This window comes from Labeo rohita, chromosome 13 (genome assembly GCF_022985175.1).
Source record: "Labeo rohita strain BAU-BD-2019 chromosome 13, IGBB_LRoh.1.0, whole genome shotgun sequence".
Taxonomy (NCBI): domain Eukaryota; kingdom Metazoa; phylum Chordata; class Actinopteri; order Cypriniformes; family Cyprinidae; genus Labeo; species Labeo rohita.
This window is the reverse complement of record NC_066881.1, coordinates 15,924,569-16,033,831: the sequence shown is the minus strand read 5'-3', so window position 1 is coordinate 16,033,831 and position 109,263 is coordinate 15,924,569. Positions and strand designations below refer to the sequence as shown.

The 109,263-nt window shown below is 37.5% G+C and overlaps 3 protein-coding genes across 37 annotated transcripts; all 3 read right to left on the bottom strand.

Moving 5' to 3' along the window:
- Window positions 1-437: 437 nt before the first annotated feature.
- synpo2la (synaptopodin 2-like a) lies at window positions 438-11,110 on the bottom strand. Its single transcript, XM_051126519.1, has 4 exons — window positions 10,785-11,110; window positions 7,707-7,858; window positions 6,838-7,547; window positions 438-5,573 (listed from the first exon to the last, which is right to left on the bottom strand). The coding sequence occupies exons 1-4, from the start codon at window positions 10,884-10,886 to the stop codon at window positions 3,001-3,003; spliced, it is 3,537 nt and encodes a 1,178-aa protein (XP_050982476.1). The 5' UTR covers window positions 10,887-11,110; the 3' UTR covers window positions 438-3,000.
- A 6,465-nt stretch (window positions 11,111-17,575) lies between these two features.
- On the bottom strand, window positions 17,576-94,782 carry camk2g2 (calcium/calmodulin-dependent protein kinase (CaM kinase) II gamma 2). 34 transcript variants are annotated; one of them, XM_051125251.1, is made up of 23 exons: window positions 94,525-94,782; window positions 88,481-88,575; window positions 65,268-65,327; window positions 56,425-56,479; window positions 55,789-55,854; window positions 52,038-52,110; window positions 48,059-48,161; window positions 46,450-46,533; window positions 46,172-46,266; window positions 43,651-43,773; window positions 43,297-43,380; window positions 41,911-41,953; window positions 41,581-41,643; window positions 38,734-38,774; window positions 38,005-38,037; window positions 30,716-30,760; window positions 30,284-30,338; window positions 26,082-26,186; window positions 22,924-23,055; window positions 22,424-22,499; window positions 21,131-21,225; window positions 20,270-20,518; window positions 17,576-20,191 (listed from the first exon to the last, which is right to left on the bottom strand). In XM_051125251.1, exons 1-22 carry the CDS (start codon window positions 94,587-94,589, stop codon window positions 20,286-20,288), a joined length of 1,824 nt encoding a protein of 607 aa, XP_050981208.1. In that variant the 5' UTR covers window positions 94,590-94,782; the 3' UTR covers window positions 17,576-20,191; window positions 20,270-20,285. The 34 variants fall into 34 exon arrangements, with proteins under 34 accessions (XP_050981208.1, XP_050981206.1, XP_050981207.1 ...); XM_051125249.1 differs by lacking the exon at window positions 38,005-38,037 and adding an exon at window positions 33,595-33,672; XM_051125250.1 differs by lacking the exon at window positions 38,005-38,037 and adding an exon at window positions 33,595-33,672 and having other exon boundaries at window positions 30,293-30,338.
- A 7,158-nt stretch (window positions 94,783-101,940) lies between these two features.
- Window positions 101,941-106,350, bottom strand: si:dkey-174i8.1 (arylsulfatase I). 2 transcript variants are annotated; one of them, XM_051125625.1, is made up of 4 exons: window positions 106,275-106,350; window positions 104,873-105,205; window positions 104,036-104,368; window positions 101,941-103,957 (listed from the first exon to the last, which is right to left on the bottom strand). In XM_051125625.1, the coding sequence occupies exons 2-4, from the start codon at window positions 105,130-105,132 to the stop codon at window positions 102,862-102,864; spliced, it is 1,689 nt and encodes a 562-aa protein (XP_050981582.1). In that variant the 5' UTR covers window positions 105,133-105,205; window positions 106,275-106,350; the 3' UTR covers window positions 101,941-102,861. The 2 variants fall into 2 exon arrangements, with proteins under 2 accessions (XP_050981582.1, XP_050981581.1); XM_051125624.1 differs by lacking the exon at window positions 106,275-106,350 and having other exon boundaries at window positions 104,873-105,556.
- Between the last annotated feature and the right edge of the window lie 2,913 nt (window positions 106,351-109,263).

The following is a 109,263-nucleotide window of genomic DNA, read 5'->3' as shown; positions in this document are numbered from 1 at the left end:
GGTTTGAGTGCATTCACATGAGACATTGGGATTGTGTCTGCATTACATGCATTGGTTTGTCGCTTACCATGAGACAGAGACATTATGTGAAATTTCAGGTTTGTTTTATTGAAACTATTCATTGTATTAGAAATACAAGACACTTTCGGTTAGAATTACTTAGGTCCTAAGTTCAGCTGAGCTCATAAGCATTGCACAAACAAAATCACCAGAGGCATTAACCACAAAGTGGATTTTACCAACACAGACAAATTGATCTAATGATTTGTACAACAACCAAAGTTAAAAGCACTGAACAATGTAAAGATTTACTCTATAAAATAAAACACGATGACACTAACTGGAAAGACAAACAAAGCTGTGGCTCAGATTTTAAACACTGTATCTACTCTATATTAGCTTCTTTCAATTTCTAAATGTAATTTTATTTAAAAAAAAAAAAAAAAAAAAAAAAAAAAAAAAGAGAGACCTTTTAAAAATGAAATATTCTCACTTGCCAGTACTACAATCATTATCCTCTCTGTATATCTAATTCACATTGATATAAACAGTTTTTTCCTTCTTTAAACCTCTATCCTTTGTTCCCTTAATGTTACAAGCCCTAGATTTTTTTTTCTTAAGACATTACCATGTTTTGAGGACTTTGGGAACACATTCGAAAACAACCCATCCCCGAAATCATCAGCCTTACTGCCACACATGCCATTCAAATATTTCATGATGCTTTGAGTATTCTGACTAATTTCAGTAAAGCCAGTTGGCTAATTAACCTTCTGATAATCCTAGACAGTGCTAGCTTTGCACTTTTCACGCCTGTCTTTACAAGACAGATTTGCGTCAGTGCTCAGACAGCCCACGTCTTTCTCCAACACCGTACCTTTCCAACACTTACTGATTTGACCACTTAAATATGTTTCTATAAATAATAAAAACTCAAGTTTTCATTAACGTCATCTGTTTACTATATCAATAGTCGGATATAAGGACCAAAAATCGAGTCAGAGCACATTTTGAGTAACCAGCCTGGTTTCCTGTTTACTTTGCTCCTACAAATAGGCTGTGACCCTTATGCACCTGTTCAGTTTAGGCTCTGCCAGGAGATATATAATTTCTGATTGACCTAAGAGCATACAGCAAAACAAAGGCTCAGCCTGCCTTTTCTTAGGTATTTTTTCCATATATTTTATCTATATATTTTTTTCTCAGGTTTCATGTGTCAAGCAGATCAAGGTTTACACCCAAGATCCGCAAAGTGACCACACTTTAGTATTTTAAAGTTGTCAAAAGACAAATCTCACATATGTGTGTGTCATTATGGAGAAATCTGAAAAAATATTTCAAAACACCTCAGTCCAGCCTATATGAATAGTTTTTTCTGGTGACATGTCATAATGTATTTTGCCGTATCCCTATAAAATTGGGAACACTGCACTGCAAAAACACATTGTCTAGCAGGCACTGACAAATAAACACAGCTTTACAATGTTATATGTTGGATTTAAAGTCAACATTTTAAGTCAACATGAACTAGCATTGCAACCCTTTTTAACTGCCGTAATGTGACTCATTGTGTGTTTGCGGCTTTGCGCACACTTGGCAAATAATCACTCTAATTCTGATGAATAAATGAAACAAGATATGCAATGAGAAAAAAAAAGTATGACACTTCATGTTATCCATTAGGAAATGACTGGATTCAGAAATACTAGGCATTACACATCACTAGTAAGCCAGACCGAATGTAAGTTCGCTAAAACAATGCCCAAGTACCTATTTGGCTGTTGGTTAACATCCTTTAAGTGACATCAAGTTAGCCATTTCAGAGGAATAGCAAGCTACACGTTTTTTCGAAGTCAAACAATGTTTTTTTCTTTGGAATAGCATAGATAAATTATTCACAAGAGCAGGAACATGCTTTGAGAAAGTAAAGAGAGTAAGTAGATTTGAAGGTTTAAACATATTGATGAACATTTAACAGAAATTTTGTGAAGTTTTGAAAAACACTCTCAAAAAAACCCAACAAATATACTCCACAGTATATTTTTATCTGAAATAAAGAATATAATTTCTTTGTATCTTCAAGTTAGATTAAAGGAGTAGTTTACTATCAGAATGAAAATTGATAATGTACTCACCCCCTTGTCATCCAAGATGTTCATGTCTTTCTTTCTTCAGTCGTTGAGAAATTATGTTTTTTGAGGAAAACATTTCAGGATTTCTCTCCAAATAGTGGACATCTATGGTGCCCCTGAGTTTGAACTTCAAAAATGCAATCTAAATGATCCCAGCCAAGGAACAAGGATCTTATCTAGTGAAACGATGGGTTATTTTTTTTTTTTTTAAATTAGAATTTACATACTTTTTAACATCAAACACTCGCCTTGTCTAGGTCTGCGTGGATTCTGTTTTTTCCGGTTCAATACAGTTAAGGTATGTCGAAAAACTCCTCCAACTTCAAAATCGTCCTACATCACTGTTTTACCTTTTTTTGTAAAGGGCATTGACCTTCTTTGCATGTTCACTTTGTAAACACTGGGTCGGTACTTTTGCAGTGATTTAGGATGATTTTGAAGTTGGAGGAAAAAATTAGATGGGAGTATTTCGACATATCCAAACTGTCTTGAACCAGAAAAACAGAGCAGACAGCAGACTCAGACTCATGCAGACTTAGACAAGACATGCTTTTGGGGTTAAAAAGTCTATAAATTGTACTTTTTTTTTTTTTTTTTTAGAAAATAAAAGATTGTTTCACTAGATTAGACCCTTATTCTTTAGCTGGGATCATTTAGAGCCCTTTGAAGCTGCATTTAAACTGCATTTTTTTTTACGACTGAGGAAAGAAAGACATGAACTTCTTGGATGACAAGAGGGCGAGTACATTATCTGTAAATTTTTGTTCTGGTAGTGAACTACTCCTTTAAATCATATTTGAAAAGTATGAATTTTGAGACTGCAACAGAAGCAGATGGTTCAGCTTCTTCCATATGTAAAGTTACATTATCAGTGAGGAAGGGTTCCAGGCCTCCAGACGCGGGGCTGAATGCCCACACGCGTTGCAATGAAACGGGGTTTGGGAACCTGGATAGGAGACTTTAAGGGGTCTGGTTGTAAGGAACTTAACTCAGGAGCACTCTTAAACTGTTTGGCAGCTTGAAGCCCAGAGTAGCTTAGGTTTGACATACTTGACATGGGAGCTGGGGGTGAGTACGGTGTGGGGTGAGGGATCGGCACAGCTGAAATTTTAGGGAGCTCTGGGAGGCCTGGGGCTCGTGAAGGTGCCGAAGTTAATTCGGGTACAGGTTCAGGTAGAGGGGACGTCATGTCGGACCGAGAGATGTGCTCACCAAGTGTTGTATGTGAGCGAGGTACAATCACTGTGGGGTTGAGAGTTGGTGCTGACATTGGGGTGGGAGTGGAGAATCGCTTGATTTCATACACACGTGCCGCCTTTACTGGGATCTGCCTGGGTGGTGTCAGAGTGTGGCCTTCCCTTTGTTGCCTCTGGTAGGAGGAAACTAAGGACTGTGTGCTAGGGCCACCAGTAAAACTGAACATTGCAGGGTTCAGTTGGTAAGGCTGCCTCCTCATAAAGTCCAAGGCTTTGATACCTTCTTTTGGGACACCGTAGCTACCCTTACTTCCTTTGGAACTTCCCTCAGACACCTTGGCACCCCCACGCTGCACCCCAACAGGACAGGATGGAGACAGCAAGGGGTTGTATCCTATCGGTGGAGGAGCGCGAACATTAGGGGAATACTTCCATTGAGATTGGCTTGGATGTGGCTCGATCAAGTCTATGACTGATTGGGATTGTTGTGGTTGTAGAGGTGCAGGCTGCAGATGTGGAGAGTCTACAACAAACAAATCCATGCGACTCTGTCTACGAGCAAACAGCTCTGCACCTCTTCCCTCCGCTTGAGGGATCTGTGATATTTCTGGGATGACCCTTGGCTTAGGAGCCACAGGTGGTGGCACCCTTGGTCTATTGTCATCAATGCTGTAAGTAATATTTTCTGGTTCAGAATATCCACGCCTGGGTCTTTCGTCTAGGTTCTGCACCATAGACAATAATTCAGGGTTGGGGGAGTTTTTCTTGTTGTCAGGTACTTTAAACATCGGCTTGTAGGCACTACGGCGACGGGCCTCTTGGAGAATGCCAGTGCGGCCAGAGGCGGCAGAGGATTTTTCACGATAGACTACAGGTGAGAGCTGAGTTGCAGTAGAAGAGGTCTCAGAAACTGCAGAAGTTAATACAGAAGAGAGTTGGGATGGTATCTCAGTGGCCTGAGGAGTCATAACAGGAGCCATAGCGGTCACAGGGATTCCAGGAGGAACAGTTGTTTCAGCTTCTACAGGAAAGGTAGGTTCTTGGGTTTGAACTGTGGGAGGTGGCACTGATGCAACCTGGATGTTTTCCAATGAGGAGCAGTGAAGAGCAGGTTGAGAATATGATTCTGTGGATACAGAAGCAGGTGGAGGAACAGACTTTCCAGGCATAAAAGCCTGTGTGGGTATCATTTCAGCAGGGACAACAGCACTTATTTGACTCACTGTGACTTGGCTAACGAAGGAGGCAGGGGTGACACCCATGGCATGTTCTTCTGATGCTGCAGAGAATGGAGGTGCAACCACAGCCACTGAAACAGGTCTGGGTGTCTTCTTACTGACTGTAGGGCGAAACACAACAGGAGCAGTAGCTGCCCGATTGGTAACACAGCCTGGGGCAAAAGGTCGGGCAGTTCTGTTTAACACAGAGCTAGCAGGAAGTTCTGGTAGAGGAGCTGGTTGTGGAGGCATCACAGTTTCTGCAGAAGGTACTGAGAGATTAGTTATGGGCAACACAGCGGGGGCTGGTGCCACTGTGATTGAAGTATCTCCATTAACCATAACAGGCACAGTGGAAGTGGCTTGAGGTGTGCCCATCTGTATCAGGCTTTGAGTCTCTGCTGGTGGAACCTCATGATAAAGTGTTTTTGAAGGTCTGGCAGGTTTCGGAGCAACCGGTGGTGGCTGGACATTAGGCTTTGTCAATGGCTCTGGTTGCGGTTGCGGTGTCTGTAGTTGAAGAACTGCTTGCGTCTCTTTCAGTGCAATGCCCGGCATTTGGCTTTGTAAATGTTCTTGTGCAGCTTCCATTTTCTTTGCATGTTCTTCAGCCCTTCTCCTCTGCTGCTCAAACAACTGCGCCCCCTTCCCAGATGTATCACTCAGACCAGGACTGAGAGCACCACCCTCTCCTTCCTGACCTCTGGAAGCAGATCTTTTCTCCAGCATCTCAAGGTAGTCACTGTCCCATGTGGGGTCGGGTGCAGAAGAGAAACCTTCCTCATCAAATTCTGATTCACTGCCAGGAAATATGCCATCTTCTTCTTGAGAGTCCTGCCTCATGTCCTCATCAACACTTCCAAAGCTGGTCAATGTGTATTTCTTAGAGCGTTGTCGGCGCTTTTTAAACATCAAAACACCCTTTGAATGAGGGTTTGGTGCATCTGTCAGTAGTGAGGCGATGGTGCGGCACTTGGACCGAGCCTCTTTCACCTGTTTGTCCATGACTGTATCGCCACGGTTCAATTCTGCATAACATGAAAAGTTTGAGACAGAATTGAGTTATGAATGAATTTCTGACTGAAAAATACAACTTTTGTGTCCATGTGCTTGCTAAATTAAACTCCTCTGTTAACATAGGATAGTTAAAGATCTCATAACAGGATAAGATCCAGTTTTTCATATGGTACTGCAAAGTTGCATGTCAAAGACAAAAAAAGTTTTCATAGCAAAACCCAATAAAAACTGTGTATCAATCAATGCATTTTGCAACCGTGACCACTCATTATATGAATCTACAGCAATTAGAGAAGAAGCACATAATCATTTTGCTGCCAAGTTGATTTGTCTACCATGGGGAGATGCTTTATTTACCAGTGCTTAATTGTGGTCCCTGAGAAGAGCATGAGAATGTTTGGAGTACAGATTAGGGTTGTCTTTAGATTTATGACTGTTTATTTATGCTGGTGCTTGAAATTACACTGCTTCAAATAGCGGTGGCTCTGAAGATGCTTGTACACTTTATTAAAATGGTACTATGACACATAACCCGAAGTCTCACCTCTAAACTAACCTCTAAACCTAATCATTATTATAACAGAGAAAAAGACTTTCACTAAATTTCACATGCATATTTAGTATTGATAGCACATTAGATTCCACAGTAAGTAATCTCTCCATAAACACATATGTCAATGTGTTGTTTACCACCTGATCTGGGATCAACAAACACACATTCCGCAGCTGCGATCCAGGATCAGTGTCATACCAGTGTAATGCAGTGTCTGGGCACTGGAATGTTAAACCTGTGTAACTAATTGTATGTATCTCATTTTATGAACACTAATCTAGCTTCCGGGGTATGTTAATTTATGACTTGCATTGATGACATTTTACTGACTCTAAATTCCAGCCAGATGCTTCTGTACATGTCTGAAAACAATACTGAGAATACTAACAAATACTGTGCAGTATTTCAGCTAAGGATCTAGGTGGAGGGAATGAGCGCAGGCCTGTGAGGAGCACTGTCACCTGATATAAGCTAGCAGCTGGAGATGCTTATGCCAGCTCATGCAAAGCAGTGCTCAGGTTATCAACCCTGTGAGCCTCAGGACAAATATAGACACTGGTGTGGGCTAAAAGATTCATGACCAACCCTCATCTCTTCAAGGGTTTACATGCAGGCAATCACAAGCTGTGACTTCAAGAACACACTTACAAAGCAAAGCAGGTGTTCATGACATTATATTTGAAGCCAGTCGATCATAAGAGCAATGATCTTCATATACTCACTTGCTTGTTTTGCTTTATCCATGTATGTTAGTGTGAGTTCCTCATCCACTGGATTGTCAACTGGCCCAACCATGGGCACCATCTGAGCACGAGAGCTCAGCATAAGAGCTTCTTTGGCTCTCTCTGGAGAAACAAGAGGAACAAGATTTTTGGGCTCCTGGAACCCACTGTCCTCTTCTATCAGCCCTTCTCGTGGGTTTTGGTCATCCGTACTTATGGATGAGGTCTCAGTGGAGGTCTGAGAGGACCAGGCTCCATGCGGAGGGGGTTGGTAAATCACTTCTCTGCGGGCTACACCAGGCAATGTATCTTCTCTTTCATTAGACCCCAAAAGGTTGTACACTTGGGCATCCGAGGCACTGTCATACCCACTCATTTCCGAAGTCTCTGCTCCCTCCGGTGAGGCTCGACCGGCCTTGGCAGGTGAATTGCTGGGACTACGTCGTTTTGGTTTGCGTTGCCTCTCATGAGCAGCCACGTCTGCATCGCTGTCTGTTTCTCCATAGTAGGCCTCACTGCCCGGCGGGGAGGTCAACCCACTGCGTCCTGTCGGGGATATCAGGGATCCACAGTGGATCTGACGCACACTTGATTGGTGAGGTCGGGAGCTGGATGGAGACATGGCCCTAATGGCAGCACGGTACTCTTTATCAATGCGGGGAGAAGGAGCTCGAGCAACCAGAACCACTGACTGGAAGCCAGCCGGTGCCCTGATAAACATGTAAAAGGGTAAAATAGTACAGGGGTGGTCAGAAACAGTAACTCACAACAGCCCTGACTTGGAGATCTAACTACAGTTAACACAGTCACTGACTTTCAGATTAAGTTAAACACGCACTTTAACATCAGAAAAGTAAAGGATGGTTTACCTCCTAACCCGGATATGTAGCGTTCCTGGCATGCTGTCGATCAGGTTCATGGCCTGGGCGTGCGACAGACTCCCACAGGAATTCTCATTAATGGATACCAGCTCATCTCCCTCACGAAGTCCAGCACGGCATGCTTTACTTCGCTTACGCACCTACAGGATAAATGTAACAGTTGATGTATGAATAGATCGAGAAGTCATTTAAAATGGCCTTGAATGTTTTCCATAGAAAACAAAGACAGAGGCAGTGATATCACATTTCAAATTCTTCCCATCTTTAAAAGTAGATCTGTAAGGAATCAAAAAGAGTGGCATATGAGTTTGGTCATATGAGCGTCTCCAATTCATCTGAGTGTCTCCAATTCACCTAAATGTCTTTAGGTGACCACAGCACATACACCATCACAGGGATAACATGCCAACTAGAGGTCTTCTCTGTTTCTAAAATCTGCGCCAGGCCCAAATAGATGTACGTTAATTAATTTTTTGAAAGAAAAACCCAACCAAAGACAGGCCCGATGAGTTATTATTAATTTCTATTTTTGTCTGCATACGTCTGCAAGATGTCTGTTAAAGATCACTTGATCTGGAAAGCATCTACTGTTTACAAACATCTGATAGACGTTTGTAAGATGTCAGTTTTACATAAATTCTAAATCATAAACATCTTAAAGACATCTAATACACATCTGTTTTACATCTGATAGGAAACGTCCTACAGATGTATTGCAGATGAGCAAACACTCTAAAAAATACAACTTGCAGATGTTAATACAGACGTCATATAGACGTCTCCGAGATGTACGTGTGCTATCAAAGGGACAGTTTAAAAGAATTCAGGTTTTATCGGGTACATTTGGAAAAAGCACGGAATTACCAGAAATGAGAAAGTTTGGATCCGAATCTGTTTGAGTCTCAGGTCAGAAACAAGTTTTTGGATCCAAGTGGACCTGTGAAGACCTCTAATGCAAACTCCATACTTAAAGGCCTCCTTGAACAACTGGGACTTGAACCAGGGATCATTAATATATCAAATGGGATGAGCAAGTGAAAACTGTACAACATTGTACACAATACTTAAAAAATGCTTTTTTTTTTTAATCTACCATTTTCCTGAGTGACCAGTGAGTGTCACCTTGTCTATAGAAATGTTAAAAACAGGGACTCAATTAAACTGTAACTTTTTCAATATAACTAAATATAAAAATGTGCACAGGGTTAAAGTGTGCTGTTGTTTGCTGCTACAGTAACAGCAATAAGCTTAAAGGGGTCATCGGATGCCCATTTTCCACAAGTTGATGTGATACTTTATAGGTCTTAATGAAAAGTGTATAATATGCTTTGGCTTTGCCACACCGGCAGTCATCTCAGAATGGCTCGATTTGAAAAAGGGGATATTATTTTTACGGATTAATAAAAAATTGTGACACTGTAAAGTGATTAAACTATGGCATTTTCATAGGCTGAAAATGTATTAATTTTACAAGAAATACCAGAGACCGAAAATGTAAAGCATCGCTACAGTGGTGGATTTGGGATAATATGATGACTGAAATGATGAAAAACACTCAGTAGGCTGGCACAGACAGTTAACAGATGCTGCCCATGTGCCTGTGTTAGTGTTGTTTATCAACTGGACCTTGCAATGGCATTTCTCAAACCCTTGTCCTGTCTGCCATCTTACTCAGCACAGCAGGACAGGCTCAGATTTCAGTGGTTTTGTTCATACTGACAGGTTCACGTCTTACTGAGGATGCAATAATCAGCCTATAAATACTTACATTTAGACTAGAAATAGAAAGTGAGATGGGTTAATATGTAACATTCTTGAGTCACTATACTGTTAACAGGACATTTTATAGTGCTCCTTTGGCTTTTGATTGTGCAGAACAGATTAAAACAATATGCATATGGACCAGCGATCTTCTTATCCATTTCAGATTCTAATCCTGTACTTGGTTGCCTGTAGTTTTTAGGATACAGCTGTAAATGCAAAGGTTATATTCAGGACCAAGTGGTGAACTGGGATCTGTAAGCTGCCCTGTCACTAAGCTGCATATTGATATGTGGGAGTGCCCATATCATTAGTTTAATCTAACTCAGTTTTGATGACAAGCATCTAGCTCCCAATAAAAATCAACACTCTTCATGACAGCCAAGATTAGTGGATGCATTAAACTACCATGATCAGATAACATTATTATATAGATAGATAGGTATATACTGTATATATAAAATAGTCTATAATAGTTCATCATTACTAATGGTTTGAATTATCAATGAGGTGTCAGATTAAAGTAAAATACACAACCAGGGCCATTTTTATTTCGTAAACTAAACATATAATCAACAAGAATAAGCTGCTTTATCATTAGCTGATAAATGTTATATGCAAGACATTATATCTTGTATAAAGTAAACAAAGTCTTTTTGTATAATATTGAGACTTGACAAGCATGGTGTGACAATGGACCAAATTAGATTCAATTAGGGCAAATATTATTAAATATGACCTGAATCTTTAAAGGTTAAGTCATGAGCTACAGTATATGTGAGAGCATAAAGGTCAACATCCTTTAGTTATATATTAATTTATGATCTATAATATAAACAGGCTCACAATCTACTGTTTACAGAGTAATTACAAAATAACAGCAGAAACCAATATCACACAAGTCGTAAATACCACACAGCCATAAACGGCAAATACTTAAGCTGTGCTTTGTTTTACATACTGTATCTTGTTACTGGTAATCTTGCTCTAACTCTTGCATTGTTACTATTACAAAATGTACAATTAGTGCACATGAGCTATTTAGGACTTAAAGGTTAAAGGGGTGAATGTTCAGTTCAAATGATACTTAAAAGTTCACAGCTCTATGAATCATTTGGCTTTTTTGGTAGAGGATCAGTTCCACACCACACTTAGAGTGCATGGGCCTATGCTTCTGGTGTCCATTACATCTTCAGGCGGCTCTTAAGCATTACTTTAAAACTGAAGAATTGTGAAATTAAATAACAATAACAAATTTAAAGTGAGATATGGTACGTTCACTGTTGTGTTTCCCGGCAATCATACCTTGGCAACCTGCAGAGGCTTTTGGTGCTCAATTCCTCCCTGTAGTCTGAAGCCCCATGGTGCTCCTCCAGATAGGGTGATGATAACCTCCTCAGCCACCATTGTGTGGTTTATGCTTGTGTCTTTGAGTCAGTTTCTTGGCCTGGGGGCCCTTAGTACGTACGGTCCATGTTATTTCAGGGCCCCCTTAGAGAAGACAACTACTACTGCAACTATGTCCTAGGGTTCCTTCTAGTTGCTCTTGCACGAATACGAGTGCACACGGATCCCCTCCCACACCCTGAGCTGGATGCTGGTGATAGGGGCGCAGCCATAAAGGAAGTTAAAATAGAGGGGGAAAGAGAAGATACCCGCCGTCTCCCTGTGCAGTGGAATCTTGTGTTGGATAAAGGTAGAAGCAAGTTCATCACAGCTGTGCTGTCACTCACAGCGCTGGCTTAAAGGGACGGGGCGTACATTACTGATATAAAAATAGCCCTTTGCCTCTTTTGCTAAGCGGTCAAGCTTTTTAACAACTTCAGAATAGCGACAAGTAGATTTAAGTCTGAAGTTGAAAGAAATTAGTTGTTACTATAATGTTTACTAATGTTCTTTCATTGAAATATAGTGTATAGTATTTAATTGCACCTTCTTTTTAGTAAATAGTGGTTAGCGAATTAGATGGTGGTTAGTCTTTTGTAGGTTTATATTTATATCAGGACCTTCTAATAGTGTGGGATTAATCATAGAGCTAGTTTGTTTTACCATTGTGTCTGTACACATACTGACAGCAGACCTGTCCTCCTGGCATCCAAACTGGGACACTTGGCCAATCAATCTGTCTTTAGACAAGCACGCACATGCCTGTCCTGAGTAGGAAATTAAAAGAGACTTACTGACACATACAGGATTTACACATTTACACACCAGGTCTGAAGGACATTAAGACCAAAGATTACTATTTCAAATAAATTTCTGTACTTTCTGTTCATCAAAGAATCCTGAAAACAGAATACATCTGGCTTCCACAAAAATATTGAACAGCACAACTGTCAACATTGATATTAATAAGAAATGTTTTTTTGAGCACTAAATCAGCTAAATAGAATAAATAGAATGATTTCTGAAACATCATGTGACACTGAAGAAGACTAGAGAAGGCCTAATGGCAGCTGAAAATTCAGCTTTGCCATCGCAGGAATTAATTACATTTTAAAATACATTAAAACAGTGTCAGAAATTCATACTGCACTTTTAAACCTTTATTTAGAAGGAAAAATCCAGTTTCGGTGAAAACAGGTTAAAAAACGCGTCTCACTACAAATCTAGTGAAACGCTGTAATCATCTGCCGCGAAAATAAACCATAACTGGTGGCTGTTGCGTTCTTAAACGAGAACTCAACTCTACATGCAATAAACGAGTTCATTGTAGACCTATCATTTCATATTGACCACGGTAATATCGAAACACGGTAATATTATTATTGATTATATCTTTACATACCTACTTCTTAGACAACATTTCTGCAAAGTAATAAATAAATAAAGACATTTCTCCGTTTAAAGCTCTAAACCAATGACCATTAAAATCCATTAAAAGGTACGGTAGCCTACGTGGACGCTTCTAGTTGTGCAAGCCAAGTATAAGTCAAGTATGCAACTGCAAAGTTCCGCTATCCAACTTCATTTTTTAATGTGGAAGTAAGCCTTTTTTTGTGAACGTGCGAGACTTGCAGTTCATTAGCCCCTGTGGGAAAATAATGAAAAGAGTACCAAAATGCAGTAAACAGTAAAACTGTTTGCACTACAAACCAGTGTGTTCATAATTAAGTTAACACATTAAAATAACATGGTAAGTAACACCAGTTTGCCACATCAAGCAGCAAAATGAGCTGTTTTGTACACCCAAAAATAACTGGAAGCAAATGACACCGGAAGCCAGACACATTAAATTGAATTCTTTTCAGCCATTGTTGCTGTAAGCAATGCTATGCTGCATTCATGCCATGCCGTAATTCCAAGATGAAAACACGTGACATTCTACTCTATCCGAATTATGTGTTTCTATGGCAACTCTATCAACACCAAAGCCCTCACGTGTTCCTGAACTCATAGGCTGCGTCCAAAAACCTAGTCAGCTGACTTGCTGCCTCGCTGCCTTATCAGGCAGTGACTTCAAAGGCTGCAAAGGCAACCCAGATAGCAAGAACATTTGGGCCAAATGTGGCCGATAGCTGGCACATATGGCTTAGATATGGCATGGCTGAACAGATATGGACCAGATTGTTACCATATATGTTTTGCCATAAGTTTAGAATTTGCGGGAAATTATTGCTTGGTTCACAGCTCCTTTTGAGATATATGGTCCAGATAGCAACAAACACATTAGAACCAAGTAAGGTTTAGCTATGGCTGACATTGGTAAACATCGACGTCTGGCTAACATTTGGATTACATTTAGAAAACACATCTTTTTGGCTGATGTCCGGCAGGCCACACCTCGGTTGCTACGACAACCGCGCCAATTTGACCGAAAGGCGGCATGGATTCCCCGTCCCAAAGTGCTTCAAGTGATATTTTGGCATTTTAAAGTAATTTTATGTAAATATTCATGTTTATGTGTCAGCATCTGTAGTTATTAGAGGTTTAGCTATTTGTTTCATTGAGAAAAGCGTCGAGTTAGATTATTTCACTTTGTTGAATTTAGTGTTTCCAATACATTCCAATAATCATGCAATCCGGGTTAATGCAAAATCACTTATTTCAGATAGAGATTGATTTGTGAAAACGTTTATAAAGCATTTTTCATGTTTTCAGTGTTTTTCACTGCTCTGTGGTGTGGTAAAACATACACATTTTATACATATATATATATATATATATATAAAACATTTTTGTTGCTGAATGGTTGTTTGATCTCAAATGACCTAATGTAAGAGCCTGCAATAATGCGTATTCAAATTAAAAATAAGGTCTGACGAGAAAGACTGGGCATGGCAATGGTTTCATACAGATTACTTTAACACAGGGTATTTGTTTTCGAGAGGCTTACTTCATTTAAAAGTAGACATGTCAAGCTTTCTATAGATGTCCCAGTTAGCAAATTTCCTTTGGCCCGGATCTGGCCGTAATCTACAGATAAAGTGTGGCCCAGATTAGTATTTGTTCGCCTGCCCAAAATTGGCCCATATTTTTTTTAGCCAGAACTGAACCAAACCAGAGCCATAACTCCGCCGTTCATCAGTACTTCATGCAATGTTGAGAAAATACTTAGAAAATTGAAATAATTTTTGTATTTCAAGTCAAATGCTGTATGCCCAGGAGGTACGTATAGCCTAGTAAATGGTGTTTGTGTGAATGTCCACAAAACTTGAAGACTTTGTATTAGCAGTAGGAAAGACAATTTTAAAGATAAAAAAGAATTCATGAGATAATCATGAATAATTTGTTGCCATTGTGTGAATAATATGTAATAAGTAAAATGTAAGTATAGTTTGAAAATGTATTTGAAAATGAAACAACTTGATTATATAATCCAGATTACATGTATTTGGTTACCCCACACTGTTGAGCATTTTGATTTTTAGTGTAATCCTGCAGGTCTACCTTTCAGGTTGTACTACTGATAATAATTATTACATTTCTCTTCACTGTAGGTGCTGTCAGGCAGAATCCCCTGACTGGAAGGGATTCAGATAAAGACACTGAAATTACCTTAATAAAGTGGCTGTACCTGTCTGGAGACCGAGATGGTGGGAGGAAAGAGAGAATGAATAAACAACAGTGCGTTGCTGACCCCCATTAGACAGTTTGCAGCATTATTAACACCAACACCCTTTCAAGCAACTCTTCTCTTCTCAACACTTTTCTTCTCAACAGTCAAGTTTTTTTGTCCATTTAATGTATTTTTTTTATGCTAAATGTATATCTGTTGAATATTCTTAAAAACTGATTCCAACTCAAATTTGTCCATTTCATAATTTTTGGTTTGAATATTAATTGTGTTTGTTTTATATTCTTAAAATAAAATTAATACAGTAAATTGTAATGTTAAATATGTGTTATATATTTATAAGAACTTTTCTAACTCAATACTGAGTAACTGTTAAGCGCATTTAACCTGCACTAACCTGCACCCACAAAAGTGAATTATTTTATTCGCATTTTTGTTGTTGAGTGTGTGATTTACACTCTAGTGGGGGCACTACTCTCATTTACTCTCTTTGGGGGCAGCCGTGGCCTAATGGTTAGGGAGTCGGGCTTGTAACTGAAAGGTTGCGAATTCGAGTGAATAACCAGCACTCTCTCCACCCTCCACCACGAATGCGGTGAGTACTGTGTGTGTGCACTTGGATGGGTTAAATGCAGAGCACAAATTCCGAGTATGGGTCACCATACTTGGCCACACGTCACGCCCTTTTCTTTCCTTAGTTAATACGAATTTTACATATACAGTCAGCTGCATGTGGGTCACATTAGGGCAGTGAGGTTTTAACAAAATTCAGCCTTACTAAAATGAAACATAAGGCCCATATATGGGCCACATAAAAATGTATTACTTGGCTCATGACTACTCATTTGACCCCTTTTAACATTTTATTAAATACTATTATTACAAACAATATTATTTATTATGCTTTTTACACTATTACGATTCATAAAGAATATCATGGTCAAAATCTCATCTATTATATAAAGTAACAAGTCTAATTTCACAAGAATCTCTTTATTTATATAGCCTATATGACGCACACGCACAGGATTGTAGGAAATCGAAGGGAGCGAAGGATACATCTATGCTGCCTTCAAAATTCCATCAGATGAAGGTACCTCCGGAGACAGGAAGTGAAGCAGAATTAGAATTCGGACGTGCCTTGATGCCTTCCTGCCTTGGAATGCTGCCTCCGAAGGTAAACTCTGAATGTTTTTAGAATTACAACTTGTAGTCATCTCGGAATTACGGTAATTATGACATGGCGTGAAAGGAGCATCAGGCATTCCAGAAGTTTACTATACTTACTCAACAAATTAGACGCACCCCTCTTTCTACAGACCCAAGGTTTCATCACAACTGTAGTATTTTTAACCCTTTAACTGTCACCCCCCATTTTTTTAAATAGGGATGAAAGTGCACTATCCGAACTTAAATAGTTGTAATTCATGAACACTTTGAAATACAGATCTAAGGTTGGTCTCTTTTCAAAGAAGACAGTCAGCAGATTATGCCAGAGGTGGAATTTTTTTCAAAAAAATAAAATATAAATAAGTTATAGAAGTTTAAATTTACTAAAAAGAAAACGCACTGTACCATTTTTATTATATTTTATATAAAATACATATTTTACATAACAGGTTTTACCCTAAATTTGATATCAAATTGAAGCATTATGTCTAAATAAGTTATGTTCCAAATTTGAAGTTGATATGAAAAAAATTGAGGTTCCTGTAAAAGTTTGTTTGGGGCGTTATACCACAAACAGCCACCGGGTGCAATACAAACTCTATAGAATTTTTTAAAATGCATTTTTCTGTCACAAACGTCTAAATTTGGTGACAGTTAAAGGGTTAAGTGTAATCATTCAAGGAGTAAGATTATTTTCTGAATACTGAATAATAATACATCCACTTTAAATGTGCAGACATGTGCCTCTAGTGTTCCTATCAGTACTTAAAGGAGCCACGACATAGATTTAAAAAAAAAAAAAATTAATATTACTTGAAATTTACTTATAATATTAAAGTTTTTTGCACAAAAAGTATGTGGAAAAATTATTTTTAACCCTCATGTTGACCCTCTCTCTAAAACGACCTGTTTCAGGGGGCGTGTCCTTAAGACTTGTCAGTAATCCACCACTATTATGAATAGCTAACGTCACTGCATAGAAAACAGTATGAATGCCCCGCCCTCTCACTATTGCATGTTTGACTGTATGATCCAGGCAGCATCATTTCCAGACAAATCTTAATGAAATCATTTACTTACCGTTTGTGATGCAGCTGCAGTCAGATCTAGTACCGCTTCATCTTTCAACAAATGTTTCTTTGTTAACACTCCATGACATTGTGCCTTGTTTACAAAACAACACCCTCCGAAGTCCGAACAATCTTTGGACACGACTCGGGATGCCATTACAAATAAACTGTCCACTTGTTCCTTTAGGCTGGGATCCTTTTTGATATCTGTACAAAAACGCGAACGAGCTGTTTAAACCATATGCGTCAATGCGAATGTTCTTTTTACGTCATTTGTCTATTGACGACAGACTCAAGTGCGGACTGTGTCAGAAAGCGAATGTGCATTCGTATACTACATCCAGTGTAGATAAGATAGCAGCAGCGATTGTAATTTCTATTTGTTTTTGATGCAAAGCAAAACTCTCATTCAGTGTATTCAAGTAAACACCTATAATGAGAAGATGACTATTCGTCAATGTCTTGCTCTGGAGGCAGTGTTTATGCAAACGACTCCGCCTGCGTGACTCCACCTTGCACCTTGAGTCCAAACAAGGGTTATTTCATGAATGCTTTTTTATTAATGATGAGGACATTTTAAGTTATGAAACTAGCAGACTGTATTAAGCATACAAAGACCCCTTCTATGTCAAAAGAACAAGGGAAATTTGGTCATTCATCTCATGATCCCTTTAATGGATGTGCAAGCGCAGGTCATACGTTTGCATTCATGTCTACCTAAAACGCACGCTGAGCAGGAGAGCAAAAGACAGTGATGTTGAAATTATGTTTTATTAAATGCTTCCAAATGTTTCAACAAAAAGCTATGATGGTTTAACAACATTCAAACAAACACTTAATAGATTTAAATTCATAGTTTTATTAATTGTATGGTCATGCAAAAATCCAGCATCCAATTAAACCTCAGAGTATAAGCATATGCAGTCCCATCATATATGGTTACAATGCAAAAAACTGACAAGAATGAGCTAAAGCTTTGTTAATCTCTTTTAGTCCATTTCTTTACAAAATTAGCATGTGATTTTAGCATTGGAAACCATATCTCAGAGCCACATTTCATTTACCTTGAAGATGCAGGTAATATACACATAATTCAATTTTATGTAACACAGACAGTGAAAATTATTACCAGAAAGTTACACATGCATATTTTCCTTCTGCTCAACTGCATATATGGTTCGGATGTGGGAGTTTTTTAGTTCAGAAATTATTCACTTCGCATACAAAGGCGTCCATTTAACAGTCATAAGAAATACAAGAACTACAATCTCCTGCATCTGGAAACATTTCTTAACCATTTACTTTTTAATGCATGTTTGACTGACTAAACTGCACTTTTTTTTTTTTAAACAAGGACACTCGCGTATCTGAGACGACACACTATGAGTGATAGAAGTGACCAGAGACTAGGGCTGAACACACTGTTATAAGACACACTGCAGCAGGGGGCAACAAAGAGCGCAGTATGAAGGTATGGCAGACATCACAGTGCCAGACGGTTTGAACTCACTAACAAGATGCCTTTTAGGGTAGGAGTACTCTCTTTCCTCCCTTTTTTGAACACAGAGTTGGGTGCAACGTTAGCCCAACTTGAAAAGGTAAAATGTCACGAGAAATGGCTTAGCACAGAATAAAAGGGGGAACGTTAAACCCCCCTAGGCATCACAATTCACACACAGGATCTACATAATAACACGGTCAACAACGGTGTTCCGATGTATGACAGTCACACAGATAAGCTTTAAAGGGAGCACAATGTGTCCATGTGCTTACTGTAACTATGTGAGTTGCGTGTACGTGCATCTGGATGAAGACGAGCTAAGCGTTCGAGTCATCCCTCATCAATGATCTGCGTTAGTATTTACAGGTTATACTGGAAAAAATAAAACAAAACTACATACCCAAAAACAGATTCTACCACAAAATGGACCCCAAAACAGCATGGAACTGCATTCATCAAGTCATTTCATTCAAATCCCTGCCTATAGATGGTCAGGTGATCTTAGCAAACCACAATCAATTCAAAAAAGTCTTTAAAGTCACATGGCATGATGATAAGACAACATAAACAGCATCAGAACCAAGTGTACAGACACTCATGGAGGGATAATGTGACTTCTAGAGCATGGACCCCTATGGATGGATTTCATAACCTGAAGTTGCAAAGCAGTCCACAAACGTGAACAGAACAGCATAGAGTCTCAAGCTTATGTGCAAAACAGTACAGGCCATTTCACGTTTTCCTTTTTCGACATGCGAATAGTCTAAAAAATGATATGCACAGCAGCTGGAAGCCTAAAAGGGTGAGCCGAGTGACTCTGCGAGGGAAGGCAGGGGCTATGAGCGTGTTGTGTGTAGTGTTTAGCGCCCCCTGGGGACCAGGAGACGTATAACAAACTCGAATCGAAGCAAGTGAGAGTTCTGCAACTTCAGGTTCAGAGAGCCGGGTGGTTATGGGTGCAAACGTACAGGAAGGCAAGTTAAACCAACCCAACTTGAGTTTAGGCCTCATGTGGAAGTGTGTAAAGAAGATTTACGCAAAACACTACGCAGCAACAAGCATATTGAACCCAAGAAAAAACATTTGTACGTACACAAACACTCAAACACACACATCTCCCCACCCCTTTTTTTTCCCCCGCCGGACACCACAAACTGTTTTGTCCTTTCTTTTTATAAATATCTATTTATGCACAACTATATTAAATCGTGTGCCACTTTAAAACAATAGTCTTGAAAACACAAAATACTTTCAAATACAGCATCATTCAGGAGATAAAAACCAAGAGATACACAAAAACACGACAGAAAGCCAGAAAAAAATCGTCCCCGACCCTGTTCCTTAATTCGAAAGAAAATAAAAGCAACATTAAAACATCCTCTTCTCAACATCTAGAGTCTACACTTTGGTGCTTCAACGTCTGATACATTTTTTGCTCCCTCTGATATGCCATGCCGTCACATTCTTTGCTTAAAAAAGAAAAACTAGACAGAAAAAAATGTTTTCTGAAACATAATAAACTCACACCATTTCCCCTTAAAACGGCGTGTGCTTTTCGAAGATTCACATTTCTGATTCTTACTTTCATCTCTACCAGCTGTTAATTACACAAGTGAAGATCTCAATATTTTACAATATATTATTAATACTTTAAACACCATTTCCGAATGTTGGGCAGCAGACATTATGGGACTATGGGTAAAGACAATACAGCGCCCCGTGTGGGCATTAGAAGCATGCAGCATCCAGAAGGCAGGGCTGCTGCCGTGGCCGCCCGCCCCACATCTAGCTAGAGTTGGACTGAAGTGGTGGCCACTTTTAAATATATTTCTTAGTTGTGTCAATTTTTTCCCTCGCGTTTCAAAACTTCAAGAGGTTCTCTTCTGGCCGGGCTCCAGGCGGCAAGACGTGCACGGAGAAGAAATGCTCCAATCAGCTTTAGTATTCAGGCATGCTAAGGGAGAGAATATACAAAAATACTAAATAATGTTTCACTTGTTGTGATGACACTAAGGTGTTTGTCAGTCAGTACCTTTGCCCTGTGTGGTTCACTGTAGAGGTGCAGCAGGCGCTCCAGAGCAGTGGAAGTGGATGTTGAGCCACTTGGCATCTCGGCGGTGCCACACACGTGTCTCCTCCGACTGGCTGCTGCGTGGACGGCCCTGGCTGTCCATGTACTGCGTCAGCCGGATATAGGCGATGCAGGCGGCGTCCTCTCCAATCAGGTGCACGTGAGGATTTAGGATGGTTGTGTGCACAGGCTTACTGTTCTTACTCAGCACTGGCAACAGGCAAAGACATATTTAGTTAAATAAGCCTAACAGGTTAGCTTTAATATCTTTAACTCAGGGATGTCCAAACCTGTTCCTGGAGGGCCACTATCCTGCAGAGTTAAGCTCTAACCCTAACTAAACACACCTGAATCACTTAAAGGGATAGTTCGCCCAAAAACGAAAATTCTGTCATTGATTACTCACCCTCATGCCATTCCAAACCCATAGGACCTTTGTGCTGCTGTTTATGCAGGGTCAGAAAGCTCTGGGATTTCATTATAAATATCTTAATTTGTGTTCTGAAGATGTACGAAGGTCTTGCAGTTTTGGAACGACATGAGGGTGATTAATTAATGACAAAATTTTCATTTTTTGTGAACTCTCTTTTTAACTATGGTCTTCAAACTCACTAGAAATTTCCAGGCGAGGGTATTGGAGCTAATTGAAGCTAAACTTTGCAGGATGTTGGCCCTCCAGGAGCAGGATTGGACATCCTTGCCTTAACTCAACTGAATTTGTTGACTTTGACAACTTACAATTCTATCAAGCATGAAAGCATGTTTGAATAGGTACAACAAATGTATACAACTTCATTGAACACTAAAAAAATGGTCCCTTACAATTCTCAAAGTAGAACTTATGGAAGTCCATTCCCTCAACCAGGTTTCCAAGTGCCTCAGGCTCAAAAGAGGTCAGGCCAGGGTCACAGATCCTCCTGAAACAGTAAAGGTTACCGAGATGACATTGCAAACCACTATTCAGTTTTGACTCAATACCCCAAAACATCTAGAACGTTTAATTTTACCTACTGACATACTTAATCTTACTTAAAATGCATGTATTTGCACATTAATATAAAAGTGTCTTGTATGCCACAGAAAATGTCAACAACTCATTTGTTTGTAATTTTAATAGGCTGTTTATTTAAACTAAATATTTCATTAAATGCTCCATGCATAAGCAAACATGTGCATTTTCAAATATGATACCCACCAAAATGCTGATAAAACAAGATTTTCAAAAATCCCTCGATGATTACCAGCAACGTTATTTCGTAATTGTAAATAAGAGTTTTGTACCTGTTACTTAAAGGGTTAGTTCACCCAAAAAAGAAAATTCTGTCATTATTTACTCTCATTACTTTACCCTCATGTCGTTCCAAACCCGTAAGATCTTTGTTCATCCTTGGAACACAAATGAAGATATTTTTGATAAAATCCAAGAGCTTTCTGACCCTGTATAGACAGAAACGCAACTGACACGTTCAAGGCCCAGAAAGGTAGTAAGGACATTGTTAAAATAGTCCATGTGACATCAGTGCTTCAACTGTCATAAGGAAATAAAGTTGTTATTTTTGTTTTCTTTGCACGCAGAAAGTATTTTTGAAGCTTCATTACATTACAGTTGAACCACTGATGTCACCACTGATGGCTATTTTAATGATGTCCTTACTACATTTCTGGGCCTTGAACGTATCATTTGCGATGTGGGTCAGAAAGCTCCCACGTTTAATCAAAAACATCTTAAGTTGTATTCTGAAGATGAACAGAAGTCTTATGCATTTGGAATGACATGAGGGAGAATAATTAATGACAGAATTTTCATTTTTGGGTGAGCTATTCCTTTTCACACAAGATATGTTATTTGTTATATTTGCTGTATTAATGTTTATAGATTTTGTTGGCTATTATTTGTGTACTTTCTCAAAGTTTGGTAGAAAACTATTCCAGAAATGTATGAAATCATCACTTATGCATGTTGTACCTCAGAAAGCATGATTTTAGTTTAATTTAAGTACTTTAAAATCTGCCAACAAAAATTATGAAAATCCATAAAATCCTCAGAGCAAACTGATTAAGATCTGTTTAATCAGTGGTATGGTAGGTGGAAACAGCATATAAAACAGTACTTACGTGTAAGCTTCAAAATCTCCGTTGTTGATGGCCTCAATCAGCTGCTCCGTGATTTTAATGATCTCCTGCTTTCGTGCTGGTGTTTGGAGAAATAAAAGGAACAATCAAGTTTTATCCACAACCATTATTTAAAAATCGCAAACCAACTTTTTGTTCCTAACTATCTGCTTTTGAAATCTCACATTCAGCTCAGCATACATTGGTTGTGAATGGGCTGCTCTCTTTCAAGATAAGCACTATTTTCCTAGGCACAAGCCGGGGTCTTGAATGACTTATATTCAATGGTTATTAAACACTTTTGATTTCAACCAGTTTAGAAACCACAACCCAACCATTAAAAACAAAAATTTAACACTTGTAATCCCTTAGAACAGACATGTTTTGCTAGAGGACTGTTACTGCAAGGACTTTGGTAAAGCCAGAGGGAATGTCAGGTCTTCCATTCAGAAAAAAAATAAACGTCATTATGTCTATCACTAAATCAACAGTCTAAGACTTACACTGCTGCCTGTGCACGCTGCTGCCCCCTGGAGTTGTGGAGGCTGGAGCAGGTACAGCAGGCTCTAAATCAGGACAGGAGCTCTGACCTGAACTGTTCCAAGCAACATTCTTAACATCATGTGGTGGATCGGCTGCAAGACAACGGCACAAATAAACAAAGCTGCAACTAAGCACAAAGAAATGCTAGGCCACAGCAAAACAAAAGCATGAGAAACAAAATGAGCACTACTTAGAAGACACATGATGCCTTCAGAACAGTATACTACCTTACTACATCTTCTGTATATAATATATATATGGTGCACAATATGCAAATTTTCTGTCTCATGAACTATCTGAAAAACCTCACATTTGACAAAATGTGTAGTGTTAAACAGATACTACATCCCATAATGCATTCAAATTTACCTTCCACTCTTTATCTTATCAGAAAATTGTCTACAAAAATGTACGCAAGAAATATTATACAAAATTATATTAAAATGATGTACTTCTATACTTTTAGATATGTTTTTCTATTTGTATTTTTACATTAAAAATAGTTTTAAAAATGATGTGCATACTGCACAATATTCAGTTAGTAGTAAGCTAGTATTCTGTTCCAAACCATCTCGGTCACTAATTCAAAAATCTAGATCAGTGGTTCTTAACCAGGGGATTCAGGGCCCACTAGGGGCTCTTGGGAGGGTATGACTTTCAAAAGTACTCTGTATTAAAGCAGAAGTCCACAAAGATTCACATATAATGTACTAACCCCCTTATATACACAGAGTTCAACGAAAGCAAGGCAAGACGAGTGTTTGAGAATAAAAAGTATTTAAATGTTATTTTTTTTAATGAAAATAACTGATTGTTTCGCTGGAAAAGACTCTTCTTCCTCGGCTGGGTTTACAACCGCATTTGGGATCATTAGAAGCTGCATTTAAACTTTGTTTTGGAAGTGGACTTCTCCTTTAAGTAAACCATCCTACGATGGGATATCCTATAAAATGTTATACATGCTTTAATGTAATATTGTGTTGGACAACAGGGGGCCTTCAAGACTAAAAGGCTGAGAACCACTGACTAATATTATATCATATAAAACATAAAATAACAAGCTACTGCAAACATTGCTTAAACCACTGCACTGCTATTCACTGCATGTCACACGGAAACACTGCAGAAATAAATTCAGTAATTAGATGATTACAGCATTTGATTAATGAAAAGAAAACACACACTGGCAGAACTAATAAATATGTATGAAAGCTATCTAGAGGATTACAGTAGCAATACTGCAACATACTGAAGCAGAGAGCTGGTAGTGTTTGTTTTAACAGTCCAGCAGATGGTGGCAGATCTCATGGGTTTTTTTAAACAGAAACCTGCAGCAGTCTGGTTCAGTGGTTTGAGCAGTCGCTGAACTCAACATACAGCCAAAACAGACAGAGATGCGAAAACGATACAGCCTGTGTTATGACAGTGGCAGTAATCTATATACAGCAGTAGGAGTTAATGAAGAACACAAGAGGAGTAATAGCAACACTGAGTAGATCTATGCACAGTATGTGCATGTGTTGAGAGATGTCTGTCGTGTACAGTCCCAGCACGGGCCCTCTGCTCATCTGTCACACTCAAAGTATTCAGTGTCGCACAGATAAATAAATGAAAAGGTCACTCTGGCTGAGAAGGTCAGTGCAATTCTTTCCATGTCAGAGGTGAGGATGTACACAAGTAAAGGGCAAAATAGTAGACAGCGAGAGACTCAAAATTAGGTGACAATCTCTGTCCTTGATTGCGCTAATAAGCGCACAATGTGAGTTACAGCAGATCATGTAGCATGCATTTTATTGTAGCATTTTATTTAATGACTTAAGCAAGCCTGAAATAAATCTAACTTGCCATGTCTTGAAGGGGTCACATCATAAGGAATCACATTTTCCTTGATTGTTTTTAGATTAAAAAAAAGCTTCATATACTACAAAAACGCACTGTAACTTATATTCTAACTTAGAACTTACTTAGTAACATACTTAGTACATAAGTGAATTTACTGAAACGACTAAATCCACACGTTCACAACCTTCCTGCATCACACACACACAGACAAAGACCACGTTTACACAGCAGCAGAATACGGTTGTCAGTCTACTATTTGAGTCCTTAATGGTGCTTTTCCACTATAGCTTCAAATCTGCGCACAGTGCCGCTGGCAACACTACAACGCCATTGCTTTGAGGTGTGTCAAATTTAGGGCAGAGCACGCCTCTGAAAACAATCCTTACACCCTGTTTGCGTTTCATCTACTTCTTTTATTGGCGGTTCGCAAACTAAACACTTTAGTAGCACCATTGCATATAATGAAAGCATGTAAAGTGCATTTACTTTTGGAAGACTTTTTTAATAATATGTGATTTCAGCTCAGTAATCCAGCAGTTCCGCAAACACTCGGTAACATACGTCAAAACCTGGCCTTGCCTACTTTTCACACGCTACGTGCCAGTGGAAACGCACCGTGAATGATAAATGAGCCGCTCCGGTCAGATTTACGTTTGCCACGCGGTTCAAATGTTACGCTCTCCACCCAAATTTAACTGTCGGTTAATGAAGGTTTAATGGATGAACCCGCGGCTCGATTGGACACTTCAGAAAATGATAAGACTTTCAGTTTTATGGACGTCGCCATGTTTGATATTACTTTGGTCACTGTTGCTATGGTTACTGGTACGGACTACAGGCTTGATTCCCGTTGCACGTTCATACAGACAGTATTCGAGACGCTACTGTTTGCTGCTGTGTGAACGGGACATTTCGAGACTCACACCTGTAAGTAAATGCGGTTGTCAATCCCAAAAACTGACAGTGTGAACGTAGCATTTAGTATTCAGTATACTCATATCCTTTTATGCATCACATTTGAACAGCAAAAATGTGCCCCGTGTCTGACGTAATGACACCAAAGCATAAAATTATGGTATTTAACAATGCAGAATTCCACTGAGTCCATCACAGCCAGATTTATTTTGTAGCATATTAATGACAAGGTTAGAAAGGTGAGATACTCTATAGCAGTGGCAACAGTGGGAACGGAGAATATGTGAGGTAGAGATCAGATGAGTCCAATAGGGAGTTGTAGAAACAGCTGATAAGGTCACTGCTGTAGCAGTTGACTTACTGGGTGGTGGGCAGGGGGGAGAGGCCTCGGGCTGAGGAGCTGGCTCCTCGGAGGCACTGCACTGGCTCACCACTGCACTGTCATTGCTAGCCCCGCCCACCGATACTGACACAGACAATTAGGGGGAAAAAATGTGACATTTGTTGTGGTGAGTTATACCACAAGACTTTTTCCAGCTTGGCTTTTGTGCTATATTTATATATGAAATGATGACACAATTTGCATGATCGTCCAAAAATACCAATGGCACACACAATAAAGTACACAAAAAAATACATGCTTAAATAAAATGTCCATGCAACTTAAGAGCAAAAAGCAATTAGTATAAAGGGTAATGTTGTGCAAAAAAAAAAAAATGTCTAAACCTTTATGTCTCTAATACCTCTATACAAGGACATGTTATACAGCTGTTTGTATTTACACTGAAAGACTTCTCTGACCAGGACATATTTTCACCCTGGTATAGAATGTGAGATCTTTGGGCCTCTCTGCTATGACGCAAGTCAATGGTTTGTGAGGTTTAACCCTCAGAGACCCACTCTTGAAAGAACTGTGAGATAAAACTAGGTGAACTTTGTTATCTTGACTCAGTGTTGAAAACTGTCAAACATTTTTCAAAATTCATCCCAAAACAAAACAAAAAAATGGATAAAACATGACGACAAGTTTTATGCAGTTTGTGTTATAAACAGTTTGATATAAATCAAACCTTTTCAGCTTAGCAAGACTGTATTTAATAGATAGAAAATACAGTGAAAAGAGTTATATTGTGAAATATCTTTATAATTTAAAATGCTTTATATAAAAATATATTTTAAAACTTAATATATTTCTGTAATGGTAAAGCTGAATTTTCAGCAGCCATCACTCCAGTCTTTAGTGTCATATGATCCTTTAGAAATCATTCTAACATGTGACCATAGTCCACAAAACCAGTCATAAGTCAGTTGATGTATGGTTTGTTAGGATAGGGCAATATTTGGTTGAGAAAAAAACATTTGAAAATCTGGAATATGAGGATGCAAAAAAAAAATAAATAAATATTGAGGAAAAATAAAGTTTTTTGCAATGCATATTAACAATCAAAAATTAAGTTTTGATATATTTACGGTAGGAAATTTTATAAAATATCTTCATGGAACATGATCTTTACTTAATATCCTAATGATTTATTGGCATAAAAGAAAAATCAATAATTTTGACCCATACAATGTATTGTTGGCTATTGCTACAAATATACCCGTGCTCTTATGACTGGTTTTGTTGTCCCGTGTCATATATGCTGATTTGCTACTCAAGAAACATTTCTTATTATTATCAGTGTTGAAAACAGTTGTGATGCGTACTATTTTTGTGGGGAAAAACTACCCAAAAGGTAATTTACTTAAAACAGAAATATTTTAAAACATTATAAAGGTCTTTACTGTAACTTTTAATCAAATTAATGCATCCTTGCTTATAATATACTTTACTTCTTTAAAAAAGCTCTGGTCTCTGAGGGTTAGGTCCCAGTATACTGCCTAACCATCAAACTTAGATTAGTGTTAAGTAATGAATGATCCTAAAGCTCCACTGACCCATTAAACCTCTGCTTGTGTTTCCCAGATTGAATAGAAGTGATTAAAGTAAGCGTTAAAGTAAACGTTTTATTATCTAACGGCCCTCAAAAGACAAAATTAAAGCTTAGAATAACTTGGAATTTAACAAAAAAATCTCATCTGATGATGAATGATGCAAGGGTTGTGTATAATTGAGTTATGTAATATTGCTGTGCTGTAATGAACCACCATGTGACCGCGTTAGACAACATACTGAGATGTGATTCGGAGGCTCTGTGATTTCCAGAAGGGGTATTTGTTGTCTCTAAAGGTCAGTGCTGTAAAACGAATATTCCCTCAGATATTGTGGACATTCATTATACGAACACAAAACTTTGTAATTCATCAGTGTCACGGTAACTCTGGCATTCACAGCACGGCTCCTTTTCATAGCAAAGCTTGTGCTGATTCATGATAGCAATCAGTCAGTCTGACCCTGTTTTGGTGCCTTATACTACACTATAGCCGCTGCTGTAGTGACCAGCAATGTTTCTACAGCTGACGAGCTGGCTGTCAACATACACGCAAAGCAATTATCATGCCATGAAGGTCCTTTCACCGCACAGGAATTAATCCCACTGTCAATCATTCTCTGCCTGTATCTGTATAATATATATTCCCTCTGGCCCTCATTACCACTATTTCTCTTTAAGAGTTGGGAAAGTGTACAACCCTCAACCGCATTTACACCTGGTAATTAAGTCTGTCCAAAGCATTTCATGATCCTTTCGCTGTAATCACATTCAGACGCAGTCCAAAAACATTGAATCTGTAGTATAAACACCATGTAAAATACATAAAAAACAGGTTTTTGTTCACAAATAAACAATGATCAGCACACATATATATGTCTGGGCCTCTGTTAACCATATTTGATGTGCCTTGATCAATGTTTACATGTGAATAAAAGGCTAAATTAAATCTGTTCATCATACACAGTAATTATGACGTAATTTTTCTCCATATAGTGAACTTCAGTGGGGATCAATGGGTTGAAGGTCCAAATTGCAGATTCAAAGGGCTCTACATGATCCCAGCCGAGAAAAAGGGTCTTATCTAGCGAAACGATAGGTCATTTTCTAAGAAAAATACAAATTTATATACTTTTTAACTACAAATGCTCATCTTACACTAGCTTGACCTCACGCATTACGCACGCTTGACATAGGTGAAAGTATCGATCCAGTGTTTACAAAGAGAACTTGTGAAGAAAGTCCTTTACAAAAACGGTAAAACAACAATGTGGGATAATTTTGAAGTTGGAGGAGAAAATGAGATGGAGTTTTTCACCCTACCCTACCTTTTTGAACCAAAGTACACAAGCGAAGAACTAACCATGTGTGACTTTTCCAACGTGATTACGCAACGCGTGAAGACGAGACTAGCTACTACTAACTACTACTTTTTTTAAAATGACTTATACTTTCACTAGATAAGACCCTTATTCTTCGACTGGGATCATGTAGAGCCCTTTGAATTGGCACATGAACTGCAATTTGGACCTTCAACCCGTCGGCCACCATTGAAGTCCACTGTAGATCTTTTTCCTGAGCAAACGATGGGCGCCGCCATTACGAATTCTAACTTCCGATTAGATGCTCTTCAGTTCCGGTCTCCATAGGAACCCATTCAAATAGCGCCCATCTGTTTTTAAATGTAGATAACGTCAGCAGCTTTGTGTCATCTACACACTCATTAAAGTTTGAGGAGCGAGGTACTGACAAATGTCAGTCATTGCCACATTGCAAAGTGATGGTGCTATGGAGCCATGTGCTTTTTAAAAACATTTTAATAGGTTTAACATTAGAGCAACAACTCGGAAAATACGCTAATTTGACTAGAAACACTGGAGACCGGAAATGCAAAGCATTCTTCAGGTTAAAAGTCAGGCTGACAGGAAAAACGTCTATATAAAGAAAAATCCTAATATGTTTTCCTCAAAAATGTAATTTCTTTGCAAATGAAGAAAGAACGACATGGACATCTTGGATGACATGCTTGGGTTTAGGGGTGAAACTTCATGATTGCGTTTTCTTCTAAAAATAATATGGTGCCATATAAATTATAATGTACATTTTGATACAAAATCACCAATTTGTATTTTTGGCCTACTTTTGAAAAAATGTGAGGATGTTTTCTACAAAAATCCCATGGGATCCCATAAATAAACTGAAGTTATTCTATAAGCTTGGTGTGACCAACTGGCAAAAGTTGCAGTTGCTTCTGTCTCTTCATGTAATCTCAGATGGACTCAAAAATGCGGAGCTCATATCTCCATCTGATGTCGGACTGCTTGTTCAAACAAAAATCTAAGTGGATAATTACAATTTGCAAAAGGAATGTTTGGAATCTAAAACTGATATTCCCTACTGACACACTTAGGCAAAAGATACAAATGGTCTTGAAAGCAACGTTTTGGTGAAAGATCTAAGACAGAGCTATTGTTGTCACAGGACAGATCTAAGTTTCAGGTGTAAACAGGGCTTTAATTACACTAACTAATGGACCTTTTTAATGAATATTTGCACCAGTACACATCCCATTCTGTAGATCCCAGAGAACAAGAGAAAGACATGCAGAGAACATGAGGAGTTGATAGAGTACCTTTCCTACCTTTCATGTCCTCCTCTTCTGTGGTGTTACAGCTCTCTGTAGACCCCTGTGACGAGAGAGAGACAATGTGCAAGATGGAGGGGTGATTGTATGATGGTGGGAAAACGGGAATAGAACAAGTATAGAAATGCGGGTTTGCAGACAGGGTCTATAAACCGTGTGGAACAATATACAGTGCACACACTGTTAATCAGCAAATACACACACATAAATAACCACCCGCAAGCACAGTTAAACCCCAGCACACCCTCACACACAAACAGTGCTCTCACAGGAACACACCAAGCCCTGCACAAACCAGCCAACCTAGCATGAGGGCAAGCCCCCGTCATTTGAGTGATATTTGTGAAGGTTTGGGGTTGTGGTTTTAGGAAGTGGCTCAAATGATTGGTGTTCGATGCAGAGCTAAAAGAGGTGGCTTACCTTGATGCCATCGGCTGGATTGTGCACGACAGTGGTCTGTGGTTCCTGGGGGAGGCAGGAGAGAGTTTACCATGCAGGGCTGAGGTAAGAGGGTGTAGGGACCCAAACTCCACAACTAGCATGATGAGACTGCACTACTCTCATGATTGTCAGCAGCCAGAATGTACATCAAACACTGACATTGGAAAATTCTGCACTTGAGTTCCTTAAGTTAATACTATGTATTCAGTGGCCACAAAATGCATTTTGGCACTTATTTTACACTTAAAATATGAATTTCATTGCATTAAACAAAATGTGACTTTGGACCACAAAACCAGTCATAAGTAGCACGGGTTTGTATGGAGCAATAGCCAACAATACATTAAATAGGTCAAAATGATCGATTTTTCTTTTATGCCAAAAATCATTAGGCTATTAAGTAAAGATCATGTTCCATGAAGATATTTTGTACATTTCCTACCATAAATATATTTCTCAATATTTTGATTTTTTTCTCCTTAGATTCCAGATTTTCAAATATTTGTATCTCAGCTAAATATTGTACCATACATTAACAGAAAGCTTATTTATTCAGCTTTGAGATGATCTATAAATCTCAGTTTAAAAAAATGTACCCTTATGACTGGTTTTGTAGTCCAGGGTCACATATAATACACAATACAATAACTGATATTTGGTATCATTTGCTTTTATTTTTATTTATAAACAAACAATTTAAAAATAAATAAATAAATAAAATGTGTTATAATTCAATGCGTTATAAAATTATATAAAATTATAATAATAAAAAAAATAAGAAACAAATTAATAAATGAATGAATGAATGAATGAATGAATGAATAATTCAGCTATTTTTCTTTAAAATAAAATGCCACTTGGTTTGGTGGTTTGTTATATATAAATATATAAAATGTGGACTGTGCTATATTTCATTAAAATAAATAGTACTTAGTTTGTTGTTTTGTTATATCATGTGACACTAATGTCTGACAACCAGAAATATCAATAAAAATAAATAAACAAATACAATGATAGATAGATAGCTAGATAGATAGATAGATAAATAAATAAAGTTAAAAAAAATGCTATATGGTTTGGTGTTTTGTTATATCATGTGAATCTAATGTTTGAAATATCAATAAAAATAAATAAACAAAATTAACTAAAAGGAATTAATAAATAAATAAATAAATGTGCTATATTTCTTTAAAATAAATGCTACTTGGTTTGGTGTTTTGTTACATCACATCACATTACACTCATGCTTGCTAACCAGAAATGACAAACACATTAATAAAAAAAAGTTAAGAAATGAATGAATGTGCTTATGCAATTTTTCTTTAAAATAAAATGCCACTTGGTTTGGTGTTTTGTTATATAATGCACATGATACGGTAATGTTTGACAATCAGTTAATTAAATCAATTAATAAATCAGACTGATAACGTTTCATAACCAGAAATATCAAAATAAATAAATAATAATACAATTAAAAATGAATTCATTAATGTAAATAAACAAATAAATATTCAATGTAAATAAATAACATGCACAATGGCATTCATACTTTTAAGTGTGAGCTAGGTGTGTAAATACATTTTGAGGCCACTGTATACAATAACTACAATTTTTGTAAAGAAGGATATTATACCGAGGAACTGAAGATGAATGGATATGCAAGCAAGGATTGGGTACAGTTAACCACAGAAACACAGTGGAAAAGGAAGTAGTCATTAAGCTTGACGAGTCTCTCTCCAAGACCAACCCCAGTCACCAACAGCACACAGACATAACAGAAATGATTAACACCACATAAACAGTTAGCTTTCAATGCCACAGTATGTTATTTTTCCTGAAAACACAAAGCATTGAGCCCACCTTTGCACACACACACCCCACATATAAACAAACGGTCTAGCGCACTAGATTCTACTTTATTTCCACCACCACTAACACAACACCCTCTAATAAGCAACCTGTCAATGCAGACTTGAAGATGCAGTCCCTACATGCTGAGAGCCAATTACAATTTCATTCCCTCCGATGCATTTCAGACAAAACCCCTCATCGCCTGTCAGCCCGAGCAACTTCAAGGTCTGGGTGGTGAGTGTAACATGAGGACAGGGACACTGTAGTGTCCAAAAGTCTGAGACCTAACTGAAAATTTAAAACACTGAAAGAAACTGACATAACATGAATATGGAGTTAAGGACAAAAACAAGCACTGAGATATACTGAAATGAACAGATATCAATATTTTGATATTTAAATTTTTAATCATATTTTATGCTGATAATACGTAATGATCTCAGCTTTTAGATGTCTCATGTCCTCTGATGGCTGTAAACTGGGTAACAGCCATTCATCAATCAAAAGAGCAATTACCCATAATGCAAAATTAGGGACTGCATCTTCATAACAAACAGAACAGCTCTGCTTCCTGACATTAAATGATCCTGTTTTACCCTTGGAGACTCGACTGAGATTAAGGTAAGGTGCAAGGGTTTATCTACATTTCACTAGCTTAAAGAAAGCGTTATCTCACCAACAGAAAAGTTATTTGAAGTTTTTTTTTGGTTGTTTTTATAAAGTACAGGGTTTGTGTGTTAAGCTGTCAAACGTCTCCTGCGAGTTTGTTTGGGTAAAATAGGAAGTCAGAGAGAAATCCACAGGCACAAACCAGATGTTTTAGTTCAACTCATCAAAAACCATGAGCAACATCACACATCTTCATCTGAGTGGATTGAGCGATGGGTGGTGGAAGTCAAAACAACAGGTATGGGACAAACTGATAAAGCCTTTTGCTAAACAAAGACTTAAGGACTAAGAAAAGGAAAGACTGTGAGTGAAGGAAATAAAAAGTTAAGATGAGGTACCATTGGTGCAGTGGATGATATGCTGCTGTCTTTGGTGCTGCTGCTTACTACACTGTTTTTGTTGTTGTTTGTCTGTGGCTGGGGCAAGAACAAAAAACAAAAACAAAAACAAAAAAACAATGACAACACAAAATGATTTTTGTTCAGTGCCATTCAAGAACCGACAGCCTCAGCTCATACTTGACACGTCGAAAAACCACAGTACAGCATGTAACGGGACCTGTATGGGTACATTTTCTAAGTAACAGAACACTCATGTAATGTGCCCTAGAGCACCTGTAAAGATACACTTTCATGAAGTAAGCACTTTTAGCTGTACTTGAATTAATGAAAGAAAACTATGTGATTTTTTTTGTGAGAGGTTCATTGATTATACAGAAACAGATTTAAACTACTGATGGTGGATAATATTACAAAATGAAAAATAATGAAGAAATTCTTATGCATCGGTAAAATCACATTACAGTTCTTGACAAAAACAAAGATAAAACACAGTGGCTGTACAAAAGAAGCCAGTAAGCTTCCTTTAAATGGTTGTTTCTTATTGTCATACCTGTTCAATAATTCTACAAAGTACACAGTATTCTGTTCAAATCAGTAATTTACATACACCTTGCAGAATCTGCAAAAATGTTAACTGTTTTACCAAAATAAGAGGGATCATACAAAATGCATGTTATTTTTTATTTAGTACTGACCTGAATAAGATATTTCACATAAAAGACGTTCACATATAGTCCGCAAGAGAAAATAATAGTTGAATTTATAAAAACAACCCTGTTCAAAAGTTTACATACGCTTGATTTTTAATACTGTGTTGTTACCTGAATGATCCACAGCTGGGTTTTTTTGTTTAGTGATAGTTGTTCATGAGTCCCTTGTTTCTCCTGAACGGTTAAAATGTCTGCTGTTCTTCAAAAAAAAAATAAAAATAAAAATAAATAAATAAAAAAATCCCTCAGGTCCCACAAATTCTTTGGTTTTTCAGCATTTTTGTGTATTTGAACCCTTTCCGACAATGACTGTATGATTTTGAGATCCATCTTTTCACACTGAGGACAATTGAGGGACTCATATGCAACGATTAAAAAAGGTTCAAATGCTCAGTGAAGCTCCAAAAGGAAACACAATGCATTAAGAGCTGGGGGTGAAAACTTTTGGAATTTAAATATCAGGGTAAACCTAACTTATTTTGTTATCTTCTGTAGCTTCTGAAGGGCAGTACTAAATGACAAAAATATGATATTTAGTCACATCTTTCTTCTGTTCAAAAGTTTTCACCCCTGGCTTATTGCATCGTTTTTTCCTTCTGAAGCATCAGTGAACGCTTGAAACTTCTGTAATAGTTGCATATGATTCCCTCAGCTGTCATTTTAAACATACAGTCATGATTGGAAAGGGTTCAAATACACAAAAATGCCGAAAAACCAAAGAATTTGTGGGACCTAAAGGATGTTTCTGAAGAACAGCAGGCAGTTTAACTGCTTAGGACAAACAAGGGACTCATGAACAATCACTAAAATAAATAAATAAATAAAAAAAAAAAATAATAAAAAAAAGATTAAAAAAAAAAAAAACAGTTGTGGATCATTCAGGTAACAACAAAGTATTAAGAATCAAGTACGTGTAAACTTGAACTGGGTCATTTTTATAAATTCAATATTTTCCTCTTGTGGACTAAATGTAAATGTATTTTATATAAAATATCTTATTCAGGTCAGTACGAAATAAAAAATAACATGCATTTTGTATGATCCCTCTTATTTTGGTAAAATAACATTTTGCAGATTCTGTATAATTTTTTTTGTAAAAATGTTTAGTTTTTATTACTTAATTATAGTATGTAAGCATCTTTCGCATCTTTCAAACATCTATGTGAAAAGAATTTGTTACAGTGTTGATAAATGTGTAAATACATTCCACATACTGTATTTGAATAAATCCATAAAGATTGATACAACAGTTCCTCCAGTGCTAAAAAACTCATCAGAATCATAGAAATGTGTGAAGGCTACCAATAAAGTTTGGTATTTATAGAAATATTTAAATTACTATTTTGTTGGCAGAGTAACAACTAGAGGCAATGTTACTGTCATGGAGCCACAAGACCCTGATAGTCCACTAGTGCATGCAGTGAAAAGCTTTAGCGAGAAGAGTTTACGCTTGGACCTCTGACTCTGTGAATCGATGCAGGGTACAACTTGCGACCAAAAAAAACAAAGTCTGACTGTCCACCTTTTTCTTCAGCACGGAACTAAATCTATAGATGAGACATCTGGTTCATTATCCACTATACAAAAATAGCCAGCAGAAAAAAAACGTGCAGTAAACATTAAAACTGCACTACAAACCAGTGTGTTCATAATTAAGATAATTTGTTACAATGATATAGTAGGACAAACCAATTTGCAATATCAAGCAGCAAAATAAGCTTTTTGTACAGATAAAAATAGCTGGATGTGGATGAGACCCGAAGCCAGACTTACAAAATTTACAAATGGCCACAACCACTCTTATGGGAAGAAAAATGTGGATAAGAACGAAAGAAAAGAGGCGGCGGTAAAACAGAGACGATTCTTGAGAAGAACGGTCAAGAATCCTTACAGAAAGATTCAACAGGTTAACAAACACTAATCAAACAGACTAAAGCAAAACAGTAGCCAAAAGTTATTCATCCCAAGCCATAAAGAAAAAGGAGCTACTTTTTTTTTTTAAAGAAACTGCTCTATTTGTGCATTCAGTCTTCATTGAATAAAACTTGCTGCCTCTATATCACCCCATTGCTTAAAAATGTCAATTTTAACAAAGAATATTTCATATTGATATAAAATATAACAGTTTTTTTAAATTAAAGCATTATTTTTTAGAACAATATAATATAATAAAAAGATAAAAACTAATAAAAGTATAACTTAATTATCAAGCCATTTTGATTTTCTGTGAGCAGTATGACATCATGCTCAGACCCCACCCACGCTTACAGACTGTCCCGTATTAGCATATTTCCTCCCTTAGCTAGTTGTACGCTGTCTGCCATTTCATGCTCGAGCAGTTTTGTTTTTGGTGCTGACGTGCCACCAAATACACAAAAAATGGAAGAGAGGGGCGGGGTCAGCAGAGCTCATTATCATTTAAAGAGACATGCACCAAAATGGGTTGCTGTGAACAGAGCCGTTTTTGACAAGGTAAAAACTGTGTTGTTTTACATAACCATTGAGGAATTTTACCAAAAGTATGTTCATGAAGACTAAACAATCATCCCAACTTGTAGAAAATGGGCATCTGATGTCCCCTTTAAACTACGAATGGCTGACCTTTAAGTTTATTATTAGATTTCAAGACCACAAATAGTTCAGTGGAAATGACCAGGTCTACTTGATTATACGGACCATGAATGCCGAGAGGGGAGTAAAACTGCGATCAGGGTGTGCATATGTCCAGACCTAATGGAGAAACTCAAGACATGAGAAATGGCAACTTATGCACAAACGTCTCAATGATGTTTGTTAGATAATAAAATTGTAGACCTGAGCATCCCCTGTGACAGACCTGCCATGGCTAACTCACAGACATCAACTGCTGCTGCTGCAATTTACTTTAAATTGCTTGACGACAGAGGAAAATGTATTTATTCTTCGAGGTGGGAAAATTCACTGAAATCCATATGGATAATAAAACATCATTACAACCACAATAAAAATGAAATTCAAAAAGATAAACAGAAAGAAAAACGATTTAACAGTTTTTTTTTAGTTGTAAGAGGGGCTCTTCATTTTTTGTTGAAACCTGATGTCACAGCCACTGCAGCTATTGCCATGGCAACAGAACTCGCCTGCCGCACTATGGACTGTGGGAAAAAGGGGAGTTCCAGTGAGAGAAAGGCTTGTTTGTCTGAGTCTGTTTCAGTAGCGTTTAAATTTTCTCTTGCCTATTGAAGAGCACCAAGTAAGAGCCTTTTGTCCACTCTGAGCAAACTTCACCCCTGGCTATAATCAGTGGCTACATGCTACTGATTCTAAAGGCCCATGAAAGCAGAGAGGGATGAGCTGGAGGAAGCTCACAGGGTTTATCAAGGCCTTGCCGAAGACAGACCAAACTAAGGTCAAGGAGAAACCTGTCAGACAAAACCCTGGTCTGGCTCACCAAAAAAGCACTGAGATGCAATGGTAATGAAGAATGAACTTCACGGAGAATGGGCTTACGATATAAGCATGTGTATGTATTAAAACAGAGTTGAACAGGTGAACATGACTCTGTTAATGTTTGATGATCCTATGACTCCTACAATGAGACAAAAAAAGACCCAAACAAACTCTCGAGCATCTCAACCAAGAAAAAAAAGAGAGCCAGAGAGTGAGAAAGTGTTGAGGGAGAGTCAGAAAAAGGGGAGAGACACGGAACAGATCTCACCATCAAATAAACACTGGAGCTTGACTTCCTTTTCTGAACAGGGTGAAACAGAGGAGGGCAAAACAGGGAAGCATAAAAAACAGGCCAGTGAACACAGGAAAAAAAATAAAGCTGCTAGTTAGATCCCACAGAGAAGAAAGAGAGAGGAAAAATAAACAACCACAAGAAGTTGCAAAGCCATGTATGATGTGTGACAGGTGTTTAGTAGCAACAAGTGTTAAACTGCTGAAATCGATTTATTGACGAGACTTGTTTCAAGTATTTGCTTCTCGGTTGCTTGGTGAAAGGCTGACGATTCACTGCATGCACAGAGACGGCACAGGGTTGAGTAAGTCTCTCTGCTTCAACAGATTTTACCATGACTCAGGACTAGCAAATATCAAGAATGGTCCGCCCTTTGGGGGGGATATTATTCAAGCTCACACTGAAATATATCAGCCTAATAAAATGTAAGCAGCTAATCATTTTAAAATTCGAAACAGAGTTTTTTAATCATTTTGGTTTATGCAAACCATTTGCTGGTTAGCTTGACTGTCAGTTCTGTTTATAATATGTCCTTCAAAGAAGGAAAATAAATATGGCAGGAAAAATCTTGTAAACATAAAAACTGGAGAAGAACTGGGCATTTGTTTATGATACAAAAACATTATAATTGTTGATTACAATGCTGATTCAAGAACTTACTGAAAGTAATGAGAAAGAGATTTATAAAATGCGTGTGGGGCTTACCTTCACGCCATCGGACTTCTTGTTCAATAAACTTTTGCAAGCTGAAAGATGAGAGAGAAAGCAAACATACAAAAAATAACTTAGAAATGCGGTTTAAAGAAACTGACATACGAATGTTGCTTGTTTAGTGAAAAAAACAGTATTGGTATTGCTAGCTAAAAAATATTAAATATAGTTTTAAAATAAAATAAAATATTACATGAAAAACGTCAATTTGAAAATAAAATAAATAAATAAATATGAAATTTACAAATAAAATTAACAAATAAAACTAATAAAATGATAAGCATGTAACAAAATTACTAAAACTTAAACATAAAACTGAAAATATAAAAAAATAAAAGCAAATTCAAAATATTAATAAATACTATAATAGATATACAATATCCACCTTTTTCCTCACGTAAGAGTTAGCACGGCCATTTGTAAATTATATGGGTTTGGCTTCTGGTCTCATCCGCGTCCAGCTATTTTTAGCTGTACAAAACAGCTTGTTTTGCTGCTCGATATTGCAAATCTTACCATATTATTTTAATGTATTATCTTAATTATAAATGCATTGGTTTGTAGTACAAACAGTTTTAACGTTTACTGCACGTTGTTATTATTCTCGTCATTTCCTTATAGCAGCTAATGAACCGGAAGTCTCACCCATTAGCTTACTTCCACATAGAAGAAAAAAGTGGATATAATAATACATAAATAATGCTAAAATTACACTGGCTAAAACAAGTCACACGACCAGAATAACCAGCCATAGGGCAGTGAAATGACACCTATAACCCAGTGAACAAACAAACACCAAAGCTCCGGTACCAAATAACATGTCAACAAGAAAGATGAAAGACCACCTCAGTTTGATATGAAACATATTTCATGAACACATCTTACCCTGTGTTCTCATAAACAGAAACATGATATAATGAGACACAATGCCAACACATATGCACAAAAAATACAAAGATAGTCACAAGTAGACTCTCTAAGTAGGATCTTCAAATTCCCTTACCTTTGAAAGCAGATAGAGGTAGGAAAGAATGCAAAAAGGGAAAAAGGTAAGATAAATCAATCAACAGATTATTAAAAAGAAAAACAGCTGTGGCAAACAAAATAATCAAGCAAATCAAAGCAAAACTGGAAGATTTTCTGTTCATGCTGGGCCCATGCTGTGCAGAGGCATCTCCTGTCTGGCCTGCTGTCATCACTGAAGGCATTTTTCCTCCACAAGACTCCATGCAGATCTGACAAACCAATGCCAACGTCTGCTTCAGTTCACTCTAGCACATTAGAGCTGAAATGCTGATTCATTAGAGGACTGAGTGGTCGGACGATAAGTCCTTTTTTTCTGACCTGTTCAGCTGTTGTGCTCCTAATTAAACTGGTCTCGTAATTAAAATTGTATAATGGGGTCAAATGAGTTTGTGTGCTGCACTTGTTGATAGTATGGAATGGATCAAAAACGACTTTAGCGTGAGTTAAAAAGATTAGTGGACGACTAATAAGAGGTTTTTTAAATAGTCAAAGCCATTTCCAATAGAGAAAGCAGGATGGACGATGGCCAGTAAAGTGCTCCTGTACACACTACTGTTCAAACATTAAATTAGATTAATCATTTTTTCAGCAAGAATGCATTAAATTGATCAAAAGTGACATTACAGCATTTTACACTGCAACAAAACACTTAAAATGAACTCATAAGTTGGCATGGTCATTGGCCAAAGTTCTCAAAATAGTCAAATAGCAGCTTGTTAAATGGCCTGGCTGATACATTGCCTCTGGTTATTAAATTACATGTACTTCTGAGGTTTAAATAAACCACTGCAACTGTTAAGTATCATTGTAAAGCAACAGAAGCACTTGGCAGAGCATTTGCAGACATGCCACTTTCATTAAGACGTATATGAAGAGAGGCAAGAAACTAAGAAATGAACAAAAAGCAAGACGTGGATCCTGTTGCTTCGGGTCCTCCATGCACAAAGACACCCGAACACATGCTGAAAGGTACTTTCGAAGCAGGCCACAGTGATCCCCACTGTGAAGACTTCAATACAGTGTTTCTTCTCAATAAGTCTTCCCCTTAAGAGCATGCTAATACATACATGACGTAAACATTCATTCCTACAGGAAAATGCATGTCAGCATCTACCCACAATTTCATACCAGTGCGGTTGGTTGACCAAAAGCCGACCTGACTTTGGACTGTGAGGTATATAAGGAGAACGAGCCACCTTAAGAAACCATCATGATAAAACAAGGGAACTAAATCTGTAATGAAACTCTGTTCCTTAAGGTGACTCTGTTAGAAATACCTCCACCGGAGCGTCCCTGGACCATCACCAAGAGTGCAAACCCATAATGCATTATGTTTCCAGAGAGACACCACTTGGAAGACATAATACATTTTTTGTTATACTCTTCTTACCATCCCAATCTGCTGACAATGACACAAAACATCTTCTGACAAGTACTTTTGTAAAGACATTTAGTGCAGTGCAAAGGTCGACTTCATCATCCTAGATTTTAGTCATAAAGGACAAAGGGATATGAATGCGTCTCAGGGTTGAGAGTGACTGAATTCTCACCTTGATCTTGTTTTATATCTGTCAATTCACATTCATTTGAGGAATCACAAGATATGCATTCTACTGAATCAATCTGGAATTTAAATTTACTAAATTCAGTCAATGAACCCAAACCCTGGAGCGTGTGCAATGTATTCTTTGCATATCGAATGGCCTCTCAGAAGAGTTTCAGTGCCCGTGCGTTCGCAAGGGTATAGCAGGCTCCCCTTGGTCACATGCGGAGGCTGACAGTGGGCAACGACCCCCTAGTGCCCATCTCACGTACCTTCTTGTGCCAGTGCAGCTGTGCTGGTGGTGGGGGTGGCGGGGGTGGTGTGCTGCCGACCCACTATTGGACAAAAGAGCATGTCGTTTTGGAGAGACTGACTCAAGCAAGAAGCTCAGCCTTTCCGGTATCACAAGAAAAACTTACCCAATTTGTATCCTAACAAAGCAACCTAAAGCAAAGCCCAAAAGCTTCTCTATGCAGTCAGGAAAGTGGGGCCAGATTACAAAAATCAAAGTTTCGAAAGAAACTACATAAGCGTAACATACTGATCCCTCAATTTATGAGCACAAGTCTCACTCATATGTCTAAGGATAATAAGACACTAACCTGAGAAGTTCCTGGACACCAGCATGGTGGTCAAAATTGCCCCCTGCGGGAAACACAAATGCTAATTTAGTATCTCATCTAGAATTAGAATAAAAATTAACATTGCTAAATCTTCAAACAATCATACATTTAGTAATCTAAACAAGTTTGAGTTTGTTAACATAAGCTAATTCATTAGGTGTCAAACTAACATTGTTATTAATTTAGGTTCATGTATGAATTCACATTTTACATTTTACACAAAATTTCTGTTACACAAAGTTTTTTAATATACTTTTATATTGCAATAATTTCACATTCAATCTTCAAATTAATGCAAAAACAACACAGACTGTATATTTTTAATATTTGTTAAATATTTTTTACGACTGAAGGTATCACTGATACCAATATTACTGAATATTACTGATGTCTCTAGGAAATTCTTTTTTTCATAATATTTAGCCTTTGACTATAGCCATTCAACATTACAGTATAATTGAGAGCTTTCAACTGTAACATTTATCAGGCTTTAAAAAAATAACAACTTCTAATTTAACTGAACTTAAAACATAAACACATTATTTACCTGTGCCCTTCAGCAAGTAGGAAATATACAGAAATTGAATAAAGTTATCAAACACTAAACACTAAATTAAATACAGACGAATCCTTAAAGCTACAAAGGTTATTGATTTCCTCTTTTTTCTTTTGTTCTTTGATTAATAGACATCACAGCAGCTGGGTTATTAGCTTATGTGGCTTAACGTGACGCAGATCTGACACACATCCTCGTAGTTTCATTCGTGGTTTAATATGAAATTATACAGGTTACAGCGCACTCTCCCGCATTTGTGCATGTAACTGAAGCACGTGCTACGAGTACCGTTAACTGCTGACAAGACAGGTAAATTTCTTTTTACTGACATATGGCCTGACCACAGTTCACTGTTGTTCTTCTCAAGCTCCTCGTCACCTGTACCCTTCCCACGCTCATTTGACTAGTGCCGCCAGGCAAGTAAGTAAAGTTGGTGCACGTCTGAAAAGTCTCCCGTTTGATGTGGTCATAAAGAGGTTCTGTGACTAAATAAATGCACTTAATGTCAAGAAAAAAAAGCAGTTGTGAATGGGGTGGCCAACCCTAGCCCCGCCCTTGCGTTAACTGCGTTAAATATTTTTAACGTCATTAATCTGAAAAACATTAATCGCCTGCATTAACATGCTAATTTGACAGCACTAATTTAAATGTACACTTGAAATGTAAAAAATGTATCAGTATATGTAAAAAACAACATTAACCTTGATATAAATGATGTGCAAATATACTGTACTTTATTTATGTTAGCAAATGCATAACCTTATGTTAACATATTGAACCTAATTGTGTTGGAAATGAATGAATCAGACCTTTAGTTTTCTGCGGGCGTTGAACTTGCGCAGACACTCAACGGTTTCTTGACGATGCATCATGGAGGCAACAGTGGAGCGTTGCTAAGTGGGAAAGAGACGTCAGACCTTAGGACAAATCTTTATTCATTTAGGTTATGACAGATTGTATATAATACAAATTGGATATAAAGTCTCATTTGTTGTTTTCATCAACCAAACAGGCTAGCAGATGTTTACTTCATTGCAGACTGGAGTGTAATCTGTATGACATTATGCCAGTTGTTGAACGTAACTGTGAAAAGCTAAGTGACAACAATATAAACCAGCCTTGAGAGATGTAATGAAAAATGCTGGGGGTTTAAGTTTACTTACGCAGACCCATGGATGTTTGAGCGCTTGGTCAGCCGTGATCCTCTTCGCTGGGTTGATGGTCAACATCTGGTTGATGAGGTTTTTGGCCTCCGGGGTAACAGTGTCCCACTCTGGAGAGGGAAACTAAGACATAAAAGGACAAGAGAAAGAGAAGATTACTAAGATCTTGATATAAAGTGAGGTCTACAGTGAAAACATGTGGTTTGTTTCAATGAAAGCTGGAAATACAAAGATTTTAAAACAATTAAAACAAAAATGTTACGATGAAAAAAAGAGAGGCCCAATTAAATTTTTTTTTACATTTAAACAAGTTTCTGTAGCTACTTTAAAAGGATATGTATTGTGAAAAGCTGATAATTTAATCACCCCCATGTCATCCAAGATGTTCATGTCTTTCTTTCTTTAGCAGAAAAGAAAGTAAGGTTTTGATGAAAACATTTAGAATTTTTCTCCATATAGTGGATTTCAATGATGGCCAACATGTTGCAGCTTCAAAGGGCTCGTCACAAACCCAGACAAGGAATAAGGGTCTTATCTAGCAAATCAACTGGTCATTTTCTAAAAAAAACCCCTTAAATTTATACCCTTTAATCACAAATTCTCATCTTGCACTGGCTCGACTTCATGCATTGTGTAATCATGCAGGCATGACGTAGGCCGAAGTACCGACCCAGTGTTTACAAAGCAAAGAAAGTCAAAATGCCTGGCTACAGAAAAAGGTAAAACAACAATGTCGGACGATTTTGAAGTTGGAGGAGAAAATGAGAGCGTTTCGCCGTACCCTGCCTTGCTGAACCAAACTACACAGACAAAGAACTAACCACGCATGACTTTTCCAACATGATTATGTAATGCATGAAAATCTGCATGTGCATTGCAGATCTAGTGCAAGATGAGCATTTGTTGTTAAAAAGCATATAAATGTAATTTTTTTTTAGAAAATGACTGATTGTTTTGCTGGACAAGATGCTTATTCCTTGGCTGGGTTTGTGTAGAGACCTTTGAAGCCACACTGAAACTGCAGTTTGGACCTTCGACCCATTGGACACCATTGAAGTCCACTATATAGAGGAAAAAAAAATTCTTAAATTCTTTTCAGCTGAAGAAAGAAAGACATGAACATCTTAAATCACATGGTGTTGAGTAAATTATCAGGAAATGTTTATTCTGGAAGTGAACCAATCCTTTAAATCAACTTTATGCTGATGCTGATAATATAAACTATAATGAAAACGTGTATTTCATCAGGAAACAACGAAAAGTAGCAGCATTTTCAGTAGTCTCATACTTTCGTATGAAACGAGCGCTCAAAGCTATACAAACATGGACAAACACACAATCGATGGCTTCCATGGCTTGTAATGGATGTTAATAAGATTAAAGAAGAGCAGCTAAAGTGATGGATGGAAAAGTGGTATTTTCCACCTGGAAGGCTGACAATGCTGAAACTAAAACTGGCTTTTGTAATCACATCTCTCCCACAACGCAGCACTCCAGCAAATGGACAATGCCACTATGCAAAAAACACTACAAACATGCTATACTCCAACGCACTTAGAGAGCCTATACGAACTAAAAGGGATGGGGAAAGCACAAATGAAATCAAATTAGTGTGAATCCATACATGCTAGACTGTTTACAAAACAGCAGCTTTGAGCTACAGCTGGTCACTGCACTGACAAGAAAATATGACACGATGCCATCAGCAAGATTGTTGTGACCTAAGCTATATAGAATAGTGTTAATAGGAAATATCCCACTTTAAACTGGTTTTCCTTTGGGGTTTGAGGAAATGATGATGATGATAATGATGAAGACTCCTCAGCTGTATGTTCCTCTGTTGAGCTCTAGAGGAGGGGGCTGGCATCATTTATTATTGAGTAACTCTGCTCTCTATCCCAACCAATTAAATATTAACAAAGACTTCAATCTGGGTTTGCCACTCTGGGTTGATGTAGTGGCACTGAAATCTCTGTACGGGGACGGCCATAAGAGCATCTCTGTCAACATGCTGATGGGCAATAAAGACAGGTCTAATAAAAGGGCTTTCACTTTCTGTTCCTGGTTGAGCTGAGTGCCACTTAAAGTGGGTTACAAGCACAATTTTAAATAAACAGACCTTTTGTTCGACACGCCTGTTTTGTAAACGCCTGCTTTAATTACATCAGATATGTGAGCAGTGCTAAGTGAAGAGTGGAGTTGCACAATTTTGCTTGGAGCGAGGAGTAGTTTATCGAAAGTTGAAACAACAGTGTCTTCCGGTGCAACCAAAGGTTCATTTTGGAATTTAAAAAGACACGCAATGTGAAAACTTTCACACAGTGTTTCTTTCACACTTGCACACTAACAAACTTTTATTATTACTGTAACAAAAGATTTCTATATCGAACAACGACTCCAAACTTTTGAGTGATAATGTGGATGTGAACAAATATTCAGGTCTGATTAGATCTAAAACAGAGTCATTAGATTATAAAGCAGTGAGAGCTCATTAAGGCAAACAGTGAGTGTGATTACTCACGTCATAGGCTCCAGCCTTGATCTGCTGATACAGTTTGTGCTGGTCCTCGTCCCAGAAAGGAGGGTAACCCACCAGCAGGATATACAAGATCACACCTGCCCAGGACACACAAATTGGTAACTTCATACTAGTACTAGTACTTCCAAAATATCACATATTTTTTACACTGATTATTGACAAAATTGAACAACTACACAACACTATAAGACACTAAAACAAAGAGAGACTAGGAATAATTTTAATGTGGACAATCTAAATAAAACAGGTGAAAATCTTACCACAGGCCCAGATATCCACTGGTTTGCCATAGGGGTCCTTTCTCAGGACTTCAGGGGAGAGGTATCCAGGGGTGCCGGCAAAACCTGCAATGCGTGATTGTATACGTTTTGTATCTAACATGCATAGTTTTCAAATCACAAAATCTTCAACACAATCTCTTTTTATGATGACCAAATTCTGGGCATTACAAATAAAGCAACAACATTTGTGTTTGCATTAAAGGGTTAGTTCACCCAATAATGAAAATTAGCCCATTATTTACTCACTTCCTTCTTTTAGATGAATGCAATCGGAGTCATGTTAAAATTGTTCTGGCTCTTTCAAGCTTTATAATGCAATGAGTGGGTGTTTCTCTTCTTCATTCCAAAACAAGTCCAATAAAGTGCATCCATCCATAATAAAAAAAAAAGTGTCTCACACGGCTCTGGGAGGTGAATAAAGGCCTCCTGTAGTGAATCGATGCGCTGCTCAGAAGTGACGAATGCAGGCGCAGAGTGGAGAAAGAAAAAAACAATTTAGTACAAAATGAGGATTTGTAAAGAAAAATGTCGAAGGATTTCAATATAAGCCAAGAGCAGACTGGTTTTCCTTTGCTAAAGCCAGAAAACTTTGCTTCCTTTGCTCCTGTAAACAAACATTGGTTTTCACGAGACTCAGCGGCGCATGTGCAACGCTGATGTCCTATGTCATCCGCCTAGAGTCGCTTCCGTGTACGACCAGCTGGCACAAGCTAGATTAAAGTGATTATTAGGTTTTAAATATGGATATTTTTCTTACAGAAACGCATTGATTCGCTACAGGAGACCTACCTGGAGCTGTGTGGGGCACTTTTTATTATCGCTGGATGCACTTTATTGGACTTGTTTTGGACTGAAGAACAGAAACACCTGCCCATTGCATTATAAAGTTTGAAAGAGCCAGAACAGTTTTTAATATAACCCCGACTGCATTCATCTGAAAGAAGAAAGTCATATACACCTAGGTTGCCTTGAGGGTGAGTAAATAATGGGCTAATTTTCATTTCTGGGTGAACTAACCCTTTAAATTAACTAAAATACAAAAATAGTTTGAAGTAAAATCTAAAACCTAAAAAAAACAATGCACTTTCTTTTAAGGCTGTGAAATATGAAAAAGCTTATAAAAAAATTCCCATGATGTTAGACAAGCTTAATCCAATTTGTCCACTGGCTTTATCGTCTGTGACCCTTGACCTGGTTCAAGTGAGTAGTCTTGACTCAAAAAGGACAGTAAACACTGAGAAAACTACTCCATATTTCCCAAGAGCACAGAGTTAATACACAAGCTGGCTACTCTCCAGAGCTCTCTAGTCCCACGAGTCACACACACCATGGAAAGCAAACAGAACAATAAGAAAAGTCATTGCCGGTTGAAAGTCAGCTTTCAGAATGAGTTTACAAGCACCAGTGCCACCTAAATGAGCAGATACATTTTCAGGGCTTTGAATATTTGTTTAAAAACCAGAGAAATTAATTTGGTCTGTTGAATTGAATTCAATCTTGCAACAGGACGATCTAGAATGGCTTCAAGCCAAATCCCTTTAGGAGATGAGGCTACCAGTGAGTAGAAGGAAAAACAGAGGAGTCTTACCGAACCAGGCCTGCTGATCTCCCTGCACCTCGATGGCAAGGCCAAAATCAGCCAACTTCACTGCCGCCCCCTTCATCTTACTGGCCAACAGCAGGTTCTCTGGCTGAAGGAGGACACATGATAGAGAAAAGGGTAGGAGAGAAGAAAGTAGGAATAGTGAGAAAAAATAAAGTGAGGGAGGAAATATTGTGATATTAACATTAAAATAAAGCTGTACTGTGCCATTTATGTCAGTTCTGAGTGTTTGCCACGTGTTAAGGCAAAATTTCACAGGGCATTATTGTCACATTCACTATTGTGAATAGTGTACTGATGTATAAAACACAGCTCATACAGAAGTCACTTTCAAACCAAGCAGCTTTCTGTTGCAGATTCACATGATAAATTGAAACTTGTGTCAAAATCTGTGTGGAGAAAATGTTCACCCTCACGCAAAATTTCTGTTCAAGTGACTGGATTAAAAGTAATACAACTTGCTTTCGAATGCTAAAAGTATTATTTATACACTACTACAGAATTTAGTAACATTTTGGATTAGCTTTTATTTTATAATTTTACTTACATTTTTATACAGACAACTGCAAATGTGAACACACCTTTACTACTTCACCTAAATTAAATAAAAACAACACTAACAGAACTCGTTTTGAATGCTACAAGCATATTTAGGCAGCACTAAATTATAGTGTACAGTGTGAAAATATAGGGATATTAATTCTGACACTTGCATTAACAGTGCTTTTAAATTACTAGCATTTTTCTAACTTTAAGTGACCGTTAGATGACAGAAATAGTTAATACTTATAACTAATATATTACTAAATAATTCTGTAGTAATAAAAATAGTTTGTGTGGAGCAGCATTTACTGTGAACGGAGCTGCTCCGAGATGCACGTACATAACCTACATGCACATAAATAATTAAAGCATATATATTAAACCTGCATCGCAAATATTTATTTAATTTAATTGTAGCATTTGAGAATTCACAATAATATTAAGTTTTATTATGATTTTTAAATGGGTTTAATTAGGGCTGCCCCCTAATAGTCGACGAGAAGAGGCTTTGTTGACCAAAATTTTATTAGTCACTTAGTCAGAGAAAAAAAAAAAAAACACTGTTTTTTACAGTCTGTGACGGACAGATTGTTAACTGTACACTGGGCAAGACATCCAAACGCTGGCCTATCATTCATCAACGTCAAATATGGCAAATTACTGAAAATATGTAAGTAGTAGCAACTTTACATGGCCGCTCAATCTAACGTCAACCCAAAAAATGTGTGCTATTGAAGTGTCTGTGCGGAGTGTGGAAGCTGAATGCATAGCGCTTACTGCATAACAGATGGAGATGCCAGTGTGGTCATTTGCACATAAAATACTCTGTCATTTTTGCTCATACAGATAAGAGTACATTTTTCGAATCTATAAAGACTCCACGTTTGTTCGTGTGCATTCACAATAACAAAACATTGCGATCGAGCATATTTTTAAATCGAGTACTCGAATTAAATCGAGGAATCGTGACAGCCCTAATACAAATATAAAAATAGGAAAAATAAAATGTCCAGTAGCACGAGCCAAAAAAATCATTAAGTGCAATCCACAGGCACTCACTCCCATACGGCTGCTCATTTATTCTGTGCATGATTATGCTAAAGGTGACGATCAAGTCTACCGATGCGGAGTTTAATCAGCTGTGATCTGCATAAAAGGCCGTAAACGTATCCAGCATGTTCTATGAGGAGAGTCTTTCATCACCACACTGTAGGAATACTGAGATCCAGACTCCAACTACAGTGTGCATCAAGTGAGAAAGAGAGAAATGTGCGCATGCTTGTACGTGTGTGGGAGAAGAGGAGAGAGGTTGCATGTGGTGTCTGTATCTTACTGGTGTGTGTGTAAAGCGGATGGATAGCTGTGACAGCACGCTCATTGCTCTGAGCTGCATAATTCATGAAGAGACAGAGAGGAGGGCTTGTTATCTCATGCTACGAGAGCAGGGGTGAGCTGCTCTTTTGCCCCGCTGTCCTGCACACCCTGCTGCCTCTGAATGCTGCAGGCACAGCCCTGACCCGGACACAGCACAGTCATCCTGCAACAACTGCCCCAACACGTTTATAGTGGGCTGGACACAACAGACTTTCTGTGACGTCATATTATGGCTTAATATATTATTTTTTTTAAATAGTTTTAGTTAACAACACTGTGATATAATCTGTCAACTTCATCCTTAAACCTTCAAATCTAAATCAGCCCATCTGTCCCCTTAGTCCTGCAACACTAGGGAGAGACTCAGTCTCTCACTTCCCTCCTAAACACTCTTTTTCTGTCTAGCTCCTGCTTGACTGTCCCAGTGCCTGTCATAAGATTTCCTTTTCCTCCTTGTCTGTCTTCAACAGTTGTGTCTCTTTCTCGCCAATGGATTAAAGGAGGTAAAATGACTCTCCACCAGACACGCTCACCATCATGCCATGACTCTGCAGCCACCATGACGTCACACAGGTTTCCATAGTAACCAGTCTGCCTCCAGTACTCCTCTGTCTGCCTTTACGTTTAAAGAGGTGAACTAATTTAGAAAGTAATGGTTCAGTTGTTTGTTTTTTTGTTTTTTTGAGCAGATGCGGTTAGACACATTTTTTCCATGTTACTGATCTATTACGTGCTTCATCAGTTATTATTGTAAGAAAAAAAAACACAATTTCACCTTCTAAACACTTCTAGACTCTACTACATCTACATCTACTGTTAAGAAGATATGGATACACAATGGAAAATCTGACAAGCAAAAAGGAAACACTCGGCCCAATGAACAGAATCGCGGAATCCAGTCATAAAAATGGAATTTACTGTATAACGCGGAGTGTCACAGAATTGGCCAAACTTTGGCTGAATAAAACAAAAGTAGGTCAGTACATTTAAATCAAAACACGATATGGACTAGCATCTGTGAGTATTAAGCCACAAAAATGCTATTTAAATAAAATAAAAATCCTGCATGTTCTACTTGTTTCTGAGTGAATAAATGCTGAAGACATGCAGTTTTGTTTACTACAAACATCGATAGAAAAACTATCGTCATATCATATACAAACAGAAACTCAAAGGTCTTCACAGCAACCCGTCAAAATAAAAGTTTGGTTTAACTTGAAGAAACTGTGACCAATATATTACTTAATGTAATGATAGTACTACTACTACTAAAATTATTATTAAAACATTATCTTTAAGCAATATTTACCAGAAGAAAAAACACTTACCAGAATCTATTTACAAGAAACATGTAAATACACAACATAAACATAAATATAAATATATATATATATATATATACATTTATAAAGTCAATTAATTAGAGATGCTTTTTATTATTAAAATTGAGTGAAACCATTAAAATGGAATCCAGAAAATTTATGGAAAACACAGAATTTGGTAAAAAATAAAGAATTTTGATTCTTAAAGAAAAATAAAACATATGGCCTTAAAAATATATATTTTTTGTTAAACTTTTCATTGTCGTTAAACTGTGTCGGTTTCATGATTTTAATTAATTATAACGTTTTTTTGTATTAATATTTAACAAAATTTAAAAAAAAGGGATTTCATAGGGCCCTAGAAACACTAGTTCAGTTTCAATCCAATATGAGGTTCAGATTGAATGATGACATTTAAAGAGCATATCTTTCCATCATCCATTAAACGTTCCTTTGTTTGCTTTCTGCATTGTGCTTATCATCAAATGACCCCTCAGGACTGGACGCAGACGACCGGCTGTGCTCTGACGTCAAGAGAATGAAATAACACAATCAAACGGAACACACGTTCTTCAGTGACAAGTTCGTGACCAAACAGCAATTACGTTGCAAGCACGTGTCTGAGTGTGTGCAAATGACGCCACAGGGTTGCCAAGAGGAGGAGGAGGGTTCGGATGACGCAGGCTCCCATATTGGCACGTTGCCACAGTGACGGCATGACTCACCTTGAGGTCCCTGTGCACAATGTCATGCTGGTGGATGTGGCTGACGCTTTCCAGGATCTGATTGATGCAATGACTGAGAAACAGAGAGTGGGAGAAACAGAAAGCAGTGGGGAGGAAAAGAAGGTTGGATTAGGGAGAGAAACCCAGGCATTAGCACAAGGATCTAACTCCAGATAGAAGACTAGGGTGCAAGAAATCCAGCTGCAGAATCTGGCCAGTGCAGATAGACTGAGCTTTGCATGAACAGATAAATAATCTGGTTTGTTTTGTGGTTCTCAAAGCTGCCAGAGAAGCATTCCAGAATGGGAATGAAAATGCATTCACCATGTCATCCAAATGCCAAAACAAATTTCCTGAAGCCGAATGTGTGTGTATGTATGTGTATATATATATATATATATATATATATATATATATATATATATATATATATATATATATATATATAGTTTTATATATATAGTTTTTCTGTATTTTTGAGCCTTTGTGAGAACTAAAGGAAAAAATCTTACCAACCCTAAACTTTTGAACAACATATACGTACGTATATATATATATATATATATATATCCCAGTAATACTACACAGATGTGCATTTGTTACTCTGACAGACTTGCACTGCAGAGGTCTTTCCATAGACAGCGAGGGGACAGAAATAACAAGCACCGGTGGAGCAGGAATGCTTATAAATGCAGTGAGTGGAGCAGCTCATTACTGAGCTCTGAAACCTGTTCAAAAGGTCGTGACCTGAGGACAAAGGGCAAGTTGGGTGGGAATGACATCTCTCTGAGGGTTTTTTTGTTTGTTTGTTTGGTAGAACACTTGAAAAATAATACACATCCGAATGATTCGGTTTATGTAAAGAGAGAAACGAAACGAGAGAGCTTGTGGAAAGAAAAGCAACGGCGGTCAAGTAAAGAAAGCGGCCCATTAGATATTCCCTTAAGCTCTCTTGAGGAAGGATGGCGAGGAAGGCATTTCTTGTGTCCAAATTTGGCAAAATCTGTGGACTGCATTCCATTCCATCCCATTACAGAGGCACTTTCCAGTAGAAAACTCTCTCTGTTCTCCCCTGATGCAAACTCTCAGAAGCAGGCTTCATGTTGTAAGTCTGGAGAGCGGCTTCCAAAAGTAATTGCAAAGTGACACTAATTTTCTTGTTCCGGCTTAGCGCTGAATATGAAGTGGAAATGGACTGAAGTGCAAACAGTCAGCTTTAATTTAAGGGGATGCCTATCCAAGCAGCAGGTTAAAAATAACTCCACATTTCAGGCCAGCTACCATCCCTGTTAAAGCTCGAAGAGTATTTACATAGTTTGACATTATTTGAAATAAAAATATCATGTTTAATAATTAGTTGCGTAACCCAGGCATTTCATGATTGTCTCGCTGTCTGGGACCAAAGGGCAGCGTATTTTCACAGTGGCCTTACAGAAGCACTGTGGTGGTGCTATGGTACAGTGATGGTTACAGAAACTAATAGAGGTTGATGTACCATATGCATTAAAAATCCACAAATATCTCATTGGTGTATATATGACATATTATATTGTTTATACAAATCATTCTATTATGCCGATTTTTTTTATTATCAGTGTTGGGGAAAGTTACTTTTAAAAGTAATGCATTACAATACTGAATTACTCCCTAAAAAAGTAATTACATTACTTAGTTACTTTTTATGGAAAGTAATGCGTTACTTTACTTTTGCGTTAAATCTGGGCAGGGCTTGCTTGTTTGTTTTTAATATAAAAAGTTCTATTTTTGGCAAATGTAAAAGCCTTTTCACACCAAAAGCCTCAGGCTTTGAGAAAAGTAAATTCACGTCTGTACAGTAGACCGCAGAAGAAAAAAATGTCATCTCTTCAGCAATAAAAAAAAAAAGGGAAACAAGTGTTAGATTATCTTGAGTAATTTTTGCTTATTAGTATTGCTAAATTGGATCATCGAAGGTTGGCAGCAAAGACATTGGTTAATAAAATGGGATTAAATGTATAAAGGATATTTGTATTATTTAACATATTTAATTATTGCAGGTTTGCGTCATATTCTGAGTTGAATTTCACTGTATTTATTCATTTTGAGGAATACTGAATCTGTTTTTTATGAGTGAGATGAATAAATGCATGTTCACATTTATTCTAGAACTAACATATTACTACCGACACAGGGACAGGAGAGCTTTTAATCAATAAATGGGGAGAAAAGTAACTGGCGTTACTTATTTGAAAAAAGTAACTCTTTTTCTTGTCAATTAAAAAGCAATGTGTTACTTTACTAGTTACTTGGAAAAAGTAATAATATTACATAACTCGCGTTACTTGTAATGCGTTACCCCCAACACTGTTTATTATTATCAATGTTAAGATAACAAATTAAGATATTTTTTATAAAATCCGGGGCTTTCTGACCCTCCATAGACAGGAACACAACTACCACGTTCAAGGCCCAAAATGGTAGTAAGGACTTCGTTAAAATAGTCCACGTGACATCAGTAACTTAACCTTCATTTTATGAAGCTATGAGAATACTTTCTGTGTGCAAAGAAAAACAAAAATAACTTTATTTAACAATATCATTTTTTACACAACAGTCTTCGCCACACGTTAACAAGAGCACCATGACACATGCTTATTGTTTCAGGAGTTTAGGATACAGAATAGGACACAAGCTTATTCAAAAACTGTTTTATGTCCTATTTGGTTGTGTATATGCTTTATTTTTTAAATTAACTTTTTTTCCCCCAAAGCATTGTTAGATGCCAGTGTTTCCTGTCATAGCTATGCAAAGATTTAATTTAAAAAACAGTATCATAGCTATTAAACTATATCTTATGATTTTAAATCTGTATTTATCCTCAGAACAATCTCAAAGTAAAAAAAGTACTAAAGTCTAATTTTGTGGTGGCTGTGCTTTAAAATTAAATAATTATAATCTTAATTTAAGTAATGAAGATTTTGAAGGTCTGACAGTAATCAGTGTTGGTACTACTGTAAGATTAACCCTGCTCACTTTAAATATTTAAAAATGTTTTGAAATTTTGAAAAGTAATCAAAAAGTAATCAACTATAATCAGTAACATTGCTTTAATAAAGTAATTGAAATTACTTAAATAGGTTAACTTGTAATCTGTAACCTGTTACATTCCCAAAGTAACCTTCCCAACACTGTTCATAAACATGCGATGATTTCGAACAGAGATGATGATTTGCAATTTTTTGCCCAGCCTTACTTATTTGAACCAGAATATATAGACGATGAACTAAGTCAGCAGCACACGAATGTTTCATGATTCTGTCACGAACGTGTCAAAAACTGACACAGAGAAGAATAAACTAGTCTTTTTTTTTCTTTTACTTTGCGCAAAAAAGTATTCTCGTAGCTTCGTAAAATTACTGTTGAACCACTGATGTCACATGGACTATTTTAACAATGTCCTTAGTAACTTTCTAGGCCTTGAATGTGGTAGTTACAGTATGTTTCTGTCTATGCAAGGTCAGAAAGCTCTTGGATTTTATCAAAAATATCTTCATTTGTGTTCTGAAGATGAACGAAGGCCTTACAGTTTGGAACGACATGAGGGTGATGAACTAAAGACAGAATTTTAATTTTTTGGGTGAATATTTATTCGAACCTTTTGTTATTTTTTTCCACATAAAAGTGTTTACTCTCAGTTTGATCATAAGAATACATTTCTTTCAAATTTTACTGACCCCAAACTGATTTTAGGTGCATTTTTAAACTAACTTACCTTGCATCTGCTTCACTGTAATATTCTCTTGCGACAATGTCTTCGAACAGTTCTCCACCAGTCACACTACAGGAAGAAATACAGGCTTTATCAACAGCTCAAGTATAGAGAACCCACAGCGGTTCCATTCAGCTATAAACTATAAAGAGCACGAGGCCTGTAGGAGTATGTGGCTAATGGAGAGTTTTATCACCACGGGCCGGCACTTGAGTGTTGGGTGAGCGCTATCAGAGTCCTAATAGCACAAGAGCCCTGAGAGAGGGCCATACAGTCACAATCTACACACATGTACACTTACACTTACACTTACATGTATGTCTTGCTCTTACACACAATGCATTACATCTCAACACTTCAGACTCTGATGATCGTTTAACATGATGTCAACATAACTTAAGCAGGAGCTCAGAAATAAACGGCTTTATATGGTACAAAGAAATGGGCCTACTGGCTAGAGAATAAAGTTTAATCGTCATACTTCAATTACATTTTCCTGTAATTAACACAGTTAATTAACACAGTTAATTACAGCCAAACAAGGCTGAAAGGAAGTGGAAAGTGTGAGTACACAGGCGTCAATCCTGTTTTACAGCACAAGTAAGGTGGAAGATCACAGTGTCTGACTCAGATACTTACAGGTCAAAGACCAGGTAATGAAAGCCTTCTTCTGCGATACTGTCATGGAGACGTACTGTTGAGGGAAAACAGAAAGAGAGAATGAGGTAAGACAGAGAAACAACATAAGCAGGATGAACAGAAGGAGCTTTTATCCTTTTCTTGACCTGCCCATGAAGTCATCCTCATTAGCTCTATTACAAATCCCAACCTTGATGCCTGATGCCTTCTAAGGCAGCATCCCAGCTGAAATGAACCTCATAAGTGACCCATTTGAAACGTTCATAAAGAGCAACTCCAAATGCCACAAATGTCTTAAAAATTTAAAACTCAGCATAGGACAGTGGTCCTTTTTGACTTCAAAGCCCGCACTGTCTACATAATTTTCAAAGGCCGTCCATCACATAGGGTAGGATACTTTTTAGTGTTTCTGCTGTAATTATGACGAAGCTGCTTGTTTTGTTTTGTTTTAAAGATTTATTTTTGGGATTTTTGCCTTTTATTAGGATAGGACAATATGTAGACAGGAAGTGAAGTGGAAGAGAGAGAGAGAAAGAGAGCAAGAGAGAGAGGGAGGATGGGATCGGGAAAGGTACGCAAGCCAGGACTCGATCTCGGGATTCCCGAACCGCAACCGCACTATGTGTCAAACTTTTATATTAACAGAACCTGAACTAGAAGTAACAGAACTGGATGTATGTACATACTGAATTAATTAACCACAATTCATATTGTAATTTCAGACATAAATGTATTTTCTTCTGTGAAAACGGTAGTTACTGAGGGGGAAAAAAAGAAATATGATTTTAGTTTACATATGTTTTTACCCTTTTAATTTAGAGTTATATTATTTTAATCAATCAATAATCACTTATTATTTTAAATACATTTAAGTCACCCTGTAGCCCTGTTTGAAGTTTGCTGAGGCTCTGTAGTGGGCCCCAGTCCTCTGGTTAAAAAACACTTTGCAATATAACAGTGTAATACTCTAATAAGCATAAATATACATATATAAGTAAGGGGGAAATACTTCATATTTTAATTTCACACTTTTTTCCTATTTACATTTTTAATTAACCTTTTTAACTTTTTAATCAGTCTTTTTCCCCCTCAAAATTAAATAACATTTTTAATGACACTAAACTATTTTAGTACTGAATAAAATTAACAATCAATGCCTTGCCCATCATCTTGATTTTTTGCAATTGTTTAATGCAGTTGTTTTATCTGTGAACCATAACCCTACCAGTCAAACGTCTTTGAACAGTAAGATGTTTAATGTCTTTTAAAGAAGTCTCTTCTGCTCACCAAGCCTGCATTTATTTGATCCAAAGTACAACAAAAACAGTCAAATTTTGAAACATTTCTACTGTTTTCTATTTGAATATATATTAAAATGTAATTTATTCCTGTGATTTCAAAGCTGAATGTTTAGCATCATTAATCCAGTCACATGATCCTTGAGAAATAATACTAATATTCTGATTTGCTGCTCAAAAACATTTACTATTATTATTATATTGAAAACAGCTGAATATCATTTTTTCAGGTTTCTTTAATGAATATAAAGTTCAGAAGAACAGCATTTATCTGAAATAGAAACTTTTGTAACATAAAGTCTTTATCATCACTTTTGATCAATTTAAAACATCCTTGCTAAATAAAAGTATTAATTTCTATAATTTCTTTTAAAAAAGAAAACCTCCAAGCTTTTGGTATAGTGTATAATGTTACAAAAGCTTTTTATTTCAGATAAATGCTGATCTTTGGATCTTTCTATTCATCAAAGAATCTTGAAAACATGTACTCAACTGTTTTAAATGTTGATGATAATAATAATAATAATAATAATAATAATAATAATAAAATATAGCTGCAAGCAGCAATTGCGGGGCCAAGCACAACAGAGGCAGAATGAGGAGCTAAGCATGGCAAGGAGCAACAGACCGACTGTAACAATGAGTAACTAAAGTCATTTTAGGATAATATCAGTTGAAATGGCTGAAAAATCATAAATACAACCAATAATATTATTTAATGGCTTATCACTTTTGACCAACAGGTGGTGCTGTTTTCAAATTGATGTGACGTGTTCTGTGTGAAATGACAATGACACACACAAAGTTTGCCGTCATTATGTCAAAGCTTTGCAGAGATACAGCCTCAGATGTAGTTTGGCATCTTTCCAGCAAATTTGTTGATGCGCTAAACGAAAACGGTTTCGTATATCGACACGAAATTCATAACTTTTTGCCAGCATGGTCTGAAGATGATCTGAGTCAATTTTGGTGAAGATTGGACTAACGGTCTAGGAGGAGATCCAAAAAGTAGGTTTTGTACATTAATCAAAATGGAGGACAGGAAGTTTGGCCAATTTCGGCATAATGGGTATCAATGTTCTCGGCTTGACCCAAAGAATCTATTGACATCAGTTTCATTACAATAGGCTAATGTAAACAGAAGTTATTAGCATTTTTGTAAATTTCATTATTAATGTTTAGTGAATGGCGTATTACTTCTGACCCATAGGTGGCACTGTTACCAAATTGATGAGGCTTGGTCAGAGTGTGGTGACAATAGCACATATAAAATTTGGTGTCAATATGTCAAAGCTTTGCAGAGATACAGACTCGGATGCAATTTGGCATCTTTCCAGTAAATTCGTTGATGCGCTAAACGAAAACGGTTTCGTGTATCGACACAAAATCCATAACTTTTTGTCAGCATGGTCTGAAGATGATCTGAGTCAAATTTAGTGAAAATTGGACTAACGGTCTAGGAGGAGTTCAAAAAAGTAGGTTTTCCACATGAATCAAAATGGCGGACAGGAAGTTCAGCCAAAATTGGCAAAATTGGTATCGGTGTTCTCAGCATGACCGAAGGAATCTATCAAAATCAGTTTCATTTTAATAGGCTAATGTACGCAAAAGTTATTAGCATTTTTTAAAATTTAGTTATAGCTTTTGACCACAAGGTGGCGCTGGCCCCAGAATTTTTATGTACATTCAGGGCATGGTGCCGAACATTTTTGTAATTAATGTCGAAACGATACGCTAATCCGTTCTCAAGATACAGCATTTTAAAGCTAAATTCAAAATGGCCGACACCCAAAATGGCTGACATGGGAAAATTGGATATGGTTCGACTCGGTATGACACACCGAATCTAAAGAGACCAGTTTTGTGATTTTTGGACAAATCATTCAGACGTTATAAAGAAAAATAGCCATTTTTCGTATCTCCTGACCACTAGGGGGGCACTGCACCGAAACACTGCAGGTAGCCTCAGGTCATGCTTGTTATAACACACACCAAGTTTGGTGTCAATATGCCAAACTGTTACGGAGATATAGCCTCACATTGATTTTTGCTAGCTTTTCGTAGAATTCTTTCGCGTGTTATTCGTGAACGGCTGGACGAATCGACTTGAATTCCATAACTTTTTGCCACCGTGGTCTGAAGATGATCTGGATCAATTTTTGTGACAATCGGTGCAACGGCCTAGGACGAGTTCGAAAAAGTAGGTTTTACGAACAATTGAGAATAGCGAAAAAACTAAACCTTACGATTTTTGAATTTTGGTGTCCATTCGACTCGGCATGAGCCAAGGAATCAGAGGAAAAAAAGAATTTTTGTTGTGTGGCTTACGGTTCAAATGTTATTAGCATAAATCTTTTGAAAGTTTGGACAAGTGGTGGCGCTAGAGAGTTTGAGTTAGAGACTCCAAACTTGCTATGGTTAATGTTGAGACTGTCCTCTATCAGTGTGCAAAATTATACAACTTTCCCGCAAACGGTTCTATGGGCTGCCATAGACTTGCGGCGGAAGAAACGGAAGAAGAAGAAGAAGAAGCAGAATAATAAGAACGGCAACAGATACAATAGGTGCCATCGCACCTTCGGTGCTTGGCCCCTAATGAACGGCAAATTAGCACATTAGAATGATTTTTCAGGGATCACGTGACAATGAAGACTGGAGTAATGATGCTGAAAACTTAGCTTTGATCACAGGAATAAATGACATATCACATATTATAAATGACAAATACATTTAAATAAAAAGCAGTTATTTTAAATAGTAAAAATATTTCAGAATTTTTGTTTTTGCTGTACTTTGGATCAAATAAATGCAGGCTTGGTGAGCAGAAGAGACTTCTTTAAAAACATTTTACTGTTCAAAAACTTTTGACTGGTAGTGTTCATGCAACAAGTTATATTTAAAGGCAATATTAAGATAAATTTTGCACAATAATGCCGAGCTGCAAAAACAAACACATTTGAACTTCATGCCCACTTTAAATAAAAAAAAAAAAAAAAATCACAGCTGACATCATTCGTCTCAGAGAAGGAACTCCAGCCTCTGCATTACTGAGGGAGCAGTGGCATTGAAACTAAGGCAAGGAACATTTATTATCTTGATTGAAGGTAATGAATTTGTCATCGGTAGTTACAGATTTGAAACAGTGCACCTGCCAGATCTCACACACGGAGCCATTAAGAGACCCCCGACTCGGTCTCATTGTGTGTGGGTCCGTGTAAATGACAGCATGTATTAATCTCAGCCATGCGAGGGGAGGTGGCTGTGCTAGATGAGGGCAGAGAGGGCAAAGCAGAATTATATTATCTCCACATCCACCCAGGATCACCCGCAGCGCTGACACAAACACACACGTTCTGACAGGAGGACTGTGTTTTAACACAATTAAGACTGAAGGTGTTGTGAACAGTGTTTGAATGAAAAGTGAATTTAACAGGTTGGCCTGAGAGAGGTGTGGATAGAGCCGATTTGAGTGAACTTATTGCCCTAATGTTTTCGACCTGAGCTAGTGCTAGGCTTTACTAGTACAGCACTAAAATGCAGAAAAAGTAACAACTTTAGCCATGCTGCATGCATATGTGTCTGAAGCTGTGAATGTGTACAAAATATATTAATAAATAAAATAAATGTCAAATACACACAATACCATTCAAAAGTTCAAAAGTGTGTACTTGTATTTCAAATTTTTTTTTTTACTGTATTGCTTAATCAAATAAATGCAACCTTTGTGAACATAAGACACTTTTTTCAAAAATCTTTCAGATCCCTTTTTTTTTTATATTTCTGAACATTTACTTGTAATTTATACTGCTTTTACAGATCTGAAAACCTTTGCATCTTTGTTCATTTATCTTTATCTGTATTGTTACAGCCCTACACAGAACTAACCATAAGGAAAGAAGACTCTGACTGACCCATAAAGAGACTGTGTTTATTAGTAGGTTTTCATGTTCCCTGGATACCAGTGATATCAAACAGCTCAACATTTTTTTCGAATGCCAGTACCGGACATATAAATCAACATCTTTTATTTTATTGGTAGGTGAGGTTTTTTTGCTTAGCGGAAAAAGAAACTGCTGCCAAATAACACCAGTGCTGGGTGTGGGTTTTCACACTCTATTGAAGAGCTCCACAGGGATGCATTGTTCCTTTCTAACATACTGTCACACTAAAAATGTATGCCTGAAGACGTTGCTCCGGGTGAGATAGCATGAAGAATGTATGTAGATGCATGTGGGTTATGTGTGTGACAGGGCTTATGTTGCGCGTCCGTGGGCCTGCGGCAATCGCGCATTCATATCTGCTGGTTTTTTGGAAAAGGGTTTTGTTGACAACATGTACAAAGGCTGTAAGTTACCCTGTATGTGTTGTGTATGTGTACGTTCAGGACAAAAGAAGAGGAGTCTCTCGAGTCTTTGCCTCCATAGGCGATGTGCTCTTTAAGAATGCTCTCTTTCTCAAACACACACTTGATTGCTCTTTTTGTTTGGAGTTTATTGGCAGTCCATGCAGAAAACATGACAACCTGAGAGAGAGAGAAAGAGGAAGAAAGGGCCGTTCAAGATGGCTAGACAATAAAATGTACAAAAGACAGATTTAGGCCGCTGGGAATGGAAAGGAGAGAATACATGAGAAAGAACTGAGGGAGGATAGACCAGAGAGTATGAGGGTGGGAAAGGACAAACACTTCCTAGAAAGAAGAAAAACAGGGCTACAAAAAAGGAGTCGTCAAGCAGAATGTTTGAGCTTCTGTTTGATTACAAGAAACTGATGATTTATGCCGCTAAGGACAAAAAAAGCAACTTTAAAGTATCAAAAAAAACTTTATTTGACTTAAAGCTATAGTCATTCATATTTTAGATGTGTTTTTGGAGGTTAAATATCACTGATACAAAAAAAACCCACTGGTGATTGTGTCACACAAACGATTGTGGCTACTAGGGAGTGATTATCAATGAACAATCACTTACATTTCAGATTGCTCCTAACATACAGCTATAATATGAAGACTTGAAATAGCCAAAGTCATACTTTTATGCTGTATCCTCTTTCTGTTTTTGAGCCTGTTAGTTTAAATCACTTTTGTATGGAAAGGAGCAGCTTGAACATTATGTCTGACACCTCATTTTGTGAGGGAAAGTAATTTATCCCTGTTAAAGGGATAGTTCACCCAAAAATGAAAATTCAGCCATTATATACTCACCCTCATGTCATTTCAAACCTGTAAGACCTTCGTTCATCTGCAGAACACAAGCTTTGTGACCCTGCATAAACAGCAACACAACTGACACGTTCAAGGCCCAGAAAGGTAGTAAGTACATTATTAAAATAGTCCTTTTGACATCAGTAGTTCAACCTTAATTTTATGAAGCTCTGAGAATACTTTGTGCACAAAGAAATAAAAAATAACAACTTTATTCAACAATTTCTTCTCTTCTGTGCCAGTCTTTGACACGTGTTAATGAAGAGTACCATACTAGTGTTGTCACAATGCCAAAATTTTGACTTCAATACAATACGATAGTAGTAGCCACGATACTACTACTGAAATGATACGACGACAAAAACATATCTAATAGACTGAATAACAGATGATCCAAACAGAGATCATGGTTATTTTATCTATTAAAACAAAGCATTTCATCCCCCCTTAAAAAAAATAAAAATAAAAAAAATAATCACATGCCAGTGCCACTACACAGGATATATGGCGAGCAACTACCAAGTCTACAGGTATGTAGAGATCTTTGCTATACTGTAAGTTAGCTAAAAGGATAAAGCCAAATCTTATTTAGATTTTTTGTTATTTTATCTTTGTAATAAGAACCTACATGCAAGTAACAAACTAAAGGACAACTCTACTATAAAACAAAGACATAAATGAAATAAATAGGGCCCTAGAAAATCTGTTTTATTTTTCACACTTTAGTTTTTCTAGATTCTATTTTAATGGTTACATTAAAAATATTTATCAAAAAGCATGTCTAATTAATTGAAATCATGAAACTTGCAGAATTTAACAGCAATTTAACAAAAATTACATGTTTTAAAGCCTTATGAAATATGTTTTATTATTTTAAACATCTTAAATTCAGTTTTGTTTTTGTGAATCTGTGTTTTCCATTAATTTTCTGGATTCTATTTTAATAGTTTCATTAGATTTTAATAATCAAAAGCATGTCTAATGAATTTAGATAAAATTAGATTTGATATAGAATTAATTTAGTACAGTTTTTTTTTTTTTTTCCCAAGAACACTGTTGTGTATTTACAACTTTCTGGTAAATAAATTCTGGTAAATAATTTTTCTCGTAAATATTCCTTAAATATTGTTTTAATAATATTTTTTATTACTAGTAGTAGTACCATCATTACATCAAGTTATATATTTCTGACGGTCAAGTTAAACGAACACCGCAAGCATCACATGCGCTTCAGTATGTGTGTAGTAAACAAAACTGCGCATCTGCACCGTGCACTAACACAGAAACACGCAGAACATGCAGGATTCATGCAGCTTAAGTATTTTGCAGCTTAATGCTCATAGACACTGGTCCATCGCATTTGACTGAAGTGTACTAACCTAGGCTACTTTTGATCTATTCATCGCAGTGTTTTACTCAGGAAATACAGCTCTTATTAAAATGCATTCTTAAAGTACCCGTACTAGTAAAATGCTGAATAGTACTGTTTTTAAAAGCAGGGTATCTCAATACTTTTTTAGTACTGGTATATCATGCAACACTAACGCATACTTGTGCATTCTTCTGCTTGTAAACAATCCGTAGCACATCCAGGTTTAATGTCACATAGACTATTTTATTGATGTCCTTACTACCTTTGTGGTCCTTGAACGTAGTAGTTACCGTTGTTGTCTATGCAGGGTCAGAAAGCTTTTGGATTTCATCAAAAATGTCTTTAATTTGTGTTGATGAATGAAGATGAATGAAGGTGTTACGGGTTTGTAAGGACATGAGGTTGAGTAATTAATGACAGAATTTTCATTTTTGGGTGAACTATCCCTTTAAATAGTCTGGTAGTGTATGTCATTTAAACAGTTAAAATTTTCTTAAACGGTACCAATTTTGTTTTACTTATGTTTTACATCAAGTCTTCAAAATCCCCAAATTCCTCACAAATACTCACTTTTTTTTTTTGCGCCTGATGATTTTCTAATTACCGTCAATGCCCAATGCCAACATCCTGAAACATCTTAGCCACTTACATTTTACTGTCAACCACAGCATCGTGCTGTTCACACACTGAAGGGAGCCTGAAGGGATGATGCCTGTGCTATTTCCATGATTTTGCATGAGGTGGAGATTTTGTCTGTGTGAACTGTCTTGTCAGCCACATACTTTCTCATGCCATGCAAATAATCTTGGGTTTACTGTGACTAGCATGTTTGTACAGCATGTCTCACTGTGTACACACACACTATTGTTCTCAATTATTTAAGGGAGAACGGTTTAAAGCATGTTGCATGCCAAACTGGAATTTGCAACCCCTGCATGAGTATATTCAGCACAATCAAGTTGTTGAGACTCACCTATGTTGGGATGCTTGAGCAGACGGCAGATCCGGGCCTCTCTTTCTAGCTTCTGATGATCTGTGGATCAAACACAGAAAGAATAGTTCAGCACATTTAATCCCCACACCTCTACAAACATTATCAGTGAAGAACCACTCAAAAGTTTTAGGTTTGTAAGATATTTTTCTGTTTCTGAAAGACGTTTAATCAAAAATACAGTAAAAAAAAAAGTAATATTGTGAAATACTATTACAATTTAAAAGAAGCTTTTTTTTTAATACATTTTAAAATGTCATTTATTCTTATGAAGACTGAATTTTCAGCAGACATTACTCCAGTCTTCAGTGTCACATGATCCTTCAGAAATCATTCTAATATGCTGATCTGGTGCTCAAGAAACATCTTGTTACTATTAATGTTAAAGGAAACCCAGGGTATTAAGACTTGTATGGCTAATACAACGTAAGGTATGTCTCTTAATGAAATATGTTGTAGAAAAGATGTACGTTATTAAAAAAAATAAATAAAATAAAATAAATCACATTGTTTTATACATACTATTGGCACTACCTGTTGCTATTTTTACCTCAACACAACTTGGATACAAATCTTGTAAAATAAAATAATAATACGATGATCACAGCTACTGAAAGATGAAAGGTGGCGATGGATGGAGCCTAAACGACCCCAGATATTGAGTGAAATCTGCGCTGAGAAACTTCTTTTGTGGCTGCGGCGTCATGACAAGCGTCGGCAAGTTTACATCTTGTCAGGATGGCATCTAGCGTTTCTCGTCTCTGCCGTTTGTAAGATCTTTCAGTAGCTGTGACCTACTAAAAGCCTCAAAGGCATCAGGGCTAAAGCGGAGAGAACAAAGACACGTCTTTAAGAAGTTTTGTTTGCTTACAGGCATCTTCCCGTTCTTTTCACCTCTTCTTATCACTAGGAAAGAAGTAAAGACTTGCATCGCTTCTTTTGTTGCCCTTCGACTGAACCAAAAGCCATACAACAGGTAGCACCAGTAGCTCACAGAGTGCAACCGTTTCACATCATCGAAATAATGGCGCCCCACAGTCTGAAATATGTATAAAACGATGTGGATTTTTTAAATAACGTAAATCTTTCATGAGTTTTCTACTACATATTTCAGTAAGAGACATAATTTATGTTATATTAAGCCATACAAGTCTTAATACACAGGATTCCTTTTAAAAACAGTTGTGGAAGCCATGATTTTTTTTCAGGACTCAAAAGTACAGCATTAATTTGAAACTTAATCTGAAACTTTAGTAACATTCTAAATGTTTTACTGTCACTTTTCTGTCCACAAGTCATATGAATCATTTTCATGATGTGTTTGTAGTGCTTTTTGCTAATTTTGGAGCTTGACAGCCCCTTTTTACTTTCATTACATGGAAAAGAGCGATGTAATCAAATAACCCTGAGACGTATATATATACCAGGTGTAAACGGTTCCTGTGATATGGCAAATGCAACTGTTCAAAGACATATAATCAATATCAAGCCTATTGCCCTATTCTTAGCAAGAAACTAGTTAATGACTGAGCGTACATGTAATGGGCATGAAGTAAATATGTCCACTCTATAAAGGAAGCAGCTAAGATTAATATAACTGCCCATCCTGGAATAAGAAGCATCGATCTCTAAAAGGATACAAGGTCATAGCCTCTTAGGGAAACCTTTAGAGAGGGAACTCACCGGACACACACACACACAAACTGCTTCAGCAGTATAAATACATAACGCAAATAAATAGCTGTTCTCAGCCCATAAACTATAATGTTACGCACAACGCTTTAGGATAGAGAAGTGATCATGTGATACAAAAAAGAGGGAGACTTGAGAAGTGTCAGTATGAAAAAGCTGGGCTTTTTATGGAAGATGGCTGCAGGGATGTTGGTTCCTGGTACTATGCATACTTAAGAGAGTGATTGATGGAAAAAAAGTCAAGCCTCATAACTAGTTTTCTACATGACGCCAGACAACACCCTAGTTAAAAAGAATGCACACGTGCAGTCGAACACACAGTCATCTGCAACAGCAGGGATCTGCTAGTAGGAATTCAAATCATGAACTGAATGCAGGCACTCCTGCTGGGTCAGATCAGTCTCACATAAACACACACCACTCTTACACATAACATGTCCTTAGTCCAAGTGTGTGCTACTATTTGAAATGAGCCAGACTTCTGACTAAAGACAATTTGACTAAATATAAAAAAAAAATATGCAGAAAGTATGAATATCCCAGAGTGTTTATGTATGTGTACAGCCACAATGCGATGGGTTTGTGAATGCATGTGTATCTTCTACCCGAAAAGCCTTCAATCCCTCTGACAGCCCCAAAGCATAATTCTCTGAAATGACATCAACCTCAATCTTAAAGTGTCAAACATTCATCTAAAAAACCATTACCACTACACTATATGAGCGGTCACACACATGAACACACACAGACAGGTTTCAGATTTTAAGTGATGATGTTTTCATCATATAGAAATGGATGTGGGTGTAGGATCACGGGTGGTTTAAAGCTTATCTGAGAAGTGCGACCAAATAAACATCCCTCTGAAAGAGTGAGCGGTGACTGCTGTGAGTGATGCACGCGTGCGTACGGTTTACGGCAGCAGATGTCTTTATTACCTAACAGAATTAATGCAGGACATTTAATATTCAGCCCTGCCGCGGCTCCCTAAAGAACAGTTAATCTGAGCGTGAGAGATGGCCGTACAACAACATCTTGGCATCTAACGGCTGCTGAGAAAACAAAACACACATAAACGAAACTGTTATAAAACTTCTTGTTTTTATCATTTGCTGCACCTTCCCCATGCAATTCTGCATTATAAATCAAGTTTGAAGTGAAATACACACAAATCCACTGATAGCTGGGATCTGATGCAAACGATAAAGGCTTCTAGAAAGATAAATGGCATTTTTTCCCCACTTGTGTTCCTCCTTTTGGGCGCTCTCTCGTTTTCTTTCTTTTTATCCCATTACTGAAGAGATAAATAAATGATGTGTTGTTCAGTGACCATCTCTAAAATGCAATTGGGCTAAGTGCTGCTTTCTCACTGTGCGGTCAGGTCCATGATGTCATCGACTCCCAGAGAGAAAAAGAGAGAGAGGGAGAGATTTAGAAAGTAGGAGTGATGAACTGACTGATATAAACGCTAAATGAAACATTAACAGGTGCATAAGTGTCCTGAGATTGGATCAGCATAAAATTTTGATATCATAATGAGCATGACAGGATGTGATGAACTGATAACAGACCAGCAACTGTTATAAAAAAAAAAAAAAACAGATGGCAGGAACTTTCCACAGATCAAATACAATACAATAAAGTACATTCAGTGGAGATGGGTAAATACAATTTCAAACTATCATTTGTGTACTTTTGCAATAAACATTAACAATAAAAAGAATAAAAGTCACCAATGCTCATTACTTACATTACTTAATAATACACTACAAAAGTGTGTGTTTTTTAAAGATTTTAAGACAAGTCTGCATTTGTTTGTACAATAACATTTACAACAGTAATATTGGTGAAAATCTGTTTTTGTAATACCATATAATAATACAGTGTTCTATAAAATATTCTAAAGTATAATATTGTGAAATATTATTGTTTTATGACAAAGTTGAATTTTATCAGGCATTACTCCAGTCTTCAGTGTCACATGATCCTTCAAATATCATTCTAATAGGCTGATTTGGTGCTTAAAGGACAGTGATGGGAATAACGGCGTTATAAACAAATGCTGTTACTAACATGGTTATTTTTTTCAGTAACGAGTAATCAAACAAATTACTGTTTCCCCTGTTACGCCGTTACAGTTACTAACAATAAAATGTGGCGTTACTATAATTTATTATGCGCAGCAAACCTGTATTTGATGAACCGTAAACTCCAGTGTGAAGGCACATGGCTAGCCGTTACTTTGCAGAATTGAAGCGCTACGTGTAAACGATGATATTTGTTGTATTTTCCTGTCAAAATAAAGGAGTTTCTTTGGAATTCTTCAGCTTTTAAGAACTGTTGGTTTCTCTGGTAGTAGGTGGAACTAATGTTCAAACAGCAATCTCATTGGCCGACCATGTGATTAATATTCATGAACCCAGCAGCTCACAAATCCTTAGGGCATTTTATATTGTTATTAGCAGTAGAATTCGTAGTAGTTTTGTTATTTTATCAGTATTATTTTTAGTTTTTTCCCTTCTTTATAGAAACACAAACAACCTCTCAAGCACCACCACCAGTCCTAAGTTCAGTCAACAAGACAAATATGCATTCATACATGGTTATTCTGATTACTAAAGGTCTAATTACTAAGTATAATGCTCAATTATCATAATATATTATACATTTGAACCCTTCAACCCATTGATCCCCTTTAAAGTCTACTATATGGAGAAAAATCCTGGAATGTTTTCCTCAAAAACATTTTTTTTTTTCAACATGAACATCTTGGACATGATGGTGAGTAACCTATCAGAATTTATTTTTTTTGATTCAGGAGTGAACTAATCCTTTAAGAATAATTTCTTTTGCACGTATGAATGTGGACAATATTTCCTTAATATTTTTGTGGAAATGGCAATACATTTTTCAGGCTTCTTAGATGAAAAGAAACTTTCAAAAGAATATAATTTATTTGGAATAGTATCATTAATGCAAAATATTTCTATTCCAAAGAATTCTGTTCTTTTAAATTGATCAAAAGTGACTGCAGATAATTATAATAATTTATTAAAAACATCAGCAGTCCCTTCTGATCAATTTAATGCCTCCTTGGGGAACAAAAGTATTAATTTCTTTTTAAAACATCTTACTGACCCAAACCTTTTGAACAGAACATCAAAATTAATCACACAAATTAACATAGTTCATTGCTCTAACTGTAGTCTGTGTATGCTTGCCAGGCAATGAACAATCACATAAATTAATCTTGAGCGTGCAGTAACAGATCAGCTTCTACGACAGCAACATAGCTCATCCAATCAGAAAAGTGCATTTTATAATATACAATAAATATAGATTAGTTTTTAAAGCACACTCAATAAAACACAGCTGGAGCTCTTTATGAATGTTTGCAGGTGCTCTTTCCAAGTTCCTTAAACAATACAAAATATCAGATCAATTATTTTCTTTCCTGTCTAGCATTGGCTACAGCCAAATAACTTTTGTAAGCAAGTCAATACAATGATGACACTTAAGCAGCACAAGTACAAGCCAATCACCTCAAATGCACCCATGGGAGGGTGTAAACCTCTGTGGTCAAGCTCACAGTGCAAAAAAAAAAAAAAAAAAAAAAAAAAAACACACATGTAGAATTAAGCAAAGGAGTGCAAAAGGGGAAGGAAACCTGCTGCCTCATGCCTTTCTGACTTGCAGTTACAGCTCAACACAAACATAGTTAAATGCAAAGGAAATGCTATCATGGATATACATTTACCCTACTGTATGTATCTAAATTAAAACAGTACCACCACTGTACAGTTTTAATGGGTGCTATGCAATGCTATAAGTCTCATTTCTGTTTCAAATTTGTAAACAGATGCTACATAGCAAAAAATGAAATGGCTCAATTTCATTTTGTTGAGTCCTACAGCACTGAAAACACATTGAGCAAATGTGTGCACATATGTGCAAGCTGCTCACACAGATCCCTTTATGTCACAAAGACATGAGACACGATATCGTACGTATCTGTGCTTATTAAGAGCACAGTCTGCCAAGAATCTGAACAGATAGTAGGGTTGCTCCGACACGGACTAGACATTACAGACTCCGTTTCACAGGTTATCACGGCCTGGACAGTTACAAATATGCCCCTGCATGAACTAAAAGGTGAGCTATTGTGCACTGCACTGAGCTCTGATGAGAGAGACACATGCAGAGACAGTTATTAAGCCACTTGAGGCAATGGGTGGACGTCATTGTGTTCGCATTCTTTTCAGATCAGCGTCAGGGTAGATGAAAGGGCTCAAGTGACGTTAAAGATTGAATCTGTGAGTACAAAGAAGCAGGGGTTGTGCGAGGTCATTTCTCAGCAGGTGAATCTCAGGAGAAAATGTCAGAGGCCTCAGGGAGGACTCTGTGACATAAGCGCATAGCATCTGGGGCAGGATCAGGTCTCTTCTAACAGCACGCGAGCTCTGGGCAGATTTCCAATAGCTTGGATTTATCATAGACGCGATGATCTAAACATACATCTAACCCCTTGGTCAATCAAGACCTATTAGATGAAGTTAAGTATACAGTCTACACATAAACAAGGGATGTGCACCATTACGTATCAAAATATTTGGGCTATTTTTCACGTATAAGCATCTTATAAACACAGTGCTTTCTAAAGACTGGTTAGAAATCATTATAGAAATTGTGATTGGCTTGTTGTACTGAAAGCAAGTTAATAACAACATATTTAAGTGTCAATCTAAGTAGTCAAAGTTTGGGGTCAGAAATATCTGTTTTTAACATTTATAATAAGAAATGTTTCTTGAGTACCAAATCAGCAGTAATAATATATATACACATAGATACATACACACACACTACCATTCAAAAGTTTTTGAACAGTAAAATTTTTAATGTGTTTTAAAGAAGTCTCTTCTGCTCACCAAGCCTGCACTTATTTGATCCAAAGTACAGCAAAAACAGTACAAATGTGAAATATTTTACTATTTAAAATAACTCTTGTCTATTTTAATATATTTTAAAATGTAATTTACTCCGGTGATTTTAAAGCTGAATTTTTAGCATTATTACTCCAGTCACATGATCCTTCAGAATTCATTATAATATTCTGATTTGATGCTCAAAAAAGGTTTCTTTGATGAATAGAAAGCTCATAAGAACAGCATTTATCAGAAATAAAAATCATTTTTTTTAAATTTCAGATAAATGGTGATCTTTGGATCTTTCGAATCATCAAAGAATCCTGAAAAAAAATGTACTCATCTGTTTAAATATCAATAATAATAATAATAATAGCTTTGATCACAGGAATAAATTACATCTTAACATATATATTGAAATAGAAAACAGTTATTTTAAATAGTAAAAATATTTCACAATTGTACCATTTTGCTGTTCTTTGGCTTGGTGAGCATTAAAAATCTTGTTCAAAAACATTTGACTGGTAGTGTATTTATTTATTTTTTATGGAAACCGTTTTACATTGTAATAATATTTCACAATATTACTTTTCTCTGTATTTAGTGTATACTTCATACAATATTTTAACAAAATGTTTTTGTACAATGACAGCACCACAGCTGATTAATTTTGGAAACCGCTTTTTCCCTTTTGGTCGTTCTTCTCTCTAATAATCATCTCACAGCCCTCCTCTCCTCAGCACCCCAGAGACCTGCCCTTGTTATGGCCTTTGCATCGTTCTGTCCGCTTGCTTTATTTTTTCATCCTCTGTTGGCTCATCAACGCTGACCTTAGTGTCCTCACTGTTTACAAATCATGGGCTAATGCTGGTCGAAGTCTGTTAACTGTCGTCTCGCTCTCCGTCCCTCCCTTCTTCTTATGTGACGACAGACACAACACGGTCCAGTGTCATCATCAACTTGACTCATTTGTCACAACCGTGCCCATCTATTTGACATGTCCTGCCCCAATCGGTACAGTCCTGTCCCCTATCTGATATTCTTGTTTACTTCTTTTGCTGTCTTGCAAGAACTGACATTTCATTCCAGCTCCTGCTTCTGCTTCTCTTCTGTACGCGCGTCGAAGATTGACACGGAAGAGAAGTCGCTAACTTGTTTTCTTTGTGCACAAAATGTATTCTCGTAGCTTTATAAAATTAAGCACTGATGTCACATGGACTATTTTAACAATGTCCTTACTACCTTTCTGGGCCTTGAACATGGTAGTTGCATTGCTGTTTATGCAGGGTCAGAAAAGCTCTCGAATTTCATCATAAATTTCTTAATTTGTGGTTCAAAGATGAAAGCAGGTCTTACAGGTTTGGAACAACAGGAGGTTAACTAATGACTGAATTCTGATTTGTGGCTGATCCCCCTTTAAGAGAGATAATGAACACTAGTAATCTACCAATAAGTGTTTTCAACGATAATACTGATACTGAGATCAAAGAAGCAATTTAAAATCACAAAACATAAATTTACTGAAACACTTATTTTACATAGTATTCACCCAAAATTTAGAAAATGTGCATTGTTGTCAGATAATTCTAGAACTGACTCGAGGCAGAATCTTGACGGACAACTTCTGTTGATCGGCCAAATGGACACTGGCAGGCCGATAAAAATGGACAAATATTGGCTGATTAATAATGAACTAATGGACTACAGTACTTAAATTCTCTCATATATTCAGTCCAGCTGCGACACAGCAAGTTTTCTTTCAAAAGTGACATATCACACTCAACCCAGGCACAAAACTAAAAACATGCAGTAGGTAAATTTAGCTTATTATTGTTTACTCTTCCTGCTCCTTCCTTGTAATTAAATACTAAGAAACATGCCTAGATCATTATATACAATAAAGTTTACTTTTACAGTGTTTTATTAAATTAAAAATAATTAAAAAGTAATTCAAATACCCTTTTAAAGGAAAACTTCAGAACAAAAATTATTATTATTATCATTTTTTTTTTTTTTTGAGGAAAACATTTTAGGATTTCTCTTCAAAAAACTCCCATCTCATTTTTTCCTCCAACTTCAAAATTGCCCTACATCGCTGCAGAAGTACCAACCCAGTGTTTACAAAGTGAACATGCAAAGAAGGTCAAACGCCCTTTACAAAAAAAGGTAAAACAGCAATGTAGGATGTTTTTGAAGTTAGAGGAGAAAATGAGATGGGAGTTTTTCGATCTACCCTGAATGTCATGAACTGGAATACACAGAGTTCACACAGAGCTGGACAAGATGAGTGTTTGAGGTTAAAAAATATATAAATTTTTTTAGAAAATGACAGACCCTTTTTCCTCAACTGGGATCATTTAGAACCTTTTGAAGCTGCATTTAAACTGCATTTTCAAACTTGGGGGCACCACAGAAGTACACTATATGGAGAGAAATCCTGAAATGTTTTCCTTAAAAACATAATTTCTTTACAACTGAAGAAAGGGGGTGAGTACATTATCTGTAAATTTTTGTTCTGGAAGTGAACTTCTCCTTTAAGAAGTTTCAAATGCCAAGATCAAGATATATATAGAATATTGATTAAAAGGTCTTTTTCAAGGTTCTTAATTATGTTTTAAAAGACCAGAAAGTCTGAAGTCATTGAAGGCAGGAGAGGGTGCAAGACAGTTCTTTGTCTGAGGTGAACAGAGTGATTTGGACAGGGTGACACTGCTGGAAGCGACAGTCAGACGGAAACCGCTTCTACCTGGAACCAGATCCAGTCACATCTTATTAATGCAGTGGATTCAAAACGAAACAGGCCCTCCAAGAGCAGCAAAGCCTGAGGAAAAAGTGTGTGTGTGTGTTAGAGACATGTGTGTAAATATATAAGGAAGAATGAAAGAAAAAAAGGAAAATCTTGTATATGTGTGTGTGTGTGCGCGTTTTAATTAAATCCATTCCTCTACGACACTTTATCACTAGTTCAACGCAAGTGACGTTCACACAAGTGCGCTGTGAGGCAAACAGTCAAAGAGCAAATAAAAATGACTTCAGTGAGACAGGCACTCCAGTAATTCAGGAAAGCAGCTCGGTTTGGTTCTCGGGCTCAAACCAACATAGCCTTTCAGGCTTTGTACTGCCAGAATAAACACCCAAAAACAGCTCCCAATGAAACACCACATCTCAGCCTGCCCATCCAATCAAATTCCTGCAAATACAAGACAGACAGACAGATGTCCTCCAGGTAGCACACACTCTCCCACAGACAGAGGCCATAGGCTCTGTGTCACTTTTAAAAACAGCTTAAGGTGCTTTGGCAGGGACGTCTGATCCCTCGCCATCGTACCACTAATCCACCGCACAGAGCTTTGCTTACACAGACGACTGCAGGGGGACGTGAAGACGTGGACGAGCACCTGTCTGTATACACATGCGTTTATTATAACATTATATCCTCTCCAGCCACCATGGTAACCCTCACCTGACTTCTCTTTCCCCCTCATTGAGCTCTCTTTCCGCCCATATGCTTTCCTCCACTTTTCTCTATCATTCAGTCTGTCTCAGGAGGTGTGCGTGGCACTTTTTCTACAGCTAATGGAAAAGTCAAACAGTTTGTGTGCTCGAGGCCTACCGTCCACTTGAAAATAACTGAGTGATGTCAAACAAAGATTGTGAACAAATAAACAATTGATAGCAGTGACAAAACACTCAATCTCTGTAATTGAGTAACATCGATGCAGATGCACATATGTATGGAAATTCATGTATACACACAAACCAAAATCTACTGGCTATCCCATTTATTCACTGTGTGGATGTTTATGTGAGCAAGTCCTCTCTGATCACAGACAAACCCTGCGTCATACCGACTGCAGCTGTTGCACGTCGCAGGACTGGCCGCCGTCAGTGTTCAACACGGCTCCACACACACCAGGACGCACAGCTTGTTTGACAGATGCGCTACATGTTGTTAAACTACTATGAAATTCATTGTGAAGAATTGTGATGCATTGCTGACACATTTTCTGCTGATGAGGAAACAAAGATTCAGTAGATAAACACATTGTGGTTGTTACAATAGACACCAGACTAGCTTCATGCGTTTTACCACTTTAAAAGAAAAAAAAATTAACAGCTTTATCAGCTATAATACAGTAATACACATAAAAATTTGTTGTGTATGGCTGCAATAGTGTGACTTAAACAGTTCACACCAGGGTTGCCAGGTTTTCACAACAAAACCCACCAAGCGCGTTTCGAATGGGGTCTCCCGGTAAAAACTGCGTTCAGGGGGTAAATTACATGTTTTTTTTCGGTGGGGTTCCCCTGGTAAAATGAGGATTCCAGAGGCTAAATATTACGTTACTGGGGTCACCTCCACCCGCAAAGATGAAAAACAACCCGCGGCAACAGTGTAAAAGTAGCCCAATTCCGCTGGAAAACCGTGGACCTGGCAACACTGATGCACATTCATGTTGTTCAAAATGTATATGACTTACTTTCCTCAGTAGAATGTAAAATATATTCTGAAGATTGTTCACGCTGCTCCAGAAGTGTACAGTGATCAGGGAAGCTCCATAAAGCATAATTAAGGGTTATGAACTGGTGTTGCTCTACTTCTGTGGAGGTGGGGTTTAGTCACACTATTACATCATAAAGTGGCACATTCCACAACCAGTTCAATATAAGACTAACAAGGAAGTTTTGAGTTCTGAAACTTATAGGATGCTTTTAATAGTACAAAACAGGTCAAAAGATCAAGACAATTTTGATTGCTCAGTTCATGACCCATTGAAAGCACCATAAAACTAGTCCATATGGCTTGTTATACAGTATTATAAGTTAAAAGTCAAAAGCCATACAAGACAGTTAAAGGTATTGTTTACAATTCAAGGTAAGTTGACAACCTTGACATCTCCAGTGTGCTTTAATTGTATGGAAAAAGAGCAGTTCAGAGAGTACAGAAGACAGACAATAATACAGGTTTGTGATGACAGAAATATTTAAACGCAAAATTAAATATTCAACAAATAGATTAAGTCTTTAAAAAGGGGAACAATGTTTACTGCAGCCTACTGGTCTTGATAATCTATCATAATCATGATGATCTCACACTTATCAAAACTGCTCATTGTGTATGCCTGCTAGTGCTTCAGCTACAACACCAGTAATGCCATAGAAATACACAGGCAGAACGGACAATCTTACTTTTGATTCCCTAATAAGATAGGCAGGGAGTCTTATCTGCAGCACATTAATAAAGCACATGGGGAGCAGCAGCAGAAAGAAGCTGAAACTTCTCAGTATAAAAGAAAAGGACAGACTCACTACTAACTTGGCATGAGCTAAGCTAAAAGAGCCAAGCCTGCTGGCTTCCTCTCTCTCAGCTCAGTAAGTCTGAGACGGATTGTGTTCACTTAGTGTACATCAGGCCTGGTGTTGTGGATAGGCAGAACTGTTAACTTCAGGTCAAGGTCAAAGGATGAAGGCCCCCATCTTTGATTTAGGATGGTTGATTAGATGTCCATCAACCGACTATTTGATAAGTGAGCTCCTAGATTATATAGTTTAATCTTTTAAGTGTTTTAGAACTTCTCTCTGAGCATGCTGACAACATGTTATGCTTCAGCATGTTGTTAGACTGTCAGCACGGTAAACACTGAAAAGTTGCGTCTCTGAATTCACCGCCTTCAAAGCAACAACGCTACAGTCATTAAAGCACAGTGTGTCAAACAAATACACCGCTTTCTACAATAATAAACGGCTTCGAGACAATTGCTGTCGAATTTCAAATCGCCTGCTGTGAACAACGTTCCTGTTATTATGTATAATCCGAAGGTCTACTTTTTTAGAGGGAGAGCTAATCACAAAACAATGCCATATGGTGATACGTTTTGTGCTTCTTAATATGTTTTCATGGAATCAGCCTACCTTGAATTACTTAAAGTTGTCTCTGCATTTAAAGCTGGTTTTGGAGAATACACTGTATTTTCAGCATGAAGTCAGCATGAAATAAAAATTCACCCTATTTTCTAAACGCATGTGAACAATTTAACCCATTCATGTTTCTTTTTTTGACCATGCAATTTTAGACCCAAGTGACCATCTATTTTAATGATTTCCTTACGACCTTTCTGGGCCTTAAACGTGGTAGTTGCGTTGCTGTCTATGCAGGGTCAGAAAACTCTCGGATTTCATTAAAAATATCTTCATTTGTGTTCTCAAGATGAACGAAGGTCTTTTGGGTTTGGAATGACATGAGGGTGAGAAATTAATGACACATTTTTCATTTTTTGAGTGAACTATCCCTTTAAATATCCTAGAAACATAAAAAATGTAGATAACTACACTAGTCAATTATAACGGCTCTTGCACATCCCTAATGCTTATACAAGTGGTTTCAGTTCAAAACTCCTGTGATTGATTTCCAAGTTCAATTGCATATGTTTGTGGAAAGGCATGGAATGAGAGCAGTCCAACCACAAACACGAACACTATTGTCACCACCACCACATGCTCTGCCATCCATCCACCCACTCAAAAGATAAAAAAAAACTCAACTACAAGATAAAAATCATTTTTTAGGAAGGGAGTGTATGTTACGTGTACTTTGAGTGTTTGCTTTTATCGTAGAACTGCCAACTTGAATTGTCCTATTGATGTAATCAAATGAATTTCTAAAAAGACAGTGTTCACACATTCATATTCCCAATGGAGATATAAACGGTGCCACAACAATCATGTCAAAGGCTCTCGGCTGTTATTTCGAGGGGTGAGAACCAGAAGGGCGTAAATGACATTTTGGGTGAAATTAAGATACATTTATCAAATGTATTTCTACTGGTAAAAGTATACTGTCATCCATGAGTGTACAAATTTTTATTATAAACGACTGAAATCAGTACACAAAGTCAAATCAAACTATGGTAAATTTTTGTTTTGGCCCTACTGTAAAGCTGGTGAAATGTCACTTGCGCCTTTCTGGTTCTCACCCCTCGATTAACTCATTAGGTAGCTGAGTTTAAAACCCAAAACATCCAAACACTTGCTAACGGAAACAATGTTTACAATGTATGCAAACTCACAGGCCTTCTGCTCAACTCTTTCTAGGAAAAAAAGGATAAGCGTAGCAGCTCAGTGTAAAGTGCAGGGCGGCAGGTTTGTGCTCTGACGTGCTCGTGTGTAAGAGTGTGAGCTTAAGCCGCGAGTCTGTCCCGCACCAGACCATCTGCTGATCCAGGGTGTCACTACGTCTCCCCCCCGATCCGTCAGGGATTATCCTGTTACGTGCTTTAGACGCCTGCAGATTCCCAGCAGTTAAAACAAAGCAGGTAGGACAAATCTCTATGACCACTGCATGACAGTGAGAGAACAATGGACGGCCTTGTTGTGAGATCACTTCCCTTTCAATTCTGCCAGGGTTAAGTGTGTTTATCGTAGAAAAACATAATGCCATCAATAACAGGAAATTATTAATGCTGTATACATTCCTCTCATTCTCAGCTCAGTAAAGATTATCAGGTCAAACGTTTTGATCGCCTTATCCTAACTCTTTCAGCGCCCTCTCTACACAGTTTGGCGATAGCAGCTGAAATATGAATAAATTATTTAGGCCTTGCAAACAATGAGTCAGCCACCTGAATAATGGTGTTTATCTGTGTCAATGTTTGTACAGTGTGCCACATGGTACAGTCATATGCATATCAGAGAATATATTATTTGCTTTCAAAATAGAGCAACGCTTATTTGAAATGAACGGAGCCTGCGGTGTAAATAGCATGAGAGGCTTGTGTTCTGGTTATGGGAAAGAGGGAGCTGGGCTTTTGTGTTGATATTAATTGTGTGACCGAAGTGGCTCATTATTTGTTGGTGGTAGATGGTAATCCATCATCTTAAAAATCCCTAATGCTGGAACTCAGACACTTAAATGAAAATCTATACAAACTATTGTTCGTCAGCACCAAAATTCCTCAAAATCTCATGAAAATCAGCAGGAGGGTCATAATAAAAGCATACAGAAGTGCTGTAAATACTCATGGCACCTAATTTAAAACTAACAACAAACTTGGAAATGTTTTAAAATTTAGGTTTGTTGACTCCATAGTTTGGAGTATTTTTATCCCCAAATAATTGAATAGTAAATTCACTTTCAGTGTAGTCTTTTGCTTTTAAGACAAAATGCTTGGGTTTCCTCTGAGAAAGACATTAAACTAGGTAGTGAAATGATGGCTTCCATATGCTCTCAGCTGCTAAGAAACATAAGAGAAACCACAAGAGCGTTATTGCAAGATGATTCTCCTTGCTATACAATTATCGGGCATCCAAATGATCCAGTTCCACGTTTTTGAAAATCAAACCAAACCAAACATTTCCTAAACCCTGCTGTTCTCTGTAGCTGGAAACCAGTTTCATCATTGCTCTATTTCTCTATGATTTGAACATACCAGCAAAATATTTCCAAAGAATGAATTGCATCTACTTATATAAATGGTAAAATTTATTTGTCTTGATGTCTGCATTATTTTTAGTTTTAACAAAACTGCCATTTTTTATTCATATATCCATATTCAACTGTCCCAAACTAGATAAATAATCGAATTGGCTACACAATTGCTGGTGCTATGAAAATAAATCCTTCAAAAATAAACTCAAATTTACCTCCTACTTTCAGTTAAATATAACATAGAGCAACTGTTCTTTCCTCAGTATGTTATGTCATGAACTAACTAAGCTAAAGCTAAATTTTAGACGCAAATATGTCAATTCAGGATTAATTCATCTCCACGAATCCAACAGCATTCCTTATAATCTGTCTACATATGGTAAAAGCACACAAACAACAGAAATCCTGTTTAATTAAGGTTGCAACAAGTGATACTGAGCAAATACTGAGAAACGTCACAACCCATCCCTAAAGCAGCTTTTCTTTCAAATCCCACTTTCTGGTCAATCGTAATTACATATTAGCTATGAGTTCATCTAAGTTTACAGGAAACATGGTGACACCATCAAAGCAAAACTCCAGACATCTGAGAAGGGTGTGACATGAGATTGGTACACACATTGATCCAGTGCTTTACTGTGTACAGAGGTAAATATAATGCCATGGTAATCAGGAACCACAGTGCCACAGCAAGGACAGTATGAGGTGACACAGACCATGTAGATTCGTTCTTCGCCAAAGAGCATTTAGAGGTTCTCCTCTAACACCTGTTACACACTACACAGTCCAAAATCTGAGACAACTAGTGAAAATTAGTGACATGTAGAGATGCACGATTCTGAACTAAGCAAAATAACATTACAAAATAACACCAGTTTACTAGAAGCTGTGACAGAATATTAATTGCTGCAGTCTAATTAATTTGAATGGACTATTTAAAAAAATAAAATGAATGATTCAATGACTCACTCATAAACGCTTCACTTGTTTAATTACTGGATGAATTTGCATTTTTGAATGAAATCTCTTTAATGAATGATTCAATGACAAACACATTTTTAGCAGTCACTTGTCAACACCTAGTGGCAAAATAATGTAATCAACAAACGTTATTTGAAGCACCAATTACTTTCAAAAGATAATTTTATTGTTACCATATACATTAGTGTTTATTTCCAAACTATAAATGGCTGAAAAGATGGTTTGTGAAGCGCAACACAAATATTTGAATTTTCCCGTATGACTTCTTGTCATTTAGAAATAAGATTGTCGGTGTTCGAATTGAGATGGCAATCTTTTAGCTATTATTCGTGCAGCTGTAGTGACAACTAGTGAAAAATTGATCAAAAGTGACAGTAAAGACATTTATAATGTTACTAAAGATCGAATAAATATTGTTTTGTTCTGACTTTCTGTTCAAATCTATAAAGTGTTTTCATGAAGAGTCATCAATCGGCCATATTGGCGGCACTGAATGTAAACAATGCCACTGAACTGAACCAAACTCGCACATTTTGCTGATTATTGCTGCTGAAAATGGTCAATTATTGTCATGTTTTGGGCTGTACTAATCAGTCGGACCGGGAAACGCATCTGGAGTACTATAGACTGTAAATCAAGGAGAACAGTGTAAAAAACTCTCTGAGGAACAAAAGGCATTTGTGGTTGGCCAAACTGAAGCAGGATTTTCAAGGCAAGAATCCTGACAACATTCATGTTTGTTCTTATCATTTGTAGTCAGGTAGTTGAAATATTAAACTAATATGTTAATAAATACTGCTCTTACGTGTCTTTACCACCTATTAACTATAGTTTGTCAAAATATTGCACCCTTTTCTGCTTACTATATCATTTAGAGTCCTTCTCTATTTGATTTAGCAGCTTCCACACATTTGTCCTTGGTTTAAACAGCATAAATTAGCAGAACAACGTATTCAATATAGTACATTTACCATGCAATCCGAGTATCTCCGATATGGCCACGCATCCAGGTAACTGACTAATTTTTGACGTAAGTGCAAACCCTCAATTCTATCCTCTTTTCTAAAATATTAAGCAGCTGCATTGAACATCCATAATAATAATAAATGTGTCCTGAGCACCAAATCAGTATATTCGAATGATTGCTGAAGGATCATTTGATACTGAGGAATGAAGCAATGGGTGATGAAAATTCAGCTTTGCCATCACAGGAATATATTATATTTTAAAACATATCAACATAGAAAACAGTTGTTTTAGATTGTAATAAAATGTACTGTTTTTCCTATATTTTTGTTTAAATGCAGCCTTGGTGAGCTTCTTTAAAATCTTTAATAATACATAAATTTATACATTGGTAAAGCGGACATGTTATTTATGTGGACATGGTTACATCAGATGATAATATCAAGAAAGATGGCTAAAGAGTGGAAGATTAATCAGTCTATCATTAGCGAAAAGGCATTCATTTTGTGAAATACTACTAACGTAAAGTTTTCATTACAAACTATATTATCCATGCAACTGAAAAGTTTAATATTAACATTTTGTCTCCTTTTGCTTCAATGTAAAATCTGATGATGCTGTTATTCAGCATAATTTAAGAGTGATCCAGAGAGAATCTCATAACATCATATACAAACCAAACACATGTATAAACGCTTAACTTACAAGCACATTAAAAAAAAAAAAAAAACATAAGAGTGCACAATCATCTCTCCCTCCCTTTCACACCTCTGGCCCTCAGTGGTACACAGAGATCATAAACATGTACACAGTTGTGCCTTTCCTTTAAATGCATCCCAATACACATTCTCTTCCCGTTTATGTGCACACACACACCATTTGGCTGGGGTTCATTAAAAATTCACAGTTTGTTCCATTAAAGATTCACCACAGCAGTGCTGTTACGTTTATCAGTCCTCTGCCAGTCGCCCTCCAGCGAGCAGCAAGGAATCATTCCAGGGCCCCGATAATACAGCAAGGCCGCGATGCTGCAGCTGATCTTAGGGAGGTCAGGGAGAGCGAGAGAGACGTGCAGAGGCAGAAAGCGATGAAGGTCCTAGCCTCTTTTTCCACTTAGAGCCAAGGTAGGCTGTGTGCCTCAATTATTCAACAGTGTTTCACGCGCCTCCTGACATCACCACTGCATGCTCGCAATGCCTGCGTCTCAGCCACAGGATCCACACTGCCCTGGATCACACCACTGACCACCATCACACATGCGCTACAAGCAAGAACGCTATCATTAGCACTGTATGTTCAGTCAAACCACACATGGCCACAGAACTGTGCAGGAATATGTTACATCAGAGGCCTTCAACAGGGTAGTGGACGAATACAAATTAATTTTTCTGAACAATGTGTTAAAATAAAACATTACACATACATGAAATGTTTCATTATACCAGATTCAAATGTATCATGTGCAACTGACCCTTAGCAAAGACCCACTCACCTTGGTTACTGTTGCAAATGACAAGCCATGGCGCTCTCACGCCACACATCATGTTCTCACGCAGTGAAAAATACATTGCAGAGCAAAGAGGACACTGACAACACGCCGACAGACAAGACAGAGGATGTTACTTTTGGTATGACAAGTCTCAGCTTTCTAACTTTGTCATTTCGTAAGACATTCAGACAACAAATACCATTTTGTGGCTCTTTAATGTGCCGTAATAGATCGCTTTTAGCACCTCAGTTCAAGCAGCAGAAAGATGTCAATACACACCATTTTTTAAGTTCAAGTACACCAACGTACTCTAATTTCTGATTTGTTTGTCAAATAAAATTGGCATTATGATTGCTCAGATCACCTGTCAGTCAAAGGATCAACTAACATTATGTGAAATTTAAAGAGGACCTGCTAAAAGTGATGCAAAAATCACTTTTATAAGGTGTTTGAACACAGGTGTGTGGCCGCAGTGTGTGAAAACAACCAGCCTGTAATGGTAAAAATGCACCCACTAATTTTTTAGAAATCACAATAAATGATAAACAGTCCTCAGAACAAGCGATTTCAGATTCCCCCTGCGTACACGTCATTGTACGAAAAACATCCCACCTATTTGTGATGATCTTTGCACTGTTAGCATAAACACACCTCTAAGTGAGAAGCAGCAATCCGTCATTACTGGATATATAAAATGTTAGCACCAAAGAGGTATTACAAGTGTTGTGTTTTGGGATGCACCAACAAACAGGAGTCTCCATAGACTCCCTCCATCTAAGCCGCTGAGGACACTGTGGTCAAATTTCATTTTTGAAGGAAATCAAAGGTATCTAGCGAAACAATCTGTTATTTTCTAAAACCTGACAATTTATATACTTTTTAACCTCAAATGCTCGTCTTGTCTAGCTCTGGGTGAACTCTGTGTATTCCGGTTCAAGACAGTTAGGGTATGTCGAAAAAACCTATTTTTCTTCTCCAACTTTAAAATCGGCCTACATTGCAGCAGAAGTACCGGTCCAGTGTTTACAAAGTGAACGTGCAAAGAAGATAAAACACGCTTTAGAAAAAAAGGTAAAACAGTGATGTAGGATGTAGGATTTTGAAGTTGGAGGAGAAAATGAACTTACCCTAACTGTCATGAATCAGAATATAAAGTGTTCACGCAGAGCTAGACAAGACGAGCGTTTGAGGTTAAAAAGTATATCAATCGTAATTTAAAAACAAACAAACAAATGATCCTTTCGCTTCTTAAATAACAGGTTTGTACTAATAGTGAAATGATTCATCGCAAAGACCAGCACCAGAGCATGAGCTCTTAAAGCTCCGCCCTCCTCTCCGGGAGCACCAGCTCATTTGCATTTAAAGAGATAAACACAAAAACTGAGCGTTTTGGCTCATACCCTACAAGTGTCAATTTTAACAAGCTATAAAAAATTATCTGTAGGGTATTTTGAGTTAAAACTTTACATACACACTCTGGGGACAACAGACACTTATTTTACATCTTGTAGAAAGGGGCATAGGTCACCTTTAAACAATGTCAATCATTATTACAATACAATTATTGTTGATCTAGGGTCATACACTTGATAATAATGATTATTTGAAAGGCTTCACAGAGCAGATTAAGTTACAAAGTATGTCAGGTTAATGACACACTGTATTTTACCAAAGGTCAGGTTTAAGGTTGAAGTCTCCTGTGTTTATAATATATAATAAAATGAATAAAAAATTAATAAAACTAAAGGAGAAGTCCAATTCCAAAACAAAGATCTTGTCATCTGAGATGTTTGTGTCTTTCTTTCTTCAGTCGTAAAGAAGTTTATGTTTTTTGAGGAAAACATTTCAGGATTTTTCTTCATATAAGGGACTGATATGGTGCCCCGATTTTGAACTTCCAAAATGCAGTTTAAATGTGGCTTTAAACGATCCCAGCCGAGAAAGAAGGGTCTTATCTAGCGACACGATCGGTTATTTTTATTTAAAAAATACAATTTAAATACGTTTTAATCTCATAGGCTCATCTTGTCTCGCTCTCCCTGAACTCTGTATATTCTGGCTCAAGACAGTGTATGTCCAATTTTCTCCCTCAACTTCAAAAATCATTTTAAAATCATCCTACATTGCTGCAGAAGTACCGACACAGTCTTTGCAAAGTGAACATGCAAAGAAGATCAAACACCCTTAACAAAAAAGGTAAAACAGCGATATAGGGCGATTTTGAAGTTGAAGGAGAGTTTTTCGACATACCCTAACTGTCATGAATCGAAAAAAAAAAAAGAGTCCAGGCAGAGTAAGACAAGACGAGCATTTGACATTAAAAAGTATATAAATTGATCTTATTGTGAATGATTCACCATGTACGTTTTATTTTTTTATTTTTTTTTACAAAAGTTCATCATTTTTTTTCAATATGCCATAGCTTGATCTTTTGGTGAAAAAACAGACTTCTCTCTGGTGACATAAGCTGGACTTTTCCTATCATTTAGTCCACTTAAACCCAGCCCTCTTCTTACAATCATCTGCAACCTTGCATTCAGATCAGCCGCTATCCAATTAAAGTGCACTAGATATAGTGTACCTTATACATTCAATATCATGAACTAACAATGGGAAATTCTGCATAGTTGTAGAGTTTATTAATCTAAAGTTAATAATGTTAACTTCTACTTAAAGAGATTCTCATGTGTGGTACTCCTGCGTACTCGCATCAAAGACTGACACGGAAGAAAAGAAAATAGTTAAAGTCGTTATTTTTGTTACACAAACAGTATTCTCGAAGCTTCATAAAACTAAGGTTGAACCACTGATGTCACATGGACTATTTTAACAATGTCCTTACTATAGTACCTTTCTGTGCCTTGAACATGGTAGTTGTGTTGCAGTCTATGCAAGGTCAGAAAGCTCTCGGATTTCATCAAAAATATCTTAATTTGTGTTCCAAAGATGAACAAAGTTCTTATGGTTTCGGAAAGACATAAGGGTGAGATGATATAAATCTAAATCTAGCGTGGGTAGAAAACAACATTAACCTAGATTAATAAACTTGATAAAAGTATTGCTTATTTTTAGTTCATGACGCTTCCAGCATTTCACAGCAAAAGCAAAAGATGGGGTATTAGATAAAAATAACCAAGAGGTAAGTTCATGTTTATTATTAGCGCTCAACATTTACATAATATTTACCTTTACATTTCATTGGACTAATCTGAATTTTATGCAAAACAGGTACTAAGAAATTGAAGCATCACATTCAAATAAATTCAAGCTAATATGAAACTGAAATCTTAAACTACAATTTTAAGAAAATGTGAACATGAATCTGATAAGTAATTTGGAGCACAACTATTAAAAACAACAGGAGTGTTCTACACTCTATGTAGTATTAGGTATAAACAACATTTGACTGAGTAATTGCAGACTATCCTGGCCTTTGAAAGATGACTCACAGATGATAATAGCTTCTGTGTCCGTTAACAGGTTGGCATGTCGAGAGATCTCTCTGGGCTTTGATTAAGGCCAAGGGAATGGGGAGATTTCGCAGGAGGGGGCTTTGGCACTTGTGTGGGCCCCAGCGGATGAATAGCACTGTTGCTTTTTAATGCAGTGCCAGCCAACATGATGAAGAGTTTGAAGAAAAACAGTTGCCAGGATTCTTGAAAGGAAGCCTAAGAGAGTCGCCAAACTACGCTGATCTAATTACCTGATGTTTTTTGTCCAAGGATCTTTTAAATAAATCTGTTGTTTACCGGCCATCCATGGGGACCGTAGCATACACATACGCACACAATGAGAACAGGATCTGTTGTAATTCAGCTTGAAGGACTACAGACAGTCACAGCACAATCATTTCTCCAGCTCTTGCGTCCATTCGCACATTCACAGAGTCTCACCTTAAACAGCCACAAAGGGCACTTAGGGGAACTTAACGTCCACCCAAAATTTCACCGAAACAAGTCATTTGATTGAAAACTAAGCTCTATTTTGGCACATTTGCATACAGTTGTTTAAGAATTTCAGTCGGTGGGAAAAGTTACACACAAAGTTAGCGAAATTAACGTGTTATCATGATCAGTCTCTGCTGCCACCTCTGAGTAATCATGCCCATGCCTAGCCGACAACCCAAAAGAGTCATTTAATTAAAATCCATTTCATTTAAATCAACCCAAGACAGCCCAACCTGATACCGTAAGAGGACAGGTACACAAAGTGTCCGGTCCCCGAAATAGATCCAGTGCTTTTGTTTGCGTTGCAGCAGAAACAGTAACTGGGGCTCATATATCCTGACCATCTTCACCGACAGCATAATCAGCACTGATGATACTGACAGTGATTAGTGACTCAACTGAGATAACTGAGAGAATGAACGAAAGAAGTTGCATCAACAGGTTCATTGCATTAGCGGTTACGCATTTGAGATCAGAGCACAGACCCATCCACGGAGAGACAAATCACAAATATCGTTCAGACTGCTTGATGCGGAATGGATGGACTAATGTCATTATATCTCTGTGCTTCCTGTTAAGCATTTGTGGCAGGTTAAGATACTTCAAATTAGAGTGTGCTCAGCGTCTGCCATTCAAAAACATGAGAATCAGTCATATGTGACCAGGTCTGGTCATATCATAAAGAGAAACCTTACTTCTAGGAACATTCTACGAAGACAATGATGCAGATCTAATATACGAGCCGCACAAACAGGGCAGCAAAAGCACAGCCTTACCTCTTGCTGACAGCTTTTTTGTGTTGATGATCTTAGCAGCATATTCCTGGCCGGTTGATTTCTTTACGCATCGCCGAACAACAGAAAAGGCACCCCTGTTTGAAAGAAACAGCAATGCATGTCAATAATAACACAATCGAGCAAGCCTGAAATCTAATTTAAACAAAAAACATGGCATATTCTATAATGATACGCAAGAAGCAAAAGCCGTGCAACAGTGCCCATCCACATTTTAGCAACATTGGTTCCGTAAATAAAGTTTTTGCTTTTCCCCACAGGGATATTACAAAAGGATAGGACTTGTAAGCTATAAACAAATCAGCCAGCTATGAGGTGAATCCAAGCAACGGGTAAAGAAGTACACTAGCAGTCAAAAGTTTTTGAACAGTAAGATTTTTAATGTTTTTTCAAACAAGTCTCTTCTGCTCACCAAGCCTGCATTTATATGATCCAAAGTACAGCAAAAACAGTAACATTTTGAAATGTTTTCGCTATTTAAAATAACTATTTTTTATTTAAATATATCTAAAAAAAAATAAAAAATATATAAAAAAAGCTACATTTTCAGCATCATTACTCCAGTTTTCAGTGTCACATGATCCAGAAATCATTCTAATATGCTGATTTGCTGTTCAAGAAACATTGATTATTATTATCAATATTTCAAACAGCTATTTTTTTTTAGGATTATTTGATGAATAGAAAAATCCAAAGATCAGCATTTATCTGAAATAAAAAGCTTTTGTAACATTATACACTATACCATTTAAAAGCTTGGAGTCAGTATAATTATTATTATTTTTTAAATAACTATTATAATTATCATAGCAATTAATAATTTTATTTAGCAAGGGTGAAACCTGAAAAATCAAAGAAACCTGAATATTTCTTCCCAGCTGTTTTCAACAAAAATTTATTTTCAAGAAAATAGTTATATTAAATAGTAAAAGTATTTCAGAATTGTACTGTTTTTCGCTGTACTCTGGATCAAATAAACACAAGCTTGGCAGAAGAGACTTCTTTAAAAACATTAAAAACCTTACTGTTCAAAAACTTTGGTAGTATACTATCTCATGAAACACTGCAAATATCAAAATCAAATAAAAGAATGTGGAGAAATATAAAACTATTTATTTAAATGTGTTGACTGTATACATACAGAAAAAATTAGAGATCGACCGATGTATCGGTTTTGCCGATTAATCGGCACCGATAGTTGACTGGCGAACTATCGGTTATCGGCAAAAATCCATGCCGATAGTTTTTTCCGGGTTGGGTCCGTTGCTGAAGCGGCTGAGAATGTCGTCATTATACAGCAAAGTCGCTATAGTCTTTGTTATACAGCACAAGACCCGCCTCCAGTGGCGACATCGCTGACAGCACGTGCCGTTTGTTTAGACACGTGACACTGCACGCTGCACAGAGCCAAACACTTCAAAGGCGGATTTAAAACATCGACAACGAAACGGTGTGTACAGTATACTGTAGTGCATGCTTTCATGTCATTACTAAGCGATGGATTTGTTGACTAGATGCTGCATTAGTGGAGAAAGCACAGCAGTATACTTTTGCCTGTTTGGTGAAAATAAAGTCTTGTAGACCGCCGCTTGAATTGAACGTGATGCGTCCGGATAGCTGCGAGTTCTTCTAGATGTGGCGCTGCACTTTTGCCCGTTGTGTGACTAACATATTTTTATATTTTGATTATATGACCACAAATGTTCTAGAATAGGAGCAGTTAAATTGTGAAAGTACACAACATCCATATGTATGCAATTTCAATACTGTGGCCTTTGTGTAGATATTTAAAGATGGCCATCTTTAGCTTGATTGTTGATGTAATGGTAGCACTTTAGAATATGATTCCATTTGTTACATTAACATTGATAAAAGCTGTAGAATAAAAGTATTGTTCCATGTTAGAGTGTTAATTTCAGCATTTACTGATATATTTAAAAAAATTTAGTTGCTTTTGTGCTATGGAGAAAATTATTTTTACTTCTGGAACCCTGCTGTTGCACTCTACTGGATAACAAAACACTGGCATTAAAAATTCAGCATTAAATATGCAACATAAAAGAGGTTATGTCATTGACCTGCATTGCGTTGTATTGCAAAATTCTTTAGAATGATTAATTAGAGACTAATGACTGCTCAATAAGGACATGTGATGGGTGCATAAGACCACTAAAGCTGCTGTAAATGATTTTCGCACAAAACATACTTGCAAAAATGCCATCTTTGCTCATGCCCAGCTATCGTGTGCTGGAAACATGGAAAGTATGTCCATTTCAGGCTTTTAAGAGCTCGCCGAAAATGATTTGGGCCCTGCTAAAACATCTACTACACTATACTAAAATATTTACTATTTTAATGTTGGCTGAGAAACCGTACTCAGAGCACACAGCTACTTTTGAATGGACAAAGATGCTTTTTTGGCAGCAGTGTGGTGTAGGTATGGTCTCTAACAGCAGGGGCTAAATGAAACATGCTAACCAGTTAAACCCTTACCAATTATGGTGCGTTCACACTGACAGCGTTTAATTCGCGGAAAGCTGTGGAGTCACTGTGCTGTTAACTTCCAGTAAGCTCTGCTCAGCTAGTCGCTTTGCTAACAGTTGCTGTCACTCAAGATGGCAATCGCTGTCAGGGTGAGCACCCCCTTTAGTTTGGATAAATAGGTAGTCCAGGCCCAAACTCACACTATTGGCAAAGAGCAGTCTCCAACTGATTGGCTAGCATGTCCAGACATGTAAAACTGTTTTCCTGTTTACAGAGACAAATGTGATTTCTCAGCACACCTAATAAAGTGATATATGTCAGGTAAACCGATGTTTAAAGCATGGTATTAAAAACAAATCAAAAACAGCAGCTTTATTACTTTATTAACAGTTATGTGCCACAACAGCAAGGCAAGCCAAATGCTAAATTGCACATTTAACAAACAAAACAGCACTGAGGCAATTACTACGTTATTACATTACGACTTCATTCACTGAGTGCCGATGTTTTTACAGCTGTTCAACTGCTGTCAACGAAAGTTACCAACCACCTAATGACGGTGTGATACATGATATTCGAAAATACTGATGGGAAATCTGAATCATTTCCACTGATCAGTTCTTTCTAAGAGTTTGTGAAGAAGAACAGGTCCAAAAAGCAATTCAATGCAATTCAGCACTTTTTTTTTTAATGAAATTTTATTTACTATATGAGACCCTGGACCACAAAACCAGTCTTAAGTAGCACGGGTATATTTGTAGCAGTAGCCAAAAATACATTGTATGGGTCAAAATTATAGATTGTTCTTTTATGCCAAAAATCATGAAGATATTTTTGGTATTATATCAAAATGTAATTTTTGATTAGTAATATGCATTGCTAAGAACTTCATCTGGACAACTTTCAAAGCGATTTTCTCAGTATTTAGATTTTTCTGCACCCTCAGATTACAGATTTTCAAATAGTTGTATCTCAGCCAAATATTATCCTATCCTAACAAACCATACATTAATGGAAAACTTGATTTAGCTTTCAGATGATGTATAAATCTTAACTTCAAAGAATTTACCCTTTGACTGGTTTCGCGGTCCAGGGTCATATATTTATTTACTAAGTTACTATTACAGTTATTTCTAAAAAACTCTGTTATTAAATGCGTTAACAAAACTGTCATACAGTCTAATTGCATTTCCAGTATGTTTACTTTGTAAGATCTCTGCAATTCGCCTATTAAAGCAATTTGCATGCTAAGTAAATACAAATGATTTTACTTCTACCTCACTCATCAATTTGGCTCAGTGAGACAGTTAGTGGACTCAACAACCCCTCAAACAGATTCAGTATAATTTATGAACAAATCTTCTAGGTTTTGTATACAGGTTTGAATAACTACTTCATGAAGTCTGACTCAACGGAACAACTGATTGACCAATTACACTATGCTAATTCACTTATTTCATTTGTGTGTTGATCTTTTTGGCGGCTAGGCAACAACTATCAGCAAATTTAACCGACAACCAACAAAAAAATACAAACAAGCAAAAAAAAAAATCAGTAGATCTTTGTCATCATGTTGTCCCCAACACCCCAGACGTGACAGATATATAGTGCTGTTTAAAACTTTAAAATAAAGTTTTATTTATAATGTTTATCTATCAAGATACCATTACAGGTATTTATTAAAGCCAACCTTGTTTTGTGTGTTGATAAAACTATCATATAATCACATGGTACACATATTTCCAGTGCTAATTGGTTACTGAAGTAATTTGCATGAGTTGTTGATTCGAGAACTGCTTAAAAAGATTTAATTCACGAAGAATCGTTCAGACTGGTTTTGTATACAGGTTCAACTAGTTCACTAAAAAGGAAGGAAAGGTAAGAACGTGACATGTGGCCAAGTATGGTGACCCATGCTCGGAATTTGTGCTCTGCATTTAACCCATCCAAGTGCACACACCCAGAGCAGTGGGCAGCCATATTGCTATCACTGCGGCGCCCAGGGAGCAGTTGGGGGTTCGGTGCCTTGCTCAAGGATCTCACCTCAGCCGTGGTATTGAGGGTGGAGAGAGCGCTGCTGATCACTCACTTCCCCCACCTTCAATTCCTCTAACCATTAGGCCACGACTGCCCCAAACAAAACTGTCATACAGTCTAATTACAAACATATTTCCAGTATGTTTACTTTGTAAGGTCTCTGCTGTTTGACAATTAAAGCAATTTGCATGCTTAGTGAATCCAAATGATTCTACTTCACTCGTCAGTTTGGCTCAATGAGACAGTTCGTTGACTCAACAAAAACTTATACAGATTCAGTACAATTTATGAACAAATCGTCTGGGATTGTATACAGGTTTGCATAACTAGTTCATTAAATCTGACTCAATGGAACAACTTATTAACCAGTTACACTATGCTAATTCACTTATTTCATTTGTTTGTTGATCTTTTTGGTGCAAGGCAACAGCTGACAGCAAATTTAACAAAAAATACAAACAACCAAACAAAAAAAGTGATTTAGAAGATGTCATCACGTAGCTTATTAGATGATATCTTAATTGTTTCAATAAAGTCATGTAGGTATACATTGCTGTTTTTTATTCTTTTTTTTTTTTAACTCATTAAAATACGATTACAGGTATTTATTAAAGCCAACTCTGTTTTGTGTGTTGATAAAACTGTCATACAATCACAAGGCACACATATTTCCAGTACGCTTTATTTGTAACATCTCTGCTATTCGTTGTTGACTCGAGAACCGCTTAAAAAGATTCAATACGATTCGCGAAGAATCGTTCAGACCGCTTTTGTATACAGGTCCAACTAGTTCATTAAAACGACTCGACTCAACAGAACGATTCATTCGTGAATCGTGCAACGCCAATTCACTTCCTTCATTTTCACGTTGATGTTTTTGGCGGCTGGACAACAGCTGACAAGAAACGTAACAGATCGCCCAATGACGGTGCGATATATGATGCCCAAAACAGCAGCATTTTCGGTAACTATCGTTACACAAGTCTGCAGCAAACCGTACTATCAGCCTGCGCGGCGGCAGCGGTCATCAGTGATATCTGATCAATGCTGCTGTAAAAGTTTGGGTGTGCATTGAAAACGCGGACGCAAATCACAAAGCCGAGCACCTCAGACTGAAGTATTTCCCTTTCTAACGAACGTCCATTCGCATGTCGATAAAGTGTCGATAAACTATTGCATCTCGCATCACGACGACACGCAGGCTCCGAAAGCACCCTGTAGCGCGCGCCAGCACGATGTTAGGAAACGCATCTAAAGATAAACAAAGAAACGAGCTTTGTGAACGCCGAGGCTGAATAATCACACCGAACTGATCAAATCGACTCGTTCGGGCTTTCCGTTAGCGGGCTGAGCTGGCTTTTGACATGCAAAACCGATACGCCTCTGTGTGTGAAGGCTGCTGTCAACACTGAACTAGACACAGGCAACACCATGAGACACAATGCAGTGAGTGAAGAGAGAGTGTGTGGAGCGCGTCACACAAATGCAGCGGTGCGGTCGCTTACTTTCCGAGCTCTTCGTACAGCTGATATTCGTCTGTAAACCTGGTGGAGGTTGCAATTGTAGCCATGTTGCGCTTTACGAGGATATCGCCTCTCTGGTGTCTCCGGGACCGCCTCGCTCAGGTTTCGGGAGATCTCTCGCTCACTCAAAGAGAACGGGAGAGAGAGAGAAAGGAGGAGGTGGGGGAGAAGGAAGAGAGAGGTGCTGGTAAGTGGCGCGTGTGTGTTGGTGGAGGTGGAGAGAGAGAGCGCTGTCAGCCACGCGAGATTTTCTCTGTCGACGTCGAGAAGTGACACACACGGTCTGAGAACGCGACGCGACAAAACGACGTCGCGCTCCTGCTGAATGGATTGACTGCTGCTGCGGTGTTTTTCGTGTAGAGATGTCTGAACGTGAACGAATCGTTCTTTGGAGTCGGATCTTTTCAGTGAATCGGTTGAATACGTTCGCAAAACCGGTTTGAACGATTCGTTCACGAATCGGAGTTAACAACTCAGCATCTGATTCGAACATGAGCCGAGAGCTGTTAATAACTGCATGTGGACTGAATCAAGGATTTAGCAAAGTAAAAGTAAGCTTCAATAATAGACGATTCACCCATGTTACCTTAGTAAATATATTATGACAATATAATTTAGTTGTGTACACGTTTTATCAAAACACTTTAGAGTTGATTTTAATGTTTACCCTTTTTTAATGTGGATTTTTCCTGTTCCAAGACGTATAATTCATTAACCGCTCCAGGTTTACTAACTAGATCAGGGGTCCTGGCTCCTTCAGCTCCAACCCTGACCAAACAAACCTGAACCAGCTAACTGGGATCTGAAGGAGCACTTGATAATTACAGACAGGCATGTTTGATTAGGGTTGGAACTAAACTCTCCAGGGAAGTCGATCTCCAGGAACAGGGTTGGGCACCTCTGAGCTAGATTAACAAAGTGTAGTAAACAGTACAAATATTTGAAGTACAAACCAGTGTGTTTATGATTACAATAATAAAATAATTTGATAGCAAATAGCATTTTCGCAACATAAGCAGCTTGACTGACACTCCCTGTACAGCTAATGAATGGAAGCTACACTAGAAGCCTTGAGGAAACTAAAAACCAGAAGTTAAATAAAAATAAGGTGGATAGAATTTTATTAAATTGTGCAAAAACTACAAGAGATGTAGGCCTATGTTACTATTTTAGTTAAATTACTTATTAGGTGCTGGATTGCCACCAGATTTAGTTGGTTGTTGTTCTTTGGCACATGTTTGACAGAAAGCTGAATCATTAAAATGTCGATTTTACAATCCCCCTAGCTCATATTCATAAAAGATTCAATATTTCGCTGGATAAAGGGCACTGGCAATGTGCAGTCTTGTTTCACCCAGGTTTACTATGCTTGTACGTTGTTCTTGACAGATATCATCACAATCTGAAATAGTAATATTACTCGATAAACACACTTTAGTCTATCCCTGAAAAACTAGCTCTACTTTCTGGAAGAAAGTGAAAGCAAAAGTTAGGTTTTTTTAAAACTTTTGCTTATGCAAATTGCTTTGCCATGTATAGTAAGGGCCGAAATATACTTTGTGCAGCTACACAAGCACAATTTCATGTGTGTCGTTGCATTCCAAAACACTAAAGCAGATGTTTCATTGCAGTTTTTATGAAGTCAGAACATAATCAGACATAGCCTTGGTTAATTTTTACACTAGCACACAATCATCTTGTCAATAGTCCTGTTAGCAAATAAACACATCAATCATACATTTAAATAATAAATCAAATTTTATTATTATTCTATATAGTGTTCTTTTTTAACATTTTACTATATAGAAAAAAACAGCTATTTAAAACAGGTGCAAAGACAGTCATTTATTATTTGCAGGTGTGCATGCACAGACAAAATAAATTACTCTGCGACATTATTACAAACAGATTTACTCATATGATGTATGTTTTTAGCCATTATATTAGTCCATTATGTGGACTTTTATCACTTCTTAGAAAGAGAATGTAACAATTTACTGTCTCATGGTTGCAAATGCTGTCTCTTCTTTCATGGTCAGCCTTGTGGAGCAAAACAGTCCGATTAGAAATGAATGCATAAGAAGTGCAGGGACTGTAATTACACAGAGGCAGGTTGATATGAAAGCTTAATTAGAGCAGAGTAGAGGTGGGTGGTTATTAATTGCAGTGTTCCCGTAGTGCTGTTGCTGTGTATGAGAATGTGTCTTTGCATGCTGGGAAAAGCCACATTTTGGTATACTCCGTCCTCTGCAAAAGCTCAGCAGCAGAGGATGGATGGCTTGCTGCCAGACAGCATCGGTTCCTCAAGAAAGTGCGCTGCTTTAAGTGTTACAGACTATATTTGCAGATCATGCTTAAATTATAAGTGTAATACGTTTAAAATTGAGCTACAGTAAAATGCAAGAGTTATCAGCACTGTCAAGCTCTGACCGCATTATCGCTTCATCTGTGTAATTGAAGATCAAGTGAAGCGTCACAAAACGGGCTAAAATATCAAAAGCAGTTTGTTGGGCTTAATGCAAATGTATTGTATTCCACTTGACGTCATTACATTAGCACAATTGCCATCTTAAGAATTATAATTTGCCTTTAATGAGTTGCCTGCGATGATTGTGTTGCTTTATTGATTTGTGAAGCAAATTGTGTAATCCACTACTGCTCTTAGCGAGATGCATTTAAGATCCTGTAAGCGACTTTGCTAACTTCTGCCACACTCGGCTGTGAATTAGACCACCCCCATTCCCTCAACAACCTGCACTTTCACCAAAACCCCAGGATTTAAAGACTAGTCAGTGACCTGATGTTTACAAATTCAAACACCTGCAATTATTGACAGTTAAAAAAAAAAAATGTTAGTTACAAGTAGGGCTGTCATTAACGATTAATTTGGTAATCGAGTAATCTGTTGATTATTCTGATGATTAATCGAGTAATCAGATAATTATATTTTTTTTGTAATAAAAATAGACCTAACTGAACACCCCTAACCCATGTCCACTTAATCTTTAATATTTGGCCATTTCTTTATAACAGAAATGCCATACCGCCACTATAATTTCTTGAATATGTGGACATTAAAACGTGAAAATTGTTGCATTCCCAGATAAAGGTTATGATAAACCCAAACGCAACAATATGCAGAAATTGAGTTTGAGACACTCTACACATGAAATGATAACAGTTTGTGTGGAGCAGCATTTGCTGTGAACTCCCTGGTGAAAAAAACCCCAGCTAAAACTGCTTCTGTTTTTAGGGGGGAGGTGTTACGGTCAAAGTTACTTCGTCCTTATTTTGTGTTTGTATACGTTTTCTTTGTATTAATTTGGTTATCTCCTGTCTTCTCGAGGTTGAGCTCCGCCCCGTTACACCTGTGGCCTGTTTAGTGAGCGCTGAATTGGATATGAGGGGGAATCAAGATGGTGTTGCTTTTCTCTGTTTCCAGCGTGTGTTCAGAACAGTGAATTCCTGGCTCGGCTGAGAGCATGACTCGCACTCGTTTTGAAGCTCTGTTCAGCTACCTTTTACGAAGCACTGTATCCCGCGAGCTTCGTGTGCGTCTTGATGCAAGTCAGCCTCCGATAAGCGGTCTGTTTGTTTGTTGTTTTGTTTTCTGGTTGATCTGTTAATTTGTTTGTTTTTGCTATGTTTATTCCTTCGTGTTGTGTTTTTTAAATTAACGATTAAATGTGTATGTTGCCTGTTGCCGAAAGTGGCACGTGAGCCGACTAGATCTGTTAATAAAAAGCTGAATTGATATCTGTGGTCTCACGTGTCCTTGTTATGTTGCTTAACCCCTTCCCTACGAGCATTTTAAAACGGGGTTCGTAACACCAGCCTAAACTGATTGGCTGGTTTAAGATAGAAGTAGCTGGTTTTAAGCTGGTCAAATTGGTCTCCCAACCTGACCAGCTACAGAAGTGGCCAAAACCCCTCCAAAACCAATCTGCATCGCATATATTTATTGAATTAAATTATACTGTTTGTGAATTCACAATAGCATTATGCTTTATCATGACTTTAAATGGGTTTAATATATCAAGCAGTGTTGGAAAACAGTCTAATAATAGATTCTCGTCTGTGGAAAACGCCACTTGCAGGATTTTGCCAGTTGCTCGACATGGGTAAAATGCAGTTAAGGTTAGGATTAGATTTTTTTTTAATCGAGTACTTGAATTGAAAGGAATCATGACAGCCCTAGTTATAAGTGTGGCTCAGTGTTTCTTGCCCTGCTATTTTACAGTATATCTTTTTGCTGTTTTGTGCTTATTGAATAACACAACGAAAGCAATGAGTTATGTCCGATTTGCCAACAGCAAACAACCAGTCACAAGCACATTAGTGATTTGGGTATGTCCAATTGGAAATGAATTAAAGACTGTTACAGTGACATACACTTCATGCCGTGCTTCATGCAGTTTACGATGAACATTTAAAGACTAAAGTGTAAAAGTGAGTGAGTCTCAATTGTATAAGGTTGAATCAGTTCAGGAGAGCTTTGTTTGGGAGTATGACTGCAGGCGTATGACATATTGGAAACATAAACAATGCAACATTTGACTTTTAATTCAAACAGCCAGAAATATTCTTATGAAACAAATTGACATTTATGTGGCACACATTCAAATGGCATCAGATCTAAATAAACCTGAAAAACATTTTATATAACTTGTGATTAAAATGTAAAGAAAGAAGCTGTGGACTCAAATTTATTCAGTGCACTTAATGATACGTATTTAGTTTCTATATAAACACACACTAGTACTCTAGGTCTTCTGGTTTATACTAGCTGGTTTTGTTTCTCAACCACTGCAATAGCTTGTGAACATGGACAACGTCGTTCTGAGCAACCATCTGTATTAAATGACTGCAGTTTGGCAACAAAGCATCATTTGGCCCCTAAATGTTTCATTTTTTGGAGCCCTAGTCCCTTTTTTAACCAGAATGCTTGTATCTGTCAGGTAGTAAGGACATTTTATGCGTGGTATTTCATAAACAAATCACTCACAGCACCTTTAAGAGATGCCAAACTCAGCATGTGTTCAGGATGACTCATACACAGAGTGAGGGAGTTATTCGGATCGCTCTCTCTCTCTCTCTGGACCAGCCCATTGTGCATTCTTACCACAGTTGAAGTCTTTCCAAAGTGGGTTGATGCAGTTTTGAGTCGTTTTCAGAGATAAACAGGAGGAGGAAGTGTTTGTGTTGTATTGGTGAAATTATAACACTTACGCTCATAAGAAGGAATAACAGTTATGTTGTAATAATTCATCCAGGTACAGACTTTCAGACTTCTTCTGAATGAGCAAAAAATAACAGGAAATGAAAATGTTCTTTGTACTATGACCTAAGATAAGTATATACATCAGAGATTGTAAAGGTGTGTCTGAAGTAGGTTAAGTAATAATTTCACAAGCTTGGAGCAAAAGTGATCACACCTTAAAGGGATAGTTCTCCCAAAAATGAAAACAATGTAATAATTCACATGATGTCGTTCCGAAACCTTTATGATTGATCTTTAACTACTACTTGTGAACACAAGATAAGATATTTCACAGAATGCTGATAACTAAACAATTTTGGTGCCCAGTCGATTTAAAAGAAGATTTTCTTTTTTATGTTTCCACAGAAGAAAAGCATACAGGTTTGGACATAAGGGTGAGTAAATGATGACATTTTTATTTTTGGGCCAACGATCGATGTAACATTTAAAAGAGCATCACATTATTCATCAATAACAATTCCCTGGAAAGTAGTAGCAGATCAGTCAGTTTCAATCATGGTTAATGAATCTTTAATAACAACAGTCTCCAACAAAAGATACACAGTAATTCATGCTCTGTAGCTTTTAAAGTAAGCACCTATTTTGCATTATCTTAACTATGTACTAACATTATCTTTTCACTGTGTATTGACTTTTTACCTTGCTCTAGATTCCTTATCTTCCAACAATGGAATGTTTCTTACAGTAGGGCTTAGGTGAACATTCTGCTCGTTTACTTCATATGAATGTGTGAACAAATCAAAAGGATGGACTATTTTTGTAGGAATGCTGACAGAAGACACAGAGTCACAACTACAATTAGAGTAAACCGTATATATGTAGAGGTAAAATTGAACTCTTTCCCCACCAGCATTTCTGAAAAAAGTTGCCAGCCACCACCAGGATTTTTCACTAAAAAAAAAGGATCATTTTCACTAAAATTTAATGGCCACTCAGAATATTTTGATGCATGAATGTCTGAACATGCAATACATCAAAACAAAGAACAGAGCCTCTACCTTTAAACAAAACATCTCTTTTATTCTACATTCAAGCATTCTTTTTTTTTATCAACACTGAATGTAGGTAAGTTTCGTTAAAAAAAAAGCAACATTTTGAGCAAAAAGCTGAGAAAATAGCATTTTTTTAAATTAAAGACTACATCTGGATCATATTTAGTACGATGATCAAAGCATAAATGCAGGAGATCACTTTCATCAACACCCCCAAAGCTTCACAGTCCTTTACCACTTCCTGGATTGACATTTCATGCGGTAGCATTAGGCAGTTTTTATTTATCATGCTGTTTATTGTTGATGATCACATTATTTTTAAAAATGCATCTGCTTACATATGAGATTTTTGCATCTTCCTCACCTGTGTTTTTGATCAGGAGATTCTGGACTCATTCAGGAGATGTGTAATAGCGCCCCCAAGCGTATAATATGGGAAAAAAACATGTAAACCCCAAAAATTCTTTTTTTAGCGAAGTACTATCTAATAAATAACGGAAAATTCCATGTTTGGTGATTAAGCTTTGTCTAATAAATAATGGAAAACTCTGTGTTTGGCGATGAAACTTTGTCTCATAAATAACGGAAAAGTACATGTTTGGCGATTAAAGGAGAAGTCCACTTCCAGAACAACAATTTACAAATAATGTACTCACCCTCTTGTCATCCAAGATGTTCATGTCTTTCTTTTTTAAGTCGTAAAGAAATTATGTTTTTTGAGGAAAAATAAGAACAAATAAGAATAAGACAAGACGCGCGTTTGACATTAAAAAAATTTTTAAATTGTATTATTTTTATGAAAATAACCGATGGTTTCGCTAGATAAGACCCTTTTTTCTTGGCTGGGATCGTTTACAACCACATTTGGGATCGTTTGAAACCGCATATAAACTGCATTTTGAAAGTTCAAAATCGGGGCACCATACCATTCTATTATATGGAGAAAAATGCAGAAATGTTTTCCTCAGAAAACAATTTCTTTACAACTGAAGAAAGAAAGACATCTTGGATGACAAGGGGGTGAAGTACATTATATGTGAATCTTTGTTTTGGAAGTGGACTTCTCTTTTAAGCTTTGTCTAACAAATAACGAAAAATTCTGTCTTTGGCAATGAAGCGGTCTCATAAATATAAGGAAATTCTGTGTTTGGCAAGGAAAGAGTTAAACATTGAAAATATTTCTAAACTGTTATTTTGAAATATGCATTACATTGAATACAGAGCACGTTTCATCACATCCTGTGATTTGAGTTAAGTCTCTTGAAACCGGGAGATGAACAGGCCAAGAATGTCTCGTATAAAAGCGCACAGCCTTCATACCCAAGAGTGATCTTCCTCCTCCTCAAATAGCCCTCGTTTTACATAAAAGAACTTACTTTATCGCTCTTTTACTTGCTCTGATGTTCTTGCTTCTACATCTGCACTGACCTGATCTACTCAAACTGAGAAGGAATGCAAGAGGATGAGGAACAGGTGGAGGAAAAAGCGCAGAAACAATGAAGAATCGTGTGTTATTCTGGTTGTGGTGGGCAATGGCAGAGCAGATTTGGATAGAGCGCAAGCATTAAAGCAAAAGGTAGGAGAATGAGAGAGGCGTGAGGAGGAGTGCAAAGCAGAGGCATGTCAGAGAAAGAACAGATAGATGAGAGAAAGTGAACCAGGGGGTGGATAAGAGAACACTGGTCCACAAGCAAGTGAAGAACAATATAAGTGCTGTATTATTTCCTATTAAATCAGTGCTGCTACTTACAACATTTTCTGTATTCATATAACTGGATCATCTAATAAAGATCCAACGATATCTACATTAAGTGCTTGTGGAATCACATGTGATCAAATTCAGGCTGTTCCTGTTAAAGTTCCATTAAAGGTAGGTGATCTGAACTTTTCCGTTAAATCCACTGCATCATACAGATGGGAACTTGTGCCTAATATACTCATTGCTGGTAGGTGTCATTTTTAACCTCTGCATAATAACACAGGAAGGACATAAACGGTTAAAAGTCGCTGCTCATATTTTCACACTGCCAGTGTATCACAAATTGACTACAAGAACAAAGCAGCCCTTTGCATATGGGTACCGACCTTTTTGAACAAGGCCTTGAGTTTGCAGACTCTGCAGGTACTCTTGGATCTGGGCTTTCTGTTGATGTTGTCCGGTTCTTCATTATCCCCTTCATCTCCTGCCTCTTCCTGACCGAGCCAGGGAGTCCACACCCCTCCGTGAAGTTGCGGGTCAGCCATCGGGTCGTCAGGTGGATTGCGAGGAGGCACGGCAGTCCGGTTGTACTCAGCAAGTCGGGTCAACAGCATCTTCACCACCTCAGGCCGTGCCTCTGCCAAATCAACCCTTTCATAGGGATCAGCAGTGATGTTGAAAAGCCAGACAGACTTCCCTCGCTGGTCCCGTCTCTTTTCCATCCCCTGCCACTGCTGGGGACCTCCCGGCATCGTCTGCGGAGGAAACCAGTCTCCGTCGCCTACGTTCCCCGTCAGAAGTTTCCAGTCCCCAGCTCGGATGGCTGCACGCACTCCTGTATCCCAGATGCCAAAACCATTAAGATTTAAGAGTCTTGGGTCACTTTCTCCATGCCTGCGGGACACTGGGTCAATGTTGAAGAGGATTTCAGTTCGTGGACAGGGCAGCCCGCTACTTATTGCACCCCAAACATCTTGCCCGTCCAAGTGGCTCAAATCAGATTGTCTGTATCCTGCAAGAGACAGCAAGGTTGGGTACCAATCGGAGACGTGAATCAGAGCCTGACTCACCACTCCCTTCCTTTTCAAAAGTGGGCTGTGTACAAAACCAACAGCTCGAACTCCACCTTCCCAGTAGGAGCCTTTCCCGCCACGCAGGGGCCAATTACAGCCTCCTGAGAGCGGTTGGCCCCCGTTGTCTGAAGAGTAGATGAGCACCGAGTTGTCGTAGTAGCCTCGCTCCCGCAGCTCACTGACAATCTCCCCTACTGACTCGTCTACGCCGCTCACCATCGCGGCATAGTGGCGCCGAGGTCTGTTGCCAAGGTTCTGGTAGCGTCTGAGAAGATGCCCAGGAGCTTGCAATGGCGTGTGCACGGCCTGGAGGGCCACGTATAGAAACAGGGGCGTCCGCTGGTCATGACCTCTCAAGATTTCTTTCACCCTACAAGAATCCAAATGACCACAAAAGCTTACATGAGTCAACACAGTATTTGGTTCACAAATGGTTGCCATTTCTCACCTTTCAGTGTAAATCCTTGTTGAGTAATTTCCACTCAGCTCCCAGGCAGGCCGGTCTCCATCATGCAGGTCGAACCCACAGGCCTCTGTACCGTCACAGCTTTGGAAGCTAAAATGGTCTCCGCTGCCCGTCAGCGATCCGAGGAAGCTTTGAAAGCCACGGCTTGTTGGCAGACACTCGGGCCTGCAAAAACCCAGGTGCCATTTTCCTACCATGTGAGTGCTGTAGCCAGCCTGACGGAGCCTCCCGGGGAGCGTCGGTATGTCGGGGGGCAAGCAGAGGGGCTGCCGTGCACGGATGATCGAGTGTTGAAGCCCGGTGTGAATCTGATACCTGAAGTAATAGATGGTAGACGGTGATTGTGATGGAGAAACAGATTCTCTTTCAAGGTTTCTCAAATCTGGCAGTGCCCTGTAGAGTTTAGCTCACACCCTAATCAAACTCACCTACCTTTCTAGTAACTCTGAAGACCTTGATTAACTTGCTCACACGTCTTGATTAGGGTTCGAGTTAAACTTAGCAAGACAGTGGAACCCTTGTCTATACCAATAAATTTGTTGGGTTTAAAGGGTTAGTTCACCCAAAAATGAGAATTCTGTCATTCATTAATCACCCTCATATCGTCAGAAAGCTCTTGGATTTTATCATTAAATATCTTAATTCATGTTTCAAAGATGAACAAAGGTCTTATGGGTTAGAAACAAAATGAGGGTGATTAATGACAGTTTTTCATTTTTGGGTGAACTATCCCTATAATTTATAGTAGTGTATACAGTAAGATTCATGCAGTGTTTTAACAAAATAGTGGCATTAGGAAAACAATAGTGGGTCTCTTACCGTCCAGTCATAAGCTGGCTGCGTGAGGGGGAACAGATGGGCTGAACATAGTAGTTTTCCAGCTTCACCCCTTCGCCGGCCAGCTGGTCCAACATGGGCGTGTGGATCTCCGAGCCATGGTACCCAATGTCATTGTAACCCTGGTCATCCACCATCACAAAAACAATATGTGGGGGAACTCTGCGTCGTTTGAGAACCTCGTCCTCCATAGCATGTATTAGTCCAAGCGCCAAGCAGAAGCAAAACACCAGTGCATCCATAATGTGAACTCCAATCCACCAAATCGCTTGTCCATTGACTAACCCTTTGGTGACTCCTTATAATGACGTTCAACTTGAACCAAGCCAGACTGACAGAGAATGCTTGCTGTTATAATCCATCCAGAAGGTTCTTTTTTCCAGCTAAAGTTTTAATTAAAGTTTTAAAAACTAGTAAATGATAAATGAAACTCGTTCTGTAGCTCTTCTCTGTTTGTTGATCTAGGGTGGCATTCTGAATGTCTGAGTAATTTTGAGAGCGGAGCTGAATTGTCTGAAAGTAAACACTGCTGTCCTTTAACAGGACCATGTTACATTTCTCTAGCACACCAACCTACAGAATGCGTTCGTGTATAAAATGTTAAAAGAGATTTTTAGTTTATAGCGAAATATACTTTTAGCATTACTTCGCATACATCATATGTAACCCTGGACCACAAAACCAGTTATAACTAGCACGGGTATGTATGTAGCAATAGCCAAAAATACATTGTATCTGTCAAAATTATACATTTTTCTTTTATTAAGTGAAGATCATGTTCAAAGAAGATACTTTGTAAATTTTCTACTGTAAATATATCAAAACTTAATTTTTGATTAGTAATATGCATTGCTTAGAACTTCATTTGGACAACTTTAAAGGCAATTTCTCAATATTAAGATTTTTTTTTTTTTTGCACCCTTAGATTCCAGATTTTCAAATAGTTGTATCTCAGCCTAATATCCTTGTATCCTAACAAACCATACATCAATGGAAAGCTTCTTTATTCTTATTTATTTTAGATGATATATAAATCTCAATTTCCAAAAAATGTACCCTTATGACTAATTTTGTGGTCTAGGGTCACAAGGTTCACTGTGAGTTTTTCTTGATGGAGAAAAATGAAATGTATTAAAAATACAAGGCAATTTAAAAATAAAATAAAAAAGGAAATACAGTGTTGACACCACCTGGTCAGTAAGAGTATTACACCCAACTAATAGGATCTTCTCTTTCCCGACTCACAGTTTGCCTCAGACATAAACCGTGGGTGATATTGACCCAAAACAAGCATCAGTGCAGGTTAGGCAGTGTTGATGAGGCAAACCTCACATGTTGTTTTATTGATCCTTTAATTACCTCAGAACCACAGAAAGGTGTTTACCTGATAATGAGTTCCCAGAACAGAGGCTGTGAAGGCCGACTGTCCTCTATACAGGCTAAGTGATGCTCACTGTGGAAGTGTGCATGGAAAGGACAAGCGCTGATCTTCTGAACCTAAAGAGAATGCAATCAATAAAGGCCCAGAAGATCAAGTAAATTTGGATTTCTCATGATTAAAACCCTTTTATAACATTTTCAACAGTGTGTCCCAAAATCAATAACAACCGCACCAATGTTCCTGGCCTGGGCTCGTATTTGGAGTAAAAGTGTCATGTTGTGAACCCTACCAATTCAGTAAATCAAAGGAGAACCTAGTGACATTGAACTAACGGCCTCTGAATTCTACCAAAGCCAGACGACCACTGACAGACCACATAAATCATGTGACTTTGCGAACACGACAGCTACACCAAAAACACCTCTACAGGTAAAAGGCCACAACAGTAGATTACGAAAGCTGTGAGAATTGAAATGGGGGAAACAAACAATGACACGATTGTGCGCTCTCTCTCTCGAATGAGAAGAGAGGTGCGGCGCACATATCCGGCCCTCTGAAGGGCTATCGACCGCTCTCAGGTTTGCTCTGCCAGCGATCTCCTCTATGTAGCAGAGAGGAAATCAATGCCACAAAATGAGTCAATTTCCTACATTAAGCCAAAACAGACGACAGTCTCACCCAAGTGGGAAATTTCACAGCCATTTCAGAGCAGGGAGAGAAAATGGAGGAAGCAGCCAGTGGGAAAGAGAGGGGGGAAAACGAAGGTCAAAATGAGTAGCCTTGCCTGTTCACAGTGTAGTAAGCAATTAATTGTCATTAAGGATTTTGCGCAACTAGTTTTGCTTCAGGCATAGATTTTACCTTAGGCACTGTGGTGAACGAACACACTACTACATTTTTTTTCTTTAGATAAGCATTAATATACAAATAACAATATATTTAAAGCAAATTTTACTATGCGAGGCTAACAGATGTCAAGCAGGTCTAACTTGTGACGTAAACCAACCTTTTAGATTGTTCACACAAAAGAATATACAGTATTTTAGGTTTTTTGTCCATACAATGAAAGCCTGAAGGACACTGTTAGACAGATCTTTTGTTGTGTTTCACAAAAGAAAGCAAGTCGTATAGGTTAAGAACGAAGTTAGTAAATGATTACAGAATTTTAATTTCTATCACTTTAAAGTGCTAAATCACATTGAACTTTCTCAGTAGGATAATTAACTTAAAAAGGAATCATTAACATCATTTAAAAAAAGTGACAGTCATTTAGGACACCAGTGTCTCTTTTGTTATGCTACTACTACTAAATATACATGAATAATACACAAACACACTCAATAGAGGTGTAAACCCATTTGTGGCCAGACACCCACTGAGCAGCCCATAAAGCATTAAAGCTCATGTGTTATTAATAAATGGATGAGTGGAAATGTTCCAGGTGTACAGCGTGCGTATGCATGAATTATGTGAGATGAGCAGAGCGTTAGGTCACCGCCAACTCACTTAAGTCTATAGCTCCACCATGTGGAGAGAAAAGGCATGACAACTAGAACGTAACTTGAGGAGATGCTAAAACCTGCTATATTCAAAAATGAAACTGAAGTACATTGTGTATTACACAACTAATGACAGGTGCACGTCAGACGCGTATGAATAGTGCATTTTGAAAAGGAACTTATCTTTTCACTCACATTGATAGGCTGTCTCTTTACAAACACGCTTTCTCAACTCTTCCACAGGAAGCTCATTAGGCAGTAGTGTGATCTGTGGTTAGAGAAATGTGGTTTGCTTGAAGTTAGTGAAATGAAGGCTGAGCTAGGCTACTTAAAAATGGATTCACTATTTGACACAACATGACTGTACACACATTTTTCTTCTGCTTTTAAGCAGCAAATATAAAAATATTACATTTTTTGCTTCCCTAAACAGAATGATCTCCCCTTTGAAAGTTAATTTGGTGGAAACACTCACAGGAAGCTATTTTCTCACACAAGTTTAGCTTCTTTACTCGAATGAAGAAAGACTAAAATCTCTAACCTGATTTTAGGAATAGACTACCGTCCAGCAGTTTGGGTAAGACAGACTTTGTTGTTGTTGTTGTAGATTTCCATATCAAGTAGGGGTGGGTATGGTAAAAAATACAAGAGGTGATTGCGACTTTTTATCTCACAATTCTAACTTTTTTTTCTCGCAATTTCGAGTTTACATCTCGCAAGTCTGACTTTTTTTCTCAGAACTGTGAGATATAAAGTCAGAATTGCGACTTCCCTGGTGAAAAAAACAGCATATGCTGGTAGGTATGTTTTGATGCTGGTTTAAGCTGGTCCTTAGCTGGTTTAAGCTGGTCATATTGGTCCTTGACCAGCAACATGACCATCTTAAACCAGCTAAGCACCAGCATAAACCAGCAAAGGACCAGCTTAAACCAGCATCAAAACATACCTACCAGCATATGCTGTTTTTTTCACCAGGGTTATAAGGTCAGAACTGCTACATAAGTCAGAATTGCGGGATATAAACTCCAGTTTCTGAGAAATAAAAACGCAATTGCATGATATAAACTTTTTTTTATATAAACTAAACAATTTTTTTTCTCAGAATTATGAGATACAAACTCGCAGTTGCGAGTTATAAAGTCCAGTTCTGAGGAGAAAAAAAGATTGATATGTTCACAGAATTGCGAGTTTATCTCACGATTCTGACTTAACTCACAATTGCCAGTTTATATCACACAATTCTGACTTAATTCTCAGAATTCTGACTCTATAACTCGCAATTGCGAGTTTTTAATCATGCAGTTGCGTCTTTATTTCTCAGAATTGGGAGTTTGTACCACGCAATTCTGATTTTTGATTTTTCAGAATTGACTTATCTCGCAATTGTGAGTTTATATCTCACAATTCTGAGAAGAAAAGTCAAAATTGCGAGTTTGTATTTTATTCAGTGGCGGAAACTGGCTTCCATAGGTGGGAGATATACCGGTAAATTT

Bases quoted from the DNA above. Each gene is read 5' to 3' on its own strand.
- synpo2la (XM_051126519.1), bottom strand. From the start codon at position 10,886: ATGGTGGCTGAGGAGGTTATCATCACCCTATCTGGAGGAGCACCATGG. The intron at 7,859-10,784 runs GTATGATTGCCG...TTTATCCTGTAG, and splicing joins AGCCTCTGCAGGTTGCCAAG to GTGCGTAAGCGAAGTAAAGC. The intron at 5,574-6,837 runs GTGAGTATATGA...CATGTTATGCAG, and splicing joins GGATAAAGCAAAACAAGCAA to AATTGAACCGTGGCGATACA.
- camk2g2 (XM_051125249.1), bottom strand. From the start codon at position 94,589: ATGGCTACAATTGCAACCTCCACCAGGTTTACAGACGAATATCAGCTG. The intron at 26,187-30,283 runs GTACTCTATCAA...TGTCTGTGTCAG, and splicing joins GGACATGAAAGGTAGGAAAG to TATCGGTGGGCGGGGCTAGC. The intron at 21,226-22,423 runs GTAAGTACTGTT...TTACTGTTTCAG, and splicing joins GGAGATTTTGAAGCTTACAC to GAGGATCTGTGACCCTGGCC.
- si:dkey-174i8.1 (XM_051125625.1), bottom strand. From the start codon at position 105,132: ATGGATGCACTGGTGTTTTGCTTCTGCTTGGCGCTTGGACTAATACAT. The intron at 104,369-104,872 runs GTAAGAGACCCA...CTATTACTTCAG, and splicing joins AGCCAGCTTATGACTGGACG to GTATCAGATTCACACCGGGC. The intron at 103,958-104,035 runs GTGAGAAATGGC...GGATTCTTGTAG, and splicing joins ACAAGGATTTACACTGAAAG to GGTGAAAGAAATCTTGAGAG.